Source organism: Trematomus bernacchii, unplaced genomic scaffold (assembly GCF_902827165.1).
Source record: "Trematomus bernacchii unplaced genomic scaffold, fTreBer1.1, whole genome shotgun sequence".
Classification (NCBI taxonomy): domain Eukaryota; kingdom Metazoa; phylum Chordata; class Actinopteri; order Perciformes; family Nototheniidae; genus Trematomus; species Trematomus bernacchii.
Window position 1 is genome coordinate 23,457,782 of NW_022987739.1, and position 140,117 is coordinate 23,597,898.

The 140,117-nt window shown below is 40.6% G+C and overlaps 6 protein-coding genes and 1 pseudogene across 10 annotated transcripts; 5 read left to right on the top strand and 2 right to left on the bottom strand.

Annotated features, from left to right (window-relative positions):
• Positions 1–1,846: 1,846 nt before the first annotated feature.
• On the top strand, positions 1,847–33,809 carry kifap3a (kinesin-associated protein 3a). Its single transcript, XM_034147311.1, has 20 exons — positions 1,847–2,012; positions 3,237–3,368; positions 3,523–3,668; positions 3,788–3,846; positions 3,947–4,088; positions 5,795–5,894; positions 7,420–7,544; positions 7,752–7,850; positions 8,336–8,514; positions 11,720–11,882; positions 16,326–16,426; positions 18,572–18,680; positions 18,786–18,898; positions 19,598–19,763; positions 21,051–21,176; positions 21,424–21,522; positions 22,200–22,285; positions 24,640–24,829; positions 24,937–25,027; positions 33,176–33,809. The coding sequence occupies exons 1-20, from the start codon at positions 1,972–1,974 to the stop codon at positions 33,273–33,275; spliced, it is 2,367 nt and encodes a 788-aa protein (XP_034003202.1). The 5' UTR covers positions 1,847–1,971; the 3' UTR covers positions 33,276–33,809.
• Positions 33,810–34,587: 778 nt separating this feature from the next.
• On the bottom strand, positions 34,588–68,698 carry niban1a (niban apoptosis regulator 1a). Of its 2 annotated transcripts, XM_034147310.1 has the most exons (15): positions 68,451–68,698; positions 48,247–48,377; positions 47,353–47,481; positions 47,132–47,246; positions 44,238–44,402; positions 43,286–43,401; positions 40,466–40,570; positions 39,986–40,148; positions 39,710–39,897; positions 38,784–38,930; positions 38,161–38,271; positions 37,766–37,873; positions 37,563–37,674; positions 36,821–37,486; positions 34,588–36,778 (listed from the first exon to the last, which is right to left on the bottom strand). In XM_034147310.1, exons 1-15 carry the CDS (start codon positions 68,503–68,505, stop codon positions 35,910–35,912), a joined length of 3,180 nt encoding a protein of 1,059 aa, XP_034003201.1. In that variant the 5' UTR covers positions 68,506–68,698; the 3' UTR covers positions 34,588–35,909. The 2 variants fall into 2 exon arrangements, with proteins under 2 accessions (XP_034003201.1, XP_034003200.1); XM_034147309.1 differs by having other exon boundaries at positions 34,588–37,486.
• A 2,205-nt stretch (positions 68,699–70,903) lies between these two features.
• Positions 70,904–87,503, bottom strand: trmt1l (tRNA methyltransferase 1-like). Of its 4 annotated transcripts, none has more exons than XM_034147316.1 (16): positions 87,486–87,503; positions 85,855–85,962; positions 85,643–85,705; positions 82,047–82,160; positions 80,084–80,148; positions 78,978–79,134; positions 77,675–77,795; positions 77,494–77,573; positions 76,064–76,316; positions 75,279–75,491; positions 75,008–75,198; positions 73,647–73,713; positions 72,734–72,897; positions 72,587–72,652; positions 71,943–72,069; positions 70,904–71,418 (listed from the first exon to the last, which is right to left on the bottom strand). In XM_034147316.1, exons 5-16 carry the CDS (start codon positions 80,141–80,143, stop codon positions 71,229–71,231), a joined length of 1,689 nt encoding a protein of 562 aa, XP_034003207.1. In that variant the 5' UTR covers positions 80,144–80,148; positions 82,047–82,160; positions 85,643–85,705; positions 85,855–85,962; positions 87,486–87,503; the 3' UTR covers positions 70,904–71,228. The 4 variants fall into 4 exon arrangements, with proteins under 4 accessions (XP_034003207.1, XP_034003204.1, XP_034003206.1 ...); XM_034147313.1 differs by lacking the exon at positions 87,486–87,503 and adding an exon at positions 87,094–87,178; XM_034147315.1 differs by lacking the exon at positions 87,486–87,503 and adding an exon at positions 86,819–86,883.
• Positions 87,504–88,784: 1,281 nt separating this feature from the next.
• On the top strand, positions 88,785–91,864 carry LOC117495789 (interferon-induced protein with tetratricopeptide repeats 1-like). Its single transcript, XM_034147317.1, has 2 exons — positions 88,785–88,977; positions 90,125–91,864. The coding sequence occupies exons 1-2, from the start codon at positions 88,970–88,972 to the stop codon at positions 91,428–91,430; spliced, it is 1,314 nt and encodes a 437-aa protein (XP_034003208.1). The 5' UTR covers positions 88,785–88,969; the 3' UTR covers positions 91,431–91,864.
• Positions 91,865–95,980: 4,116 nt separating this feature from the next.
• Positions 95,981–97,721, top strand: LOC117495807 (interferon-induced protein with tetratricopeptide repeats 1-like). The gene is given in 2 exon segments (XM_034147342.1): positions 95,981–96,719; positions 96,722–97,721. Coding segments are annotated over 2 exon segments (1,305 nt in total). The 3' UTR covers positions 97,288–97,721.
• A 5,099-nt stretch (positions 97,722–102,820) lies between these two features.
• On the top strand, positions 102,821–118,335 carry LOC117495800 (interferon-induced protein with tetratricopeptide repeats 2-like). The gene is made up of 2 exons (XM_034147331.1): positions 102,821–102,941; positions 116,905–118,335. The coding sequence occupies exons 1-2, from the start codon at positions 102,937–102,939 to the stop codon at positions 118,190–118,192; spliced, it is 1,293 nt and encodes a 430-aa protein (XP_034003222.1). The 5' UTR covers positions 102,821–102,936; the 3' UTR covers positions 118,193–118,335.
• A 3,258-nt stretch (positions 118,336–121,593) lies between these two features.
• Positions 121,594–140,117, top strand: part of LOC117495161 — a 527,883-nt pseudogene continuing 509,359 nt past the window's right edge.

The following is a 140,117-nucleotide window of genomic DNA, read 5'->3' on the forward strand; positions in this document are numbered from 1 at the left end:
ATATAAGCCAGAGACTAATTATAGTGTGGTGACATCAGCTGTCACTGGTGCAGAGACAAGCAAATACTTTCTGGAGAGCAGATGTACCATGTTACAGTATTAATTACACCTACTCACCATTTGTTTAATTCTTACTTGTAACTTTGATTAAAAAGATGGATGGCATGAAAAATGCTTCCCTGAAAAACAATGGCTTGTCTTGTTACAAAGTATTATTAAAGTGAACAAATCTGCAAGTGCAGAACAAATCAACTTGCATGAATTTTCAACTTTGATATCTTCTTCTTTTATATTAAGTTATGATCCGCCTTATTCTTTCTTCAATCCAGATACTGACATTTTTTTTGTAAAATGTTTAAATAATTTAATTGCATTGTATTGAATACAACTTTTCTTTTTTTTTGTAACCTCTTCCAGTTCATACCATCTTCTGGGGAATGTCTCAAAAACCAAAACCTAAAGTAGACATGAACATGGCAATACACTTTTTTATTTTAAAACACCTAATATAATGTAAAAAGTCAACCAATATTTGACAAGAATCCACTTGATAGACTGAAGATATTTGACACACACAAAGTATTAATAGTCAAAGGAAAGTTAAAACCAATATCACGTTTCCTAACACACCCTAAATTCACAGATCCCTTTTTACATTACGTTAGGCTATGTTTGAATTTATCTAATCCAGATTTAGCCTGGTGGCCTGTCACTTCAGCCTGCAACAAGATCATCCATCATATTGGCAGATAAACTCCTTTAAGACTGATTTTTCAATATTCTTTATAAGTTAGATGCGCATAGAAAATGAAAATGTATGTTTAATAATCTGCACGTCTAGGTTTAAACTTTTATTTCAGATTTTCAGATATTGTGCATGGCACTGTTACTCTCACTATAGAACAGAACAGAGACATAATTTTATTAGTAACACACCTCTGCATTTGATTATTATTATCACTCATTTATTAATGTGAAAGCAAGATTAAATGCTGTAGTTGGTAGTTGTGGTACTTGTGAGATTCTCACTAATGATTTTTTAAATTGAGTATCTATTGATTATTTTGTCCATTAATTGAGTAATTGGTTTGTTCAAAATAATGAATGTTCAATATAAACCAGAGCCTTAAAATGTGGTAGGTGACTCGAAGGAAAGTCAATTTTCTCATTGAGATGCTATACATTTTTTTGCCATATTTTTTCTTTCAATTTCATCCATCTTCACTGGCTGCCGGTCAAGTCCCTTTATTATTTGCCCCTTTTGTTTGTTCACCATGTAAAGCGGCCTTGGGTCCGTTGAAAGGCCCGTTAGTCCTGGCTGTCCTCGTGCCTAATCACCTATTATACATCCATGCTAATAATCACCTCATTCCCCTCACCTGAGCTTCTCGTCAATTTATCCACCTGCACGTCATCCCCTCGTTGGTAAATTGGTATTTAAGTCTTTGTTTAAAGTTCGGTTTTTTTTCGGTAAAAATACACTTTGCCCGCACGAACTTTCAATAAAAGGAATTTCTTTAAATTCCTGTTACCTGCATAACTACCAGGCTAACTACTTACTATAAGTAATATAGTAGGCCTAGCAAAACATTTTTACGTAGGCTACAATATTTCCCTCTTTGTAGAACAAAAAATTGGTATATAGAAGATACTCAAGTAAAGTACCCACATGTTCTCGTTTTACAGTATTTGAGTTAATTTGGCATTTCATACTTTACACACGTAATTTTTTTTTTGTGTCAACTCCTACCCATTTCATGATTTCAGCAGGTTTCCAGCACTCGCCTGGTCCTCCTTGTCTACAGGTGGCAGCAGTGCTAGCCTGCTGTAGCTACAGTGCATGCTGGGAGCTGGGTCGCCGCCCTAGCAACAAGCTGCATAGATAAAACATCCGCCCTGTTTTACCCATCATCAGCGGGTCCCGTTTAGGAATAAGGACATTTTAACGTGGGCTTTTCCCCCTTTTTCAAAATGGACAGTTTGCAAACAGGGGATCCACGGTATCTGAAAAGGTAACGGCTGCTAACGCTAGCTTGTTTAAGTTTGCAGTGCACCGTGAGGGAACAGGTCGATGAGGCAGCAGGATGCTCAGCTGTTCAGTGATAGCATAACGTGACATTTAAATGAGTGACTGCTAAACTAACTCTGTTACAAATATTCGTGTTACAAATATTTATGTATTTTTGTGTAAGACCAGAAGTAACAACACTATAGTTAGCATCATATTAGTAGGATCTGTCTGAGGGTGTGTACGTAAAGAAAAATCGATTAAACGTGACGTAACGTTATCAATGAAAAAACCTGCAGCCACCATCGAAATTAGTAACTAAACTAATGACAACGATTCAGGTTTATTAAACAATACTGTCTTTCTTGTTTGTTTGTTTTTACACCCCTACAAAAATACTCTAATATACATGTTCAGGGGAAGTTGGTGAATTCATCTGAAATATGAGTAATGCAAGTAACTTAATTACATTTGCTTAAGTATTAAAACTGCTTATCAACTAACATTTTAAAGTACTTGTAATTAGCTCAGGTAATTGCATATTGGTTGGTAGGCCTACATTTAATATTGTTTGCTGAACTACATTATTTTCCAACTTTAGCCACAATATTATTTTAGATATTAATTAATGAATACTATCAAAATAAGCCGCACATTCATCAGCTGCAAAATGTTTATAAACATGTAATAATTTAAGTCCAAAATTGTACATGTTTTTAAAAACCCTTGTGATGATTTTGACATCATCTGGTTAGCTCTTCTTAATCATGACCCCGACACAAAGGATAAACGAGTATTCAAAGAAGCAGAGTATTTCTCATGATGCTAGCCTACTCGTTTAGCTGAAGGGAGATGAAAGGGTTACACACAGTGAGGACTGGCAAATGTCTTCAGAACTGTATGCAAACACAAACATATCGTACACAATTTCTCAAACACATAGCATTTATCCAGTACACAGATGTACATCTGCTATATTTAACCTATAAGCAATATTAATGTATTTTATATTAAACTATTATATTTACTATTTCATTCTGTTAAATTAGTCAGTTTAGATTTTAGATTCTATAATTGGTTGTGTTGTAGGTGTTTTTGAGAGAAATGTATCTCAATTAGGATAATTAAAGCGAATCAACCAAGAATCAGCCTAAAGTACTCTGTGCACTGTGATACTGTTGGAATACATATTTTAGTTTAGCTTACTTTGTGTCTTTATGACCAACAGGAAAGTGAAGGGCTGTACTCTCGATGTACACCCCACTGAGAGGGCTCTTATCGTTCAATATGAGGTGGAGGCCACTGTCCTGGGAGAGCTGGGGATCCCAATGGTTGGAGAACGCAAAGAGTGTCAGAAAATGTGAGAATCAAACTTAAGACAAATTATGATCGTGTGTCAAACAATATCAATCTGATTCTGTATCATGATTTCAATTTCTTCTATAAGTCTGAGAGCCAGTGTTATTCTCAAAAGCTGTAATTTCCCTTGATCTATATGTTTTTGCTCCCTACAGTATTCGTCTGAAAAGCCTGAACGCCCACACAGATACGTCCTCTTTGGCCCGAAAGGTCGTGGAGGAATGTCGACTGATTCACTCTTCCAAACTCCTCGAGGTGGAGCAGCTGCTCTTTTATTTGCAAAACCGCAAACAGTCAAATGGTATTTATAATCACTACTTTATAACAACATAGATGTGTCTGTAGTAACACAACTTTTTTTACTAAAAGATAAACGTGGAAGTAATTTGTCTTTGTGATGCTGAATTTAACCTTTCACAGACAACCAAGAGAAGAAACACATCTCATCTCGAGAGCTCAAACCTTACACAGGAGTGGAGGTAGAAGCTAAGCTTTACAGTACAATATGTTTGTGTTTGCAAACAGTTCTGAAGACATTTACCAGTCCTCACTATGTTTAACCCTTTCATCCCCCTTAAGCTGGACGAGGAGGCAAGCATCAACAGCATCGATGAGTATGTGGAGCTGCTGTATGAAGACATCCAGGAGAAGATCAGAGGAGCCACCCTCATCTTCCAACTAGCTCGAAACCCAGACAACCTGGAGGAACTCATACAGAACGGTACATTTAATATAAAAGTACATTTACAGCACGGTGTCGATATTCACATTTAATCTGTCAAAAGTAACTTCAATTTCTGTCTGGTCCGTTCCAGCTTTGTTTCAGATTTAAATCAAAATGTCCCGAAGTGTAGCCTTGCTTTGTTCACAGTATGGCGACAAAGCTAGTCATTCCCAATAGAAACTGATGACATGACTCTACAAACTGATGTGCAACCCTTGCCACTACAAATCAAAGTTGAGCTGGTCTCAAACCTTTTTTTCAGCGTCCAATGATGCGGTCAACCAACCAGTCTTTTGTTTCACCATTTTGGACTTCCCATTGTTTTTTTTTAACGCCATAACAATTTAACAGCAAAAATTTAGCTAGCCACCCTGTTTTTTACTTTGCTTCTTGTAGTGTCAACAAGAAGTAGTATTTGGCAGTACACAAATTTAATTCAGGTCTCGGGTATTGTTTAGGCAGTGGTATCAACACATTTCTAACAAGACCAATTTCTACTGGCATATTGATCACTTCAGGGTACAGAGAGCACAAAAGAAAAGATAAATAAAAGATATTTCATGAAATGTAACATTCCTCTTAATAAAAGGATTCACGAGTTACTAAGTATTATGTGAACAATTTCTAAATAACAATTTCAAGTTTTAACATGAATGTGGTCACGAAGGTCAGCAACGGTCAGCAACGGTCTGCAATATGTTGTTATAAGCAGACCCCAAATGTAGTATAAACAGATCCGCCTCTGCGTCCGATGTCCATTTTGTACTATTTCTGTCCCTTTACATACTGAAGCTGTTTGACAAAACTTTTGTGGAGCGCATGCAGGGAAAGGCATGTGTATGGCCTTGGTTCTGTTTCTGGCCATCCAGTGACTGTTGGTATGATGACTATCTGTGTGACATCTGAGCAGACTCCATCTCCAGAGGAAGATCTTGAGATGTGGTTGACAGCTCTTAAAAAGTCAAGGATGAACTTTGATGCTCAATTATTCAGAACGTGTTCATTTTCTGAAAATAAACTTTTCCTGGCCAAGTGGATCCAATGGCTAAAGTTGAAAAGTGCAGCCATATTCCAAATGCTCAAGCTAAAACTGGATTTTTTTACAAAAACGTTTTGTTTTGATAGAGTATTGCTTGAGTGTCTGACTTGTATCAGCATGTCCTCTCTGCTCCCCTTTTAAAGAAAACAAAGCTCAGCTTCACTTCTGCTCCCTTCCGTGACAACCGGGCTGTTTCTCTCACAACAGCACGAAGCCATCATCCTGTGCTGCCGCGGTGAGATGGCACAGCTTCATTTGTATCTGTCATAACGCGTCGTCCGTTCACTCTGTCTGCCGCACCGCATCAACCGGTCCAATGTTGATAAGAGCAGAGTGTTCGTGTGAACCCAGAGGAATGGGGTCAGGGTGGAAAGCGGAGACAAACCCTGGGACGCACGTCTTTAGGTTGAGAAGCACCCATCGCTCAAAATCCTCAGGAGCCTCCGACCTCATCGCATTCCCCCACGCTTCTTCAAATTAACCTCCAGCTGCACCGCCCTCTGCGCAATCTGACTCTGATTGAATTCCACACACAGACACTTTTGTTTTACTTTCTCATCTGTAGTCATTCCTTATTATCTTGCCTTCTCTTTGTTTGACCTTTTCTTTATTTCTGCCTTTGTGTGCGTGTCTTTATTGACATGTTTTTGTTCGACATCGTCAGAGGCGGCCATTGGAGCCCTGGCCAGAGTATTGAGGGAGGACTGGAAGCAGAGCGTGGACCTGGCAACAACCATCATCTATGTCTTTTTCTGCTTCTCCAGGTAAACCTGCTGTTCTATAAAAACCCAACGTTTCTGCTTCTGATTTATTTATATTGGGTGTTTGTGATCGCTTTTATGTGTTATATTTTTATTTGTTGTTTTTGTTTGCATACAAAGACCTTGACATATCCAAATGTGCTATACCAACAGAGTGCTGCAGTCCTTAAACTTGGAAATGAGTTGGACATTTTTGCACTGCCTGTTTCCTCAATGTTAGTAAAAAAGAAATGGTTACATCCCTGTGGTCAAAACAAGCTTAAAATATTATATATCTAAATAACTACACTGATTGCATTTACGCCTCAAACTTGTGCTAGTACCATAAACTATCATTCCAATTTTCTAAAATGTATTTAAATTTTAAATAATGTTGGATACTTTTTAAAAAGGGAACCGGGGTCATGCTAACTTTCTGGTTAACATGCAAAAGCACTTAATCCCTAAATCCTTCCATATTTGTTGACTTGGTATTAAATGCAATATGGCTGTGGATTTTGAGGATGCCAGTTTAAAGTAATGCCTTACACATTTATGTTGTTTAAAACTTAATTTATCGTCTTCAATGTTTCATGGTTGCATGGGTCTGCATTATGTAAATGTGTTCATTAACCCATGCCCACTGCCAAAGACTTTTACTGTCAGGGACAGACGACCAACGTAGTATAAACAGAACCGTGCTTCTAAACATGCACTTTAATACTTTGTGATCCGGCTCACAGTTGTTGATCCAGTTCATCCCAAAGGTGTTGGAAGGGTTAAAGTCGGACAGTCAAGACACTGGAAAAAAAAATGCTAGGGCTGCATTTTCATCTGCAGGAAAGGGACTAGTATTAAGGGTTCCCTGTCATTGGGACCAAGAAGCTGAAACAAGGAAAATAAGCTTAAATCAACAGAACACAACTTTGACATTATTTTGTATTTGCAGCACAAAGCCAGTAAACCAGAATAAGGCAGTTAAACATTTTTAAGAGCCATATGGTTGCCTCCTTGTGTGCAGTAATGATACATTTCTGTTGTAACATCACTGACCCACACCCCCAATTGCCTCTGCTCTCTTTTCTTTTTTACTGCTCTCCCCCTTTCTTACAGTAGTCATCCACCTTTTGGCAGCATACCTAGTACTGAAGTTTCACTCTCCAACTGGGGGTTAGGAAACACTAAAATTAGCCCTTGCTAGAATAATACATAAATGTCTGTCAGAGCTGATTTAGGCAGCGAGAGGACGTGTTCTTCTGAAAACTGATCGTCACTCTTGGCTCCTTTCCATCTCCATGTTATGCTGTTTGGATTGTGGAACTGTTCAAGTTGGACTGATTATAAGTCGGACCAGGACGTACTGTTTGACTGAATGTGTTTTGACTTTGACAGTTTACTTTGTAAACTACTTCAGGGGTGACGGATTGGGTCATTTTAGTGACAGCTCCCAGCTGGAATCCTCAAAATCAAGGTGGATTTTTCAGTTTTTAAAGCAATTTTGGATAAATGGTATTTTTCTCTTTCTCTCCCTCTTATTTTTCTCCTCTAGTTTCTCCCAGTTCCATGGCCTGGTCACACATTTCAAGATCGGAGCCCTGTGTATGAATATTATTGAGCATGAGCTGAAGAGATACGACCTCTGGCAAGACGAACTACAGAAGAAGAAAAAGGCCTATATCCTTTTTAAGAGTCATACAAGTGGAACATCTTTTTTATTTGAAAGCCATTCTATAACAAATCCAATACAAATATATAGTATGTTTTTTAAATGGAACTCAAGCTTGGCACAATACTAAACCTGGAGACATTTGTAATGGTGCAGTATAAGATGACACTGTTTAAGGCTTTTTGTATAAAATGTAGTTCCTTGACTTATAACACATGAAGAATTCTCTGAGAACCAAAATCTGAAAAAGGAACATGAGAAGTCTTTTAGAAAGTACCAGAGCCTTCTGGTCAAACAAGAGCATCTTCTCAGAGGTAACTGTTGAAACGTTTTATTCAATTTATCTATCCCATACTGTAGTTATCAGAAAATGTTTGTTTATGGAACACTTCTAGAATATGTATGTTCAATGCACTTGTGCAGGTTTAACAACATGTGTCTTAAAGATGTGAAAATGTACCTGATGTGCATTATTGATTCATTCATTTATTAAGCAGATCAAGAAGAATGGTTGTTTCAAACTTCTCCAATTTGACAATTGCTGCTTTCTTCTGTTATTTTACTTTTCTAACTAAATGGATAGACAAAACAATTTGTTCAACATTGATAGAAACGGCTGACAAATGAAATATCAATTAAAAAATGTTTTGTCGAGGACTCAAGAGGCACACTTAAACTAAAATAGATATAACTTACAAAAGCAAGAAAACACAGCAGGGAATATAAGTGAGTTGCAGCTAGATTACTGTCCATGTTTCCCTGGCTGATCCTGTTGTCTCTGACACGTTTCCTCCTGCAGTTGCTCTGGGCCTGCTGCTGAACCTGGCTGAAGACACCCGCACAGAGCTGAAGATGAGGAATAAAAACATCGTCCACATGCTGGTGAAGATCCTGCACCGGGAGGACGAGGAGCTGCTGTTGGTGGTTGTCTCCTTCCTCAAGAAACTCTCCATCTTCCTGGAAAACAAGAATGATATGGTGAGACAGGGAGTTATTTTTTTGTTAAAGGTCCCATGTCATGCTTTTCTGGTTATTACCCGTCCCCTTGTGTGTTATGTAGCTTTTTCTGCATGTAAACGGTCTGCAGAGTCACAAACCCTCAAAGTACACCCTGTAGAGAGTAAAACTCCAACACAGAAAAGACCTGTCTATGCTGCCCCAGAACGCCTGGTTGGGGATTTCTCTTTTTCCATTGTTTACTTCTTGGGTATAGTGACGTATTTCGGGTATAGTGACGTAATGTAACAGCTCCGCAGATTGGTCCAAATGGACCAATCCGCGGAGCCGTTACGTTACGTCCGCGGAGCTGTTACGTTTGGACCAATCCGCGGACTTCCTCACACACACACACTCGGCGGGACGTTGCGAGGCTCGCTGCTGCGAGGAGCGGGACACTGTGAGCTGGCTCACTGGTGTGGGGTCGGCGAGACAGCGAGACACCTGAACTCAGCCTGAGCACACACAAACTCCCAGCCAGGCTGCGGGTGTGTGTGTGTTTCAGGCTGGGTTTCGCTGTGTCTCGCTGTCTCGCAGACGGCCACTGGGCTCACAGGGAGGGAGTGGGGGGGGGGGCAGGAGCTCCAACAAGCCGTGTAGGACAGAGTGAATACACATACTATACAGAGATGCTGTATGAGAAACCAATGTGAGTTTGGAAAATTGCACAATGTAAATGTATTTTAGTAGACCTCAACAATGGAATTATGATCAGTAGAAATGGCCATGACATGGGACCTTTAAGATATATAGTAGCTTTATGAAGTGTCACCTATAGAGTGCTTCAGGGATGATGTATTTCTCTAAGCTGACTTGGAATGTTCCATTGCCTTGTCTCCCTCGACAGAAAGCCAAAGGGATATTTCATTTGGATTTCAGATTATTGCAGAAAGTAACTTCTGTGGTAAACAAACATTTTTGATGGTTACGCGATTGGTTTGGGGAGACATATTTACTCCACTTCAATGGTGGTGTTTAATAATTATAATTTTTTTGTGTCGACTTCAAGGATCTAGATTTTTTTCATGTTGCTTTGATTCATTGTTATGTCAAACATGACATGTACAGTATCATGGATTTTGAAAGCAATTGAATTAATTAATCTAAAAAAAGGATTAATCTTAAGTAAATATTTCTAAAGGCTTAAAACTACTAAAACATAGGCAGTAGGATTATTTTAATCATGCATTTTTAAATCTCAAAATATATATTTTTAAATAAACACCTCTCACATTACATTATATTTTTTACTTGAATTATGAGTGGCTTTAAAACGTCTTATAATATTATGTCTAGAACTGAGAGAACCATGTATGATTATAACTAATCTTGGATCAAAACATTTGAATCTAACTTTTAATAATGATTTAAGTGTCTGCGGTGGCAGCCCTGCAGAACTGTTCATTGTTTGAAATGAAGGGCGTCAGTGTGCTGTTTTGACTTTTTACCAATTAATCTTCTTTCTTTACATCTCTAATGAATGTGTTTTTTACAACGTTGTTTTTGAGACATTTAACTCAATTAGTAAAGTTAAGAGGAAACAATCTTTCTTTATTTGTTCTGTAAAAAACTCCCAAAGTCACTTTGACAAATGGCCTTCCCCTAGAAGAAATGCCGGTTGAAACCACGCTTATCAAATTTCAATTTAATAAATGCTTAGAATGTCCGCTTTTGGCCACGTGTCCCCCAGCGCTCGTACAGGCACCTCAGCGCTCCGACTTTCCCCTAATCCAGCCCCACCTGGTTCCAATCTCACTCAGTTTGCAGGACTTGATCAAAGCCAGACCCTGTTAGGAACTGGTTTTATCTCCCTTGTTTCCCCCTCAGTGTATCTTTGATTCAGATTAAAGAACCCTTCAGGGGGTTTGGACCCACTCAAGCAGGGGAATAGTGGTTTCAACACTTTCACTCTGTTGAGTATATCAGTTTACACAAGGGGAAATATGTTTCCATTTAAAGACATGGGTGTTTAATTGATTAAATTAAAGAGTGATCACTTAATTATGCTGTATGTCATCAGGTTTTATTTACTCGGCAAATGTATTGTGACTTTCTCCAAATCAGATATGTCTCCCAAAACAGTGTGATGAGTTTATTTTGCTGTCGCTGTCACTAATGGAAGGGGAATGTCAGTGGTAATTGACGCAGGCTGCAGTTGATTATGCTGCTCAAGGTCTGGTTTGTGATGGTGCGACTGGAGCTGGTTTTGCGCACAGTAGCAGCGAGTGCGTTTTAACTGGGAGCAGGTTGCGTCACTGTGATATCTGGATGTGGAGAGACCACAGTAGAGGGGAGACGGGCATGTTAACGAGCGGCACCGGCTGACGAGCACTGCTGCATCACTCTGACAGTCATATTGACAGCATGCATTCCAAACAACACCACGCTGTGCACCTTTTCACACATCAGTGTTCCTCTACAGAGTCGCTGGGGCGTGACTTTGTGATTTTAGTCTTAGTTCTGTGTCATCAGCTCAACACCTCCACCTGCCTGTAGATCATGTGAACCTTGTCCAAGCTTGTCACCAGGTTATTAAAAAAGTAAAGGCAAGATATCAATATGTTATGCACATGTTTACTAATGTTATTAGAGTGTTCTAATTCATCATATTTCAGATAAATCATGATGTTCCTGTATTTAATGCAGGCATATTAATGGGTGGCAGGTCTGAACAGTGAAGACCGACAAATAATGTAAAACAATATTAACTTTTTGTGGAATAGTTGAATGCAAACGTTCTGCCCATGTATATTTTCAGTCTGCAAAAAATAGATAACCAAATTATCTTTTTATTATTCTCTTCAAACGTCATCTTTTAAGCATTTCAGCTGTAGAAATGTCATCCATTATGGTCTTTTCTTTTGTGGGAAATACTGTTTTTAACTGCTTAAAACAAAATAAAGTATGCTTGATAATATTAGTGGTTTTAGATCTATAAAAAATATGTTCCGATATTCCAATAAAAAAAAATAAAAAAATGTTGTTCTCACGGACTGCTCACACATGTACAAAACATTTTCCAAAGATTCATATAAATGTATGGTGGCAACTTGTTTGTGCTTCCCCAACCTGTTGCACGACTCATATACTGGCCTATCGACTGCTAGTATTATGCATTATTACAGATGCCAGTTCTCGTCTGGAGCAGAACCTCAAAGTCTTTGTTTCACTTGTCCGTTGTCTGCAGGCTGAAACGTTTGCCGTGGAGAAGCTGGCTCGGCTGGTTCCCTGCGAGCACGAGGAGCTCTTGAGCACCAACCTACGCCTCCTGCTCAACCTCTCCTTCGACACGACGCTGCGCAGCCACATGGTCCAGGCAGGACTCCTTCCCAGATTCTCGTCACTGCTCGGTAATACGTCTTACTGTTTACTGATGACTGTTTGTATTCCTGTAGTTGTGTTTATGCTGGTTCGTTGTGTGTATTTATCTGTGTGTTTATGACTGAGGCTGTCCTGTCTGTATTTGCATCAGGGGAATCATTATTTCAGGTTTTCACTCCTCAAAACAGACACATGACAAAGAAACACTCATCCATCCTCAGCCGGCGGTGGAGCCTCTAATCTGTTATTACTGCGGCGTACTTGCAGGTGCAGCTTTTACACAGCACCCAGGCCTCTGGTGGCCATTACAGCAGTGACCTCCTGAAATCTGCAGAGCGTGCGATCGTGCGTTGTCTCATCCGTGAGGTCGTGTGACACAGTCAGAATCATATCTGACGGGCCTTTTGAAGCCTCTCAGGGGGAGGCTCGGGTAACGGCGCATAATTAATATAATATATTTGTTAGAATAACATGCCAGAGCCTCTGCACAAATGTTGTTTTTGCAGGAGCGAGCCGGAGAGGTGGAGAGGTCTTCAGAGATTTAGGGAAGGAGGGCTGTTTTTTGGGAAGTGGAGGGGTGGGGGCTGCTCATACAGGAAGCAAGGCACACACATAATATAAGTTAACAGTGAAATATTACGCCTGCTCACAGTTTTGACACTGTTGAGTTTGCCTGTATTTGTGTGTTTGCGTATGTGTGTAATGCCCTCTGTATGTGAGCCGATGCGTCATTAATCATCTGCTTCACTCCCGACTGTCCTCCTTTTCAACTGACACACTTTGCATGAGGACTTTGGTCTTATCTCTAAGAGAGAAGACAGAGGGGGGGGGGGGGGGGCGTGTGTATCAGCCTCCACCCTCGCCATCCAGACCTGACCCCAGGTCAGGACCCCTGATGATGAGATGAAAGTGGAGCGGGAGCCTCCACTTGTCATCATCACCATCATCACATCCCAGTAGATCCATCCCATCACCACTTGAGCTCAACTTAAAGTAGAAGATTCCTCCTTGTAATCGTTTGATTCATGTTTACAGAAAGGGCAGAAATAATGAATTGATTAGTTAATTAACAGAACTATATTAAAAAAATAAAAAAATAGTTCAAGTAATTTGGAAGGAAAAATTCCAAAGATTGGTTTCGGGCAGTTGGTCTGGCGAGACAAAAGGCACTTTGACTCGATGGCTTTTTTGCGTCAGCATAGCTCAGAAGGTCTGTGTGATGTTCATTTTGTGTCCATTCATGGCCCAAGTCTGAAGATTTCTTGTAAATATCCGTGCGTAGCTTTCACTCATCCACATATGATAAAACCCAGTTAAAAGTTTCAATCTTTGAGTACAGGGGCCGTCAAGCAGGACAATGATGCCACGTTGACTGTCCGCACGGACCGAAAAGAGCTGTCTGCATCTGTATGACCAAAATACCGCCTGTAATATAATTCAAACATTTCTTTACCTCTTAACCCTTTAATACTTAATCAGATTATCTTTTTTCCCTTGTTGGGTTCCACTATTATAGACTAAAGAATTAATTTACAATTAAATAGGTGATAGATTAATTAGCAGATTAGTAAATGATCAGGAAAAGAATATTAGTATATGATAATGAAATTAGTTGGACACGAAAATGTATCGGCATCAAGTCTTGCCAGACATTCTCATTCTTTTCAAATGCGCCGCAGAGTATATATTTTTTTGCGCAAAACTAAATAAAATGTTTTAAATCTGTTAATCAACAAAAAGTATTATTAATAATGAAACACAATCATTTGCAGCAGCCCTATTTACAGAATTGCCACTCACTCCAAACTTCTTTAACTCTTTTAATGCAGCATGTTGACCTTCATTACATTGCAAAAACAAATTAGGGAAATTAAGTGAGGGTGGGGTCCAATTTTTAAGAGCATTTCACCCCCATCATGTGGTGTGTGATGTCTCCAAAGACCCAACCCAGCTTGCTTGTTTATCCAGAAAATGCAATAACAACTGAGTGGCGCTGTCCACAAAAGCTCGCCCAGACGCCTCCTAATGTGTGCGGGTGTAATTTTACGAAGTTTGGGGCGGTTTTAAATCAGGCTGGGGTGTAATTGGAGATTAGCTAGCCCACTAACTGCCCCTGAACAGTCTAGTTAATTCTTAACAGCTCCCCTTCACCTTTTTTTTTTTTCTCTCTTGCCCCAACCCTACCAGTGTTTTGAACATTTAATGGGATCTCTCTCCTCGCCCAGAAAGGATCCTCCATGTTCCTACCAGCAGAGTGAGTCGGCAAGGTCTGCAGGAGCTTATTGCCTCCGTATGTGTGCGCTTGGTTGTTTTCATGTGCATTTTAAGGTATCGGCTGAGGTAAAGGATCGCTAATGAGAAGCACATGTTCTGGCCAATCGCTGGCTGCGCTGGAAGGTCCAGAGCAGCAAGCGGCGTAGCTTAAACTTATTAAAGGCAGTAAAATTGATGCTTCCTCCTGTTTTCCCAATTAAATCTAGAAGCCGTCTCTCCCTCCTGTGATTCAGGGCTTCACTGAGCACATCTGGATCTTATACTTGGCGATAAGGCTCCCTGTATGGCCAGTGACCGAACACGGCTGGGACCAGTTTTAACTGGACCTGGTCGGGCTTCTGGAGGCTGGTGGGCATTACAGGAGGTCTGTCGGTGGTTCTGCTCCAGTGAAGAGCCTCTCTCTTAACACTTCTCTTAATGAAAAGTTCCCGGGTCAAACTCTGGTCTGAACTCTGTTAATTCTCCCGGGCTGGCTCCTCCTCCAGCTCCCCCCCAGCTCTGGTCAGAGGTCAAACTCATGAAAGTCTTGGGCTCACTGACAGTCTAACACTCAATCCATTCTGCCTTTATCTCCTCCACGTTGCTGTAGAGGCCTGATAAGCTCACAAAACTGTAGTTCCAGAGTGTAATACATTTATTAAACATATATTTATGGATCAGTACAATAAATGAAATTAAGCAGTATCTATCTATGCAAATGGTTTTGGTTTTATTTATCTTGGTTTCAAGATAACTGACTCTATACTCTCTACTAACACTACAATGCAATGGAGGTGAATGGAAATCATACCCTTTATCATTGCCAGTAGGCATAAATATCTACATCTCAACCAATGGAAATACCTTCATTGTCATGCCTGTATTTAGTGTCATTTTCAATTATGTTTAGTGTGCTATTCATAGCTACATATAAGGAATGAAATATAAGTTCAACAATACCCAATTCAAGTAAAAGTTATATAAAGGATACATATGCATGACATCGCCATGACACCTTGTGTGCATAGTCTAGGTGTCTTTAATTGTGAAACTGAGAATCAGTGACAATGTATTGAAATAAATAGATCGACTGTATGCTGAGCAAAAGGTGTTGATTTTGGAGGATTTGAGCTTGTTCCACTACCTCCAAGTAGCAAAGACATTATTAATGCAACTTGATGTGTCTCTACACGAACACTGTCCCAGTCTCTCTCTGGAGAATCAACAGACCTGACTGTCCATAGTTTTCATTGGAACTACTTTCTGCTGTAGAAATGGTCCCTGTGTAAACTGTCCTCAGTAAGGTCTGTGGAGTATCCTAACAGCAGTCACTGTTTCTGGAGGGAGAAGAGATGTTTTTAAAATAAGGCTGGCATCCTTCTATATGTTTTCTATTCAAATCCCATGTGTAGAACCAAACCAAAAACATGTTAGTCCATCTCCCAATGCTCTTTCAACTACAGTCTGTGGCCCTCAGCTGTAAGGTAATGTTTTTTAACTGAAGATGTATGTCTTATATTCTCACAAATATAGTCTTCCTTCTTTATGAGGCGTAATACAAAAGAATACGCATTTGTTAATGGTAATCAAGGAAAAATGTCTCCCAGTGCAACAATGTGGCTCATTGAGGTCTTTAAAACATTCTGCACAACAATGGACCTCTATAGCACAGACGAAGAAGATATATCAGGCTTTGATAGACAATACCTTTTAGTAGATGCATTCAATTTTGGTGTGGCTCTGTATATAGAAATGTTTTGAGAAAAGGAAAATAAAATATTTTGCCAGACTTATCCCGAGCTGCTGTGTGTCGCAGAAATTAAATTCCATTTCCCCTGATTTTGACAGACATCTGGATATCTCAAAACCTGAATAACGTATTTTAGTACAACTGTCCCTTTGAGCAGCATGAAAAGCTTGCCTTTCTTCTGCAGTGGCCTGCTGAAGATCCACATTTAACCTTTTAAATATTGTTTTTCCTCTGCTTAGCTGCCTGTGAGACACGACAAATTGAGAAACTGCAGCCGACTGGTGCTGATTCTGCACCTAATGCAATTTGACCTCCAACAGAATTCCCTTAAAAAGGCCATTCAGCTCATTAATATTTTCAAAAAACACATAGCTCTCCTAGATGTGGTCATTGGCATCCCACGAAGCGTAAAGGCACAACCAGTCATTCACCCATTGACTTTTCTCCTCCTCCTGTGTTTATGTTGCAGCTGACGAGGGCCAGAGACAGCTCAGCATGTGCATTCTGTACCACATCAGCATGGACGACAGATTCAAGTCCATGTTTGCCGACACAGACTGCATACCGCAGGTAAGACTGGCTAATGTACACCGCCAGCAGACCAAGACAGACACATTAGCATGGGCAGCTAACGGCACCCGGGAATGAATGCATGAGAAACAGAGTGAAGGGAGGGACCCGTGCCACATCTGGAACCAAAACCACCAGAGGACTGCTGCACAGTCTTTGCTCGCACTGCGATGAAAACCTGCAAACCTCCTCATTTCATTTCATCCTTTTCTGTATCTTCTCCACATACCCTTAATTAGCATTGCCAAACTGGTCCATCAACAAAAAATCAGCACTGTTATGTCCAAAATGATTTTGAGTTATGATCAGTAAAATTAAGTTCACAGCTAAAGTTCAACACCCCCTCAGGCGTGTTTCTTTCAACTTTCGATCACAACATTTTTGTTGAGTTACACTCCCTCCTGATTGAGTTGACCCGGTCAGTCGCTCCTCTCATCATCGCCGATTAGCTAAATGTGCGTTGTGTTTGTTTGTTGAGATTGGGTGTAAATGCGGGCCAGATGTGGCCAGGAGAGTCGGCTGTTTGTTCAGAAGGTCACGTCAGCAGCAGATCTGAACCCCAGGCTCCCCCCGTGGTAGAAAGGATGCGGGGCAAGCAGCATGACCAGGATGTGACCTCCGACCCCGCCCCGAGGCCCGCTCACTCTCACCTCACCACCCTCCTCTGCCTCCATTTCTCTAATGTTATCAATCCATCTTTTGCTCAGAGCAAAATGTGAAGCTGCATGTTTTTCTCTCCTTTTTGACCTTCAATCCACTAACTGGAGAGGATCAAGAATCAATGACGGACACTGTTTGACAGAACAATTCCTGTATTTGGGGAGTTGTATTACATTAGGAGGAGTTACATTGTACAGTTATATACGTTAATTGTGAGTTTATCATAAAATATTGATATGATTTACTTGTGCAAAGTGCTTCAAAAACAGGATTTTACTGTGGTCAAAGGTTTTATGTCATGAAATCAGAAAAAAACCAAGTTGTTTAAACCAAAAAGAAGCCTGTGGATGCAGGTCTTTAAGTAAAACCACATGAAAACGCCATTGCAAAACCTAATATTCATACTTAAATAATTTATTAGAAAATGAGGTCAGTTTAGTGTGGACATAGTTTCAGTTTTTATTTGATTCAATATTATTTGTATCTTTATCCCAAATGTACCCCAATAATAGTCCAACTCTCCTCGTGTTCTTGTCGCACATGATATCAAAATATTCCTCCAACTGCCTTGTCTGTAAAAAAACGCATATATAACAAACAGCTTCACCCAGTTCCCCACCTTTTTTATCCTCTCACCTATTTAGTAGTTTTAAGACTCTTCTCTTTTATCACTTTCCCAGGCTAGTGACTGACCTGCCCCTTTCCCCTTCTCCAGCTTTTAATGGGGTCACCGTTTGGTGCTGGATTTGGGGTTTCCAGATCGGGGATGTCAGGAGGGAGGGAGGAGAGGCACAGAGGTGGAGGTGGAGGTGTGTGAGCTGGTCAGGCTGCAGCGTGGCGTTGGGCCCTGACTGGGCCTCCGGTGGCTGTCTGTGGTAAATAAGCAGAGGCAGGTGCCAGAGAGTCTAGACGAGGCTGATTTGGGGTCCGGGGCCCCTGGTATCTGATACCTTACCCAGGCCCGGCCCAGCCTTTCTCTCCCTCTCTCTCTGATTCCTGACTCCTCACAGGGAAGCAGTGCACCTCTGCCCCCCCCCCCCCCCCCCCCCACCCTCCCTCAGCTCAAAGCTCTTCCTGTTTAATGTTAAATCAGTGCAGGAGAGACGGACAGACAGAGGTAGGGAGGAGGAGGAGGAGGGTATCAGGGAGGATAGAAATGACGCATGCCTTCATCTCAAACACTCTCTTTCTGAATCACACTTATTTTATGTCATAATTTTCTGTTTTATTTTCATGATTCAATGATTGGCTTTAACATAATCAAATAGACTTCAGGGATGTTCTTAAAAAATGTGAGGTTTTTCAAAATGACATATTACAACCAGGCACACAAACAAAGCCACAGACTGAAGACGTTTTGTTTCTTTGTGGGAACCACCTTCCTATTCAAACAAACACTTATGTGTGTGGTTGATTTATTTATCCTAATTCTCAGCGATGATTGAATTAAGCTGTTAACTGACATTTGAAACTTGCAACTGACAGCTGATGAAGATGCTGTTTGACTGTGTGGAGAAGGAGATAGATGTGGAGCTCATCTCGCTCTGCATCAACCTGGCTGCTAACAAGAGTAATGCGCGTATCATCTGTGAAGGTATGAGCTCCACAGAGACAATGAACACAACATTCAGACCTTTTATTATACCGTATGTTGTTGAGTTATATTATGTCCTTGCTTTCTTTCTCCTTGCTGCCCTAGGCAACGGTCTGAAGAGATTGATGAAGCGTGCTCTGAAGCTAAAGGATGTTCTGGTGATGAAGATGATCAGAAACCTTTCTCAGCACAACGGACCCACCAAGAGCCTCTTCCTGGTCAGTACCTGGTCTATTAAACTCAAAAACGTGTTTGCATCATGGTGGCCTAATGTCTATCTTGTTAAACACAAAATAGCAATTTTCTGGAGTAGCAGAAGAAATGTAGTGTACATCCATGGCTAGAGTACAAACAGGAACTGCTAGTAGTTTATACAGCATGACTTCATTGTTCAGAGTCAACAGATGGTAAAGATCGGCAGGTCTCCCTTGTAAAAGAGATCGTTGATCTCGATGGGATTTTTTTTTACCTGGATAAATAAAGGCTACAAACAAACAAACAAAGAAAGACATGCCCACACAGTGATTCCTCAGCAACATTACACTTTCTCTTCAGACTACATAAAGAATCTGAGAAACCCTGATGTCAAAATCTCAAATGTTTGAAAAAAATCAGGAGTGACAGGTTCCTTGAACCGCTATAACACAGACAGTGATCCATTCATATAGAGAAATTTACTGTGGGTCGAAAACATGTGGACATACACGGGGGAAAACCTTTTTGATGGTATATCTGAGTAGCCTACAGTACCATACTCTGCAAAAAATAATATATGGCATGCATAGCTGAAATGTGTAGCGACAATGCCATGAACCTGTAAGGAATTTGGCAGAACAAACCTGTAACTGAATGCTGTTTTTTTTTATTTGTCCATATATTATCCCTCATTTAAAGATAATATGTGTGTCTGCTTTTAGGACCATGTGGGTGACCTGGCAGCTCAGATCAGTGAGGAGGAGGCGGAGGAGTTTGTGATCGAGTCTCTCGGCACACTGGCCAATCTCACCATCCCCGACCTGGACTGGCAGCTTGTACTAAAGGAGTTCAACCTGGTGCCCTACCTGAAAGACAGACTGAAACCAGGTGTGTGTGAAATATTTCTTAAAGTTTGTGTTACATGGTGAAAATATTGCGATATATTTTATAAACACCAATGTAACAAAACACGCAGTAATGCATCCATACAGGAAGACCCTGCCACATCAATCATCTATCTCCTTTTAAAACCAGACGCCTGGTCTCTCCCATGCCCTGTGTTAACCCTTTAATCAGTGAAGTGTCACTGATCATGAGGACAGAGAATACTCATTAAGGTCTGGGCCTTATCACTACCTTTGATGACCACTGACCCCTCAAACCTCAGCTTCACTTTTTCTGGCTTTTATAAAAGCAGAATTAAAAGTCTTAGGCAATTTCTTTAGGTCATTCAGCATGATAGTAAATGGGGAAGAATGACAGAAAAGTTGGGAAAATTAAAGGGGAAGGAACATCAATGTAGTTATGGCCTCAATTGTGTGAACGCTGATTCAACAGCAAGAACGAGAACCCTGGCATATTTAATATAAGATCCATGTTTGTTGTATGTTTTGATACTCGTGCCAATGCAGTACCAGAGTTTCAGCTCCTTTACAACACGTTTTTAACACTTGACTTAGACTAGTTAGCCAGTAAATTCGTTTTTCTACATTCCATTCCAATGTTCTTGATTTGTTTTGTTTTTTTAACAGCCAATCAAATACTTGGCTAAATTTAGTCTAAAATCAACAAAGCTGTTGTAAATATATTGTTTCCAAACTAACGTAGAGAACACTTTTATCCTAACCTGACATTCCTAACTGCCTTTAAATGGTCGCAAAACCTGGTGCTAGGGCCATGTTAGGTCAATGCAAAAATGATAGACACATGCATTTTCCAGCATTTGAACTACGTATGTTGTAAATGTATTATCTTTTTAATTTACACACAACATCTATTACACGTCTGTCCGTCCTGGGAGAGGGATCCTCCTCTGTTGCTCTCACCGAGGTTTCTTCCGTTGTCCCCCATTAACTGTGGGGTTTCTTTGAAAGTGTTTCCTTGTCCGATGTTTTATTCTGTATAAACTGTAAAGTCCACTGAGACAAATGTCAAATGTGTGATATTGGGCTTTATAAATAAACTTTGATTGATTGATTATAAAAGCAGTTTTCCAGACTGCATTAATATTAAGACAAAGCAGTCGAAAGAACTCCATCACCTCTGTGTGTTCAGAACCAAATACTCACAGAACATGCACGTTTTCCCTGGCTCGGCATTATTTGATTCTACTCGTTTTCAGAGGCCAAATGTTTTCATTTCGTCCTCTCGACTTGTACTTTTCCCTGATGTCAGGGTCTGCTGAGGATGACCTCATTCTGGAAGTGGTGATCATGATCGGCACCGTCTCCATGGATGACTCGTGTGCAGCCATGCTGGCCAAGTCTGGCATTATTCCTGCTCTCATCGAGCTTCTAAATGGTAAGAACCAACTCCCATACTGCAGCTTTCCCAAGGATTATGAAATGTACCATGTAGTGTTTTTTTAATTAGCTTTTAATGCCAGAGACTAAAAGTCAAGATCCATCCCCCTCGCCTACATGGATAATGACTGTTATTTAAATCTAAAAAATAAAATAAAATATCTGATTGGGGGAAAATCCTTCTGTCATCCACTTTGAAAATGAATCTTATTTTTCTTTTCCTTCTCTACCTGTTTCCATCTCAGCCCAACAGGAAGATGATGAGTTTGTGTGTCAGATTGTCTACGTTTTCTACCAGATGGTGTTCCACAAAGCTACCAGAGACGTCATAGTCAAAGACACGCGTATCCTTTTGCTTATTAAAGTATAAGTCCACATTTCTTACCCATTGAAAGAGATTTATGTTTAGAGATGCGAGACATCGACATGAATGCAATTAATAGATTTCTAAACACTCACGGTCATACTGGCTGTATATTTCTCTCTCCAGAGTTACTATATTTTCATTCTTCTTTAGTGTGTGTGTCTGGGCCTTTAGTCCAAATGTTAACTCCCAGGACTATACTGTATTTATCTCTCCTCGCTGTTTGTCCCCAGTTGCTTCTCCATTGCAACCTCTTTAACCCCTCGATTTAGTTGTTTTTAACCCTCTGGGCATTCTTAGCTGCCTGTAATTGTGCACAGTTGTGGTCGGCGTTGGCGGTTTGTGTCAAATTACAAATATGCCCTCTGTCAGCGCGATTGATGTTTTTCTTTCTGCGTGAAGAATAGAACAGGAATATCTTATGTAAGCACCGCTGTAGGAGGAAAGTGTTCACTTCATCACAGGAAATACAGACAGTGGTTCCTCCAGCCGCAGGGCACCTGTCTCCAGTCTCTGTCATTAAATCAAAGCGTAGGAGAGGACCGCAATACCACCACATCCCACCATTCCCCCTGCGATTGATTAGGGACACACAAGTGATTGTTTCAATGTCCCAGAGCAGAGAGAATGTTTTCTTTCTTTGAGTCCTAATCTCAGAAGCCCCTGCATACCTCATCGACCTGATGCACGACAGCAACACAGAGATCCGCAAAGTCTGCGACAACACGCTGGATATCATCGCTGTGAGTAAACACATGTCTTATGAACATCGTTTTTACACTCCATTTGATAACTTGGTTCCAAGGTCACAAGACTAGGAATAAGGAGTTTAACATAATCATTTTTCCCAATGTTTTTTTTTTAACACTTGTAACAGTAATATTTGACGTTTTATTTTCAGATAGTATGGCTTACTTATACTTGTATGATGGTATGAAAAAAAGAAAATTGGACACAAATATTCAATATTATAAAATCAAGAAAGTCAACGGGAATTTGAATTAAGTGTGTGTTTTAAAGAATTGCACTCATTTGGGTACTGTTAAGGAAGAGCAACCACAGCAACGTGTTTGTTTGGTGAACCCAGGTTTTTAGCTAAAATAGGAATATTCACAAAATCAACAAAAAATAATCATGATGTTGAAGGTTTTAAAACAAGATTGTGACACTTCCACCAAGGATCTGAATTTAAATAATAAAGCAGAGCCACTAACAAAATTAGATGGGTCAAATTACAACAAACTGAGTCCCACAAACGAATGCTTTTGTGGGTCTGTGGCCTTATTCAGCTCAGTTCCATACAAACATAAAACATTTTGATCTTTTCCAAAGTCCTTACTTACCGAGTCAAATTTGACTTTGGCAATTAACAAACCGATAAACTCCTGAGTCACCTTGTGACTGACAGGTGTGGTCAGCTCCCAGTCAGTGAGTGATCGCTGCCAGACCTCAGATCAGCGTAATTAGCTGTAGATTACAGCCAGGGAGTGCAGCGGGGCAAAGGAAGTGTTTCATTGAAATTATCAGTGAGACCTATTAAGCCGTGAGCCACATGAAAGGCAGCTCTGGAGTGTGTCAGCAACTGGACAGCAGAGGTGAGAGAGAAAACAGAAACAGAGCTGCGGACACACACATACACACACACATACACAATCATTAAGGGATCCTTTTGGCAGCACACGCCATAATGCTGCAGTCCTGAAATGTTCGGTCTTTGATCATCGTGGCCCTGATCATGTACAAACACACACGTGGCTTCAGGAGGAACTTTGTAGAGGTTCCAAGTAGGACAGAGGCTTAATTCACTGTGATTTATTCTTAGCCCGGCCACATTTCCAGAGGAATATGTTGAAAAGCTTCCAAAACTGTTGTGCATTTCCTCGCCCCGCTGTGATGAGCTCATGCTGTGATGAGCTCAGCTGCTAACAACTGATTAGGCATATTTAACCAATAGAAAAACATGATTGTTCAGTGAAAAACATGAGTCATAATGCTTTTTCAGCCCCTGCTGACAAACTGTCCCACTGTCACCTCCAGTGTTTTGGGCGAGGTGGCCCTCTGTGACAGTCAATAGGCCTGTATGAGTCTGGGGTCTCTGCTGGCTGTCAGTACCCGCGGGGCTCTGCTTTGCATCCGAATGATTAATCTTTCGGGCTGGTTCGTTGCGGTCTCAAAGGCAGCCTTTATCGCTCCCCCTTCAGCCCCCGCAGAGAAAATAAAACAGAACTCTGTGGTCGTCTCCACCGGGCTACGCACGCAAACAGGGGAGCAGACGAAGGTTTTTTATTAGCTGCAGTGAAGAGGACTGAGGCGACACACGGTCAAACATGCATGAACTTGATACAGAGCTGTGATTTGACATGTATGTTGTGCCTTGTGGCGATTGGTCAGTATAGCCTTTCACATTTTGTGCCATGTCAAACCCACAAAGTGAACCCTCTCCTCTATTAGAGCTCTGGCTCACCACTCTTATACGCGATACATTTCCATGATGTTCAAACTGTTTTGCTGAGGTGTAAAACTTGTTGTTATGAGAATGAGAAGATGCAATAAAGGCTGATGCATTATCCAACAACGCCCTGACATGGCACTCATTTCCTTTAATACTGTCGTAAAAACATACATTCCCACTTCAACTATCTTTACCAAAGACCAAATGTATTAGGAGAAGAAAAAACTCTCATTAAGAAACGTAATTGTGTTCTCTCCTGTTTTGTGATGTATTGCCAGTTGTTCTTGTAACACAAATTTCTGCCACAAGAGGCTGAAGTCTTTACCATTACTTAAAGTGAGAAAACTATTAATGTCACTAATTTGAGAGTGAGGTGAGAACTAATTGATATTCTTACCTCTCCTGGCATCCATGGAAAACACTGCAAAAAGGAAGAAACATAGAGACTTTATAGAAAAACGAATAGTCCTTTTTACAAAAGTCACACCTTTTTTCCAGCGCGGAACAATGTGTCATTAAGCATGTAGCTGCTGAACTAATTCCAACATTTGTCTAAAAAAACTATAGATTTTGTAGCAATTTGTGGACATATTTCTGTTGTTTTCTTCTCCACCTGACCCTCTTTTCCCTCTTACATCCTCCCAGGAATATGACGAGGAGTGGGGAAAGAAGATCCAGAATGAGAAGTTCCGCTGGTACAACGGTCAGTGGCTGGAGATGGTGGAGAACCGTCCGTTGGATGAAGCGGGAGAGCCCTTCCTGTTCGGGGATGACGGAGAGTCCTTCATCGGGGAGAGAGACATCATGGAGAGGCCCGACCTGTTCTACAGCCCTGGTACTAAGAGCTTTAAAGGAATAGTTTGCTTTTAAAAAATAAATTGAGAGTGAGATAAGAAGCTAAGTTACATGTTTAATAACCCATGTTCGTATTGTTTCATCCAGATGGGATCACGTCAACGGACGGGGCCATCAGTCCGGAGTTCTACAACGACCTCCAGGATAGAGAGCTGGGACAGTCCGGGTACATGAGCAGGTATTGAGCTTTCTGATCCCCTTTAAACCTAAACTAGGGCTAATAATTAATAGTACTTTATCATATCTGTTTTTCAGCCATAGTCCATGTAATGTAGATGATGCAGGACCTGCATCATCCTCAATGAGTCACCATGATATGAAGTCAATATTACTTCATCTTTACTGCACTGTTAACCCTAAACTGTCAGTGTCAACACAAAACTGCACCAAAACAAACAATGCTGGAAACAATTTATCCTTTTTTTTAACTGCTAGGTGTGTAAGAGTACTTAAGTTTACTTTAATTTAAGATAACAAAACAACACAAAGAAGAAAGATTATAATACAAATATTAAATGAGGGAAAAAAAGCAAATTTCAAATATGAATAATATATTTAATGCCGAAAAACAAGTGAGATGTTGTAAAGGTTTCCTTTTTTTAAAAGCTCTATTAAATAATCTTTGTCTTATTGTGTGTGCACGCCAGCGTTTAGAGGGCATACAAACCATACAATAGTTTCATTTTGGCCTTTAAGTTATGGCAGAGGTTTTCAATTGTATTCACTTAAGGAACCATTCCAATATAGAAAATATACATGGGCCCCCAATCCGTGTATCTACCGTCCATTTGTTTTTCTTTATTAAACAAGTAAACGGAAGAGCGTCTGAGAGGCCTTCTTGCTTTTTGCTTTTTACCTTACTAAATGGTCTAATGGTCATTGGAGCGAGGGGCGGGGCGAAACTCACGGAAGTGATTTCAAAACAAAAGCACTACGGTGATAATATTATAAACAAGGGGAAACAATGTGAATTTAGCGATCACAACGAAAACAGCCCAGACACATATTGAGCCCAGAAAATGAATGTTATTACGGGCTATAAATATAATAGGCCTATTTCTAAAATGGACAACATTGTTAGGAGATTTAAACTATGCAGCGATTCTGCACTGCGGTCAACTCAGCCCTCTCTCGAGTTTGTTATTATTTTTTCTGCCATTAGTTCTTCGTGAGATTGACACTGTTGGACTCAGTAAAAGTACTTCATAGTACTTGTGGGAGTAGTTTCACTAGTACCGTGTACTTTTTGAGTAATCCTCTGTCAATGTCCCCTCCTGAGTACAAGAATGCATGTTTCTTTGCTATTAATAAAAAAATTGATGTATACATTAATAATGTTGTGTGCCAACATTTCAAATTTAAATACAAAAGGAAAAAAAGTTTACTTTTGAAATTATTTCTCATAAAACCTTTCTAAATGATAGTAAATTATTAAAAAAGTTTTAGTCAATATACGTTTTTCTGCCTAAAATAGTTGAAATTGAACGTAAACTATATCAAACACCACATCCATGGCTATTAACCCATTTTTGCCCGCTATTTAAATTGACTTTGGTTGAAGTTAATAACAATATTGATATTATATAGATATATAGATATATATAGCATATCATTGATGCAGTCTTCCTGAACACTTTTAAAATAAAATACTGCAAATTAAGAATATTTTTAATGTTCTGCACAGACACCTTAACTTGAATTTGAAAACACGTGGCAACTTTAATAATACAGCAGATGAAAAGATTTGTGGAAGGATAAATTCTTCATGGGCTTCAATGGCTCTCTAGATAAAGGGCGTTTTATGGTTGCTTGTATTTTCCTCAGATAGTGGTTTGTTTAAATAACTAGTGACATTTGAATAAATATTGCAAAAAAGGGCTCCAAAAAAAGCATATATATATATATCCTGGCCGGCTTAGCCAGTGTGTATTTTTTCAAGCACCACAAGATTCAGAGTTTATAAAGTACAATTATGTGCCATTGATTGTGTCATTTCTCCAAACACATACAGTAAACATGCCTGTTTTGAAGCCTTCAAATGGTGCAGTTAAGAGAAGAGAAAAAAGGAAAGAAAATTGTTATAATGGGTGATGTAACATTAATGACAGACATAATATGAGGTCCTTGGCACTCAGACTCTAGAGGGGTCATTTTGTGATCATGGGGCATCACCCTTGTATACAGCATCAGGACAATAACATATGGAGTCAGACACTGGAAGTGTGCTGGAGGCGTTGACTGGGACTGATGGAAGGATGAGGCTGATGAGACTGAAGAATCTGCGAGGAACGAACTAGCGGCTGAGAAATAATCATATATTAAAAGACAGCAGCATCATAAGAGGGCAACCAGAGTGACAGAGGGTGTCACTTTGTTGAAGGATAGTTGTGACCAGCTATACAGGCCAGACTCTAAAGACTTTCCAAGGTGTAAAAATGCTGCTGCCGGAGTACTGACTGGAAGTATTGCTGATATCATGTCCACCATATCCTCTTAAAATACTCTGTCCAACAATATCAGTCTCAGGAAGAAATGTTTTTTAATGCTTATTAAAAGAAAAACATGCATTATTGTACTCAGGAGGGGACATTGATAGAGGATTACTGGAAAAGTACACAGTAAGTACTTCATAGTACTTGTGGGGGTAGTTTCAGTAGTACTGAGTCCAACAGGATCAATCTCACGAAGAACTAATGGCAACAAAAAATAATTCCCTCATTAAACTTAGCAGAAGTGGCTTGACTTTGTTCTCAGCAGGGGACTTTGACAGAGTATTTCTCAAAAAATACACAGTAAAAGTACTTCAATGTATTATTAGTAGTAGGCTAACTAATACAAAGTCAAACCGTATCAATTTCATTAAGAACTAATGGTAAAATTGTATTTTTATCACTCATCAAAGATAGCAGAAAAACATGCATTATGTACTATGGAGGGGACTCTGACAGAGGATTACTCACAAAGTACACAGTAAAAGTACTTCATTTTATTTCTGGTAGAAGTCAAACTAGTACCGAGTCCAAGAGAGTGAGTTTTATTAAGAACTTGTGGTAAAGAATATTTGTATCACTCATTGAATATAGCGGGGAAAAAAATGAAGAGCTGCTGATTTGAAAAAACAAACGCGAGAGACGGCTGAGTGACCGCAGTGCAGAATCGCTGTAGTTTAAATCTCCTAACAATGTTGTCCATTTTAGACATAGGCTTATTATATTTACAGCCCTTACTGTAGTAACATTAGTTTTCTGGGCTCAAAATGTGTCTTGGCCGTTTTCGTTGTGATCGCTAAATTCACCTTGTTTAAAATATCATCACAGTTCCAAGCAAACGAGTGCTTTTGTTTTGAAATCACTTCTGTGAGTTTCGCCCCGCCCCTCGCTCCAATGACCATTAGACCATTTAGTAAGGTAAAAGGCAAAAAGCAAGAAGGCCTCTCAGACGCTCTACCGTTTACTTGTGTAATAAAGAAAAACAAATGGACGGTAGAAACACGGATTGGCCCCCCTTGTATATATGTCCCTTTAAATGATCACACATCAAGTTGTGATCACAAAAGTGGTTTAAAAGACAAGAGAAACATCTAGACTCTAGGTTATAATTGTTTTTGCTAAGAACCATATGGACCGATTTAAAAATGTATCCTATTTGTTCAAACCTTTTGTAATAAAACAACATCTTTATATCATAATAATATAAATGAATCAATCAAAACAAAAATTGACATCCTGGCAGATTGCGACAGACCTTATTTTGTATAACCACTGATGGGTATAAACATGTGTATACTGTTATTAAAGCTGAGATAATGATTAGAATCTCGTTTAGTGAAACTAACAGTCAGTGCTAGCAAAAAAAGGAGACCTAAATACAAAAAAAAAGAAGAAGATTGGTCAAATGTTTTTAAGACCTCAGCGAGTACTCCGTGAAAAATGGAACTGGATGCAAAACTCAGACAACTATTGGACCCCAACCCAACCCGGCACCCTCATGATTGTGAGTTTGTGACGCAGGTTGTCTTCATCAAGAAACTCTGGTCGTGTCAGAGAGGAAACGCTAAACATTGAGTGTTTACCTTCCGTCGGCCCGTCCAACAGCCAGCGCTCTGCCCTCGCCAATAGTTTTTTCTGAATCACTATTCGCTGATCTGTGTTATTGAACCAGACTGGGCCTGAGTCAACAAGCCCCGCCAATCCCAGAAGGCATCGCTCCACCCTGAACAGCAGTACTCCAGCTTTGAGAACAAACACTCACGGGCTGTCTCTGTCTCCATGTTTCCCTCTTTCTCATTCCTCTGAGGCTCCAATACATCAGCTACTATAGTTCCAATACGCCGCTCACATTCCTCAGCGAAACATGAAACTGAAGCCTGGGAATTAAAAATCAATCCTGTTATCACTCTGATGGACCCGGAGTCCATATTTTAGTCCCAATATCAGCGGCAGCTAATTTGATACGCTACTGAGATGATGAATAGTTGAGGAAATACAGAGTTTATTGTGAGTAATTTGTCTTGTTTATTATCAAACTCCTCCTTGCGTGCGATAAAGCTCGTGTCGACGGATTTTTTCTCTCCCCCCTCGCCGGCAGGAATGTTTAGCTTGGCTGCTGTTGAGAGGCCGACTGTGACCGGCTGAATCCACGACACAGTCTGTCCAATGAGAGAGAAATCCCAACCTGACTTCCCTTCACTCGTTTCTTTATTGTCTGTTTCTCTTCTCCTTCTGTCACTCTCTCTCTCTCTCGCACTCAGCTTTGTAACTGATACCTTTAAAATATACTGTGAGCGCCGGGGGAATCTGCGTCTGTGGGACTGTTTTAATTTGGCCGCTGTACTCGGAGTGATCCAGGTTAACATAATAATCAAAGCCAGCTCCGCCGCTTATTTTAAACTATGTGTGAAACATGGTGTGAATGGGGCCTTTTTAAAATGGCTGTAATATTGTACAATCATGTTGTTTGTAATAATATCAGAATGAGAGTTATACCAACTTTATGCAAAAAAGAGCCTTACCGACATGTTGGCCACTACTGAATTAAACGTATTGTTTTCTGTATACTATATGAGAAGAAACTACATATAGTGACATTAGTCATTGCTGAGGGATCCATTGATCACAATAATACATCCTACGTGTTCATACATTTGGCAGCTGTGATTAGGCGGGAAAAAGCAATTAGTCCTTATTAATAAAAGTAAAGAGCTCCTACTCAAAAGTGTTAAAAACGGATGTGATATTTCAAAATGTCTGAAAATAATTCAAGTATTTAGTCCCGCTCTAATTCAATATTTTATACTGTAAGGACAGGGGGACAGATGAGTTGGTGTTAGAGAGGTGTCAGACAGACAGGCAGTGTGTGACTGTGCACACGAGCACGCCAACCGGAGAATCAATGAGTGCTTTGAGAGGCTGTCAGGATGTGACGGGGCAGCAGGGAGTGAAGTGAGGTAAATCTGAAGGAAGTGAGCACCGTCACAATCAGGTGAGACGTGGAGATACGATGGGAGGGTGCAGGGAAGGCGGGGGCGAGACCAGGTTCCTTACCGGGGCAGGCGTGTTGCTTAGCTGTAATCTGAGCAGTGACAGCGGGGAGAGATCAAAGCGGGGCCCAGCCAGGGGCCCTGGAGGAGGCAGACGCAGGGGGGGAGGCGAAGGGTCACGCAGAAGGAGGAGAAAGGCCTGATTCCCTTTCCTGTTCACTACCAAGGAATGTTCTCTGCGGGATGGGACGTGTCCTGCAGCCGCTCCTCTGGGGGCCACACTGGCATTTGTGGGAACACCGGGCCCCTTGTCTCAATGACCCCCAACCACCGTCTCCTCATTTTGTCGGCGTGTCACAGCACACATGAAGGGAAAGAGGTGGCAGACAGGTTGATTTGCATGTTTCATAATGAGAAATATCAGAGCCGTGTCAGGCGTCGTTTCTGGTGTCCAGACCGGCTGGATTCATTTGATTTCCTCAGCTACATGGTTTTTATATCCACATCTGCTGCTGGAGACCGGAGCCTTTTGTTGACACCAATATTAAGATTTGGTTTCCTACCCTCATTGAGAACAATGTTCTAAAGATGACATTTTTTATAATTTGATCGATTTGGTTTCAATCATCAAATATTTCTCAGTGCCAATGAAATAATTGTTTTGGGTACATGCAGGTTTAAATGAAGTGTTATGTTTTCTGAGAAAATACCTTTTTCAAAAAAAGAAATTAAAAAAAAAGAATATAGATTTCTACAAATACTAAAAACAACAAAATGCTTTGGAATGTTTAACTACAGTCTGACCAACTTCCAATCCAAAAAAGATGAATAATAGGAACATAAAACAGTAGTCTGCCCAAACTGCCTGTATGGATAATTACAGGCAATTATATATTTGGACTTAATCAGAGCTAATGGATGACCATCCCTGATGCTTTGGGAGATGCAACCTGTAAAATGTCAAAAAACACATTCCTGGCATATATTGCCAGTCAAATAATGTTGAACTCTTTGTATCATGTTGTCCAGTACAAACACATGACACCATTTTTGAAAAAAGTTGAAATAACGATTAGAAATAATTAGAAAATGAATGATTTGTTGATTAATCCCACTCGGGCTATCCAACCCCCTCTGAAAAGATGAAAGATAAATCTAACAGGTTGTAAATGATGAAGTATGATATGCAAATAAGAAAGAAAATACTAAGGTTCCAAAATGTGGACTAGTCACAATGTGGTTAAACAAATGTAATTTATGATGCACCGTCCCCACTAAAAAAAAGAAATTAAATTAATTCATAATAAAAACGATTATTACCTGTTTACAACGAGCCATAATTGAACAGATAAAATACCATGAATGTATTTGGATTAGCTGTAAGTGTGTTTTTTCACCCTTAGAGCTTTCCTGTTCTAAATTATCCTAAACTATGGCTGAGCATCAGGACTGACACAGGTCCTGCATATTTCCTGGAAGTCCAGGCTGGGGTGTAACCGGACAGTCAGCAGTGTCTGGGGCTGACACGCGGGCGGGCGGGTGGGCGGATGCTGTGACTCAGAGCTCCAGTGTTCCTGCAGCCTCCTTTAGCGCGGCTCTCAAATCCCTCCTGACAGCCGTAGCGTGCGGAGAGGAAAAAAGACATATTTCTGCCTGGAGTGGAGATGGTGGTTGGTGGGGGGGGGGGGGGGTAAAAAGAGGAGGAGAGGAGGGGAGCGGGTGGGGATATGCTGCAAGCTGTGTAACTGATCGCTGGAAGTGATTTGGCTAAAAACAACACGTCATTATAGGCGCTTGCAGGGGCAAAGCAAACAGCTCGTATTTTAGAAGTACGGGAGAGGACCAAGAGCTGCGCAGCAAACACTTGGAGAGAAACACGGGGATGGACGTGTGAGATGTGGTGTCATCCATCAGAGCCCAGTTTATCCATCAAGTGCTCCTTACGTCGCTGTGACCCCATCACCAGACTCAAAACTTCCAGCAGCTGGTCAGAAGATGGAGCGTGAAATGGGCACCCTCCCTCTGCATCCACATCCCCATAGTAACTGATTTATATGGTGTAGATACAGGCCTTTTATCATCCCCCTAAACCGGCCCCAGTTTGCCGGGCGGAGGGCAGCCAGGTCCTCCAGGTCTGGCCGTCAGCCTCCGTCCTCGTCACAGCGCAGTGTTTTGACATCTTTACATTTCTTTATGGCTTGGCAACTCTACTGTTTACCCCTCCAGCCATTAGCAGTCTGTAACTCACACACTCATTGAGGATGTCCAACACCTGCACCAGGGCAGATTAATATTACATTAACTTTTTTATGAGATGTTTCTTTTCACCAATGACTGAGTGATTGGGTTAGTCCTGAGAGCCAGGGGTTTACAGAGAGTTGGCTAGTGTCAGAGCTCCACCTGGTGGTGCTGCTGGTGCTTACTGCTTTCTGTCTTCCCAGCAAATGTTAAACCTGCTGCAGGGATTTGCTTTCATGGAGATACATCAATGAAGTTCTCATTTATTAGTTTCGAACTCTGAGACTCTCTGTCGAATCCCCCAAAACGACTTCCTTTGAACGAATTGTATCTAAGTGATCTTTAAACTATTGTAATACGTTCCCCTGAGCCTCTCATAAAACATTTTGCAACCCATGTCACACTTTGAAAATCTCTGGTTTAAAAAATGGCCTGGTTTCATGTCTCTTTAAGTAGTATTAGTATCTGTCCTAACCATATCAAATATTGTTTTATATATTGAGAGTTATGTAATAAAGATACTGCCACATCTCTGTGTTTTTAATTCGGTCTCACTATATTTGAGATTGTAATAATTGTCCCCGTCTCTTCCCTCTTCTGCCCTGTCAGTGTGTCGGAGCAGTTTGTCCCAGCAGATCAACCGGTTAGCGGCTACGGCTTCCAGCCCGAAGAACAGTTTTTCTTCAACTACAACAATGCCTCCCGGTAAAAACCTGGAACCTGTCACTCATAAATACTGTACACATGTCTCTGATATTGAATGTGTGCTACTAAAGATGCGTCTACTGTGGAGGAATAGTAGCCGCACATCTCTTGTTTCTGCACCTCACAGCGTTCTACAAGTTTTCACTGTCGTCTTAACAATAAGTCAGTCTATTAATGAGGCGAACAATCTGCATTTTTTTTAACAAAGCACCAGTATGACAAGTATCTCACCCGCAACGTCCTTAAATCTCTGAAAGTATGTGCACAATAAATAGAGACATATTTTTCGTCTTACTAACTTAAAATTCTGAAAGCAATCCTGTCTATGGCGGGCAGTCTTAGATTTCATTTTACTTTTATTCAGACATTTTTTTAAATATAATTGTAATGTTTCTTAAGTGATTCAAGCACACATGCTGTGTGTCAAAGCCTTATCATTTTATTTTTCATTAATACAGTATACAAAAAAAAAAATCAAAAACATCTACATATTTCAGAAGACAGCATTTGCTTCCATTCTTGCAAAACAATTTTTTTTTTTTAACATCATCAATTTGATTAGCAATTTTTATTAGTGTCAATTGACAAAGCATTGCAGCCCTTTAGTCGGGAACCATTGAGTAACACATTAAACAAGTAGTTGAAATAGCTGGAGTTATAAGTTATCAATACACCAGCATTTAAAACCTTAACTCAACTAAGTAAACTCAAATGTCTCAGATTGTCTGTATAATAAAAACCAAACTACACATTTCTCTTGAAACGTCCTGGAAAAATATTACGAAAAATTCAGTATTTTCTTGTTTTTGCACACAGTCTCTCACTGGAAGCTCTGCAGTACACTGTAAAAAAAAAAAAAAGGTCCAGGCACTATATTCAAGTGTAATTTATCTCTATTTCTGTGAATGTAATTGAAGAAGAAATGTAAACAGCCTTTAATGTCTTATATTGAAATATGTGTCTTTAAATATGAACAAATCTTAAATAATTTATATTCACTCTTTATCTTGTCCTTGATGCTGCTGGCCCGCGAAAATATGAGAAATGGTTTTTTCTGTGTTGCAATATATCAAATGAATGGAAGGCATATTATTGTAGTCAACCCGTATTTAGAATGTAATCTGTCACAGATGTTGGATTACAGCTTTTTGATATTTCTCAGCGCAGTGTGTCTGTGATTGTTTAAAAGAAAAAAGTTGTGCATCGTAAATAAATATTTAAAGCCTGAAGCTGTTTGTTTTATTGGCAAATAAAATAATTTATAGTTTGTGTATAAGCCAGAAATTGAGCGATCACACAAATAATTTCAAGGTACGTTTGTTTTATAGAATCTTTTTATTATGTATACATTTCCACACACATTTTTCATTAACCAACATTCATCTGATTTACAGTAAAAGGTCATATGGTTTACTCTCACTGTAAACTTTCCTACTAACCATATCTGTGCAAGATGCTCTGCACAGGTTAAAAGGCACAGGTGTTCAAACTAGGACCCGTCTGTACTGCAGCTGCGTCCACCTGACAGAAGCTGCTTTCCTTCATGTGACGTAAGGCATGTGACGGCAACACGGAGGTAATGTAGAGGCACTTGGATACGCTACTTCTTCAGTTTCTTTGTAAGTTCAAAGTCCTTTAGTAGGTCCAAAATAAAGCACATTTAAGAGAAAACAATGGGCCAAATCTACAGCTTTAAAATCTATTTGGGAATGGTATTTATTTATTTGTGCTAATATATTAAAAATATCTGTTATCTTGGTTTCTAAATAATCTAAAACTCACTGATTTAACAACAATAGTGTGAAGGTTCTCTTGTAGTCTGTTTAGAGAAATAGTTCAATATTGCTTTTTCCCCCAAAGTTAGCTGTTCAGACAGTAAACAATCTTGTGTCTTGCATAACTGGAGTTATGAAGTTTACCCTAGCTTAGCATAACAACTCTGATGAAGTCTTTAGTTCAAAGCCAATTGTTTAACATTTCTGTTGGTCTTGAAATGAAAGAAATGTATGATATGTTAATGGATAAGCTTCTGAAGCTTTGCTAGATGTCATTTTAAACTTTGGTCAAAGCCCAGCTAGTTGTTTCCCTGTGCTTTCAGTCTTTATGCTAAGCTAGGCTAACCATGCCCTGACTCAAGTATATATATCAGAGTGCTATCCATCTTCACCTCCCAACTCTGACATTGTAGAACATCCTTATACACTTTATTCCAAAGTAAATTCATAATCTACCACAGCATAATGACAGTTCCATAAAGTTCTTCACAATCTTGGTTAAATAGTTCTAAATCTAGTTTCTCTAAAGAAGTCGGTGCTAAGTCTCTGAGAAACCTGATGATTTTATACACCTGAAAGAGCCGATTATATTGATTTGTGTAAATGAGTTGTATAAATAATTAACCATCATTTCATGCATATGGGCTTGAAAAAAAAGAGTTCATGGAAGCATTTGTGAATGTTTTTCAGGAGTATTTTCCTGTTTCTGCTCTGCGAACAAACGTTTTGACTCCAGGTCTGTTTGAGGCTACCGTATTACCGTATGTAATAATTCTTGAAATAATTTGGTTCCCTTTAGCAGAAGACTCCTAATTATTTTGTCTCTCGTCTTGTCGAAAGCACAGTGATGCAGTTGTGATGCTTCATTCCTCCTCTGTTGGAACTCCACTTGGGTAACGCTTCACCAGCTCCTCCACCTCAATCACCTCCATCACCAGGTCACGGATTGCCTTGACGCTATCAATGGGCCTTGCTTCAGGGCTGGAGGAAGTTTCTGCTTCTGTGGGCTCGGGAGGCTGAGAGGGTGTAGACTCATCTGGCTGAGAGGTTGTAGACTCTTCTGCCTCCACCAGCGGCTCCACGTTCGTACCTGCCTCAACGTCCTCACTCGCAGCTTCTGTCTGTTCCTCACGACACGGATCATCGACTGTTATCTTGTCCTCAGGCTGCTCGTCTGAGCTGACGGGTGAATTACTGATGTTGGCCTCATCCAAGACGTCCGAGGTCGTTGAGACTTCGTCCCCACTGCTCTGCGTTGTTCTCCCTTCCTCCATGGACTCCACATCGGACGGGGCAGACTCACTTCCCACTGACACATCCAGACAATTAGGGTTAGAGACAGTAACTGTCTCTTCTTCCTGTCTCTTCAGGTCCAGGCTGATGTCTTCAGGTGTGAGTGCATGCGTTTCACCACTAGAGGGAGCCTCTAACTTGATTTCTGAGCTTACACAGTGTGACTCTTCTTCACTGCTGGCTAACGTTTGGCAAGCAGCTTCTTCTGCTGAAGTGTTTTCTGGTTCAATGGTAGGACTTGGTAAAGGAGCTTTTTCTGGTTCAATCATTGTTTCAGAACTTGGTACAGGAGTTTCATTAGAAGAATCAGGACTTGGTACAGGAGCTTTTTCTGGTTCAACAGAAGAATCCGCAACTGCTACAGGACCATGTTCTGGTTCAGTAGAAGAATCAGGACTTGGTACAGGAGCTTTTTCTGGCTCAACAGAAGAATCAGGACTTGGTACAGGAGCTTTTTCTGGCTCAACAGAAGAATCAGGACTTGATACAGGAGCTTCTGTAGATGCTGATGCTGCTTCTTCTTCTTTCTTTTTACTTTCTACAACAGTGGGCACTTCGGACAAAGTGATTTCTGTCTCTCTTGGAGCTGCTGTGGTCTGCATCTGAGGCTCAGCAGCCACCTCCACTGCTTTTGTTTCTACAGCAAACACATTATCTTGGATCACTGTCTCAGGTGCCGCTTCTACATTCACTTCCTGGGTCTCACTCTCTTTAGCTGTATCCGTTACCTCTGGTGTCTCCAGTGAAACAGGGAGGCCTTCTTCTTCCTTCACGGCTTGGACGACTTCTTCTGCTGCTTTGGTTGGTGTTGCCTCCTCACTGATAGTTGGAGCTGCATCTTTTTCTTCCACCTTCCCCAGAGGTGTCTCAATGGTGGTCACATCCGTCGAGGCTTCGCTTGGCAGCACACCGTTATCCATCTTCTCTTCCTTCTTGGAGCTGAATGACAGACCATTGAATGCAAGAGGAGAGGGGGGTGGGGGCTCAGAGGAGGTTATGGAGGGGGAGGCGAGCATCATGGCGGGGCTGTTGGGAGTGGAGGCGGCGGGCGAGGGGGAGGAGAGGCTGGAGCGGCTGGACTGACTGAGGAGGTCTCTGCTGTCTGTGAACAGGTTGTACTTCTTCAGGCTAGCTGCCTCTTTCACCACTGCAGGAGAGAACAGGGAGGATTAGAGGTGTGTCTGTGAAGAAAGTGTTGCTATATCATCAGCAGTTTAACATACCTTTAGTGACCTCCTTGTCCAGAGTTTGCAGGAGGATGATCTCGTAAACGTTCTCGACATGGATGTAGTTGAAGTGGTCACCGTCGATGGTCTGCTCGAGACTCTGAAGCTCCTGCACAGAAACGCATACACAAGTCATGCTCTGAAACTATGTAGATGTTGAATGACACTCTTCATCATAGCTGTGTGTAGCTGAGACTCACAGTTTTGCAGGTGGGGGCCAGGTTCTTCTTGATGTAGGGCAGAGTGATGGAGACGAGAGCCTCCCTGGAGATCCTCTTCCTCACTGTGCTGCTGTCATGGTCATATTGCTGCAGGACACACAGCAGAGAAGGGACTTGTCACTTCCTGTCGGTAAGGCCTTTTTTGTTTTAAGTTTTAGGTTTCCCTGAGGTATGATTGCATTCCAACACCAGTGTCAATACATGAAGTTTGTCCCATGAAGATATATTGATAAACAAGTGGGCGTTCATTGTAAATGTATTCTGTAGTGCAGAACTATAAACCCCTAGGAATCCAGAATCTCTTTTAAAACTGTTAATACAAACTAAAATGATTCAGAATGAATCCAGTTCCTGCATTAACCATGTTTTCTGACCTTGAGCACTCTGTGTTTGGCCTTGTCGATGGCAGAGCCGGGGTTGTCAGGGTTGTCCTGGACCGCTTTGTTGAGCAGCTGCCCAAACGTGTGGGCTGCATTCTCCATCAGCTGGAACACACACACAAACACACACACACACACAGGATGAGATGAGATCAGACAGCAGTTAAATGACCCAAATACAGAGCCAAAGATAGCATCTGAAAATCCCATCAGTGTGGATTATCACTACAACCAAGGTTTTCATTATTTACACTGAAACACACAGTGAATGTATTGAAGAAACATGCATTACAGTCACAAGAGTATCATAATCTGAAACATGCATTACAGTCACAAGAGTATCATAATCAGAAACATGCATTACAGTCACAAGAGTATCATAATCAGAAACATGCATTACAGTCACAAGAGTATCATAATCAGAAACACTTTAATGATCCCCTCGGGGAACTGCTGGCTAATAAAATGACTATTTCACTCAAATGAAAATAACCTCTCCACCCACTCAGTCTGAGCGTCTGACGGAGAAAGTGAATGAAAAAGATCATACTGTTTGTCTCAATGGTGAAAGAAGTACTCTGGTACTTTGTCACTTTTCTCCACTACTGTGTGTGTACCTGCTGCAGGTCGATCTGAGCGCTGTGGATCACTCCCTTGATGTTGGAGAAGCCGAACCTCTCCTGCAGGTGCTGCAGTTTCTCCTGTAGGGAGCCGATCTTCTGGTAGCAGCTCAGCAGGTTCGGTCTCGCCATTTTTGCAAGAGCCTGAGGCACAAGCAGAGGATGGGGTTATGGATTTTTAAAGCCCCCTCAAGAGTATTAAAACACATCCTTTCTTTAGCATCCATGTTGTTTCAACACATTAGCACATCAAAGTCGAAAAGAAAGACCTCCCAACTGGGAAAGAAATAAAACCATCGGAGTTCTTTCAAGTTGCCTTTTAGTTTGATATACTCAAAACATTTTTTATATAGAATTCAATATCTTAGATACAACCTAGAAAGTAAAACCAAAGAATTATCAGATTTTTTTCTCTGAAAGAATTTATTTCCAGGTCTCCCTTGAAAAAGAGATCAATAATCTCAATGGGATACACCTGGATAAATAAAGGTTTGAAATGAAATGAATTTAAATGATTATTTTGGTTTATAGTAATACGTTCATAATCTGAGATCAAATGTCATTCATCATTTCAGCCCAACTATTTTGTTTTATGGGACAGCGATGTGGATATACTTTAGAGTATGTCTGTTAAGAGTACAGTACTAAATGATTTAACGTTGTACCCTGAAGACAAAAATGATGTATTAAATAGTTTTAATTTGTCTTATTTGGTCACATGGGTTGGGCTCTTTAAAATGTTACAGCAACATATAATAAAACCACCCCTTTAGTAGAATGTGTTGGGTAGACACTTTTCTAGATTGAGTCTTAAAAAAATTAGGCCACACTGAAGAAAATAAATTCTGATGTGACAATAAAAGATGATTATTCCTCAGTTCATTTGACCAATCTTTTCTGTAAGATATTTATTATAACCACACCTCCTTCACTTGCTCATTGTCCACCAGCATCATGACGTCCTGGCACAGCTTGTCCATCATGGTTTCACTCAGCTGCCGTCCCTCCTGGAAGCCTGAGCTGACGGGCTCCATCAGCTCCTCCAGCACAGAGCCCAAGTACGGCTGCACCGACTCACAGCACAGCTTCTCTGCTGGCTCCGATACTTTGGCTGGAGGGAGAAGTTAAACGTTTATTCTCAGAAAACAACCATGCATCACAGCTCATCCTGTGTTTGGCAGTCGGCCTCTGGACGTTACCTCTGACTTTCTCCTCCAGCTGCCATCGGGACTCAAGGATCTGGTCCATGTCGGAGTGGATGAGAACCTCCTGCTGCCGGAGCGATGTTCGACATTCCTCCTTCAGTGCGGAAAGTCCCTCCAGCAGATGCTCCTGGATCAGGATGTAGGCCGCCTCCACCGTCTGGGCAGAATGCGGTAATTAATCAAAGGTCCATGATTTCGGCTATATTAATTTGATACTGCTTTACAAAATGAAGCTTTAGAGCCATAATATAATTCAGGGAATGGCCCACAGCATGAAGGCACAATTTATCCTTTCAGATTTCACTGGGTTAAGTTTGTGATTAAACAAAAATATAACCCTGAGACTGACATTAATATGCTCTTCGGGTGCCAATTTGCAAATAAAATAATATTTTTTTATTGAATTGAGAAGGAAACGGCAGCATCATCAGTCACAGGATATTAAAAAGGTATCAAGTTAAAAGTGTGACTCACAGCAAACCACACTCTCTTCTTCTCCGTCTTCTTGGCCTTGAGGCGAGGCAGCATGTCTTTCTCCAGAGACGGCAGCAGCTGCTCCATCACCACGTTGGCCATCACCTGCAGACACACACAGGAATTCAATGATTACTCTTTTCCAACACATCATTTAACATCTCAACTGTCTAAAACATTTCAGGGTTGCCAAAACCCAAAGTGATGTTGGATTGCATTGCGTTTGGCCACCTGTGAGACTATTCAATTGCTACTCAGTCTGATTATAAAACACAAAGGTATTTAAGAGTATGCATTCTATACAGAGCCTTACATATTAACCTACTCCCATTTTACCTTATTGCATTGTACCACATATTATGAATCTGGTCACAATTTTTTTTTTAAAGTACAAAAAGGCCTCCTTATCAAAATTGCTTGACCTTGTTGAAAAAAAACAAAAAACACATTTTGTCTAAAAATGTGGATTCATATCTCCAGTTTAACCAACAAGTGGGCAAAAGTCTTAAAACTAGATTTTAACTAAAAAAAAGCGTCACATTTTTCCCATTGAAAATGTGCTTCAGTTATGCATATTACCAAAAATAACTCTTAACTAACCGCAAAAATGATGCTGTTAAAACAAAAAGCAAAAAAAACTGATGTCGCCCAGTTAGTAATCCAGCCTTGGTGAAATGAACTTCAAAGAACAAAGAGCTTGATAAACCCCAAATGCCTCAACTGGGGTTATGAAGAAATCCTCTTAATCAAATCCAATTCTCAATTCTTTTTTAAGATTACCTGCCAACTAACAGGAGACATATACCACTGAAGATTAGTCCTTCTTACAGTTTTTTGGAGAGTATAAAAGTTATTTGCAACCAATCTAAACTGGTAATGGATACAGTATTTGTCAAATAAAATGATAAACTTCACTGAAAAGCATTATTTTTGAGGAGCATACTCTTTGTTCAAGTGCATTTATTGGCAAGTCCCTTTTTCCTAACAAAATAAAAAGGCATCAAAAATATCCAATAAGAATCAATAAGCCTGGATATATTATGGTATTGGGTTTGTTGATAAATTGCTTAACTGCTTACTTAACACAAAGATGTAAGTGAACTCTCTGCTCACTCACTTTCTATCTAAATAACCATTCGTTAAGTTTGACAGCTTTTATGATTTAGCAGCTGCTGAAACCCTTTACTCTGTCTCTGCACTGTGCCGACATTTCATTCATTCCTCGCATGTCTCAGCTCTGACGAACGCTATGTGCAAGAAAGAAAACATGCTGTTGAGTGAGGGCAAGCATGTGTACTTTGGTATGTATTTTTATTACACGTGTATGAGCTGCACACTTGGGGCACAGAACAGGAAATGTCTGAGTTATTACTAAGACAAATTGGTTTTAAAGTGTGTGTGTGTGTGTGTGTGTGTGTGTGTGTGTGTGTGTGTGTGTGTGTGTGTGTGTGTGTGTGTGTGTGTGTGCTTCCTGCAGCAAGTCCCACTTCCTTTCACCTTCAACTGATTGTGCCTAAACACAATGTGAGCGAAACAACAAAACAAAGGAGCATTTAGCCTGTCACCATGCTCTGCTTTAGAGAGCACCAGGAGGAAAAGCACAACACATAGCAGAGAGCATGGAGAAGAGCAAAAAGAGTAAGGAGGACAGTCTGAAGAAACAAAAGCTCCTCTCATCTCATGTTTTTCCCAGAGAAGCATGAGTGTGAGGATGCAAATGAGACTCTGATGGTACACACCCTGCAAACACTGTAGGAAAGGGAAGCTATTATATAGCAACCGAATACCTATTTATAGGGGCCCCATTATGCGTGTGGTGTTTTCCCTTTCCTGTAGTGTGTTGTATACAGTATGTGTTTGCTTATGTAAATAGCCTGCAAAGGCTAACATCCCAAAGTTCCCCCCAGAGGGAGTTTCTCTAACATGAGTAACATGTACCACTTGCGCTTCTATTGGCTAGTGCTCCAACAGACTTTACATGATAGGCTAAGGGACGTGACATCTTTAAGCGGTTGACTTATCACAACAGAGCTGGCCAGCTAACCAATCAGAGCAGACTGGGCTCTGGTTTCAGACAGAGGGTGAAAAGAGGTGCTGCAGCACAGGCAGTATGAGAAAAATAAAAGAGCTTTGAATTCACCCTAAGATTGCTTTAGAGAAATGTGGGACACACATGTTGTACATCCTACTCCTGCTGTAGCAACTGATGTCAGATTCTGTCTATTCAAATGGTTTTATCGTCAGCCAACCACGGTGTGCTGCTCCTCACAAATGTTTTGGTCTCACAGCTGAACATCTGTTTCATGAATTATTTGAAGTCGTCTGCAAGCTGAAGTTTCTCTGTTTGACACACAGAGATAATAGTTCATGGTTCACCAGGGGATAGAGTGAGACTCAGTGGATGGTCGATGCAACAAGAAAGGAAAAACATAAGGGAACACTACATTTTTACAGTTTTTCTATACTTTTTTATGTTTTGTTTGACTTTCTTTGCAAAAACTCCTGGGGATTATAGTCAGAAATGAATACTGTTGATTATTTGCTTACTCACCAATTGCAATTGGGATAACATATTAATCTCATGTCTGTGTGTTAAGTACAGAGTCAAGACTTAGTTAGCCTAGTTTAGCATGATGACTGGAAAAAGGGGAAAACAGTTAGCCTAGCACCTACAGGCATCTTTAAACACATTCAATAACAGTGAGGGTATTTCCCATGAATCTTCTTTAAACTATTCTTTAATAAAAGGTGTAGATGAATCCTGTAAATCTACTGAGGATCTAAATGAATAGAATAATTAGTTGAGAGTTTGGGACGTACCCTGACATCACTTCCTATCAGCATGTCCCAGGACTCGTATCTGTCTTTGTCCTGTCTGTAGAGCTGGATGGCTTTGAGGAAGGCCTGCACTTCACACGTCTTCTTCTTCAGGAAGTCTGACAGAGAGGGAAGAGATGGAGATTAAAAAAACTACCAGGTTAAGAAACTGCCAGAATAATTTGTCATCATTCTCTTTGTTTTAAGCTGTGATGTGAGCCGAGTGTAAAGCTACATCTCCTCGCTGGGCTGCACAGAGAAGGGATGTTCTGCTTCAACATCATTATATAAAAAAAGTCTTAAACGTCTCTGCTCCTCGGAGCTGGTGTGGCGAGTATGTTGCCATGGAAACTGTCGAAAGTGGTTTAAGTGATGGTATGCAACCTAAATCTATCTCTCATCACTTAGCTGTGATCAGTTTCAGTTCATTCAGTATGTAACAAGTAATGATGCTCATTAGGTACCATCTAATGAGCTATACGTGTTATAACGGTTTTTAATCAATATGACACTGGAGATAGGACAATCCTTTTCCATATTCTGGCTGCAACTAAATCATTTTTCATCATCCATAAATCTGCCTATTCTCCTAAAAGATGAATCTTTTAAATGTATAAAATGCCACATAATAGGGAAACCGTTCATCTGAAATGGCAAACAACTGTTCCAATCCAGAATATATTAAATCTACAATTAAATAAAGGCGTCAAAAACCGGAAAAGCTTGAACGTCATGCTGGATTGAAGAAGGCTTAAAAACTAAATAAAAATGTGTACTGACGAAATAAATGAAATTGAAAGATGTGTAATTTTCTCATAGACTTCCATGCAATTTGCCTTCTTTCTGTAACCATTGGAGTTGCCGCCTGCAGGCTATCAGAGGGATAAGACGGCAATTTTAAGCCACTCCCCCATTGGATTTATTTCCAGATTAGGGGGTTGCTCGCTGGTCTCACCCTGGTTCTGGTGCCTGATGCAGTCTGACAGGATGGAGAGGAAGGCGTCCTGCTTGGCCTGCTGTTTGAAGCAGAAGTAGAAGTCCCTCCTGTAGGGAAGACGCAGGTAGACGGGAAACTGTCCCGGCATCCCAGAGAGAGGAGGAGCAAAGTCCTCATTCACATCTGAAACACAAAGATCAGCTGAGGGTGAGCACCAAAATAAAAGGAAAGGCGATGTTTCAAACACATTAATGGTTTAATGTTGGGTTGGTTGGTTTGAATGTTTAGTCCACGCCAACTTTTTATCAAGCATGATCTCGAATAACTCAAAAACGAATGACCACATCCTTATTTCTATCTGAATTTGCTTCATATTAAACACAATCTTCTAGGTACATCAACTCAGTGGGCGTTTCTGCTACCAGTGGTGGAAAGTACATTTACTCAAGTACTGTAGCACAATTTTGAGATACATGCCCATGAATATTTCAATGTTATGCTGCTTTATAATTCTACTCTCTCATATATATATATATATATATATATATATCAGAGCGAAATATAAAAGTTTTTGCTGCACTACTGTACATGTATTTGACAGCTAGTTTCAGTTACAGATATACAATTATTGAGTCAAATGCATCGTAAATGTTGTAATTATGCAAATTATTAAAAAATACTTAAATACTATAGGTAGGTGGAATCACAATCTGTAACCATAACTGTAATAAAAGAGCTAGAACACCATTATATTATACATTTATATATATATATATTTATATATATATATATATATATATATATATATTTATATATATATATATATATATAAATAAATAAACCAATAATTTTCTTTTTTTAAATATCACATTAGCCCAACTGGTACATCGCGACAACCCTAATGAGTACCTTTTGTACTTGAAGTTTATTTCAATGCTTTTATATGTAACAGAGTATTTCTACACTGTATTAGTATATGGGTTTTATGGTGGGCAGATTATGTTTTACTGTGTGGGTTTAAAATAAAGAAGACGAGTAGGGTGGATTATTATTTTACTTCTACTCTAATAATCTCTGTTCAAAACGTTTAAACTTTATGACCCCATAACACATGGATGTTCTTTAAAGCTTCAGGGAGTGTGAACTTGTGTCGGGAAAAGAATATCTGAGAGCAAAGAGAGGCATGACTGACTCCGGAGCTCTCATATATCATGTTATAGACTCTCACAGCTTCAGTGGCTGAACCACTAAGCCAGATGAGCCCTTTGGGGCTTTGAGCACCACAACACAGTGCTACTTTGCAGCTGATATTTTCAACACTCTTGCAAAACAATCTTGATTGATAAATTGCTCCACAGTAAAGAGGAAAAATATATCAAACATCTTTAGATTTTTGGATAAAATATCCCTTTAAACTTAACAGCTATTTATTGCTGTAAGAGGACAAGGCTAACAATGAGTTAAACTACAAAGTGTGCCTTTTTAGTTCATGTTTATACTGGTGTTTTAGGCAATTATTAAATAAACAGACATTCTCAAGGATGGCCTTATCAGTCATTATGATTTAAGTCATGCTCCGAGTGTTTGTGTTTCTTAAACAATGCTTATTTCATTCCTTCAGTCCTTCTTGGCTCCCACCTGAGCTTCTTTAAGCTTTGAGCACCCGTGGGTGGGAGTTTGTTGTTCAAGATCTAAGTGGGAACACTTCAGGTTTCTTTTTTGTTTAAGAAACAAGTCCTACAATTTAAACATGAAATGTATTATCTACAGGGGTAGTAACGTCTTCTTTGTGTGTTAATAGAATGGATAATGAATGATATGTGTGATAAGATATTTCACATTTTACTGATGGATAATGATGATTAGAGATTGTAAAAAGAAACAAAATAAATGTATTTTCAGAATTATTTTCTATTTAAACTTAATTATAACCTGTATATTCTTTGCATTTTGAAAATGTTCGAAACATTTACAGTAAGGATGGTATTTATAACAATTTAACTTATTTAAGCTTGAGTTCCGCATTTTGTTGCAGAGTACATGATCCTGCAGGTTCATCTGTAAATAAAATAAAAATAGAATTCTTTCTTATTCATAATCTATAACAAACAGGTGAACATAGCGCACAGGTCAGAACACCCAGCATCTCTTTATGAGAGCATGCTTGTGTGCAAACAGCCAAATTGTCATCATTACGTCATAAACTCATCCTCTGCACAGATTACTGCGTACTCAGCACAGACACGCGACTGTTTCCAAAACACCAGAGGCTGAAATGACCTCGATAATTGCTCCGTGTTGACAAATCTGCAGGGATATTTTCAGGACAGATAATCGAGAGCTGAGACTTTAAAGTCTGTAAACACAATAGAGGCGCAATAAGGCTGTGATATCCACTGCACACATAAACTACATTCTGATAGAGGAACACATGGAGAAGATTTTGCTATTTTAGTTTGTAGACATTAATCATGTAGGGATCATATATGCTGTCTTTAGTGCTGAAAGAAGTATGCAGAGGCTTTTCTTAAAAATGAGAAAAAACAGTGTAAAAATTCTCCCATTACAAGTAAAAGTATTTTGGAAAGTAAAAATCCATCTTTTTCTAAGGAATAATACTTATATAAGTGTTGCCTAACTTTTATCTGGAACTCTCCAGAAATACTGTGTTTAAACATAATTATGAATGAGGGTAGAACTATTTATTTTTGAGAAATGGCTAGCTTTTAGCATATTGGCACGTTATGTATCATGATTTCAAAAATAGCTATATAGCTGATGCTAACAGTAACAGTGAAAAGACAAACATAATAATATAACAAATATTGAATTAGTGAACAAGTAACCAATGCTGTGTTTTGTTTTTAGTTTTTGTTCAATTACATGATAAGAGTTATAAGGCTTTTACTCACTGGTGTCATCAGTGAAGAACTTGTCCACCATGGCCATGTACTTCTCCTCTGTGGTCAGAACACTGCCCCCTGTAGGCAGCATTTTCTGGCGTGGAGGTATCCCTTTAAAAAAAGTCTGATGGAAGAGGAAAGAAAAAAGTATGATTAGAGGGCGACAATTGGTATGGAGATTGAATTGTCCTTTTGTACTGTTCATTTGACTTGGTGGCTGTCCTGCTCACCTCCAGGCCGTCGTGACACTCCAGGCAGTAGTTGGCTCTCACCACCACGTACCTCTCCTTCCACTTCCTGGTTTCGTCAAAGAAAAGGACCGCCTCTTCGTATAGCACCTCGCCCTCCTCAGTAGCCTCCTGGTCGGCACAACACATACAATTGACACACAGCTAAAAATGTGGCACAGATTTAAATGTTGTTCTGGGTGGGGGTTCAACCACTGACTCTCTTATTGGTAGAAGCCCCTGATCTACAGACGCCTCTTGAATGAATGACTATCAATTTTGAAACTATGACATAAACTAAGATTAACATTTTTGGGGAACTGACAATCATACTCCTTCCGTCAAGGTTACGGTCCATTTGTAAATGGACATAATTTAAATTGTAAATGTGTGTATGTTGGAGGATTACAACAACACTACTGGCCTGATTTTCTTGAAATTTGATTTAGGTGTGTGTCATGAACAAGACAAGAACGCATTTAATTTTGCAGTAGATCTAAATCCCGAAGCTGATACACAAGTTATTCCTGGAAACAGCCTTGGTGGAGGTTGGTGCTCTTCTAGCGTCGATGAGACAATTCAAACCATTTAAAGCAGGAGAAAACACATCAGGTCAGGCTGGATTTGATAATCAGGAAAACAATAACCTTTCATTACTTTTACTTATTTGTCATCATGGACTGTTTGTTTTATCCATCTCCTAAATCTGTCCCTGTAACATATTTAAAGTGAATCATCTCCGTCTCAAGCTGGATAATATTTCAGATGTTAGTCACACCTGCACATATTCTCACCCCTGCATTACGCTGCCAAACCGTAACCAAACCTATGATTCACTCGACCCATTTGTACAGAGTAAATTCTGACTCAGATGTCTGGAACCAGTGTGACACATACCTTCTGCTTGAGGAGCTGCATGATCTTCTCTTTCCGCTGCTCCAGGTCATCTTCAACCTGAGAGAAACGGGCCACAGAGAACTGCTTCCTGTAGTACGGGCTGAACTCCTTCAGCGTGGTCTCAGCCTGGCCTGCAGGAACACACAGAAAAGAAGCCAAAAGATAAGTAACTGACTGGTTTTATTAGGAAATGAAAGCAACAAAAACATTTCAATAGAACTGATTATGCAGACGACCGGTGTTAAATACTGAGCCCGACCACTGAAGTTGGATTCCTGTTCAAGTTTCATCCAAACGATAAGAAAGAGGACACTCCAGTGTGGGTGTATAGCAACGGGAAGAGGATATTACATGAACAAGAAAGTCCAGTTTGAAGACGTCTCAAAAGACAACCCATTTGTACTCAATGAGACCAGACAGAGAAGGTTATTCATGGCACAATCTGATTTGTACCTAAATTAAGTCATTTAAAAAGAGGACATTTTCAGATTCATATTACTATTTTGTGTCTCTATGTGACATGTCTCCATGTTTTAGTGTTGAAAAAGTGCTTAATTTGTCTCATACTGCCTGTGCTGCAGCACCTCTTTTCACCCTCTGCTCTGATTGGTTAGCTGACCGGCTCTGTTGTGATTGGTCGACACTTAGAGATGCGCCAGGTATGAGGAATGTGCCGCCCCCGTTAGCGTATCATACAATGTATCAGAGCGCTGGCCAATAGAAGCACAAGTGTTACACAGTGATGTCACTATGTCATGGAGGTTTCTGGCTTTGCAGACCATGTACATGCACAACAAACTATATAACACTCTACAGGAAAGGGAAAACCAAAAAAGCATAATAGGGCCCATTGAATTACAAGCGATTTCCCTGCTAGCTCTCTTCATGTTAAGCAAGGCTGACCCCAGATCTGCACTGAAGACACAGACATGAGATTTATATCCATCTGAATATCTCACGTTCCAAATATTTCCCAAAATAAGAAAGAGATTACTTGCATTAAAACAGCCAAGCTAAAAATATAATACAAACCACATGAAGTTGGAACTGAACTGGTCAAAACTCTTTTGGTTATGTTGCGTTTGCCAAAGAACACACACAACAGAGCTTTCTAAAATCAAAACCTGAGCTCATCTATGTGCTCATTTTCCATCTCTTCCTCTGTGCTGAGACATGCCAAAGTCTTCCTCCCGCCTGGATAACAAACACCAGATGACATCACACAGTTCCCGAGGTGATTTCTGCATGATGCTGTAATCCGGTCACTGAGGTTAGTGTCTCTCTGGATCCTCTATCCATTATAAGACATCTAATCAGACTCTATCCGAGTCCCCAAGGCCTCCGTCACGACATCATACATTCAGTCCCTCCTGTGGTCTGTCAATATACGGCTATCTGGCAGCACATTCCCATTACTTGAGAGAGAAAACTCTCAGATTTCACTCTGCTTAAACCCGGCCAGATTCCTGACGCAGAGGGTTTCAGTTTCTTAGGAAAAACACAACAAAGAATAAAGTCACTGCAGAGAGTTCCCCATTGTTCTGTCTTTTCTCTGCACGGCTGCAAACCACATCACCGGGGCACAAAGAGAAAACATTAAATGAGTATTTACGCTGCCTTAAATGCTCAATATCCACAAACTATGAGAGGTAATTCCCAGTGACACATCCTCCACTTAATGGATAAACATGCCTGAGCGTGCGGTGGCTGTTTACCGTCTCCCTCTCAGTGTTAATGTCAGGGTCCGTGAGCTCTGTCATTATCTCTCTGGATGTGATACAGCAGGGGTGATGGCACGGCGCCACCACAACCCGGCTCAACGTCACCATGGAAACAGAAGCTGCGATCCTCCGTTACACTGGGTTTGAGAGTCGAAAAAATACATGTGGGAATTCTGAGGCTTCGAAGGGCGAAGAAAAGGGAAACCTTTTTTTAATGATAACAAAATAAATCCCTCATGTTTACCTTAAAATTCAATTATTTCAAAAAAATTCATAGAAATATAATTAAGGTTTTTAGAGAAAGTTCACAAAACAATAACATTCTAATTAAAATATAAATAGATAATTCATAGCTATTTAAGGTATTTGATCTTCAAAAGGGACCTTCATTTTTCAATTGAAATCTAATTCAGCCATGACTTTTATGTTACTTTTTACATTTTTACCCCTTAAAAAACCTTTTTAATTTAAGTGGTATTCCATAAAAAAAAAACATATCATGTTATAGGTCAATAAATAACCCCTTAAATTTAGGAAATTCCTTATATGTGCCTCTTTATATAAAGATATTTTTGTTAAGGACTCAACTTGGGGTAGCTGTATTATTATATTGCATTAGTGTAAGGATCATTAACTCCTTCAATCAATCCATATAAAAAATGCATTAATACTTATAATCCATAATTAGATTTTGAAAGATTACCCTATTGAATACCTGGATGATACATTTTAAATGTATGCTTGTTTGACATATATTTTAGAGCCCTAATGTAAACCTAACTCACAACTTTAATAACTTGAATCAATAATGAATTCCAATGTCAAATGTTTCAAATAGTGTAAATTAGGGATAACAAAATGTAAGAGCCTTGAAATTAAGGTGTTCTATTATACATTTCTGGCCACTATACCAAACAGGTATAGGAGACCGAGGGGTAGACCTAGGACCAGGTGGAGGGATTATATCTCTTCGCTGGCCTGGGAGCGCCTTGGGATCCCCCAGTCAGAGCTGGTTGATGTGGCCAGGGAAAGGAACGTTTGGGGCTCTCTGCTGGAACCTGCTACCTCCGCGACCCGACCACGGATAAGCGGGAGAAGATGGATGGATATACCAAACAGTATGTCACACATTTATATTAAGATTTTTGGCGTGAATGAAGCATAATGAAATGTATTTTAACCAAGGATTATTGTTCACAGCTAGGCAGGAGTTGTTTTAATCAGCAGCTGCAGTGTCAAGCTGGATCTCAGGGGACCGCCCTGTTTTTTCCTCAGATCTAAACAATGCAGCGTGTAAAAGGTTAGCTCTCTGTCTGGTCTACCCGTTGACCCTGACAAGCCCCCCCCTCCTCTGATCAGCTTCTCAGAGTGGATATCCTGCTCCCAGTCGTGGGCAGTTTCCATCTCCTGACCCCACACATGCCATTTCATTTGTGATTTCACAGGGTCTGTTCATCTGGACCACAATAAGACCCCTGAGCAAGATTCAGTATGATCTTCTGAGGATATTTTGGGGGAGTATCCAAATGTTTACTGAGCCCCTGACCTTTGCTGCAGTGACACCTAAAGTACGGAAAGAAGCTCCACAAAGGATGATTCCTACACATCTAGGGCAATGCATTGTGCTGCGATCAAATTGTCAACTTTACACACAATTTATCTTAATCTACTTTAGATGTTTGCTTTGGGGTTGCAAGACAAAACAATAGTTTTTTCATGATAATTTACAAGATGCAAGGAACATTTTGAAAATGGAGTAGTTTGGGCGACATCACCCTACAAAATAAGCTGCATAAATCAGCGAAAATCCCTATTTGCTCAAACTTGTGACTTCTCAGCACAGGTTTGTTCTAAAAGGTCACATGCCAACAACTGTTGAGAACAACTGTTATAAATTAAACCCGTTGAACACCTTAGATGCAAACAAAATCCCTTTTACTTCATTTTAGAGATTTCGTCTTTGAGTCTTATGTGCAACCAGAATTTCCATCAGCAAAAAATCTCAGAGAGAATGCAATTATTTGAAAATGTTTTAAATAAATGCTAACTCTGCCCGCACAGCGAACAACAGATCACAATCATACTTCATCAGTTATAAAACAACAAAAGCATGGATCGCTATAGTCAACACAAAGATGAGCGAGGAACATGCAACGTCACAAGTATAGAAACATTTTAGCTATAAAAAAAGTCCTTATCTGCTTTTTTTCCTGTCACACAAAATATATATCCCAAAAAACAATAATGTTCCCACCAAATGAGCAATTTTTGGAAAGTTTGCCAAAAAAAACAGGTCTTTTCTTGTTAATGGCCTACAAGCAAATCCTCTTTCACCACAAATTTGACATTTTGCCATTCTGGCTTTGATCAGAAATTCTCGAAAAACTCATTCAACGCTGGAAGACGAAATATCCTGGCAAATAAAACCCTGTACAGAGAAAGGCACCCGGAATGACCGCTGTATGTGCTTCCTTCTGCATCCACTTCTCTAAAGACTCTGCTTATATAAGGCGAGAGCGGCCTGCTTTCTACTTCTGCACAACAGCATCACTCAGGTACGAGGTTAAACTTTTTCCAATAAAGTAGAAGCTGTGAGTCACTCAGGGAGGATCAGAAACCCCTCACAGAGAGAAGTTTTATTCTCTCTGTGCACAGAAAATGCATTTGATTTGTTAGTTAGTACAGATGTTTGTTCTGCTTTGGCTGCCAGCTGGGAGACACATACGTTTTCTGTTATAATTGACTGACTCATTCTCTGCAATTTGAGAAGCTGCAGCACAAATCAGGCTGGAGGAAGACCTTCTTCTCCTTCAGTGAGTCTCCCTGCTCCGAGTTCATTTTAGTCCACGTTGCAGAGTGAATGGCTGTGGCGCCGGCCCCTAACTAAATGCTCAGCTGCTGTTAATGCAAAATATCTGCAGCCGCTGTTTGTTTAATTTATTCAAATTGGGTGGTTATGCAAACGCAGAGAGGAAGCCGGAGGAGGCTTGGAATATTTAGACAATCCTTCATGCCTTTAAAAAGAGGTTAAAGGTAGGGTAAGTTTGAGAAACCGGCTCGAGATACACTTTTTGTTATATTCCATGGAATGCTCTTAACATCCCGATAGCAATGAATATCTTAAGTGCTTTGACAAAAAATCCATAAAAAAAAGTCATCTGTGGAAGCCGTAGTACTGTAAAAAGCACGACCAATCATTTTAGCCGGCCCGGCTAAAATAACTGGATGGCCTACCTGCCTGTCAGCCTTCCATCTGTGCACAAACTTATCTCGTGCCCTCATTGGTCATGTGCGCGTTCGTGTGTGTTGGAGGAGGGGCTCTATAAGGAAGTGGCAGATTTTCTCCGGTTGTGTATTTTCAAATTCTAGCGATCTCGAGCCGGTTTCTCAAACTTACCTACCCTACCTTTAATGTTAATAAGCATTGTATAGTAACGCACACACTTTGATTTTAGTCACTGCTGTTAAGACAAGGCACTTTTAGGGACTGTGTACAAATTATAATTATACAAATACATGTCATTTTCTAAAATATTTCTATAACATATTATTCTTGATAGTCAATTAAAGGTGGGGTAGGTAAGTTTGAGAAACCGGCTCGAGATACACTTTTTGTTATATTACATGGAATGCTCTTAACATCCCGATAGCAATGAATATCTCGTGCCCTCATTGGTCATGTGCGCGTTCGTGTGTGTTGGAGGAGGGGCTCTGTAAGGAAGTGGCAGATTTTTTCCAGCTGTGTATTTTCAAATTCTTGCACACTCGAGCTGGTTGCTCCAAAGTTACCTACCCCACCTTTAAGTGCCTCTGCGCTGTTTAAAACAAATATTGAAAAATATAGTCAAGCCTAAGCACGACCATATTTTTTTTCCTATAGTCCCTCAGAAATGCGTTGGGGCTGCGCTAACTTGACATTACAGACCAAATTATTATTATTAATGGACATAATCACAGATTTCTCACAATGCATGCTTTGTTTTTGTTTTGTTGCAGTTTTTCAGGGACATTTCTGATTAATCAGAATGACTGTTAATGAGGCAGCGTAAGCCATCTGCCTGCCTCTCATTGCTTCCCTCGGCTCATTAAAACTGAGTGGCAAACACACATTATAAAGACATTATATAAATCCAACAGACTAAGATAAGCTTGTCATAAAAGCAGCATGATTGGGTCATGAAGAGCAAATTAACCACAGCCCACAGAGTTGGAAACGTACTCCATCAGATACAGACACATCCACACAACAGCCGCTTATGCATCAATGTGGTTACTACAGTGATTTAAAGGTGGAGCCACTGTGACTCTTTATTGGTGACATTATGCTCCCAGTTGGAGTCAGATATGGGGGTTTCCTTGTCTCATTACTAATGGGAGTTCCAGCCTGTTAACTTTGTGCATGCACTGTGAGAACTAAATGTTTTGTTTTTAGATGGTGACAATTAATTCAGATACAAGTTGCTCAGCTACTATTTTCCTAAAGTCTACCAGCAAAGCCCAAACACAGCATAGAAAGACAGCTTTTTCTAGGCCTCAGGAAAGTTTGAATATTCATAAATCTGCAGGGTTTGAATGTTTGCCGAGTGACTTTTACAGTCAGAGTCAGAGATATTTGGTTATTTTAAATACTGATAGCAGTCTATCCCATCATGCCCAGGCTAAATAAATATATACTAACATTTTATTTGCATCATTATTTATTTATTTTAATCTTTCACTTTCACAAAAGGGACTGCTTTGTACTTTAAGGCATACGATAAGGTATGTTTCTTTGTCTTGTTTTATTTACACAGTATGTCAAATAAATAGATTTATCCTGAAAAAAAGTACATGTAAGGACAAACTAATGCAATACATAAAACATGTTGGAACCTAGAACATTAAACTCCCCACACATGATTTAGATTTTATTTCAACCCTGACTTTATTTTAAAGTCAGAAATGAGCACATATTGACTGACTTTGTAGAAAACACAGAGCGACAGGTAGAGATTGGCACCCTCACTCCCAGGAGAAAACTCATGTTGCATGAATGATCACCAAACTGTAAACAGGCATCAATCAAAAACAGGTTGTCCTGCTAATGTATGCTGCAACCTGTACAGTGAGAGTTTAGATAAAGACACAAATACCTCCTGAGTCAGGAGGTATTTGCTTAGTGAGTCATTAAGCTGCACTCTATTCCACTGATTTGACCTCTCCTACCTAACGATGACAACAATCCAGATTGTATCTCTGAATAGTGGTCTAAAGAAAGAACGTTAAAAGCTGGATCCGAAGGCAGATGAATAACATCACATACCATATGATTGTTTCTTCTGACTGTCAGCACAAACTGAACCAGACACCTTCATATAAATGATAAATATCTTAATTGAATATTTGTGATGTTTGCACCAAGGTATGCATGTATGTATTTTATTCTTTGTGATTTAGTTTCACTATAACCTTTGTGTCTTCCTTTAATACCTGCCTCGTGACAGGATCAACCAATCAGCTCTCAATCATCAAGTCTTGCTCCCCTAGTGAAACAACACAATCATGGAAAGAAGCAGGAAGATGTATTTTGTGGAGTATCACACAGTTTGTGTGTCCTAAATCTTAATTAAAAAAATAAAACAAGTCGAATTTCTTTAATTATTTTAAAATGTGGGAGAAATGGATTCTAATTGTACAACTTTTTCCAAGTGCCCACAAGGGTTACGTCGTTTGGGAAAACCATGGTAGCTGCACATGCTATACATATTGAACTACTGGTTTTTACATCAGACAGCCCTCTCCTGTCCTCTGCTCTGTTCAAACAGCCTGCAGTTCAGTCAAAGTAAGAATTCACATGACTGTCAGTCTCAGCCGAAACTAAGCCTGGCTTCCCCGTTCTGCTGGGGAAAGCGAAATGTTAAATAAGACATGTAGAGTAAGGATTTTATTAATGGAATATGACTATTTGAAGCTTAGATATGGTTTATTTTCCTGTTTGAAGCATTTGTCCCAAATGGTTTGTTCACAGACTGTATGCTGTTTTTATAGTTTTTGGCTATAATAAATGGTGTAATATTGGCGACTTAAAAAAAATAATCATGCCTTTTGGGTTTCAGAGGGTCAATACATCCATAGTACATTCTTCCAGCTTTGACTGTCAATATAGCTTCTAGTTTATACACCACGTTTAAGTTTCTGTTCATAGTTTGACCAAGAGCCACACCTGAACTAATCCATGTTGTAGGTGTATCTTAACTGTGAACACAGAGTAATCCTGTGGTGTGTAAAGGATTTCACTTCTTAGTGAAAGTTGTACACATTTTGTCCTAAAGATACATTAAGGAGAGGATGAAGAATGACAAATCTGTCCTAAAATAAAATAAATAAAAAGTTGAGGGTTATTTGCCATCCAGTAATATCTATTCAAAAATCTTCTTTTTGAGATACTATGCTTCAACACAGCCATAGACAGAAGCAATAATTCCAGGGACCAATTTCTCTTTTAACATCCATATTCTGGCATGAAAGTCTTGTATTAAGACACATGAACATGCCAACCTAGCTGAAACCTATGTTGACATGTGAGTGTTTGGTATGTGACCTGTGAGTGATTTAGGGATTCAACAGCTCTACTATAAGCTCACTGGAGAGACCTGCTCTTCCACCCTCATGATTTATAATGTCAGGCAGCAGAAGATAATGCACTTAATGCACTGGGAAACACAGTTCCTGCAGGGGGCATGTTTATGTCTTAGAGAACTTTAAATTGTGCCTTTAAAGTAACATAGTGACAACATTATGTCAGTCCAAAACTCACAGATATTCACTTTAACATGATTTAAAACAGAGAAAAGCCGGAAATCTTAATTTATTTAAATTAAAAAAGGTGAATTGAAAAAAAGTTCAAGAGGAAGAAGATAGTTTGCTTCATATAAGAGTATGGGAAAGTTATTGTGATCTAAGGGTGTGTGCATGGAGCACTGATATGTCAGCACATGTTAATGTATGTTTTCATAAACATTAACATGCAAGCACACATGATGACTAAGTATAGAGGAATGTAAAACACTGCGGACATCTTTACATAATTTATAAGTATCATTCAATGCTAAACACAATCCACACATCAAATTCTTTATAAAGAGATTAAAAAACAATAAAATCAATTAATGCTCTAAATATTTTTCTTTCGCACATGTGTAGGCATTATGTAGCTGCTCATGGGAATTCACTGCACTGTGACGTTCAGAGATCCTCTTTGTGATGTCAGTGAGGAAATACCCCAGACACAGAGCAAGTCACTACAAGGCAGACAAATGCTGGACAAGCCACAATGAGTTTGTGTTTGTGTGGGACAACAATAGGAATGTGTGCATTTGTTGTAGATTTTTCTCTCGTTTTCTAACTCTCAGAACGCACAGTGTAACGCAGAGAGAGCTTGGTGAGAAGTAAAAAAAAAATATCTGTCTTGTTAACTCCATTTAGATCATCCATCTATCCATCTATCATGTGACTGATGACACTACTACATGTGAATAGTCCCTATTTTAGTCTGACAAAAGTAGGCTATTCGGCCGTGGTCCGGGGAAGTTAGTACCTGGGATCTCAGTTCTGATCACACTGGAAAGTCTGACATTCCCAATCAAACAAGGTAGATGTTAAAAGGCACCAAAATGTGTCTATTTAGCTGCTGCAAAAAAAGAGAAAAAATGAATTGTGAACTGTTTTCAAGGGTGTAATTCCATGTCCTGATCAAAACAAAGATGGTGGCTAACTCCTTGCTTGTTTGTAAAACAGCATAAATTAAAGGGACATTGATTTGGACAATATAATAACGCTTTTTAAATCATCTCCAGCTTTTATATTAGTAAGAAAGAAAAATTGGTGGTGCAGCAGACATAACATTTTCTATCCAGTTAGTACAAAGAGTTTTTAAGGATTTTAGCAATTGAATTAGTGTTTTTAAAAAAGGACCTTGTGGGTTTTTTCACAGATGGTCAGGGATTTATCTCTCAGAGAAATGGATGCGCTGCTTTGTGCCGTGTTTGCAGTGAGATTTCATAAGAGACAAAACAGAGGAGGGATAGACAATAATGATAGAGATCTGCACTAAGAAAGGTTACTATGATAATCACTCACAGCTGCCAGGTTTCACTGGACTGATTGTATTGACTGCAACACACCCTTATTATTAGAATAGAGAAGCTGCTTCAGATGGGCGTGACCATGCCAAACAATAAATGAATCTGTCTGTTAGTCACTTTTACAAGCCGCAGAACTGGTCTGACGCTCACATACCATCAAACCTGGAGGATGCAGAAAACAATCAAAATCTTGACGCCCAGATCCAGTTTACACTCAATTTGATGCAGTTGTAAATCATGAGCTTTAAGATTAAAAGCTCCATTTGCTCTGAGATTGAAGCAGAAAATGAGCCAGATAAAACTTGTATGTAACACCAGAAAATTAGCAACATCTTTACACTTTAGCGACCCCTTTTCAAGTACACACAGACATAAGATCCATCTGAATATCTCAGTCTCAGAAAAAAAAACAGTTAATTTTCTAATATTTTTCTTTTGAGAAACAACCATTTTACTGAAACAAAATAGGATATTTCAAAATCAGTATACTGAGACGTGATCACTATGGGTCGCCCCCCCCCCCACCAACAGTTTGGCACTCAAATGAACTTTGGATGAATTACTCAACCATCTTGTGAAATAATGTACTCCTGCTGGGAGAGCTGCAACTGTTAGCAGCCAGAGCAAGATTCCATTGTGATATGTCATGATGTGTTCATGCTCTATTCAGTTACAAAAATGATTGGGCAAAGATAAATAATAACATATCATGATGTGCTCAAAATGTAATCTTGTATTAAAGTGTTGTTTTGTCTAAGAAAACTTAAAATAAATACAGTTGTTTCAATATGATCTTTTTCAAAACATTAGTTTTTAGAGAAGGTATGTTTCTCAAAACCATGATATGATACAATCAAAATAATGAGTTTGTTTGTGATAAATACATGCTTTCTTGTCCACTTGGGCAGCAGATTTGCATTGTGTTGTGTGGTCAGTCAGTCCGAGTAAACAACAGGTGGGTTTCCAGCAGAGAGCCTGAGCAGCTTCCTCTCTTTGTGAGAGCAGTGGACTCAGTTCTAAAATGTGTGTGTGTGGGGGGGGGGGGGGTTCCACAGAGTCCTCCCAGCCCCTCTGAATATCTGAGGGATGGTGTAATGGCAGCTGGAGTGACACAGCGGGAAGAACTGACAGCAAAAACAACGAATCTCTACAACTGTTACAGCCATTTTAGGGAAATCTAAGTTACAATAACTTTTTATAACTGGGAACAAAATGTCACGCATTTGAGTTAAACAGATAAAGATCTTTCTGATGGCATATACTGCCTGAAAACATTATGTTATGCTGTACACTGAGCTAAGTCTCATTTCCCTCCACTAAAGAATCACCTCCATCAGACTCAAACAACAGCTCAGCAAAGGAACATCTGGAAATGACTCAATGTACTGCAATTACTTTAGTAAAAAGTCCCCCGTGTAGTTTTGGACCTCTAGTAGTGTTATGTAGCTGTTTTAATAGCTTATGTACAACCACAAGGATGCGCATCCCTGCCAATATTTCACAGCACAGGTGGCAGTGACATGTCAAGAACAACGCAACATAGAAAGAGAAGAAGAAGATTGAAAGATAAACATGGATGCAAACAATACTGGATTTAAAATACTTAAAAGAGCTTCAGCGATGATTTTAAGCAAGGAAATCCATACAATATGTTAGTTGAAGCTCAATACACACATGTTTTGGTGGGGAAGACTGAATGTAAACAACATCTTTAACTAACCCTAACCCTAGCGTTGATAGTACAACTGTGAAGTGTTTTTTGTTGGTAATGAGTGTTACACAGAACCATTTTTTTCATTCACGTTGATATAGTTAGTCCACTCTTTAGAACATTTCAACCCTTCTGTCTCCAGAATGTAAAAATAACTACAACTTAGTTGGATCGTCATCATTAGCTGATGGCTTCACGTAGGGAAGAAGATGTTTGTTGAACAGGAAGAGGTGGCATCTAATAATTAATTTAATAATGACGATAATCTTGCCAAAAACTAAATTCTACAAAACTACATTTGAACACATCATGATAACTTGAAAAATGTACCTTTGAACAATAATAATATTTAACCTCTGTGAAATTAAGCTGTTGGCAACCCCAATTTAGCCAAGCAGGAATGTCGGCCCACCAGCCGTTAACAGCTAAAGCTAAGAATCTTTTCTCCAGATGATTCTAACACAGATGTGTTGTTCTATTCAATCTGCACATCATTCATAAGCTGTATGGTGAACATTGGTTCCAGAGTACTGTGATCATTTTTAATCATCGGGTACTCAAGTTTCACAAGGATTCGTCACAGCCCTGACAGTAAACAAACTTGAAATGTGTTTAACGTATTACAAGAGACCCCTGTTAAAATGAACTAACATGTAAGGCTAAGAAACTTTTTAGCCGATTTCAACACAGATTTGTTGTTCAAGTCAACTTGCGCATCATAGATTAGCTGCAACATAAACAGATGCTCCACAGTACGGTGGTCGTTTTTCGTCATACCGTTACTCGAGTTCACAAGTATTTGTCACAGCCCTAACAGTAAACAAACTGAGAATGCGTTTAACATATAACAAAAGACATTAGCAGCATCGACTGATGCTGGAGCTAATTGGCATTATAGTCAAGACCATCTGTGAACCAGAACCAGCTTCAGACCAGGCTTATACCCATCCCGTCCATACATATCAGTCACTGAGTGGATACTGAAACATCTCAAACTGTTGAGTAATGCAGACTCCACAGCAGAGCAGATGTTGAACCAGCATCTCCGTTTGGTGAAATATGTGAAGATAAACATGTGTCACCATACTGCCAGATGTAGTAAACATCACAGCTGTACATGTGCATGCCAATACAAAAGGTTGCTGATGAACTGACCTCAGCTTTAGTGCTGATCACTAGCTGGCTACACCGCTCCTGTCTTCAGCTTAATGTAAACAAAACAGTTGGAATGTTTTTCACAAAAAGAAAATGCAACATTGTGTCAAATATAAGCATCTCAGGTGAAAATATTAATATTGTGCCTCAGGTTAAAGTACCTTGGAATCATTATTGACTCTAATTTAACATTCAAAACACAAGTCAAAAAAGTGACCCAAAGAGTCAAGTTTAGCCTAGCAAATTTTAAATACATAAGAAACACAATGACATTGAATTCTGCCAAATGATACATGAATGCCATGATCATGTCACATCTAACATACTGTCTCACAAGCTGAGGGCAAACTAACAGCTCCACACTGAAGCCACTAGCAACCCTGTACAAACAAACCCTCAAAGTACTGGACCAGAAACCTAACCGCTCCCATCACTGTACCATCCTCAACAAGCATAACATCCTGAGTTGGGAAGATTTAATAAAGTATAGGAACATCGTTCTGGTGTACAAAATCCTGCACAATACAGCCCCTCCACCTCTTAACTCATTGGTTACTCAACGTAACAACACCAGACTGACCACTAGAAGCTCCACACGTGGCGACCTATCAGTCCCATTCAGGAAGAGTACTTTTGGTCAGTCATCATTCTCGGTCACAGCAATACAAAACTGGAACTCTCTACCCACTCAAATCAAAGACATACATACACATACCACCTTCACAGCTCACTTAAAAACATGGTTCACTGAGAACTACACTTGCACACACTAGTCTGTGTTAAGTATGGCGTGAGTGTTACATGTTGTGTTACATGTTGTGATCATGGATGTTGCCCCTCGTTTCTGTTATGTGATTGTGATGTGCTATATGTAGTAACGTGTGTTGTTTATTGTTCTCTTTTATCCATCCCTTTCGCCTGTATCTACTTGTCTTTCATCCTTTTTATTTTATTTTATATTTTTTTATAACTAATGCTGTTGATATATTGTGATTTTAAGGGTGTCTATTACCATCTGGCCGGGGACAACATTAAACATTACATAATCAGTTGCATTCATTTCTTATGGCTCTATCTGCAGCTTTTCCGGAGTCATTTCTTATGATTACATTTTTCCACAGGCCAACAACAGCTTCAAAAAAACAATTTCCCTCAAAGAAAAAACCAAACATGCTCTGCTGTCGCAAGAAAAAAAGTGCAGAAGGAAACATCCATTGAAACTCAGTGTGCTGCTCTGTGATATAGTTCAAGCCAGATACTTGGCATCTCATCTTGGGTGCAAGTTCCTCAATGTTTGGGGTCAGGCTCTGAGCGGAGGAAATCCTCAGGATTGAGTGAAGGTGTGCGTGCAATATACCGGCGGGCCAGATAGTAATTAAAAATTATCCTGCGGGCCGAAATTAAATCCACCAAGGGCCTGATTTGGCCCCCGGGCCTTGAGTTTGACACATGTGCCTTACACACTCTGTTGCTGTTGACAGATTTTACTGTGGAAAATATCCCCTTGAAAATCCCTGACGCCCAACAGACACATGTTGAAGCAATTAGTGAAATATGCCCTCCACAAGCTCATTATCAAATATTTAAACTAGGAGTTGATTTCATTTTAAGCACAGTTCTGTATCTGCAGGGCTTCCCTTTCTCCTTAGAATTGTTCAGAAACAAAATCAGAGACAACCCTGATTTACTGTAGCTAGAGGGTGTTTGGAAGAAATCTGAAATGTTTTCCATCACAGCAACCATTGAGTGGTGCATTTGTTCAGCTGTGATTAGGCAAATCCCTAAAGCGAACCTACACCGATAGATGTTAAGAAAATAATAATAGTGACATATCCTAATGCATTTGAATGTTCAGTAATAAAGTTAAAAAGAAAGTTGTATAGACTAAAATACAATTGGCCTACAACTTCATGAATGTTTGTAAATCAAACTAAATAAAATGGTTACATCTCACTTTTTAAGGGCCCTGTAAAGATTTTGGCTTTTTTCTCTGTTTACTGCTATTGAATAAAACATAGTGTTCCAGGGATGACGTATTTTTGCAGGCTGACCTGGAAGTTAGCATCACAAGGGTTACCTCAACAGAAATAAGTGGGATATTTCGGGAATATTGCAGAAAATAAGCTTTGTTGCCAACACACATTGATGATACTTACATATTTGGTTCAGCTTGATAATCTCCATATAAGTCACCACTTGGTGACTTTTTAAATGTAAATGCAATCACAAGAGATACAAAGCTTATGTTAGACTATAACCACTAAGCTAAAGGCGGTTAATGTTTGGCTTGATAACGTTTAGCAGTTCATTTAGCAACCACCATTTCATAAATGTTATGATTTTTTAGGCAAACACGTTCAAAAGAAAAAGACAAGTGAAGCAGAAGAGGTCAAATGCTAACTCATTTCCAGGTTTTAGGATCCATTCCTGCAATACTTTATATGGAGCAATAAAGTATACACATACAATACAGTATGTCACTTTTCAGGGTTTTAAGTCAATGCAATGATAAAGGGGTCCCTTAAGGAGAAAGATTGGGAACGACTGGTTGAGGCCATCTGCATGGTGACGAAATGTTGTCAGTCATAGTTGGAAACCAAAGAAAAGTTACATTCTACAGCCCGGCTCACAAAGAGGACCAATGTGTGGAATCTGCCTCCACCCAAACTGGACTGCAGTCAACTCGTGAATCACACGTTAACCTCATCCAAACCAGCCTGCTCAACAAAAACCAGACCAACCCAGTAAACTACCAACAGATATTCAGCAAACTCTCCAGCACACACCCACTCCACCCTCCTCCCTCCACCCTGCACACACACATGTAACTGTTGAAAGAGAGGAATGTTTTCCCCACAAGAAATTGATGCACGGTGACACTGCTTTTTGGGTTAGCCCTCAAATAAACAGCCTTACAAGAAAATCTGACAAGACAAACATCAAGCTCCTCGCAGAGTGAGTGAGCTGCTTCTAAAATAGAAAACTACATGATCTGCCGGAGAAAACCTCACCTAAAAGGACCCCATTAAACCACAGTCTGGTTTCCTCCAACCTTGATTACATACAGCATATTGTTCACCAGCGGGCAGAGTGAGGGCTGATTACAGCAAAGTCTGAAAAACACATTTCGAAGATTTTCTAGTTCACAGGATCAATATTTTCACTTCTCCATTTTCAACATATGATCCTCCTTCTCTGTAACTATGGCAACAGCAGCGGCAATCGGTGTCAACATCAACAACAGACACGGGGGCATTTTCACAGACGATTCTTTATCTTTTCTTAGTACTACAATAATATCTAAAAATGGACACCAGACGATTCTGCGTTTAAAAAAAATCATTGTTGCAGTTTTGGTCTTTGTTCTCTTTTCACCTTTTTCTCGGCTTTCTCTGACTTTTCACCTTTATTTTGTTGGTTTACAACAGCGTGGTTTTACTAAGCATTGACCCTGTCTGTTGTTCAAGTGACCCAAGAAGCCAAAATGGCTTTGATTCTGCACACCTGGTTTCTAGACCTGTGAATGAAGCGCAAGAACTTTCTGATCACAGTCATCAACATGAAGCCGATACAAGTCCTGATGTTCAATATCCAACTTTAATGGCGTAGTTGATGTTGTATAAGGTAGTACAGTACATTTACAAGTTCAGAGAAGCAGACAGGAGTACCAGCATGGAAGCTAATGGACTGCTTTGAACGGGGGCGGCAGCAAATGGATTTTAGCCACCTGTCAAAAGGTCTAACTAAAAAGTATCAACACCAGTTTAAGTGTGAGCCATATTTAAAATATTTTCCCAGCATAACCTTGGTGTCGGAAAACTACAACAGTGAACTGAAGCCATTATCCATTTTCTCTTTAAAGGCACCGACAGTCATTTGGTGTATAATATTTGTCTTATGCTGCCTCAAGGTTATTATACAGTAAATAGTGTTTGGCATGCAACCAGTTTGAAACAACAGTAGTGCCAGACTCAATTGACAAGAACAGTACGTTTGCAGTCAGTTTTCTTAGTTTATGCTAGTTTTTGGGTTGGTTAGTTTGCGCTATTGTGTGACTTTGATGCACCGTAGAAACTACCATGAACACTACGGAAAAATTAAATTAAATTAGTGTTTTTGTGGGGAGTCTGGTATTCCTGTTTGTCCAAGCCGACAGCTATCTAGTTAATACACTGATAAATAAACCTTATGCAACCCCTCTTCAAACAATCCTACCCATCCCATTAAAGTGACTTCAGCCTGATGCAGACTGTTGGATGAAACTGATGATGACCAAACTAACTTTAGTCAGGCGTCTGATCTGCATTGCTCTCACTCTGGATGTTTTCTTTTTCGTTATGTCTAGCGGGGATTAAAGCTGCTCTGATTGTTTCACAAAGAGAAGCAACAAGCTCATTAATCATCGTCTACAGCCGAGCTGAATCCTGATGCATTCATGTGCTGTTTACACGAGAACGCAAACGGTTGTAATCAGCTCCGTGTGTACGCCCTATACGATCATTTCCTGATAACGATGAAGCGATAGCCCCACCTCTCCCCACCTCTGCTGCTCACTGCTGTAGCATGGTCAGTAGCTACTGAGCTACATTGCAGCGCGTAGCTCGCTTTAAGCGTGCCGTGTCGTGCCGTCCCCTTTTTTGGTTGTGCTTCCACTAGGCCTCGTTCCGGCGCGGCACGGCGCGGGGCCACTTTTTCCCCTCTTTTCTGGCCCTAGAAAATTGTGGTTCTATCGGGGCCAACAAACAGGGCTGAGTCGGGCTGAGTATGCTAAACTAGAGAGAGGAGCGCTGGCAAGAGGGCTAGAACTACAACAAGATGGACATATTTGACCGTGATTTAATTGTAATACACGTTTCAAAATGATGCCGAAGTAACAACATACTGATACCGGTTAGTAAAAACCATGAATTAATGCTTTGTCAAGTCTGCAGACAGACGGCAGGCGAAAAACCTTTTAAAATTCGTGTTTTTCTAGATGGAGATTGGCTAAGCTAACGCAGTATATGCCCCGACCGTCCACACTCACAACAACGGCCTATACAGACATAAATACAGCAGCGACTGTATTCACCATGACACAGGCAGTCTGTGGTTTGTACTTGTTTAACTTTTGTCGAGTTTCTGAACATATATAAGGAGCTGTGAGCTCTGAGTGCTCACAGCTAACGGCTGTGTTGTGTTTCTGGATTTCTCATTGAAGATGACGTCACGGCTCCGCCTACACTGCGTTACTATAGTAACTACCCCAGTTCCTAAACTGTAATGGAAGCGCAGCATGAAGTGAGTCGGCCCTGTTAAGGCCCAACGCGGCCAAGCCGTACCGAGCCGTACCGAGTGTGGCCGAGGCCGACCGTGTAGTGGAAATGCGCCATTACAGACCCGGCATATGTACTACAGCGTCTCCAGCGCTTACGAGCGGTCTCGTGTGAACGGAAGACTTTTTTGATATCGTATTCGGTTAGTTTGCGTTTCGTATGCGTTTGCGTGTAAATGGGGTCTTAGTCTTGTTATCAGCCCAGATAAGGATCTAAATGGTCAGCTCATTCCTTCAATGTCCTCTGGGTTTTGGAGGATATGCTGGACAACATAAGACATTGTGATGTTTTATAGACTAATCAATTACGGACAAAATGACAAACAGATTTATAGATAATTATAAAAATAATTTGAAGCAGCCCTCATCCATCCCTATGAAACATGAGCATGCCTCCAGTCAGCTGGTGATCTGAGGACTGTGTTCTCCTCTTTCTGTTATGCTAACATGCTCAGTGGAAAACTTAGGTCAGGGGGAACCCTGGTCCCTGAGCAACAACTCTGCAAATGTATTTTGTTACTAAGGCTGCAGCCACACGGAGACGATACGGGTTGTATCCGCTACAGTTCTCTATCATATAGACGGTTCGATTTCAACTTTAACGGACATGTTGACCAGCGGAAAAAAATTATAACGGAAACTCTGCCGCACGGTTCCCTCGTCCCTTGGAAGAGAGGTGGGTGTTTTTCATCTGCTGGTGGACTACCGGTGAGATTTACAGCAGGAGCACACGCTTGCCTCGGGGAGGGAGAAAAAGAGCCAGAGCCCTGGCCCCTGCCTCTCCCCACCTCTGCTGCTAAATCCACCGCGGAGAATAAACAGAAGGGCAACCATGCATGCTCGTGAAGTCTTCTTCGCTGCTTTTGGTGTATTTTGTGGCGGAAGTACAGCGCCACTTACAGGCCCGGCATATGTACTACAGCGTCTCCAGCGGGTCGAGCGGTCTCGTGTGGACGGACACGTTTCTGGTGCCGATTGCGTGTGGACGGAAGACTTTTTTGATATCGAATTTGGTTCGTTTTCGTTACCGTCTCCGTGTGGCTAGGGTCTAAGTTTCTGTTCATTGACATAAGCCGGATATAAATTACTCCTCAATTATACTTTTGTGTGACAGCCACCCGTACAAACAGTTTCACAAACTTGGAAAATGCAACTAAAAGCGTGTATGGCCACATGCACGAGACAGATGGGATTAAACTTGGTGGCACTAATTAAAATATACCTGGCCTAGCTCCTCCACTAAAGTTGCAACATTTTCAGGCATTTATCTTTGAGAAAATCTGATTTCTGGCACTGGAATATGATCATAATACACAAGATGCACAGACTGGGGCCAGACCTGTCCTGTTGCAATGGTGGATTGTCAGCTAACAGGTTATCATTAGGGCTGCAATAGTTTTCATTTTCCATTATCTGCTGATTATTTTCCAGATTCATCTATTCATTGTTTGGTCAGAAAATAGAAAAATGCCTCAAAGTCCACTGTGTTGTCCTCACATGTGATGTTAACAGCTGTGAGTCTCCCCACCTGTGTCCACAGGTGGGGAGACTCACAGCAGAAGCACCTTTTGTCCTCTGCCAGGGACACACCCAGCAGCAGAGGAGACAAAAGGGGCTAACAGGTATTAGCACTTTCTCCCAGCTCACTTTTCTCCCCGGCAGGACTGGAAAGGCAGGAATGACCTGATCAGCCCCGCAGATAGCTGAGCCGAAAACACTGACAGCAGAATTAAACCTCCTCCCTGAGTTTATTATCTGTCAGAAAAAAATACTGCTTGGGGAAATGTTGATTTTGATCTAGGGAAATATTTATGTGCAAAATAAAGCAGAGACACAGGTTCCACATAAGATATTCAGATCTCTGGAAACAAGTTAAGGGGGAAAGGTTGTTTGTCTCCACAGAAACTGTCAGAAGAGTGATTTGAATGAGACATTCCGAGCAAGAAATTCACAGATTCCTCTAAAGCAGATTAACCACACATCCTTGACTGATTTAGCGATGTCCTTGTATCACTAACATCTTAAGCTCCAAAACAGCACAGAAAGAAAGAAGGAGAAGTTTTCTGAAGAAAAAATATCAATCCAAAAGAGCAGATTTGTGTTAAAGGAAACGCGGTGAGAGCGCGGTGCGTAATCTCCACGTCGCTCCAAAACGCGCTCCAATTTTATCATTATGTTACCTTTGATGTAGTTGGATTTGGTCTCATCCAGCAGACTGGACGCGGAGATCCCCATGGTGCTGCTGCCGGGAGAGGATCCACAGGTAAGGTTCAGTCCTCAGGTACAAGCTCCGACACATCGATCTGCAGCGGCAGCGAGGAAGGAGGGAGGAAGGGAAGGAGGAAACGCCCTCCTCCTCCTCCTCTCCTCCTCCTGAGCACCGTGTCATTCAGTGACGTTAGCCAGAAAGCCAACTCACCTTTTTTTTTCACCTCTGGATAACACCCATGATGCCCTGGGGGGTTGAATCAGGTGCATTGATTACTTATTGAACAGCAATCGACATCTTTAAATGTAATTTAGATCAAATCATTCCATTAAAATTATTAATTAATACTGTCAGATATGGTGATTATTTAATTTTCTCAAATGGTTTACAGTTGTGAAAAATAACAAAGTACATTAGTCATGTAGTAGCCTACTTAAGTACACATTTGAGATACTTGCATATTACCATTTCTGTTATACTTTCTAATTCAACTCCAGTAGGGACATATTTATTTAAGTCACTCTGCATATCCTAATTAATGATACAAACAATGAATCAACTAATAACTAATGATATATTATTTCAGGTTAAGCTACACAGCATCACAGATTATAAAAACAAAACAAAAACTCCACCTTTGACTGCTGCATCATAAAAGTGGATTTGTAATTAAAAACTCATTTTTCAGTGCTTTTGCACAAACCTGAGTTATTCTGAAGTGAATACCAAACGATCTAAGGGATTCAACAAGGAATAAAGAGTTGGTTCCCTTGTCTCATGCATGGCTTGAGACTACCTTTGCAAAGGTGTGCCAAATTTAGCTTGCAAATTAATCAGTTCAGAATGAGCTTTCTCAGGGGCGTGGCTTAAAGAGACAGGCGCTAAAACAGAGCGTTTTAGACGAGTAAATAAATACAGGTATATTCAGATTGACAGTATGAGAAAAATATAATGTTTTTTTACATTAAAGAGGCCCTATTGTTATTTTTGTTGTTTTCCCTTTCCTGTTTGTAATTTTTTTTTTTTAGCTAAAATCCCAAAGTTTACATCACAGGGAGTTTCTCTCCCACACTCCCCTGCCTGAAACCCCTCCATTGGACTCATTTGTTTATTTCTGTGACATAGTGACATCACAACATAACACTTGCGCCTCTATTGGCTAGTGCTCCAACACATTGTATATGATCACAACAGAGCCGGTCAGCTATCCAATCAGAGCAGACTGGGCTCTGGTTTCAGACAGAGGGTGAAAAGAGGTGCTGCAGCACAGGCAGTATGAGAACAATAAAGAGCTTTTTTTTTAAAGCATGGAGACATGTCACAGCAGAGACACAAAATACAAATATGAACCTGAAAATAAGCATTGTATGTCCCCTTTTAAAGTGATAAACACATTCATGGGTCACTTTCTATGACCCAATACCATAATATATTATGTATTTGAAATGGGTCATTTTGAATAATGAGGTCATAACTTGTTACCACTTTTACAAAAGTCAACAATCTGAACACTTCCTTCAGTTCTAATGTGAGGTTCAGAACCTACAGAAAAGTCACCTCTGGCAACGAGCACACCGAAGATTAACCTCCTGCTATAAAAGACACAAGATTACCTGTTGATAAACTCAAATGCAGCTTCACCACAGCTACAAATTGCTACATCAAAAGAACATTTGGGTTTACACAATAAAGCCCTACGGCATATTTCCATTGTGGTCTCTCTGTAGTGGGGGGTGTTCATCTGTGTTTCTTACCTGTAGTGCTATCACTCTGGATGATTAGCAGTGATTACATCTGCACTGATTAACTCAAAAAAGTGAAGCTACGATCTGATCAATCATTGACATCTGCTGAGCTGAATCCCAATGCATTTGGTGCTGTAATCAAAGGAGTTAGCAGATAATGGTCAGATGACTCCTTTATATGTGGCCTTTGCTGTGTGAACTGCTTGTTTCCCTGAAGCTTAATAAGCATCATGTAGTCATCTAGTAATTGCCCTCATGTTGAGCCTCCAGTGTAAATTCAGCAGGTAATCACAATCTCAAAACAAATGAGATTAACACATGATTTAATCATCAGCTTTAAAACCTTCCAAGCTGCTTATGATTTAAAACAATTCTGGCTATCTCTTTCACAGATTCCCCATGTCCTTCTAAAGGTTACTGATAAACCCGAAGTCTTTTCTGTCCTTTCAACCACTCGAGGCTCTCAGAACGGGGTGTGAAATGGTGAGTTCTCATTGAGGAGATAGCATCATGTTCTGTTTGGTAATTGATGCGACTTGGATTACTATAAAAGAAAGAGAGAAAACCTTTATGCAACAAAAATAAAACATTTATTAATTGATTTTATCGCTCAGAAAACAGGATAATTGTATTTTGCTCAATTAAGAACGACAGGAAATCAGTAAAAAGCCGGCTTTGTGTTGATTTTGTTTTATTTAATGTTTTTTTTTTTACACACAAGAAATAAAACAAGACAGTTAACCAGCTAGAAAATAAAATCACAACTTGTAACCCATAGATTTTCATAAGAACTCTGAAAATAAATAGAGAAACAGCAGATAAATGAGGCTCCTCTGTGCTGCAGGATCCGCAGTTTAATATGCAAAAATCTGTTTTTGGTTTGATTAAAGATATATTAAAGTGAAAACATGTCTACGTAGTTTCAGTGCAACTTTCTTTAGATGAATAGAAACCAGACGAGCAGACTGATTTAGTTTCAAAGCGTGGAAGGCTTTGCGTTTCTCTCACAGCGTCTTGTCCATGCTCACACTCGTCTGAGGGACGCTGGCGTTGGTGTTGGTGGGCACGCTGTACTTGGTGAGGACAGATTTAAACTGCTCCAGCGTGGCGTCGGTTCGAACCCCCGTCGGGTCGAAGTGGGTCCGACTCACCCTGAAGCCGGCCTCCGTCAGGTACTGAAGGAACTTGTTCAACCTGTGAAGAGAAATATAGAGAAATAATAAAGTTAGATCAAATGTTCCTGCAGTTTTATGTCTATATTTAAAGCGTCTGAAGTTGTGTTTCAATATTTCTATAAAAAGATAAAGAATAAATCTTGTGTTATTCTTCATTTTTCTTTTTGTCAACCAATCCCATGTGCAAACCAACATGGTGTTACTGTCTTAATACTTTCTGACTTTGTGTGGCTTTTAGCTCCAGGCCCATTGTTTTTTTTACTGCAGACCTAAATATATATTCTTTTTAATTATATTCAGCATTTGTTTAGTCTCAGCCATTTCCCAGCAGCTGCTCGCTGTAGTTCCTCAAGCAGGGAAACATGGTGGATGGAGGACAATTTTTTGAGGACTATTTCCAGCAGTGTATTAATCCTCAATTGGTGAATATTTAACAGCAGAACAGTTGGATCCAGTCAAATAAGTACAGACGATGTGTCCATGATAATAATGGAATGTCAACCAGTGCGGTCCATTGATGTGCTGGGGTCAGAGGTCACTTACTTGGGCATGTTCATGCCTCGGATGCTGTGGCGGTGGATGCTGTAGTAGAAGGGCGGGTGATCCAGAGACGCCTCACACTTCATCCTCTTCAACACATTCCCCGACTCCTCTCCTGACTTCCTCTTCCCTGCAGGAATACTGGAAATTAGATCTGAGAGGGATTCATGTCCAACTCTGCTAAACCCAGGAGTGACTCTAGTGGATATCTCAAAGTTTCAAAAGCTAGCAAATCCGTCAGACTGAATTTTGGGTAAATATGAATGTGACGTTTTGCACCAGACATTATTTGTATTTGTGATGCTGCGACTACAGAGAACATGTTGGCCCCTTGTAGTGTCCCTGAAGTATTTGAACTGGCAGATACAGAATGCACAGTCAGTGGAACTGTCATACAGTGTGTGAAATGGCTGTTCTGGCAGTAAAATCAACTTTAAGGGTAAAATAAATAGGTTAAAAAAGTCATTTAAATGTTCCTGCAGAGCATCATAAATGCACATTCTATGCAGTGGGTGCAGTTCAGCAACACTGCCATCTAGAGGACAGAGTAAGTAACAGGTCAGCTATTTTTCCTTTTTTATGTACATTTCTGTGTACAAGTACATTAAAAACAACCGAAAAAAGGAGTACATTCCCTTCTGACTCACCGGACTGCTCAGCCTGACCCGACTCGTCTCCGCTCTTCAAGGTCTTGATGACGACTCCGCACTCCACTGCAGAGAGGGAACAAAACATCTTGTCAACACGTTGTTTTGTCATACACACACCCTGCGTTACAGGTGGGGATGTGTCACCTTGGTTGCTGAGAGCAGACGACCCGTGGACTAGCGACTTGAGGGTGGTGCAGTCCGACTCGCAGATGAGAGTTTTGACGAGCGGCTGGATGTCGTCCATGCTGTGCTTCACCGCCGCAGACAGCATCCTCCTCAGGAAGCCTGTGTTAAACAGAGGGCCGGACCTGGACACACACACATGCATTAGCTTTGAAAGGTTTGAAATCAAAAAGAGTATAATACCACAAACTGTTTTATTCTGTTGAATGACAGAATACTATTTCAATCGGATTTGACATTTGTTTTGTGACCCATGATCAGTATTTAACGGTGCAACTGGGCTCTAAATATTAAGTTTGAACGATTCACTTTGGGCCCTCTGCAGACTCAGTGTTATATTGAATAGATTTAAACTGTGATTGATCAGTCTGTATGTTTAGATGATATTCCAACAGTTCTAACTTTTTGTTTGTGTTAATACCATTTCCAAATGCCACAAGTAGTCAATTCAGCAGGCTAGAAGCATGATGGTGCACTTCACATTGAAGCAGGAAGTTGTTCCGACTTTAATCTGCACACATTTTGATGCTAAGCTTCCAGTTTCTTTTACCTATGACGGCTCATTTCTTCTATTCTTATTGAACTGTTGCTAAAAGTTATACTTGTCTCTTTCTGCCTTTTACATTTTCAGTCCGGTTAAACCATTGTACAGAGTTTTGTTCTCCATGTTCAGAACAAATCTTTCATGCAACATCTGAAAACAGACTTTCTACAACCTAAAAGCTTGAAACATAACTCCTCTCAGACATCGTGGCTGGAGATTTGAGCAGCAGCGTATCTGATAAGCTAGTTTTCTGAAGCAGCTGTTGTATTAGGGCCCATCACACAGCTCAGTGAGGTGTGTGTGTCGGTGCCTGATGCTGCAGTGATTTACCATAACGGCCCCAGCTGCACTGCTGTCTTCCCGGGCATACTTCCGTGACAGTTACAGGGCAGCGTTTCTGGAGGAAACACAAGAAAGGACAGTATTTACTTTTCATATGTACTGCAGCTTCCTGTATATCCTTCTCTGCGGGAAAAAATAAGAATTTAATATAAACAACAGGACACATATCACATCATATTGACAACAACTGTTACATTTGGATCTCTTAATATATATATATATATATATATATATATATATATATATATATATATATTAGGGATGCTCCGATTGATCGGTCACCGATCGAGATCTGCCGATACTCACTCTCTACCGATGCTCTCTAAGCATGCCGATCGCGAGGGCCGATCGCATGACGTAAAATACATGACACTTTTCTCTGTACGCGGCAAAACAAGCCGCTTCACCGGTCTGGCATTATTTTAAGGTGTCAGAAAAAGACAGTAAAAAAGCGGTATGCAACGTGTGTGTGAAGCAGAAATGCTGCAGCTCCACCCGCTGTGACGGAGCGGTGAGCGGAGCGAAACACACAAGAGTTAGACCTAACACACTTAGCTATTTTATCTACCTCTGGAACAAGCTAAACTAGTTATAAATATGTTTATTCTTCACTGTCGGCCTCACACATTACTGGATCAGCGAGCTGCATGAGATATTGACGGGCTGTCAGGAGAGGGAGAGAGGGGGAGAGAGAGGGGGAGAGAGAGAGGGAGAGAGAGAGGGAGAGAGCGCTTCCGCTCATTTCTCCCGTGTTATTATATTATCCAAAGTGAATGTAAACTTGAATAATGTACATCATTTGAATGTAATAATTAAGTTGATTGTTGTTTGTGGAAGCTCCAGTGAATGAGCCCCATTAACTGAGTTTTAAACATCACTTTAAATGGAAGATTTAAAGTGATGTTTAAATCTTCCATTTAGGCCCCGCCCACTCGATCGGATCGGCGATCGGTATCGGCAGATACTGATTCCGGCGATCGGCGATCGGCCCCAAAATTGGCGATCGGAGCATCCCTAATATATATTATAGGCGGTGAGGAGGCAAAGATGGTTGTTGACTAAATGCTCATGGAACATATATTTATATATATATATATATACTTTTCAATCAGTTCATAAAAAAAACATTTAGATCTTTACATTTCATTTGTAAAGTAATAAAGTCAAAAGTAGAATATTTCCCTCTGAGATGTTGTGAATGGACGTATAAAGTAGGAAAATATGGAAATACTACTTTAGTAAAGTAAAATCACCTCAAATGTGTACCTAAGTGAAATACTTTAGTAAATATACTTAGTTAAACTCCATCAGTTGCATCAGGTGTATACTAGACTCTCACAACAACTCACCGTCCACCATGTTCCCCTTCTTGAGGAAGACTCTCTCCTCACACCACTGACAGTGGACCAGTTTACGTAACTTCTTCGTGGACTCGTCCGCCTGCGTGGGGCCCCGGAGGACTCGCACCACCACCAAGACGAAATGCTCCAGGGCCACGGCCAACAGCACCTCGATGCCTTTGTTACAGCGAGCCGCCGCTCTGCAACACACAGCAATATTCAGGGTTTTATTTTTTCTGCCACATCAGGGCAGACAGACATCCAGGATGTGAAGTCCTACCTGGACACTGTGTCCACCACCATGCGTGCAGCCAGCTCTTTGTAGTACTCGGTGCGGATGATGTGGCAGCCGTAGTGCCGCAGGGTGACGTTGGGACTCTTGGAGTACAGAGAGGACGTGTCGGTGGACGTCACAGAGATGATGCCCAGGTTCCGGATGTTCCTGAAGGCAGCGTCCAGGTAGTTCACTGCAGTGCCGAACGGATCCAAGTGACTGGAAGATTGAAAAGAGTCAATTAATAACTGCACATTTTTAGGAAGCATTCATTTATTTTACTCTGTAGAAAGTTAAAGGGGCCCTATTGTGCGTATTTTAAGGTTTCATATTTGTGTTTTGTGCCTCTACTGGGAAAAGTCTCTATGCTTTAATGTTCAAAAGCCCTTTATTTTTCTCATACTGCCTGTGCTGCAGCACCTCTTTTCACCCTCTGTCTGAAACCAGAGCCCATTAAAGCATGTAAACATGTCAAAGTAGAGGCACACAATACAAATATGAACCTGAAAATAGGCAGGAAAGGGCCCCTTTAATAGTTTCTAGACAACTATGGCACAGAGGAAGAAGGATACAGACACAATACTTGATTAATTGGATTTATATTCCTGCAATGCGACTTATATGCCACTATGTTCGTTTCAGTACGTTTTTTTACAAATATATGTTGTGATAATTACATTTAGTCTGTAACATGTGTTCACCGTTTTGCCCTCAAATGTGTGAAACTATTAATAAAGACTAAAACATCTAACCAATAAGCTAAACTAATTACAAACTATCTTCCGACTTACATGTAGTCGAAGGGCCACAGGTGCATGGTGACGTTGGCGTCCATCTTGACGACCTCCACCGTAGCGATGGGTGTTCCCTCAACCTCACTGGTGGCCACCTCGGGACCCCGGGGGCCTCGCGAGCCTCCGTCCACCCGGATGTTGTTGAGCTCGCAGTTCTCTTTGATCATTTTGACGCACGTGTCGCTGATATCTGTGATGGTCACTTTAACAGCGCTGCGGAGGTGCTTCGCCCACTGGAGGCCCATAATCCCTGAGAGACGGACAGGAAGAATTCAAGGCAAGGCTTAATGTGGATGCAGACTCTATGCTCCTCTCTTTTCTTTTTCAAATGGATATATTTTACAGTTGATCATCAATCTTCAGTGAAAAGACATTTGTTTTACAATGTCTTTTAGTCTCAGATTCAAGATTGGACTGTCTTTAAACCACGGTTGCAATAAAAGTTAATCAATTACTCTTTTGTTGTATAAATAACAGAAAATAGTAAACAAATAAATCCATTACAATTTTCTTAATCCCAATTTGACATTTAAAGGACTGTTCCTCCATTTGATGTGTAAAGTGGAGTGGAAAGAAGTGGGTAATGCGTGTGTTGTAATTTTGTAAACAATTCTACGCATCAGTGTATTTTTTTAAAGACCTATCCGATCCGACCTACTATTTTAAAAGCAAAGATAGTACTTCAAAATCCTCAAAGACAAGGTAAATATTTGGATTTTTTGTGTGGAATGTTGTTATAAAAATGTATTATAATTAATTATTTATATTTAATTATTATAATTCAATTATAATTGACTGATTATTTGATCACAACGTTGTTTAAGATCAGAATTTAGCCAATATGGTAAAAATGACTACTATTATTGGCAGGAATTTGACAACAATAGAATCAAGTTAATGATTCTTATCTTAACTCTGTGAAATAAATGTATTTTGAAGGAGGAGATTAAATGATGTCAAAACAGTTGGAAGACTTGTATTTTATTTTGTGCAAAATTACTACACTAATGTATTTGATCAAAACACCACATATTGAAATGACGTCAAAAGCAGCTGTGATTTGTTTCACAGTAGATGGCAGGAAAACCCTGACTTTAAATGCAGATAAATGGCAAGTAATTTAAAATGTATAAATGTATACTTTATTTAAATGCAATGTTCTTTGGCTGTTTTATATAAATAAGCAGCCATCATTTTGTTAAAACTAATTACTCCAAAATAAAGATTTGCTATAAAGTGCAAAAAATACAGATAATAAGAGAAAGTTAAAGAAAAGATAAATGGGTATATAACAAAAAATTCAAATAATATGCAAAATATGAACAATAGAAGATACGCATTTGGAGATCTAAACTCATAGGTAAAGCAACAATGGAGAGATTACAGTAAGATACTAGCGTGATACAGGAAAAACTGTTGAATCTCACCTGTGGCTCCAAAAGCATCCAGACACTCGATCGGGCTCCTCTCCTCCGCCAGCACCGCCAGGGAGCAAAACACCAGCTGCCTGAGACACACACAACCCTGCTTTAATGCATGTTGGTTTTCATAACATAAATCTGCATGATTATACATTTTTGTGAGAACTGGTGTTGTTTTCAGGCTGACCTGTTGGTCTTCATCTTGCGGTTGAAGTAGGTGTCGCTCTTCTGCGGGGTGGTGTGGTTCGGGAGGAGCTGGACGTTGGTTCCAAGTTCTTTCATGATCTCATACGGCTGACCGGACGGAGCTGCAGACGGAATTTGTAAATGAAAAAGACAGAGAAAGATCAGCAAGATTCTGTATTGTTTTGGACAGGAAGAATGTAATGTCTGTCGGATTAACAAACACAAAGTGGTGCCTCAACAGGGATGATCTGAGGTAGGAGGTGGAACAGATTTGGAGTTAAGAGCTTTTTAATAAGGAGAAACTTCTGGATATTCTGCTTCCACACATTCATGTAAATATATCTAATATGTACCGGTATATATGACCCAATATGTATATATGTTCACTTTAATTCATCTCTTAATTCATCGTTTTTTATCATTTTTATTTTTATCTTTGATTTGATCTTTAATTGTATTAATCTGTGTGACTCTGTGCTGTCCTGTTTTTCATTCTTACCCTGTTGCTGTTAAACCACTGAATTTCCCCACGGGGATTAATAAAGGTCCATCTTATCTTATAAAAATCATGTCTTTAACAGAAGAAGACTGTGATAGTGTCGTTTTTAAAATTCCTTAACGCAGCTCGTAGTCTTCAAAGTTCTGGGTGTTGTCAAAATGTATATATAATTATATTTATCCTGTATTCATTGTTTTTTTTTCTTAAGATCCAAGAAATGTGATGCTTTGAGTGAGTTAATGTGCAACACAAGATAAAATCCATTCTTAAGATAAATACAACCACACCAACTGATTGATATTAAATGGATTGGAGACAAAAAATACATAATTTGGTATTAAAAAAATACTAGAGAAATTATCTATTTTTGCAAATTAACCATCAACATCGGCTAGATGTAAGCTACGGGCAAAAACCTCAATCCTAAGAAAATGTGTTAGCAAGCAGTTGCATAACGAGAACAATATCCGTCACTTTAGCTGCTAAATGCTCCACCATGACTTCAGCCAGTCTCTAACTGTGCCTGTCTGTGGTGTGAAATAAAACAATTTAAAAAAAGCTGTTACTCAGTATAAAAGCTCCGTAAAGATAAGTAGGGCTGCATCGTTTCACCTTTACATATAAATAGTCCTGAAGTCCAATGTTCTTATATAAATATATGTATTTTAAGACTCAAACCTGGGATTTTGAAATTAAACTGTACCATCTAGTGTTTTTTTTAGAGCTGAGTGAAAGTTTGTTTTGACCATTTCCTGTTTGAATCTAGTGGAGCATGTTGTGAGTAGATGGTGTCGCTGTTTCTTACCCGGCTCCTCATACTGCACGTCTGAGCTCCCCGAGTAGCTGGCCTCAGTCTCTCCTTTGTTGACGTGCCGCTTCAGGTGGCTGATCATGTCCGTCTTCCGGGCGATGGTGACAGAACACACCACACAGTGGTAGTGAGCCACGTGTCTCCCCGAGGCCTGGACAGAATATATTGGGATGAACTTAATTTAGGGGTGAAAGAAGTAAAGAAATGCAGCATCTTCACAATAATGTCAAATGGCATGATGAGAGGAAATGCCTTAGAATTCAGTATTTACCAATTCAGAATTTGGACCATATTACTTGTGAATTTTTTTAAGGGGCTCTATTATGTACATTTTCAGGTTGATATTTGTATTTTGTGCCTCTACTGTGACATGTCTCCATGCTTTATTCTTCAAAAAGCTCTTTATTGTTCTCATACTGCCTGTGCTGCAGCACCTCTTTTCACCCTCTGTCTGAAACCAGAGCCCAGTCTTCTCTGATTGGTTAGCTGGACAGCTTATTGGTCAAGTGCTAAGAGATGTCCCACGCCTTAGCCAATCACGTACATGGTGTTGGAGCGCTAGCCAATAGAAGCGGGAGTGTGACATAGTGATGTGATTAGATTACAGGAGAAAGCCTAATAGAGCCTCTTTAAGAATGACAGAATGCAGAGACAGTCAATTGTTGCCTACTTTTGCTCAATCATGAAAAACAGCTTTTATGATTAAAAGGCAAAACATGTTTGGGAATATATTAGGGGTTTTACAGAGTGAGGATTTATTTCCACATGGTGAAGAAGGTTCTGTTTTTTTCTGATTTACATTATTTAGGTCACATTTCATAATAAAAGTAACAATACAGAATGTACAAGAACCTTAAAAGTAGTGTTTACTGCAGCACAACAACATGTATGCTGAAACTAAGTATGTGAAATGTATAAAGGGATCATCAGTCGTATGTCGATGAAGCCCGTTGCTACAGGGTTTGCTCTTATTGTTCCAAACTGAAGGGAACGTGATCTCTAGACTGTGTCTGTGTCTCTGTGTCTCTCTGTGTCTGTGTGTGTGTGTGTGTGTGTGTCTGTGTGTGTGTGTGTGTGTGTGTGTGTGTCTAAGGTCTCACCTGATCTCCACTGAGGCTGGGTTTCAGGTTTCTGCAGGGCAGGTGGCAGATGCACATCATCTGGCCTGTTCAAGGTCAACAGTTATGCATCAGGATTAGAAGATGTCCTTAGCTGTCACTTTCACATGCATTTCTTTATCATTACTGTACAAGTAAGGAAAACATGATTTTTTTAACTTTGCACACTTTTTCCGACCTGTATGACGGCAATGAACGGCCAAAGGTACGTGGAGTCTCTTGATGCTGTATTTTGGATTTGTTCTCTCGGTATAGCCTTCACAGCTGCTAGTATAAACTTACTCTATGATCTATTAAAAATGTCAGAAGAAATGATGATAATTTATGATTTTTTTTGTTTTTTTTAAATATTTTTCTAGTTATTGTGCTTTTTATCATGTTTTTAATTATTGTTTTATTATTGTACTCCCATTGTGTTATTTAATATGTATTGCCTGTACAGCACTTTGGTCAACTGAAGGTTGTTTTAAATGTGCTATATAAATAAATAAAGATAAAGATGATAAATGCCAAAAATATGTTCCTAAAACTGTTTATTTTGTCTGACCAACAGACATTTAATTTCTTTTGGACATGTAACAAAAATAACACATCAAATTAGCAGTAAAGTATGTCAAACTCTTAATATAATAATTATCATAAACAATATAAATAAACAACCTAAGTAGGTATTACACAATCCAATACATTTTAAATAGTTTAATTTGAGAAATGATGATAACATTTTCCTTATTTCCACAAATGTTCACTGACTGTGTTAGCTGGAAGTGGTTGGGGCTAATTGTTGTCTTTTTTAACCAGAAAATGTAACTCAAGCGTCCAGGAAGAGTGATTTTCGTAGCGGCCAAACGGTGGTACAACTCTTCCGTTCTAGTCCGTGACGTCATTGCGCCCAAAAATACTTTTTCCTATTGACTGACATTGTGAAAGAGACATCTGTAAGTCAGTATATATCTTTTTAAGCTAAGTAATATACCTAGTTCGAACACTTTTATAGGTCTTATTTAAATGATTAGGGTCTAAAAGTTGTAAAATGCACAAAAAATGTATCCAGAGCTATTTTCCCTCTCCATTCATTTGACTGAGGCGAGAGCGGGAGATCGGAGGCGGGACCTACAGTCGCTCCATTCTGGCTTCATGCACCACTGGGCAGCTCTCATAGGAATGAACGGGGCCACACCTCAGATGCTGTATCCAGTTCGCTGTATCCAGTACGCTTAAACCACACTCCGCGCCATGGTGGAAATGCGCCATTATGGCGCATTTCCACCATGGCGCGGAGCGCGGTTTAAGCGTGCCGTGTCGTGCCGGGCCCGTTTTTGGTTGCGTTTCCACTATGCCTAGTTCCGGCCCGGGGCTACTTTTTCACCTTTTTTCTGGCCCGACAAAATCGTGGTTCTATTGGGGCCAACAAACAGGGCTGAGTCCGGCTGAGTTTGCTAAACTAGAGAGAGAATCGCTGGCAAGGGGGCTACAACTACAACAAGATGAACATATTTGACCGTGATTTAATTGTAATACACATTTCAAAATGATGCCGAAGTAACAACATACTGATACCGGTTAGTAAAAACCATGAATTAATGCTTTGACAAGTCTGCAGACAGACAGACAGTTTTTCTGGGGTGCTCATTGAAGATGACGTCACGGCTCCGCCTACACTGCGTTACTATAGATACTACCCCAGTTCCTAAACTGTAATGGAAGCACAGCATAAAGTGAGCCAGTCCTAACAAGGCATAATGAGGCCTAGCCATACCGAGTGAGGCCGAGCGAGGCTGTGTAGTGGAAATGCGCCATTAATACATCCATAGTATAACTCAAATGGCAAAAGTGTTCTTCCATCTTCCTGTTTCAGCATGGCACAAAGCCAGCTCCATAAAGATTATTTTTCCAGTTTGTGTAGGAGAGCATCATTGTGTGACCTTGTGTTTCATGTTCCTACCTTCAAACTCCACATAGACTTTCCAGTGGAGGTTCTGCAGGTGTCTGCGGAGCTTGTGGCTATAGCAGGCTTTAAACTTCTCCTCGGGACACAGAGGGCAAGACTTACGTCCCGCTGGTGAGTGAAAACACAAAATCAAAAACCAAGGATGTATATAAAAGTTAATTTCATTTTTTATCATTCTCTAGATTATTTCTCTTAATTCTATTCTCTAAAACTGTCAAAAACATATAACACTTTTTTTTTAACAGCAAACACGACATCTAAAATATCTTGCTGTGTCCAACCAACATTCCAAAACTTAAAAATGGCCACCTGAGAAGTATAGACAAGTTAAATTGGTTGCATGACAAATACTTTAAAAGTTATTTGATTATCAAAATAGTGTCTGATGTATTCTCTTGCGTGACTCACTGATAATCGCCTTTAAACTGCAGCTTTAAAAGTCACAATTTCATTTAAATGTTCTTCTACATTATGAGATTTTTTTTTAATATTAAAAATCTAAAGAAAGCAGTAGGGCTGCACCTGATAATTTTAAGATTCAAAGCTTCATTCACAACATTGACATTCAAATACAAAATCAAAAGAGTATGAATTGTTTTTAAAGCCAAATTGTATTAGTTTTATTACATTAGGTTAGGTTGGGTTCCCATGGTGTATTCCCATATAATCCGATTCAAACATTCTGCACTAACTACAACATGTTAATAAAAGTCAATATTTATTGTAAAATTTTTTAATTTTTCTAAAATCACATCAGGTAATCCAATAAATTCTGCTTCAATCCATATTTGTAGTGTTAAGCCTTTCAAATACAAAATGTTCACTGTGGTCAAAAAACAGTTTGCTGTATTAACGGGTCGTTCCAGCAGCCATCTCACAATAAAAAAATTACATTTATTAAACCACAATAACAAAAAAATCCCCTAGTATTTCATTTCAAACCTTTATTTATTCAGGTTGTATCCCATTGAGATCATTGACCTCTTTTTCAAGGGAGACCTGCTCAAGTAGGTTCCACATGAAACATTAAAAACATAAACAGAACAACAAGAGGACATCATACAGTAGCATTACAGGGATTACAAATTACATACTATCCACATGCACAAGTACCAACAGCTTCCGATTCAGTAGCATCCAACCGAGCTTTAAAAACATTTAGTGGCACCAGATTGCTCAGTTTCCATTTTAATTGCAGACTATTCCAGGACAGTGGAGCTGCGCATCTAAATGCTATTTTCCCTAAGACAGTCCTAGCAGTTGGCACATTTAATAAAACCACAGCATGCGATCTCAGGCAGTAGCCACTTACAATTCGCCGTGAGATCAGGGAGCAGATGTAGGATGGAAGTTTCCCTAACATGGCTTTATATATAAAAATGTACCAGTGACTGAGCCTCCGTACAGTTAGTGAAGGCAGACCAGCCCTTGCATACAGGGTACAGTGATGAGTTAATGCTTTACAGTTTGTCACAAATCTCAGTGCACTGTGATACGCAGCATCTAACTTGACCAGGCAATTGGCAGGTGCATTCATATAAATCAGATCACCATAGTCCAGCACAGGTAAAAAGGTCACAGTGACTAGCCTTTTCTGGCCTCGAGCGAGAAACAGGACTTGTTCCTGTAGAAGAAACCTAGTCTAACCCTCAGTTTTTTAAGCAGGTTATTGACATGACGTTTAAAAGTGAGACAATCATCAAGCCAGATACCAAGGTATTTGTAACAGGCAACCACTTCAAGTTTTATTCCTTGCGTAGTTAAAATATCTAAAACAGGCTCTGGTGTCTTTTTGGCTTTTGAAAAGAGCATTACCTTGGTTTTATCAACATTTAAAAGAAGCTTTAGTTCAGAGAGCTGAGTCTGAATAATGTTAAAAGCAGTTTGCAATTCAACAACAGCCTCCTTAATGGAGGGACATGCACAGTACATAACGGTATCATCCGCATAAAAATGTAAGGTTGCTCCATCGACATTTTCACCTAAACTATTGATGTAGATGGAGAATAAAAGTGGACCTAAAACAGAACCTTGAGGAACACCATTAGTAATGTTTAACCACTCAGAAGACAGCCCATCAAAATGAACACATTGGGACCTTTCAGAGAGGTAGTTCACAAACCACCCCACTGCATGGCTGGATAAGCCAATACTGAGTAGCCTCTGCTTTAAGATGCGATGATCGACGGTATCAAACGCTTTGGAAAGGTCAATAAATAGAGCTGCACAACTCTGCTTATTATCTAAAATACTCGCCACATCATTCACCACTTTCATTGTGGCAGTGATGGTGCTATGTTGCTTTCTGAAGCCTGACTGATGTTTAGACAGGATGTCATTTGTACATAAAAACACCTTTACCTGTTCACTCACTAGGCGTTCAAGAACCTTAGCCAGAATTGACAATTTAGAGATGGGCCTATAATTATTTAAAACAGTTGCCTCCCCTCCTTTCAGCAAAGGCAGGACATACGCTGACTTCCACAGTTTTGGAATTGTGTTTGTGCTGAGGGAGAGGTTAAAAAGAGTAGTGAGAGGTGGAGCAATAAAATCTGCAGCTATCTTTAAAAAGAAAGGTTCCACGTTGTCCGGGCCGGCCGGTTTCTTAGGATCTAACTTGGTTAAAGCTTCACGAACAACATCAACAGTAAAAGGAGTAAAACTGAAAGGGTTTTCCAGACCACATTGTTCAGAGTCACCGACTGTGGTGTTCACAGAAGCAGAGTTAGTCACAGAATCAAACATAGAACCGCAGGACACAAAATGCTCATTAAAACAATTTAACATAGTAGCCCTGTCCGATATAGAGCCAGATGTTGTGGTAATGCACGGAGGTAGCTCATTTCGGATCTCACCGGTGGATAGCGATTTTATGGCTTTCCAAAATTTCCTAGGATTATTTAGGTTTTCTGTAGTAACTGACAAATAGTACTTCGACTTAGCACTTTTGACCTGTGAAGTGAAGCTATTTCTTAGTTGCCTAAAACGCAGCCATTCAACCTCTGAGCCTGATTTCCTAGCCTTTGCCCAGGCCTTGTTTCTCTCATGTAGGAGACTGGACAGTTCAGCAGAAACTATTAAACTATTTAAAGGTGGGGTAGGTAATTTTGGAGAAACCAGCTCGAGTGCGCTAAAATTTGAAAATACACAGCCGGAAAAAATCTGCCACTTCCTTACAGAGTCCCTCCTCCAACACACACGAACATGCACATGACCAATGAGGGCACGAGATACGTTTGTGCACAGATGGAAGGCTGACAGGCAGGTTGGCCATCCAGTTATTTTAGCCGGGCCGGCTAAAATGATTGGTCGTGCTTTTTACAGTACTACGGCTTCCACAGATGAAATTCTTTTATGGATTTTTTTTCAAAGCACTTAAGATATTCATTGCCATCGGGATGTTAAGAGCATTCGATGGAATATAACAAAAAGTGTATCTCGAGCCGGTTTCTCAAACTTACCTACCCCACCTTTAAGGATGCTTACTTCATAAAATATAACATGTAGTCATCAGCAGCTCTGAAATGTACGTTTGGTAAAGCCCAAGATAAGGAACGCATTATGAATACTTCCTGTAAAAGTGAACTCACCACCATTGAGGTCAACCAGCACCTCGAGTCCTTCCAGTTTAGTCTGGATGGAGATGTGTCTGTCTGTGAAAAGGAGACAACATTAAGATGTTGTGTTCAGTCAGAAAAAAGTTTTAGTCCATATCATTAATGTTTCCTCCCTAAAGTCAGTGAATACAGATGACATGAGGCCATCGAACCCATCCACACAGAAAGAGCGTTTATTAAATCACCTGAAGTGGTAGTTGAGGGCTTGGCGTCACTGTCTGCAGCGCCTTCAGTCTTCTCTGCCTGATCTGCAGCTTTGTCCCCAGCTGACGATGCATCTCCACCATCTGCACCTTCACAGACAGAAATAAATGGAAATAAATGATTTATAAAGCTATCTAGTTTAATTCACTGAGAGCCCCAGCTGCAGTTCATCAGCTACACAGCTACTGAAACCAGCTAACAAAAAAAGGAGATAAAGCAGTTTGTTCATATTTGTCTACTCAACGACTTTCAAAAACAATGTAGGCCTATGTCCTCTACTTTTAAAAGTTGGAGCTATAAAAGTCTAGGTACCATTATCTAATGAAGTGCAACTAGTGATGTATTGATTAATTCATTGAATCATGAACAGCATTATTTTACTGTGACATCATACAGAGAAAAACTAAAATTCAGAGACAATGAAGAAACTTCAATAGGAAGATGTATGGTGTTTGTCTCGCTACATTACTTAAAAGAAGTATTCAAATATTGAAACTGCTGTGGATAATATATTAATAGATTAGCTCCCACCAGGGCTGTAGTTATAAAGATATGTATCTTGGTATTTGGAGGTTTTACATTAAAAATAAAACGTTTGGTAAAGTAAAGTTACATTAGCTGCTACAGTATAGTGTTTGTCATGACCTCAGTATTCTCTAATATAGTTACATGTAGCCTACATTATAGCCTACAATACATAATATACTTGCTACAGACCATATATCCCTGCTCCATTCCATAGATAGACCGTATCACACTTTCGAAACCCTTCCATTTCCTAACGCGAGTTTTTTTTGTGTGAAACCAAAACCAGTCTCCGTAGACATTTAACCGTTGAATAATGGACAGTCGATGTCCTAAGTAACTGAGCGGCCCTGTAGTGCAGCTCCGTGAAGAGACCGTGTCAACCAAACCTGTGGTGTACATCCTGAATACAACACTTACAAAAAGCAACTGCGAAGAGATAGACTACTTTAGAGAACTGCTGACCACAATGGTTAGGCTAGTGTAAGCTCCTGCGTCTTCGTCGCTGTTATTGTTGACTATTTAGGTCCCATGGCGGAGCTCCGTGGTGAGGCCCTCGTTTAGTTAAGCAGTTACAAACTGATATTCACTATGAATTCACTGCACAGTGCTGATAGCGACTACATTGGAATGTGTTTTACAATTATATGTCCTAAATTTGGAGTTGAAACGACAAATGGGGTGAATTAACTTACGTTTGATATCGACGTCCTCCTGGTGTAGCTGAGCAGCATCTGCCTCTTTGAGCTCCGCCATTGCTAACTACGCAGGAAATGTCTGTCGTACGTGCTTAACGTAAACTGCGCAGTTTGAAAACGTAATTTGCTTTTGAACCTATATATACAGTCTATGTTTTGAACATGTTTTGAACATAACACTCATTTACACAGCTACAAGCTACATTTCTTTTTCAAAACAGGTTCACACAATGGAATGTGAGTTGTAGATCCTTCAACACCCACGTATACATATATAGAGACAGAAATTAAAAACTTATTGCACAACAAAAAACAAAAAACAAAAAACAACAAAAAACATTCCAAATATAAGCATCTTGGTGATCTGCAGCACTGGAATATGTTGGTACCTTTATATATACAGTCTATGGTTGGTACCCGATTATCCCGATACCTAGAAAAATATAAAGTAACTATATTATTATAATTAGTAGTAGGCCTATTATTGTAATTATAGTTTTTGAAGTCAGATAAACTGTTGTCCTTTTTAACAGCTGTCACTTTTACACATCACTTTAGCAGGGTAAACACATTGAAGTTGAAAATATGAGTTATGGTCTCGTTCTATTTCACAAGCGAGCACAATGTCTTTAACCTGCAACACCAGTAGATGGCAGCAGAGATTCATGATGTCTCTAGCTTCACCTGTGATTGATGTATCAACTGTATATATAACAACCAACCAACACACCCTGTAATATGGGTCATTCCAAAATTGGAGGACATTTTCTCTCCCACGTATGACATTTCAAATAACCCATGCCCAAAATGTTAAAAAGTGCACTTGTTTTGCTAGATGTACTTGTCCTTAGACAAAATGAAAATGAAGTTGTAGGAAAAGTGGTATCAAAATATGATTAGTTCTTGAGCGCGGAAAATGGCATTTCCTGGTCCCTCCTTCTTGGTGACCAACTTGCATATTAAAATAGCCTTTTTATTGACTTTGTGTTGCTATTATTTTTAAATAACAGTCATATAACACTGAAACTATGTCCCTCAACATGCCGAATCCTATTTATTTGGCAGAGGAAGAGAACAACTGTAAGTCAAAGGACACAGAGGAAATGACATTATCAAGCCATGTGATACTGCCATTGGTAACCTAAGATAAGTCCACTCTTTTATTTGTCATATGTTTCTTATTCTTTCAGGAGTCTGGCACTCCAGTCCAATGTATTACTGTACAATTAACTTAAAATGAACACAACTGTGTTTAAATTATAGTTAGATTAAGAGGAAAATAGACATTATTCAAATTGATTTCAAAGTGCTAGACCACCCTTTAGGGCCGTTGAAAATCAACAAATAAAACATGTAATAAAATAATATGTAGCTAGCCTACCATTGATGGCTGAGCTGGCCAAATCAATGTTTGTTATGGAATGACATATAGGCTAGCTTTAAATAGAAAGACAAACACTTTTGCCCACGTCAATTTAACAGAAAATATGACCCAGTTTAGGGAATCAAGTGTGAAACGAAAGTTAAGGCACATTTATCCCCCCCCCCCCCCCCTTCTTAGATATGTGACAGAGTAGGTTTTCATTCGTGGGAAACGAGAGAAAACAAATAATGCTGTTGTTCTGATCCTCCCAGATATAGTTTCCATTACCGGAAAACGAAAGTCAAGGCGCGACGAGGCAGTTCATGAGATGTATGCCTTAATGCCCCGCCCCTGTTTTTATCAGCAGCAGTGAGCATTTAAAGCTCCGTGCTCAACAACATCCCATCATACAGCAAAACTGAAGATACACATCACTTACTTTATACCAGAGCATCAAGAGCAAAAACCATCTCAACATTTACAGAACTACAGAGCTGAGGAAACAGCTGAATGATGAGGTGAGTTGCTGATTCTGGATTTCATTGTAAAAGTAAATCATAAGTAACATTGGGAAAATGGATGTCTTACTATTGAGTTATTGGAGAATTGTTTGCGTTATAGATCCTGAAAGTTACCCAATCCGTTCCTTCTTAATTCTTAATTTACTTCTTCGATTTATGCCAGGTCTAAAGGAATTTTAAAATGATGTAGACCTATTTATTTTTCTTGTATTTAATAATCAGCCTATTACTGATTAATGTATTTGTGGTTATGTTTCAGCAGGAGGAAAAATGCTAAATCCATCTGTTTAGTATCTTTTTTTTTTAATTAACTATTTTATTTCCCTTAGTCACCGTAACATTTCCTGGCTAATTTGTTCGACTTTGTTGCTCAATGTCATACCTTTCTTCCTACCACCCTATACCTTACTTACTTGTATCCTCCTTCCCAGTGGCGAGCCGTGACTTTTATACCTAGGCCCTCTGACCCCCCCCTTCCCTCGAAAAAAAAAAGAAAAAAAGTTATTACGTCACAGCGTATACTTCAGCGGAATATCAAAACAACGGCCCGGGGTGCAACACGCATCAATGAAAGCGACCCTCTCCCACACAAAACAACACCTGTAAATAACCCAATTTGTGTTGAAATTGAAAAGGATATTGCATTGTGTTTGTTACTTTCGTTGCAGTTGTATGTCTTAAGTGTAATTTGGCATGCCTTTATTTTGAAGGCGAGTTTACGCTGTTGACAGGAAGTTGTTGTTGCTATGGAAACAAGAAAAGTTTCACAGTGGGCGGAACTTGTCATAAAGTCCGCGAAAATAAAACCCACCCATTTAGAGGGAAGATATGATTGGTCAATTGTACTGTCATTTGGCATTACTCTCTCGTTCAGTGACTATAGCTGGGCCCTCTGTGAATTCATAGCTGGACGTCCAACAGCTCCTGTCTTCACAGTAACTCGCAGAGACAAGCTTCTTTCATTTAACCCTTCACATTCTAACAGAAACTGAATAGGCAGATTCGAAGGATTTATTTCTTTGGAAATGTTATTTTAAATACAATTAAATCAAGTTATTTTGGTAAAACTAATGAAAAATATAACTAAAAACATATTTAAAAAAAATATATGTATTCAAAATGTATTCCTTTTGTTCTTCTTCAGTGCCTCTAAGAGTCAAACACTGGTGTCCAAACTGGAGGCCCTGCAGTGCCACTTCACCTGGGATCTGGACCCCAGCAGATCCTTACTTATACGTCTAAGGGAAAACGTGAAGGACATTGGCACTGAAGAGGGAAACAGCTGGCAGGGTCACATCTACAACCTGCGAGGGTTCATTCAGTACAAGCTGGGCTTCAGTGAAGACGCCCAAAGTTTCTTCAACAAGGCTACAGAGGCCTTCAATAACATGAGAAACGCAGGTGAGGGCCCCTGGTTAGTGGTGAACTACGGGAACCTGGCTTGGTTGCATCACCACCTGGGAGACCAAGCAGAGAGTGAGGCCTACCTGTCAAAAGTCTACGCCCTGAATAAAAAATACCCATCTCCATCCCAGGAGGAGCTCCACCCGGAGACCTACGCTGAAAAAGCCTGGACCCTGATGAAGTTCAGCGCAGACAAAAAGCTGCTGTCTGCAGATTACTTCCAGAAAGCCATCGAGATGCAGCCGGACATGGTGGAGTGGAACACTAGCTACATCATAGGGTTAGTGAATGCTTCAAAGCACAGCAGCACAGGGCTGGAAGAGGAAATCTTGGAGAAAATGAGAATCGCTAAGGAACAGGATCCAGAGAACTTGTACCTTGCTATTAAATACCTTGATCAACGTGCTAAGAGAGGAGAAAGAATAGAAGATGAAGCACGTGAGTTAGCCAGAGAGGTTTTAAGGAATCCTGTCAGCAGCTACAGTGGTTTTAAAGCCATACTAAGGGTTTACAAAACATATGTATCTGTTGATGAGGCCATTGTTTTGGCAGAGGAGGCTCTGAAGGACCATCCAGATGAGCGTTATCTGAAGAGATGCGCTGCTCTCTGCTACAAATGGAAGATAATTCTTTCCAGGGACAGTCGCCCAAAGAAAAGCATGATAGACAGAGCAGTGGGTCTCCATCGGGAGGTGATTTCTCTCTACCCTCATTCTTCCCTTGTGAAGAAGATAGACCTTGCAAATGTGTATGGAAAGGCAAATGATGGCCAGGCTAAAGCTGAGCAGATATATCAGGAACTGCTAGAAAGGGATTTGGAACCAGCAGACAAACAGGTGCTTTACAACAACTACGCAAGATATTTAAATTTCGATCGAAAGGAGTATCAAAAGTCACTCAAATATCACATGAAGGCAGCAGCAATACCGCACCAATCCTTCTATCGTGACGGCAGCATCAAAGTTCTGGAGAAGATCAGGGCCAAAGGCAGGGACAGAATGTGCGGAGAAATAAGGGAGTTTCTGGCAAACCTGCAAGAGCCATAGTGTTTTTAACAGCATGTAAAACAATCAGAAAAAAACCTAGGTATTGCACTACCTAAAAATAATCTGTATATACTTATTGATTGAGAAGATGTATCTGAGAGTTTATGCACTGAAAAACTGTCAGCAGTAGTAGCCTACACTCGATTTAGGAAATAAGCCAAATCCTTTATAACACTGGTTGTTGACATGTTGTTTTTCTGAACTATGTGCATGTTTTTTCCATGTGCACTGTTCTTTCTAGCAAAAATACTCTATAACCTATGAAATGTGCTTTGCCGTAAGCTTTTATTTGTGTAATATAAAAATGTGTGATTGGTATTTCAATATATGATGGATGTATAACCTCAATAGTATTGCATGATGCAACTGATTATATATCAAGAGTGCCTCTATATTGTAAAAAACAATAAAAATGCATTATGTAAACCAAGAAATGTACTTGTTTTTGGTTTCCTGGTTGCTTTAGGGTTAATACATGCATATACTCTATAGAAAATGTAGCAGTACTGCACACAAGGTGCTTAAATGTTCCACTTTGAAGTCAACAAGGATGAGCAATAAACACAAACAGCTGTATGAGAATTTTCCCAAGGGATAAGGGGCGCAGAAAGACACTGCTTCTATAAAAGAAGATGAACTTTTATGTTAAAAGAAGTGTTTTCTTTTTTAGTTCAGCAGTATGTGGTATCCAAACAGTAACCTGGTTACAGCAGTAGATGGCAGCAGCAGAGCGTCATGGTGCAGGTGTCTCCAACAGCTCTTCATTCTGACACTGCAGACAGCTGCTGCTCATTATCTAAATGAGTATGAAATAACGTGCATTAAAACTTAACTTTTCCATTTGATATGAACTCATTTACATATCACCATGCACTGTCTCTTTCTATGAATCCTATATGTGTCACAGGGAAAGGGAATCAGGACCCAAATGCATAATGAAAGAGGCAGGTATACAAGTATAAACAAAAAGCAAGCTTTAATAATCAAATATGTTCCAAATAAATAAATAAAAAATTGAGGGTTAGACAAGGTCAACAAAAGAAAAGTAGCTAACAAAAACGAGTAACAAACCGGGTAAACTTGGAGGACATAGGACGGCAGACGAGGGAAATCCAGAAGAATACAGAGAGGGAACAGGAACCAAACTATGGAAACAATGACGAAGAACTTACGGAGAACACGAGGGAAAACAGGCATGTATACACAAAAGACTAATCACCAAGACAACAGCTGGGCATGCACAACAGAGGTGGAAAAAGTACTCAGTTCTTGTACTTAAGTAAAAGCAGAAGAATCAGAGTGTAGGAATACTCTTTTACAAGTTAATGTCCTGCAATCAAAATGTTCCTCAAGTAAAAGTACAAAATAATTACCCTCAAAATATACTTAACGTACAAAAAGTAAAGTACTTAATATGCAGATTCGCCCATTTCAGAATAATATATAATATGTTTTGATTATAATTATTGATGTATTAAAGTGTTCTCAAAGCTGGTAAAGGTGCAGCTAGTTTGAATGACTTTGTATACTGCAGGGTAGCTTGTGAATTTACTCCAGGTCTAACTAAAAATAAGTGTTGATTATATTTCACATCATTAAATACATTTAGTGGAGTAAAAGTACACAATTGACCTCTGAAATTGTAATGGAGTAGAAGTACAGAGTAGCATAAAATGAAAACAGTCAAGTAAAGTACCTCAAAATGAAAACAGTCAAGTAAAGTATCTCAAAATGGTATATTAGTACAGTACTTGAGTAAATGTACTTAGTTACTTCCCACCTCTGTTGGACAATCACATGGGAGGGAAAGCAGAGACAGGAAGTAAAACAAGACACAAGGACAAAATAATACAAATTAAGATCATGATAATATGTATAGACCTGTAGGCTATACAGTATGTTGGCCAAAATATGATTAGTTCTTGAGCACGGAAAATGGCATTTCCTGGTCCCTCCTTCTTGGTGACCAACTTGCATATTAAAATAGCCTTTTTATTGACTTTGTGTTGCTATTATTTTAAATAACAGTCATATAACACTGAAACTATGTCCCTCAACATGCCGAATCCTATTTATTTGGCAGAGGAAGAGAAAAACTGTAAGTCAAAGGACACAGAGGAAATGACATTATCAAGCCATGTGATACTGCCATTGGTAACCTAAGATCAGTCCTCTCTTTTATTTGTCATATTTTTCTTATTCTTTCAGGAGTCTGGCACTCCAGTCCAATGTATTACTGTACAATTAACTTAAAATGAACACAACTGTGTTTAAATTATAGTTAGATTAAGAGGAAAATAGACATTATTCAAATTGATTTCAAAGTGCTAGACCACCCTTTAGGGCCGTTGAAAATCAACAAATAAAACATGTAATAAAATAATATGTAGCTAGCCTACCATTGATGGCTGAGCTGGCCAAATCAATGTTTGTTATGGAATGACATATAGGCTAGCTTTAAATAGAAAGACAAACACTTTTGCCCACGTCAATTTAACAGAAAATATGACCCAGTTTAAAGAATCAAGTGTGAAACGAAAGTTAAGGCACATTTATCCCCCCCCCCCCCCCCCTTTGTTAGATATGTGACAGAGTAGGTTTTCATTCGTGGGAAACGAGAGAAAAAAATAATGCTGTTGTCCTGATCCTCCCAGATGTAGTTTCCATTACCGGAAAACGAAAGTCAAGGCGCGACGAGGCAGTTCATGAGATGTATGCCTTAATGCCCCGCCCCTGTTTTATCAGCAGCAGTGAGCATTTAAAGCTCCGTGCTCAACAACATCCCATACAGCAAAACTGAAGATACACATCACTTACTTTATACCAGAGCATCAAGAGCAAAAACATCCCAACATTTACAGAACTACAGAGCTGAGGAAACAGCTGAATGATGAGATGAGTTGCTGATTCTGGATTTCATTGTAAAAGTAAATCATAAGTAACATTGGGAAAATGGATGTCTTACTATTGAGTTACTGGAGAATTTTTTGCGTTATGGATCCTGAAAGTTACCCAATCCGTTCCTTCTTAATTCTTAATTTACTTCTTCGATTTATGCCAGGTCTAAAGGAATTTAAAAATGATGTAGGCCTATTTCTTTTTCTTTTATTTAATAATCAGCCTATTACTGATTAATGTATTTGTGGTTATGTTTCAGCAGGAGGAAAAATGCTAAATCCATCTGTTTAGTATCTTTTTTTTAATTAACTATTTTATTTCCCTTAGTCACCGTAACATTTCCTGGCTGCTTTATTCGACTTTGTTGCTCAATGTCATACCTTTCTTCCTACCACCCTATACCTTACTTACTTGTATCCTCCTTCCCAGTGGCGAGCCGTGACTTTTATACCTAGGCCCTCTGACCCCCCCTTCCCTCAAAAAAAAAAGAAAAAAAGTTATTACGTCACAGCGTATACTTCAGCGGAATATATAAGATATGATTGGTCAATTGTAATGTCATTTGGTATTACTCTCTCGTTCAGTTACTATAGCTGGGCCCTCTGTGAATTCATAGCTGGACGTCCAACAGGTCCTGTCTTCACAGTAACTCGCAGAGACGAGCTTCTTTCATTTAACCCTTCACATTCTAACAGAAACTGAATAGGCAGATTCGAAGGATTTATTTCTTTGGAAATGTTATTTTAAATACAATTAAATCAAGTTATTTTGGTAAAACTAATGAAAAATATAACTAAAAACATATTTAAAAAAAAGATATGTATTTAAAATGTATTCCTTTTGTTCTTCTTCAGTGCCTCTAATGGCGCATTTCCACTACACGGTCGGCCTCGGCCACGCTCGGTACGGCTCGGTACGGCTTGGCCGCGTTGGGCCTTAACAGGGCCGACTCACTTCATGCTGCGCTTCCATTACAGTTTAGGAACTGGGGTAGTTACTATAGTAACGCAGTGTAGGCGGAGCCGTGACGTCATCTTCAATGAGAACTCCAGAAACACAACACAGCCGTTAGCTGTTAGCACTCAGAGCTCACAGCTCCTTATATATGTTCAGAAACTCGACAAAAGTTAAAGAAGTACACACCACAGACTGCCTGTGTCATGGTGAATACAGTCGCTGCTTTATTTATGTCTGTATAGGCCGTTGTTGTGAGTGTGGACGGTCGGAGCATATACTGCGTTAGCTTAGCCAATCTCCATCTAGAAAAACACGCATTTTAAAAGGTTTTTCGCCTGCCGTCTGTCTGCAGACTTGACAAAGCATTAATTCATGGTTTTTACTAACCGGTATCAGTATGTTGTTACTTCGGCATCATTTTGAAACGTGTATTACAATTAAATCACGGTCAAATATGTCCATCTTGTTGTAGTTGTAGCCCCCTTGCCAGCGCTCCTCTCTCTAGTTTAGCATACTCAGCCCGACTCAGCCCTGTTTGTTGGCCCCGATAGAACCACAATTTTGTCGGGCCAGAAAAGAGGTGAAAAAGTGGCCCCGGGCCGGGCCGGGCCGTAACTAGGCCTAGTGGAAGCGCAACCAAAAACGGGCACGGCACGACACGGCACGCTTAAAGCGAGCTCCGCGCTGTAGTGGAAATGCGCCATAAGAGTCAAACACTGGTGTCCAAACTGGAGGCCCTGCAGTGCCACTTCACCTGGGATCTGGACCCCAGCAGATCCTTACTTATACGTCTAAGGGAAAACGTGAAGGACATTGGCACTGAAGAGGGAAACAGCTGGCAGGGTCACATCTACAACCTGCGAGGGTTCATTCAGTACAAGCTGGGCTTCAGTGAAGACGCCCAAAGTTTCTTCAACAAGGCTACAGAGGCCTTCAATAACATGAGAAACGCAGGTGAGGGCCCCTGGTTAGTGGTGAACTACGGGAACCTGGCTTGGTTGCATCACCACCTGGGAGACCAAGCAGAGAGTGAGGCCTACCTGTCAAAAGTCTACGCCCTGAATAAAAAATACCCATCTCCATCCCAGGAGGAGCTCCACCCGGAGACCTACGCTGAAAAAGCCTGGACCCTGATGAAGTTCAGCGCAGACAAAAAGCTGCTGTCTGCAGATTACTTCCAGAAAGCCATCGAGATGCAGCCGGACATGGTGGAGTGGAACACTAGCTACATCATAGGGTTAGTGAATGCTTCAAAGCACAGCGGCACAGGGCTGGAAGAGGAAATCTTGGAGAAAATGAGAATTGCTAAGGAACAGGATCCAGAGAACTTGTACCTTGCTGTTAAATACCTTGATCAACGTGCTAAGAGAGGAGAAAGAATAGAAGATGAAGCACGTGAGTTAGCCAGAGAGGTTTTAAGGAATCCTGTCAGTAGCACAGTGGTTTTAAAGCCATACTAAGGGTTTACAAAACATATGTATCTGTTGATGAGGCCATTGTTTTGGCAGAGGAGGCTCTGAAGGACCATCCAGATGAGCGTTATCTGAAGAGATGCGCTGCTCTCTGCTACAAATGGAAGATAATTCTTTCCAGGGACAGTCGCCCAAAGAAAAGCATGATAGACAGAGCAGTGGGTCTCCATCGGGAGGTGATTTCTCTCTACCCTCATTCTTCCCTTGTGAAGAAGATAGACCTTGCAAATGTGTATGGAAAGGCAAATGATGGCCAGGCTAAAGCTGAGCAGATATATCAGGAACTGCTAGAAAGGGATTTGGAACCAGCAGACAAACAGGTGCTTTACAACAACTACGCAAGATATTTAAATTTCGATCGAAAGGAGTATCAAAAGTCACTCAAATATCACATGAAGGCAGCAGCAATACCGCATCAATCCTTCTATCGTGACGGCAGCATCAAAGTTCTGGAGAAGATCAGGGCCAAAGGCAGGGACAGAATGTGCGGAGAAATAAGGGAGTTTCTGGCAAACCTGCAAGAGCCATAGTGTTTTTAACAGCATGTAAAACAATCAGAAAAAAACCTAGGTATTGCACTACCTAAAAATAATCTGTATATACTTATTGATTGAGAAGATGTATCTGAGAGTTTATGCACTGAAAAACTGTCAGCAGTAATAGCCTACACTCGATTTAGGAAATAAGCCAAATCCTTTATAACACTGGTTGTTGACATGTTGTTTTTCTGAACTATGTGTATGTTTTTTCCATGTGCACTGTTCTTTCTAGCAAAAATACTCTATAACCTATGAAATGTGCTTTGCCGTAAGCTTTTATTTGTGTAATATAAAAATGTGTGATTGGTATTTCAATATATGATGGATGTATAACCTCAATAGTATTGCATGATGCAACTGATTATATATCAAGAGTGCCTCTATATTGTAAAAAACAATAAAAATGCATTATGTAAACCAAGAAATGTACTTGGTTTTGGTTTCCTGGTTGCTTTAGGGTTAATACATGCATATTCTCTATAGAAAATGTAGCAGTACTGCACACAAGGTGCTTAAATGTTCCACTTTGAAGTCAACAAGGATGAGCAATAAACACAAACAGCTGTATGAGAATTTCCCCAAGGGATAAGGGGCGCAGAAAGACACTGCTTCTATAAAAGAAGATGAACTTTTATGTTAAAAGAAGTGTTTGTTTTTTTAGTTCAGCAGTTACAGCAGTAGATTGCAGCAGCAGAGCGTCATGGTACAGGTGTCTCCAACAGCTCTTCATTCTGACACTGCAGACAGCTGCTGCTCATTATCTAAATGAGTAGAAAATAACGTGCATTAAAACTTAACTTTTCCATTTGATATGAACTCATTTACATATCACCATGCACTGTCTCTTTCTATGAATCCTATATGTGTCACAGGGAAAGGGAATCAGGACCCAAATGCATAATGAAAGAGGCGGGTATACAAGTATAAACAAAAAGCAAGCTTTAATAACCAAAGCTGTTCCAAATAAATACAAAAAAAATGGAGGGTTAGACAAGGTTAACAAAAGAAAAGTAGCTAACAAAAACGAGTAACAAACCGGGTAGACTTGGAGGACATAGGAGGGCAGACGAGGGAAATCCAGAAGAATACAGAGAGGGAACAGGAACCAAACTATGGAAACAATGACGAAGAACTTACGGAGAACACGAGGGAAGACAGGCATGTATACACAAAAGACTAATCACCAAGACAACAGCTGGGGAGGGCATGCACAACCCAAGGTGTAGCACGTGCAAGGAATTGCACAACAGAGGTGGAAAAAGTACTCAGTTCTTGTACTTAAGTAAAAGCAGAAGAATCAGAGTGTAGGAATACTCTTTTACAAGTTCATGTCCTGCAATCAAAATGTTCCTCAAGTAAAAGTACAAAATAATTAGCCTCAAAATATACTTAACGTACAAAAAGTAAAGTACTTAATATGCAGATTGGCCCATTTCAGAATAATATATAATATGTTTTGATTATAATTATTGATGTATTAAAGTGTTATCAAAGCTGGTAAAGGTGCAGCTAGTTTGAATGACTTTGTATACTGCAGGGTAGCTTCTGAATTTACTCCAGGTGTAACTAAAAATAAGTGTTGATTATATTTCACATCATTAAATACATTTGGTGGAGTAAAAGTACACAATTTACCTCTGAAATTGTAATGGAGTAGAGGTACAGAGTAGCATAAAATGAAAACAGTCAAGTAAAGTACCTCAAAATGAAAACAGTCAAGTAAAGTATCTCAAAATGGTATATTAGTACAGTACTTGAGTAAATGTACTTAGTTACTTCCCACCTCTGTTGGACAATCACATGGGAGGGAAAGCAGAGACAGGAAGTAAAACAAGACACAAGGACAAAATAATACAAATTAAGATCATGATAATATGTATAGACCTGTAGGCTATACAGTATGTTGGCCAAGTTTAGTCAAAGAAAGCTTTCAAATGTAAACTTCCAAGATATATTAATAGCAGACTACAGCCACCAGGGAGACAAGCTAGTCATTTGTAACTTCCTGCTGTATACAGACAACACTGATTATTGGCATAAAGCAATTTGTTCCCACTATAAAGACCACAAGAAGAGAGGAATATGTCGTGGCAGACTCTTGGAGATGACGACAGAGACAACAGCTGACGGTAAATGCTTACCATAACGGAACAATCATGTTCCAAAGGAGCCAGGCCAGTGTGACTTTAATCCAAGAAGATTTCAATATTATTAAGGCATTAACAAAGACACAAAACACGGAGAAAGCTAGCAGTGTTGATGAGCAGGAGCTGCATTCTGAAGACAAGCTGCAGGGCACAGTGACCCTTCTCAGAGAGAGTCTATCTCTACTTGTTTTATTAATGTATTAATTTAATGCATTTTTTTCTTATGCTCAGAATTGTGTTTGTTTCAAATATGTATTTGTGTATGGATGTTGATGCAATTACACAGAGCTTTGGCAATACTGTATGTAACTAGAGAATGCAATTCCTGAAGAAATTGCTAGTGGGAATGCTTTATGCTGAAAAGCTGACGCTAAACTGCTATGCTGAAATGTAATGTGTAAGAAGAAAGTGAAGAATTTAGATTGAAATGATACATGAACACTGGGGGCTTGAATGTGTGATGAGTGAAGAAATGAAAGTAAAAAGGCTTGGAAAAGCAGCAGAATATTTGTACTGCAAACTTTTGAACTAACTTGATGGTGAATGATCTGTCGCCATGGCAACGGCATTTGATGACACCCCATAATACGCTTAGATGCGTTGATGGCTGCATCGTTACCAAACCTGTGAAGTTTTGGGCTGTTTGAAGCATTTTCACTGAAGTTATGTGAAAACCGTGTTTCATGGCGAGCATTGTGTTGCCATGGCAACGTCATTTGAAGAAATCTCAAAACTGTCTCGTAGATGTCTTCACGGCTGGACTGTTAGCACACATGTGAATTTTGAGCACTTTTTGAACATTTTCATAGGAGTTAAAGCAGTGGTTCTCAAACTTTTTCTGTCAGGCCCCCCCTTTGGAGAAAAAAAAAAGTCGGGCCCCCCCAATATAAATAGTCAGGCTCAGTGGCGGCGCCAGAGATTTCTTTTGGGGGTGCTGTGGGGTAGCTTGACGTTTCATAGAGGGTGCTCAAACATTTAGGGTTTCCCATTAATGTACCGGTCGCTACAGTGGGATTTTCTACTGCAACAATCCCCACGCAAATACACAGTGTACCCGCGACTGTTACAATGAAGGCTCGATAATCAGCTCACGGCATATACGTGTAAGCAGGGGTAAAGTGCTATTTTTATAGGTGGTGTGTGGACCTCACATAGGGGGGTCCAGGGGCAAGCTCCCCCGGGAAGATTTTTTTTTAAATATTGAAGTTAAATGCATCAATCTGGTGCACTTTGAGAGCAAAATGAAGAGAGCTATGGATACCTCTCTCAACACCCATATGAAACAGAACTGTAAACAGATTTACTTTTTCTTTATGGATATTTTACAAATGACCCTTTTAAACTTTATTCTTGTTTTACTGTCATATAGTATTTCATACCTGTTTTTCATTTATTCTCACATTTTTTATAACTATAATGATCATATACTGTAAACGTGTGCCTCGGAAATAATTGTTAACATTAATGGTGACCAAAACATTTGAGAGCCACTGAGATAACACTGATGCGGCTTTCACACCAGCGCTTTTCCCTTTCTAGGTCCTAGCTAGAGCTTTTCTGGTTCAGCTCCGGTTTCCCTTTTCTGCTCCCGCTCTGTTCACACCGCCCAGAGCTGCCGCTGCTGCGTCATGACGTCACTGTTTACATCACTGATTTTCTCCCCAACGGAGCTCACAACAACAACAACAACAACGGGGGACTGCGTCGGGTCAATGATCGTGTTGCTTTTAATCATACGAAGCCAGATTAAATTAAATAACGACTTCTCCAACCTTATACTTTTCTCCAGAGTGCCGTGGTTCATTGTTTATTAATGTGTTTCAGCTGCATTTACCGACCGCTGCAGTGCTGGCTGCTCTTCCACGGGAGTTTATTCTCCCGTTAGCTCCGGGTTAGCTCACACGGCTCTAAAGTATTCACTGTCTGACTGTCACACAAGCAGCTGATACATATCCCCAGTTCCCCTTAAGTGAATGTGTGTCAGTCTGAATTGACGCTGTTTGGCATCACAACGCTGTTATGAAAGTTTCTCTGGTATAACATGGGTGAAGCTAAACTGACTACTTGCTAAGCCGTTTTCTACAGGCACATTTTACCGGCGTATTTTTCATTATGATTCTACTTGTGATAGTCGGACATGACAACCTGTGCAGCCCATGTATTGATTCCATCCGATAGCTGCTATAATACAAAACAAAACGTCTGCCTGCTCTCCACAATGATCAATAACAGCGAACGGATGGTCAAAGTAAGGTACAAATAAACAGAATCACACGAAGCCTGGTTAGTGTTGCCTGACTTTAGAAAGTGTGTGGTTGCCTTCTAGTCACTTTGCTCGGCGCTACTGCTTGTAGGCAGGCATGACGAGCTGCTATGGACAATCTGCACTAATGTACATTCTATGGACAATCTTGCACTAATGCACATTCTATGGACAATCTTGCACTAATGTACATTCTCAAAATATTGAAGTGACTTTTATTTTGTACATATTTATTGTTGTGTTTTTATTTAGGTCTTAATGTGTGCACATGTAAAAATGTGTCTTTGACTGTGTATATACATATTTGCATACATATTTTTATATTTGTTTTTATATTCGGGATTGTGGGAAACGGTATTTCGATCTCTCTGTCTGTACACACAAACTGGAAGATTGACAATAAAGTTGATTTTGACTTTGATCTTTCTTTAGTTGAATATCTAAGTTAGTCCTTGCCTTGAAAGTAGCATTACATTGTGCTGCTGGCATTCATTTCTGAGCTAAAAGCTAACATTGGCATTGATTTGCAACCCTGTTACTATAATTAGAGTAAAGAGTTACAGAGTTGCAATTCCTGCAGTACAATGTATGATCTTTAGCTACATGTAATGTTCAAAATGAACACAACTGTGTTTAAATTATAGTTAGATTAAGAGGGAAATAGACATTATTACAATTGATTGTTTGTGATGGTTTACTACCTGTTGTTCTCAAATACATAACATCAAATTAGGAAATAGAGGGTTACTTTTTCAAAAGTTGTGACATCTAAATGTCCTCCAATTCTGGAATGACCCTTATAGCTTTAAAGAGAAAAGAAAAAACACTTTTGCCCACTTCAAATGAACAGATATTACCCAGTTTAATGACTCACGTGTGAAACCAAAGTTTGATCGATATTTGACAGAGTCGGTTTTCATTCATGGGAAACTAAAGTTAAGGGGCATTAAGACAACACAAATGTTACCCCTCTGAAATGTCGCTTTGAGAAACTACAGAGAAAACAAAGAATGCTGTTGTTCTGATCCTCCCTGCCATTACTGGAAACAAAAGTCAAGGGGCAGTTCATGAGATTTATGCATAAATGCCCCACCTCTGACATTTATCAGCAGTGAGCATTTAAAGCTCCGTGCTCAACAACAACTCGTCATTTACAGCAAATCAACAGCATCAAGAGCATAAACCTTCCTAACATTTACAGAACGACAGAGCTCAGGAAACAGCTGAATTATGAGGTGAGTTGCTGATTCTGGATTTCACTGTAAAAGTTAATCATAAGTAACATTGGGATTTAATGAATGTCTTATTGAGTTACAGTATTGGACCGTTTTTAGCCTTATGGATCCTTAAAGTCACCCAATCCATTCCTTCTTAATTCTTAATTTATTTCTTCGATTTATGCCAGGTTGACAGGAATTTTAAAATTATATATTTATTTTTCTTTGTTTTAATAATCAACCTATAACTGATTGATTTCTTCATGGTCGTATTTCAGCAGGAGGAGAAATGCTAAATCCATCTGTTTAGAATCATTTTTTTGAATTAACTATTTTATTTCCCTTAGTCACCGTAACATTTCCTGTCTGCTTTGTTCGACTTTGTTGCTCAATGTCATACCTTTCTTCCTACCAATCTATACCTTACTTGTATCCTCCTTCCTTACCTCTATCAACCTTTATTAATTATCTCTTACCTTTCTTCCTTCTGTTCTCCCCTTCTTTGTAACACCTTTTTCCCTACTCTTCTGTTATTGTGATACTTTTTTTGAATCCAGTCATTCCCTTATTATTTATTTCTTATGTTGCCTCCACTTTTTACTACTGCTTCATTAAAGTTACTTTGTTCCTTGCTGCATATGAAATCACATTTAAATCTTCCCATGGACAACCAAACACAGTACATTGTAGAGCTCAGTTATTTTGTGTCCAGCAACTAACACAAAGAAAAAATAAATCCGTCCCTCCCTTCCTGTTCATTCAAATTTTTATCGGTCTCCCTTCCTCCCTATGAAATGTGATGATCCAAAAATAGCACACTTTAGAGCAGGGGTGTCTAAACGTTTTTCACCGAGGACCATACAGAAACATATACGAAGGGCTGGGCCACTCACTCGAGGTGAGGTATATTCTCTCATAAATTAGAAAAATTCATCAAATGTAGGTAAGTTAGGCTTAAAGGTCCCATGTCATGCTTTTCCTGTTATTACCCGTCCCCTTGTGTGTTATGTAGGTTTTTATGCATGTAAACGGTCTGCAAAGTCACAAACCCTCAAAGTACATCCTGTAGCTTCACCTGTGATTGATGTATACCAACCATAGACTGTATAAAGATAACAACCAACCAACACACCCTGTAATATGGGTCATTCCAAAATTGGAGGATATTTTCTCTCCCACGTATGACATTTCAAATAATCCCAAAATGTTAAAAAGTGCACTTGTTTTGCTAGACACAATGAAAATGAAGTTGTAGGAAAAGTGGTATCAAAATATGATTAGTTCTTGAGCACGGAAAAGGGCATTTCCTGGTCCCTCCTTCTTGGTGACCAACCTGCATATTAAAATAGCCTTTTTCTTGACTTTTTGTTACTATTATTTTAAATAAGTCATATAACACTGAAACTGTGTCCCTCAACATGCCGAATCCTATTTATTTGGCAGAGGAAGAGAAAAACTGTAAGTCAAAGGACACAGAGGAAATGACATCAAGCCATGTGATACTGCCATTGGTAACCAAAGATAAGTCCTCTCTTTTATGTCATATTTTTCTTATTCTTTCAGGAGTCTGGCACTCCAGTGTCTAGTCCAATGTAGTACTGTACAATTAACTTAAAATGAACACAACTGTCTTTAAATTATAGTTAGATTAAGAGGGAAATAGACATTATTCAAATTGATTTCAAAGTGCTAGACCACCCTTTAGGGCCGTTGAAAATCAACAAATACAACATGTAATAAAATAATATTATTTATTATTATTAATTATTCATTGATGGCTGAGCTGGCCAAATCAATGTTTGTTATGGAATGACATATCCTCCTGGGACCCGAGGAAAAAAAGTGTCTTCCAATTTCCTTTTTTGTGTGATTTCCTACCTATTTAGGGTTAAAAAAAACATCTTGCAATTTAGACTTTTTTAATTTAATTTTTAAATGTTACAGTATGTCCACTGTAGAGGACGTCAGGACCTTTAGTTTGAAAAGACAGCCAAAATTAACAAATAGACTATGTAACGTTTTATGGTAGAGTGATATTAATACATTCACTTTTATTTAATACATGAAATGTAATTGATCTGAACATTGCTGTTTATTCGGTCACTAAAAAACTAGTTTGTTTTTTGGTGAATTTTTCCAGATCTTCAAAGACTTTGTAGTCAATGTACTGGGAAAAGTACCTCATTGACTCCAGTCGGCACGGGCTGTAGGGTCATCTTGACTTTTTATGGATGTGGTCTCCATTTGACCATGCCCATAGAAACAAAGCTTGCATTCCTGAGGCAATTCTCATTTTTCATGGCTCCACTTAAAATAAAAACAACAATAAGACATACATGTTACTCTTGGCCCACAGAGGGCCATGTCTTTCCAGCTCGTCCCTATCTGTCTGTCTGTATCTGTGCGCTCATGGAGCCTCCTGCATCTTTCCCCCCTGTGTTAGGGTTGGGCAAAGGTAGGACCCAAATGCAGACTTCAAAAAGGAAAAAGGTCTATAAACAAAAGGCGAGCTTTATTCCAAAGCCGATGAGCACAAAAACAAGGCATGAAAAAACATAGATAATACAAGGTAGCGAATACAAACAAAACTGACCGTGACTGACATGGAGGGAGACAGGAAAAACCAACAATGAACCGACCAGGCACACAGGGGAAGACAAGACTAAATACAGAGAGGGGTAAAGACAAGACACAGCTGGGGTAAGGGAGGCAGAAACACAAGGGCAACAGGTGAACACAATCAGACACACCAGGGAAACTAACGACAGGAAGGCAAACACAGGAAGAAGGAACAGAGAAGACACAAGGAGGAAAACATTTCAAAACAAAGGTGGAAAATGAAAACATAAATACAAAACCGTAACAGAACCCCCCCCCCCTCAAGGGACGGATTCCAGACGTCCCAAGAAAACCCCAAGGGCCGGGCTCGAGGGCGAAGGCAGCGGCTGGAAGAGTCAGGGGGCCGGGCTCGAGGGCGAAGACCGCGGCTGGAAGAGTCAGGGGGCCGGGCTCGAGGGCGAACAAGAAGGCGGCGACGGGACAGCTCCGGAGGACGGGCAGGAAGGCACTGACGGGACAGCTCCGGAGGCCGGGCAGGAAGGTGCTGACGGGACAACTCCGGAGGCCGGGCAGGAAGGCGCTGACGGGACAACTCCGGAGGCCGGGCAGGAAGGCGCTGACGGGACAGCTCCGGAGACCGGGCAGGACCCGTTGTCGGCCGGACAGGAACCGGAGCCGACGGAACAGGCGTAGACGGGATCCTGGACATGACATGGACCGGTGTCAACGGGACCCCGGACGGAGCAAGGGCTGGTGTCGACTGGACCCCCAACGGAACAGGACACAGAGTTGGCAGGACCCCTGGTGGAACATGTGTCGGCGGGACCTCCAACAGGACAGGACACAGAGTTGGCAGGACCCCTGGCGGGACAGGTGTCGGCGGGACCCCCAACAGAACAGAACATGGAGCTGGCAGGACCCCCGGCGGGACAGGTGTCGGCGGGACCCCCAACAGGACAGGAAATGGTGTAGGCAGGAAATCTGGCGGAGCAGGTGTCGGCGGGACCCCCAACAGGACAGGACCTGATGCTGGCAGGAAACCCGGCGGAGCAGTAGTCGGCGGGACCCCCAACGGGACAGGACATGGGGTTGGCAGGACCCACAGCGGAACAGGTGTTGGCAGGACCCCCAACGATACTGGACGTGGAGTTGGCAGGACCCTCAGCGGAACCCCCAACGGCACAGGACATAGGGTTGGCAAGACCCCCGGCAGGAGAGTAGTCGGCGGGACCTCCAACAGCACAGGACACAGGGTTGGCAGGACCCCCGGCACAAGAGTTGTCGGTGGGACCCCCAACGGGACAGGACATAGGATTGGCAAGACCCCCGGCAGAAGAGTAGTTGGCAGGACCCCCAATGGGACAGGACATGGAGTTGGCAAGACCCCCGGCAGGAGAGTAGTCGGCGGGATCTCCAACAGCACAGGACATAGGGTTGGCAGGACCCCCGGCAGAAGAGTAGTCGGCGGGACCCCCAACGGGACAGGACATAGGATTGGCAAGACCCCCGGCAGAAGAGTAGTCGGCGGGACCTCCAACGGCACAGGACATAGGGTTGGCAGGACCCCCGGCAGAAGAGTAGTCGGTGGGACCCCCAATGGGACAGGACATGGAGTTGGCAAGACCCCCGGCAGGAGAGTAGTCGGCGGGACATCCAACGGCACAGGACATAGGATTGGCAGGACCCCCGGCAGAAGAGTAGTCGGCGGGACCTCCAACGGGACAGGACATAGGGTTGGCAGGACCCCCGGCAGAAGAGCAGTCGGCGGGACCTCCAACGGTACAGTACATGGGGTAGGCGTCGGCCGTAGAGCCAACAGGACACGGGGGGCTGGCGTCGGCCGGAGAGCCAACAGGAGACGAGGTGCTGGAGTCGGCCGGACCACCGACAGGACACGAGGGGCTGGAGTGGGCCGAACCACTGACAAAACACGGGGGGCTGGAGTCGGCCGGGGAGCCAGTACTGGAGCCGAAACTGAAGCCGGAACCATGGCTGCTGGGGCCGGAACTGGGGCCGGAACCATGGCTGCTGGGGCCAGAACTGGGGCCGGAACCATGGCTGCTGGGGCTGGAACAATGGCTGCTGGGGCCAGATCTGGGGCTGGCACCATGGCTGCTGGGACCAGAACTGGGGCTGAAACCATGGCTGCTGGGGCACGGGCTGAAATCCTGGCCCTGCGTCTCTTAGAGGCCTTTTGGAGACGCCGTGGACCTCCAACAGGACAGTAGTCGGATCCCAGGAAAGGGTTAGAGGCTTGAGAAAAGCTTCCAGGAACACATGTAAAATGTTGTAGCCACTCAGGCAACAAACCCCTGAGCCAGGGCTTGCGAGCAACCTCCTGGCGTGCCTCCTTCAAAGCAGCCACTCTACCCCGTATAGATGTGGCGTCATACCAGGTATAAAAAAGGTACTCTAGAGAGTACCCAAGACGTTCCGCCTGGAGAATAAAAAAATCTGAATCTGCTGAGTCCAATGTTGGTCGGTTAATTCTGTTAGGGTTGGGCAAAGGTAGGACCCAAATGCAGACTTCAAAAAGGAAAAAGGTCTATAAACAAAAGGCGAGCTTTATTCCAAAGCCGATGAGCACAAAAACAAGGCATGAAAAAACATAGATAATACAAGGTAGCGAATACAAACAAAACTGACCGTGACTGACATGGAGGGAGACAGGAAAAACCAACAATGAACCGACCAGGCACACAGGGGAAGACAAGACTAAATACAGAGAGGGGTAATCACAAGACAAGACACAGCTGGGGTAAGGGAGGCAGAAACACAAGGGCAACAGGTGAACACAATCAGACACACCAGGGAAACTAACGACAGGAAGGCAAACACAGGAAGAAGGAACAGAGAAGACACAAGGAGGAAAACATTTCAAAACAAAGGTGGAAAATGAAAACATAAATACAAAACCGTAACAGAACCCCCCCCTCAAGGGACGGATTCCAGACGTCCCAAGAAAACCCCAAGGGCCGGGCTCGAGGGCGAAGGCAGCGGCTGGAAGAGTCAGGGGGCCGGGCTCGAGGGCGAAGACCGCGGCTGGAAGAGTCAGGGGGCCGGGCTCGAGGGCGAACAAGAAGGCGGCGACGGGACAGCTCCGGAGGACGGGCAGGAAGGCACTGACGGGACAGCTCCGGAGGCCGGGCAGGAAGGTGCTGACGGGACAACTCCGGAGGACGGGCAGGAAGGCCATGACGGAACAGCTCCGGAGGACGGGCAGGAAGGCGCTGACGGGACAGCTCCGGAGACCGGGCAGGACCCGTTGTCGGCCGGACAGGAACCGGAGCCGACGGAACAGGCGTAGACGGGATCCTGGACATGACATGGACCGGTGTCAACGGGACCCCGGACGGAGCAAGGGCTGGTGTCGACTGGACCCCCAACGGAACAGGACACAGAGTTGGCAGGACCCCTGGTGGAACAGGTGTCGGCGGGACCTCCAACAGGACAGGACACAGAGTTGGCAGGACCCCTGGCGGGACAGGTGTCGGCGGGACCCCCAACAGAACAGAACATGGAGCTGGCAGGACCCCCGGCGGGACAGGTGTCGGCGGGACCCCCAACAGGACAGGAAATGGTGTAGGCAGGAAATCTGGCGGAGCAGGTGTCGGCGGGACCCCCAACAGGACAGGACCTGGTGCTGGCAGGAAACCCGGCGGAGCAGTAGTCGGCGGGACCCCCAACGGGACAGGACATGGGGTTGGCAGGACCCACAGCGGAACAGGTGTTGGCAGGACCCCCAACGATACTGGACGTGGAGTTGGCAGGACCCTCAGCGGAACCCCCAACGGCACAGGACATAGGGTTGGCAAGACCCCCGGCAGGAGAGTAGTCGGCGGGACCTCCAACAGCACAGGACACAGGGTTGGCAGGACCCCCGGCACAAGAGTTGTCGGTGGGACCCCCAACGGGACAGGACATAGGATTGGCAAGACCCCCGGCAGAAGAGTAGTTGGCAGGACCCCCAATGGGACAGGACATGGAGTTGGCAAGACCCCCGGCAGGAGAGTAGTCGGCGGGATCTCCAACAGCACAGGACATAGGGTTGGCAGGACCCCCGGCAGAAGAGTAGTCGGCGGGACCCCCAACGGGACAGGACATAGGATTGGCAAGACCCCCGGCAGAAGAGTAGTCGGCGGGACCTCCAACGGCACAGGACATAGGGTTGGCAGGACCCCCGGCAGAAGAGTAGTCGGTGGGACCCCCAATGGGACAGGACATGGAGTTGGCAAGACCCCCGGCAGGAGAGTAGTCGGCGGGACATCCAACGGCACAGGACATAGGATTGGCAGGACCCCCGGCAGAAGAGTAGTCGGCGGGACCTCCAACGGGACAGGACATAGGGTTGGCAGGACCCCCGGCAGAAGAGCAGTCGGCGGGACCTCCAACGGTACAGTACATGGGGTAGGCGTCGGCCGTAGAGCCAACAGGACACGGGGGGCTGGCGTCGGCCGGAGAGCCAACAGGAGACGAGGTGCTGGAGTCGGCCGGACCACCGACAGGACACAAGGGGCTGGAGTGGGCCGAACCACTGACAAAACACGGGGGGCTGGCGTCGGCCGGGGAGCCAGTACTGGAGCCGAAACTGAAGCCGGAACCATGGCTGCTGGGGCCGGAACTGGGGCCGGAACCATGGCTGCTGGGGCCAGAACTGGGGCTGAAACCATGGCTGCTGGGGCTGGAACAATGGCTGCTGGGGCCAGATCTGGGGCTGGCACCATGGCTGCTGGGACCAGAACTGGGGCTGAAACCATGGCTGCTGGGGCACGGGCTGAAATCCTGGCCCTGCGTCTCTTAGAGGCCTTTTGGAGACGCCGTGGACCTCCAACAGGACAGTAGTCGGATCCCAGGAAAGGGTTAGAGGCTTGAGAAAAGCTTCCAGGAACACATGTAAAATGTTGTAGCCACTCAGGCAACAAACCCCTGAGCCAGGGCTTGCGAGCAACCTCCTGGCGTGCCTCCTTCAAAGCAGCCACTCTACCCCGTATAGATGTGGCGTCATACCAGGTATAAAAAAGGTACTCTAGAGAGTACCCAAGACGTTCCGCCTGGAGAATAAAAAAATCTGAATCTGCTGAGTCCAATGTTGGTCGGTTAATTCTGTTAGGGTTGGGCAAAGGTAGGACCCAAATGCAGACTTCAAAAAGGAAAAAGGTCTATAAACAAAAGGCGAGCTTTATTCCAAAGCCGATGAGCACAAAAACAAGGCATGAAAAAACATAGATAATACAAGGTAGCGAATACAAACAAAACTGACCGTGACTGACATGGAGGGAGACAGGAAAAACCAACAATGAACCGACCAGGCACACAGGGGAAGACAAGACTAAATACAGAGAGGGGTAATCACAAGACAAGACACAGCTGGGGTAAGGGAGGCAGAAACACAAGGGCAACAGGTGAACACAATCAGACACACCAGGGAAACTAACGACAGGAAGGCAAACACAGGAAGAAGGAACAGAGAAGACACAAGGAGGAAAACATTTCAAAACAAAGGTGGAAAATGAAAACATAAATACAAAACCGTAACACCCCGTCTTCTATCCCAGGAGTGAAATCCTCATCTCTCTCATCATCTGAGAGCAAAAAATCTTAATCTCCCTGAACTATCTGGTACAGAAAACGTCTGCTTCAGTTCCGTCTCCTGCAATATTGAGTCATTAAGTCCATGAAGATGGTCCTGACGTCCACTAGAATGGACATTTATAAAAGAGCTGTTATTTGAAAACTTGAATTATTTAATTGCTTTCAGAACTAATTATATAGTTCCTCACATGTTAATAAACAAGAACATATATGATTTTCATGGTAAAAATTACAATTATTCAACAATATTTGACTTCTCCTCCTGCTTCTATAACATTTTGGTTTTGGTATGCCAGCCATTTTGGATGAAAAGAAAGAGGAACTTCCCAGCATGCAATTTTAACCACTGACATATCACTGGAAATACCAGGATGTCCTCTGTACAGTACACCAGGGATTGATAGAGTAGCTCAAAAGAGTAAAAGGAGATGCATGTTAACAAAATGTCCACTACAGTGGACATTTTCAATGGGCTGGGTCCCAGGAATATAGCTTTAAATAGAAAGACAAACACTTTTGCTCACGTCAATTTAACAGAAAATATGACCCAGTTTAAGGAATCAAGTGTGAAACGAAAGATAAAGGGGACCTATCATGTAAAATGCACTTTTGTACGTCTTTTATACATGAATATGTGTCCCCGGTGTTCCAGGGAACTCACCAAGTGTCAGAAAACACAACCCTCTCTATTTTCCTCCATACCCAAATCTCTAAAAACGGGGCTGCAACGGATCTGATAAAAACTGATCCAGATTTGAACACGTTACTGACGTCAGGACGGTGGTGCTACGGCTATTGGGCCAACTATCCACCTATCAGGGGAATGCGGGATGGGCCACGGCCAGCCATTGCCGCTCGAAAGCGCTGGAGAAGCTGGAGTACATATGCATAGTCTGCCACAAAAGCAGCGAAGAAGACTTCCCGCGCATGGTTGCCATGGTTGCCCTTCTGTTTATTCTCCGCTGTGGCTCTTTTTCTCCCTCCCCGAGGCAAGCGTTTGCTCCTGCTGCTGTAATTCAATGCAATCCCTCCCCGTCGAGGCAAGCACTGTAATTCTCTTCGGTTAGTCCACCAGCAGATGACAAACACCCACCTCTCCGCCTCTTCCAAGGAACGAGGGGACCGTGCGGCAGAGTTTCAGTTAGGTTTTTTTTCGCCGGTCAAGATGTCCCTTAAAGTTTAAATGTTCCGGACAAAATTTGAAAAGTGCCGGTCAAAGGTCTTCTTTGTTATTTATTGAGCTTTAAAACAAATGAATAACGACTCTATATAATAATATAATAAAACACGGAGGACGGAGATCTCCCCCCTCTTCTGACAGCCCAGCAGCTGTTCAGAGCACGCTCCCCTCTCCTGCAGGGGGGCGTGGTCAGCTGCAGCTCACAGAATCAGCCCCCTGCAAAAACAGTGCTGGAAAGAGCAAATGGAGCGAAATGAGGCATGGCTAAAATGCAGGATCTGTTTGGTATTTTGAAAAAAAAACTATATTTATATACTTTATATAGGTATGGCCCTACAATATATTGTTCAAATATAGCATGATAGGTGTCCTTTAAGGCACATTTATCCCCCCCTTCTTAGATATGTGACAGAGTAGGTTTTCATTCGTGGGAAACGAGAGAAAACAAAGAATGCTGTTGTTCTGATCCTCCCTTAGACAGGGCCGTGGGAAGTAGGGCTGATGGAGGGCAGGGGATCTGCACTTCCACAAGATTAAATACAAATATAATACAAAACGAATTTTCAGCCTTGATGTAACAACATTCATAATTAAGTAAAGATAACACCCTTTTCACCACGGTTACATTTTCCATTTGCCCTGTATGATGGGCGCTGTGAGTGATGAAAGTGGGGGATGTTGGCTTATCAGGTGCCCGCAGCTCACAGCCAAAGTGAGAGAGAGAGAGAGAGAGAGAGAGAGAGGAGAGAGAGAGAGAGAGAGAGAGAGGAGAGAGAGAGAGAGAGAGAGAGAGAGAGAGAGAGAGAGAGAGAGAGAGAGAGAGAGGAGAGAGAGAGAGAGAGAGCACCGTACCGGCGGGGGATTGTTGTTAGCTTCTGCTGCGCTAATGTTACGGGTCCCCGATATGAGGACCACAGTAACAGTTATGATACCTGTAATGAGAGCAGGTGAGACAGGAGCAATGAGGACACAGGTTATTTGGTTTCCTTCCAGATTGCTTCTGCTGGTAGTTTTATTACACAAACTTATTTAAACATCTTAATTCTCTTATGCATTTCAGTGTATTTACAGTATCATTCACTTTTCTGACAGCTCCATCAACTCACATCCACTGTCAATAACCCCTTCTGTGACAAACACACATTTAAGCTGAACTTTACATTCACTAATCTTTTGTACCTTTCATACATCTTGTTTTACAGTATTAAACCTGTATTAAATATCCCTTGAAACTGTAATTTTGACTATTACCCTTCTGCCATTCATTGCAGGTCACTAAAATGCATTTAAACTATAGAATCATAATGCTACAAACACTACAGCATAGTACTTGTGTAACAAACATCCAGTATAACACTACCTAAACTATACCTTTCATAAGGTGCATATTTATTCATAACTTCATTAATAACTACACATGTATGGAAATATTTAGTGGGCGGGAGCCTTCAGACACACTATCTCACTCGCACCATCTCCGTGTCAGACCACGTTATCCCCAAGATGGCGCCGCCCGGGGAAAGCTAAGCTAATACGCACACACATTCATACACTCTTTTAAACATGTAAACAGCGATACTAACACTCCACACTTTTAGTGGGCCGTCACACCATATACGCGAACATTATGGGGGGTTCATATGATTTTTGCACCTTTTACCAACCTGTAATGAGCAGGTGAGACAGGAGCAATAGCCGCGTTCACACCAAGTACTTTGCCGTACTCAGTGCCGGCACTCAGTGCCCCGGCACTTATTACCCCAGGGCACTTAGTACAGATCGCGTTCACACCGGAATAAATTCCCTGAGGGAAGATTACGCAAATGAGCCGCTGACGTCACTTCGTCTTCTTCTGCTTTGGGTTTACTGGCAGGCCGCAAACAACTTCACGGCGTATACTGCCACCCAGAGTCCCCGGCCGGAAGTCCCCGGAGTTGGGGACTGGCCCCTAGGTTCAATTCTCACAAAACATAATATTCCCTTCCACTGCTACGCCGATGATGTACAGATCTATCTGCCTCCCAAAGCAAATGTCAAACACTCACTACAGCAGTTGATGGACTGCTTAACAGAGATAAAATCCTGGCTGAGCAAAAACTTTCTCAACCTCAACGAGAGCAAGACTTTTTTGGACCCCAACCTCCAGCCTCTCCGGTTGATATTCTGGGCTCTCTCAAAAAAAAACATCCTCCCCTCGGTCATGAACCTTGGAGTGACCTTTACTAGCACTTTTAAATTCGACAAGCAGGTCAGCACCGTAGTCAAATCCTGCTTTTTTAAAATAAGACTATTGGCCAAAACCAAGTCGTATTTATCTTTTAATGACTTAGAAAGGGTTATTAACGCCTTTGTAACCTCGAGACTGGACTATTGCAACGCTCTGTATGTGGGTATGGACCAGGCCTCAATTAAACGCCTGCAGCTAGTCCAAAACGCAGCTGCACGTTTGCTGACTGGCCACAAAAAGCGTGACCACATCACCCCTATTCTGGCTTCCAGTTCGGTTCAGAATTGATTTTAAAATCCTTTTATTTGTTTTTAAAGCACTAAATGGGCTGGCTCCGGCCTATATAGCTGAACTCCTCCAGCGCTACACCCCAGCCAGAGCTTTAAGGTCTGCTGACCAGCTGCTGCTGGTAGTGCCCAAGACCAGGCTCAAAACCCGAGGGCACCGAGCCTTCGCAGCAGCTGGCCCTAGGCTCTGGAACACTCTGCCCCTCCATGTGAGGTCGGCCCAGACCCTAGGGGTTTTTAAATCTACACTAAAAACACACTTCTTCTCTCTGGCTTTCTAGTTAGAGCGGAGCACGACTCCTGACTTTTCCTTGTGTTTTTTTTATTTTATTTTTTATATATATCTGTTGTAATTTATTGTCTTTTATTGTGATTGTAGTAATGTGTTTTTATTACATGTACAGCACTTTGGCTCGACCAAAAATCGCTTTTAAATGTGCTTTATAAATAAAACCTGATTTGATTTGATTTGATTAGAAGCTGCTGGGACTCCCAGCAGCGTCTACTGAAGCCTTCCGAGTAAATCGCCAGAACGCCGACACCTCCTCATCTCCACCGCTCCCATGTTTTATTTTGTGTTGCCATAAGTTAGTCTCTCTGCGTTTGTGCGCTGGGTGAATGCTAATGCTAATAATGCTAATGCGAGGATAATAAAATGGCGGCTCTACAAAACATTTCAGAGTTTTACGGGGCGTGGTTTGCAATTCGCCCAGCCAATCAGAACTGGGGCACTTTTTTCCCCCAGGAAAGTACCATCTCTCAGCAGGCACTAAAAATTGGGGTAAAAGTTCCCGGGATTAAGTGCTCTTTTTGGTGTGAACGCGACATAAGGGGTACTAACGGAACTAAACGCGAAAAGTACGGTGAAAAGTACTCCAGTGTGAACGCGCCTATTGAGGACACGGGTTATTTGGTTTCCTTCCAGATTGCTTCTGAGGAAACACCGGAAGTCCGTCCCTCTAACCAGTCCCCGGAATACAAACGTTCCGCCATACTAATAAATGCATTTCTCAAACCCGTTAATGAAATGAAAATAGACAGATGTACAAAATAAAGGTATATTCTAACTCTAAATATTAATAATTATTATATTAATGTACTCACACATCCCAGGGGTGCCACACTAACGGATAAGAAGCTGTTTCTACAATAATGTGGAGGGAGAGTTCTGTCCTGTCAGACTGAGAGGCTCAGTGAGGTAAAGGACTCTGAGGGTTTAGATAGTTCACTTTAGTCTAAGTTGTCTCAGTGGGTCTCAAACGTTTTGATCACAATTTAACTTCATCCAACTTCTTTTTTTAAAGATCTCTTACCTTTCTGCCTTTCCTTTCTTCCTTCTTTTCTCCCTTTCTTTGTAACACCTTTTATCCCTACTCTTCTGTTATTGTCATACTCTTTTTATCCATTAATTCCCTTATTATTTATTTATTATGTTGCCTCCACTTTTTACTAGCTGCGTCTGTTTTCTCTCTGTCTGAGTTCTGGCCTCCACAGGGATTTTCCCTGATAACCTTTAATATATCCATGAACACGAATTTAAATTTCAGTCGCCAAAGGAGATTGTCCAATCCAGGTCCCTGATAAGTGTGCCTCTTCTATTTGGAGACAATGTGGTTCTGTTGGCAGACCATGGTGTCCAGCAATCATTAGGCCCTTAGCAGCTGAGTGTGAAGCAGTCAGGATGAGAGTCAGTACCTTGAAGTCTGAAGCCATGGGTCTATGCCAGAAAACGGTGGAATGCTCCCTCCGAGTTGTGAGTTAGTGAAGGAGTTAAAACATGTTTGCTAATGGGCAAGGGGTAAAGTAGAGTGTGACATTGACACGCAGATTGAAACAGAAGCAGCAGTAATGCATGTGTTCTGTTGTTGAAGGGGGAGTTGAGCCCGAAGGCAAGTCTCCCATTTACCAATCGTTCTACGTTCCAACCCTCACTTATAATGATCTTCAGGGATTAAGTGGAATTAATCATTTACTATCTGAGTATTCAGTGTTTTTTACTCCATTCCTTCCTTCCATTCTCCCTTCCTTTAAATTAGTTAAACAGTGTGTATTTAAATGTTGCAAACTTCAGAGGCATTTTGTATTAAACTATTCAGGATGTTTTTTAATATTTTTTATTTTGTTATTTTCTATTAGTGCTGCTCAAACACTGATGTCCAGACTGGAGGCCCTGCAGTGCCACTTCACCTGGGATCTTGACCTCAACGGGTCCTTACTTTTACGTTGTAGGGACAACTTGTTAGACATTGGTACTGAGAATGGAAACAGATGGCTGGGTCACATCTACAACCTGCAAGGGTTCATTCAGTACAGGCTGGGCTTCAGTGAAGACGCCCAGAAGTTCTTCAACACGGCTACAGAGGCCTTCAGCCGGATAAGAAGCGCAGAGGGCCCCTGGTTAGTGGTGAACTACGGGAACCTGGCTTGGCTGCACCACCACCTAGGAGACCAAGCAGAGAGCGAGGCCTACCTGTATAAGATCGACGCCCTGAATAAAAAATACCCATCTCCATCCCAGGAGGAGCTCCACCCAGAGACCTACGCTGAAAAAGCCTATGCGCTGATGACGGTCAGTGGAGACAAAACACTTGTTGTAGATTACTTCCAGAGAGCCATCGAGATGCAGCCAGGGATACGAGAGTGGAACACTAGCCATGCCTTAGCCTTAATGTATGCTTCTAAGCACAGCAGGACAGGGCTGGAAGATGACATCTTGGAGAAAATGAGAATTGCTAAAGAACAGGATCCAGAGAACTTGTACCTTGCTGCTCACTACCTTGATCAATGTGCTCAGAGAGGAGAAAGAATAGAAGATGAAGCACGTGAGTTAGCCACAAAGGTTTTGAGAAGTCCTGTCAGCAGCTACAGTGGTTTAAAACCATTGCTATGGGTTTACACAAGGTATATATCTGATGATGAGGCCATTGATTTGGCAGAGGAGGCTCTGAAGAACCATCCAGATGAGCGTTATCTGAAGAGATGTGTTACACTCTGCTACAAATGGAGGATCATTTATTCCACGGAAAGTCGCCTAGAGAAAAGCATGATAGACAGAGCAATCCTTCTCCTTGAGGAGGCGATTGCTCTCTACCCTGATTCCTCACTTATGAAGAAAATAGAAATTGCAGATGTATACGCACTGTCACGTCTGGCTAAAGCTGATCAGATATATCAGGAACTGCTAGAAAGGGATCTGGAACCTGCAGACAAACAAATGCTTTACAACAAGTATGCAAATTATTTGTTTTACAAACAACACAATATCAACATGTCAATACAATATCATATGAAGGCAGCAGAGATACAGCACCAATCCTTCTTTCGTGAGGCCAGCATCAAAGAACTGGAGAAGATTAGAGACAGACGCAGGAACAGCATGTGCGGAGAAATAATAGATTTTCTGGCAAACCTGCAAGAGCCGTAGTGTTCTAAACAGCAATGATTTTAAATCCAGGAAGAAAATATTGTATTAGCAAAAATAATCTGTACATCCTCATATATCCTCAATAAATAAATATATAGAGACCATTGTCCTAACTTGCCTGTATATATTATATGAATGATTATATAAATTATTCAAGATTATAAGTATACATTTATATTGTACAGTATGTTAACATATATTAAGATGTAAAAAAAAAAAAGGGAGAAGGGGTCGGATTAAATAAGTGAAAACTTCTTCCGACCCCTTTTCGGACGTGTAATTAGATAAAGCTTTATTGATTATTGATATCAGACAATGATACTACAGATTATTCAATTATTAATTAAATGTTTCGTTTTGTTATTGCATTCATTTGTATAGTACTGTATCATGTCTGTATCACCTTTTGTTTCATTTGTATTTTCTTTGGTTTTACACGCTCGAAAAAAACTAAAAAAACTAAACTAAACTCATACATTTGATTGGCTGCAAATAAGAAAAAACATTAATTTTTTCAGTTGGTCGGGTAGTACACAAGGCAGCAACACCCATACTCTGAAAATGTAACATACATTTTTCTATATTGGTTTTAGACTTTCATCATTAAAACTGACTTAAATGTGTGTATTTTGAACTTATTTGCAGGCAGGTTATATGCTTTACACTTTAGTAGCAGACAAACGCTATTTAAAAATACAAATTAGCTTAGCACTGTTTTTAGGCTGTGTCTTAATTGTTAAATACAAAAACTATGAAATATACATAATGTTTGCTAATCTTTGTAAACTCAAACCTTTTAAGCTACAACCAAAATATGTGGATACTTTTAAAGAATAAACTCTTTATTAGAAAAGTGTTTATTGATAACTTTAAATCATTTCCAAGATTTGTGTTTTGGAATTAAAGTGTTAAGCCAGAGTATTGATAAATGTACTTGTTATTGAAAATTGTATTGGAGCCATATGTAAATAATATATTATTATCACATTTTTTTTTTTTGATTTGTACATGTCCTTCTAGTTATATGGTGAACGGTGAAAACTGAAATCACAACTGTACTTTTAGTATGTGTTGTTTTATCTTAACATATTCATATTACTGTAAATAAAATCCTGAAACATCAATCATGACTTTGGTCCTTGTTTTCTTCCAACTTCCAAAAACACACGACTAATTAAATCAGGGTCTTTATTTCTAACAAATGTCCGAGTGTTGTGTGTGAACCACAGAATGAGGCTGAAAGGCTGCAGATGGACTGAATACAAGTATACTTTCTATACATGGCTCATTCTCTCAAAACACTTTTAAACACGATTCACAAAACCACGTTGATATCTTTAACCTGTTAAGCCCAAGAGACCCCGGTACCGGGGCCCTCCCGCAACATCTTGCAGGAAACAGTGTCTGAGGCATCTTAATATTTAATAAACTATGAATGTTTTATATCCATGTAACGGGAAGAAACTCATCAAACTGATCATTTTTATTTTATTTTCAAAAAAAAACCCCACAATGCTAACGCTGAGCCTCTGAATTAGCAAAGAGCGAAAAATGCTAACAGATTACTGCACCGAAAACTCACTCATAAAACCTTATTATTTATCCTTTCTGCACATCCAACCCATCGATCTGATCGTGGGATGACACAGAATCGATGGGTACATACATTATCACTCTATGATAAGAACTCGCGACTTTATAAACAAAAACAGACATCAAAACAGGTGACGCTAGGTAGCTAAAAATGCTAACATTCTTGCCTTGGCTCTGTAGTCTCTCCAAAGTGGTCTTCAATGGCATTAAAACGATAAAAACGCTGCTGAAGTTAGTCCATAGGTGAATCCAATGTGTCTGTGTCCCTTTGAAATGATTTCTGATAATCCATAAGCAATAAAACTGCTTTTCCGTTTCCAGATGTCAGAGCTAGACATAGGTTCGCTCTGATGCAAAACTGCATGCGCGAAGCCCCCAACTTTTTTTTTTACCATGTGTGTGTGTGGGGCAATTCCCCTTCGATTCTATTGGCTCTAACGGTCAGAAAGAGATGTCAATCCCCAACATCGACCAATGGGTTCCAGAGAAACGGTAAAACCCCCATTTCCACCCAAATCACCTCAGAGGTGGAGTTGTTTTTGCTAAACCTCTCTAAAAAGGTCAAATGTCACTTGTTTTGCAACAATCTTGATACAGGGTACTTATTATATGTTGTACTTTGGATTCCTAAAGCTTTTAGTCTACCTTACCATCATCCAAGGGTAGTTTTCACTATAAGTAAAAAAGTTTTTGGATGGACACTATAATTTACAGTTTTTTACTATGTTCAATCTGAATTTTCTTTAAAATCAAAAACATCTATATTGATTCTGACTTTTCTACATCCAACTCACAGGTTTATCATTACTTTGAGAAAAAAGATTATTAATTCAACCCTTTTAGAAGGGAAGATATGGTCATTTGTTCTGGGAATGTCATTTTCGAGCCTGAGACCTGAAAAACAGGCTCAGGGCTTAACAGGTTAATGAAATATCGGAAAAATTAACATATACATGGTATATCCATTAACTGTTAGCTATATCTAAGTTATTGTTACAGTTCTTTTCAGTTGCTAACACACTCAAATGTCATATAAAGCATAACTATTTAAATTCACACTCAAAGAGCAAAACCTGAGCTCAAATCCTCAAAACTCTAAGCTCATTTTCAGCTCTGCACCCAATTTGCAATTCAACTTGTAAAAGTTCTTAGGTGTAGCCTTTTTCTGGTGCTTACATCCTGATTGTTGAGTCAACAATAAAGCAGTTCGGTGTTACTGGTAATGTGTATTTCATGTGTATTTCTTTATTGGTTCATGTGTGTAGCATTTTTAATGGCAGGATTTTGAAAATGGCAAACATAATATGTCAGATTCCTGTGTCTTACTTAAAGAACCGTGTGCAGTGTTTTGCAAAAACTGCCAAGTTGAGTTTAAAATTGGGTGCAGAGCTGAAAATGTGTTTAGAGTTTTGGAGATTTGAGCTGAGGTTTTGCTCTTTGAGTGTGAGATTAAATAATTATGCGTTATGTGTCATTTTTAGTGTGTTAGCAACTGAAAAATGTGTAAACAGATAAAGCTGTATAACAATATTACCAAGGCGATATATGAACAGGTTTGGTATCCAAACAGTAACCTGGTTACAGCAGTAGATGGCAGCAGCAGAGCGTCATGGTGCAGGTGTCTCCTACAGCTCTTCATTCTGACACTCTGCAGACAGCTGCTGCTCAAAGTGAAAACATAATGCAAATGTGTAGGAAATAATGCAAATGACACCTGCATATTTCCAATTGACATTAACTAATTTACATATCATCAAGCACTGTCACTGTTTCTATATATCCTACAGACTGTATAGACATGTTTAAATATGAAGGATTGTTCATCCGTTAACTTGACCTCATCAGGTTCATCAAAATCAAAATAGCCATCTCCATCCCAGGAGGAAATCCACCTGGAGACCTAGGCTGAAAAAGCCTATACGCTGATGATGTTTAACTGCGACATAAAACTGGTTGCAGATTACTTCCAGAGAGCCATCGAGATGCAGCCGGACATGGTGGAGTGGAACAGCTGGCATGTCTTAGCTTTAGTGTATGCTTCTAAGCACAGCAGGACAGGGCTGGAAGATGACATCTTGGAGAAAATTAGAATTGCCCAAGAACAGGATCCAGAGAACTTGTACCTTGCAGCTCACTACCTTGATCAACGTGCTCAGAGAGGAGAAATAATAGAAGATGAAGCATGTGAGTTAGCCACAAAGGTTTTGAGAAGTCTTGTCAGCAGCTACAGTGGTTTAAAACCATTGCTATGGGTTTACAGAAACAAGGGGTTACGTATTGTAACCCTAGTTATATAAGCACAGGCGGAGCCCTCTACTGGACTATATGGGTACTACCTCTCAACCATACCATGCAAGCATTCATCTACTGAGATATCTATAAACGTAGCCGGCCCCCGGGGCGGGCCTACCTGAATGCGCGTGCAAGCTCACCCTATAAAAGGCGGCTTCGCCTCCTGACTGTCATCCTACACCCTCTTCAGCGAGCGGCATAGGATAGACAGGGCCCCAAGTAGAGGGCTCCGTCACATTGACCCATCACACTGCCCCTGACCGGCTTTTGGTTAACAGCCACTGCACCGCAACTCCTTCTCCCTCGGTTGTGACCGTGGAGAAGTCGGTGCCGCAGCTTACTTGGCTGGTAGAGCACACTCAGACACGCTTACCTCGTGAAGAGTGTGCATGGAAAATAGTGAGGAGAGTCCTCCAGCCCTGCATGGGGCCTAACGTCCCTTCTCCGCGGGGGTCCGTGCACACTCTACACGGGGTATGGCTGTGTCAACAGCCTTATTCAACGGTGTGAGTGTGGAGGACATATGCACGGCGGCGTATTGTTCCACGCCAGGCCCCTTCATAAAGTTTTATCTCTTGGACATGTCTGGCTCCTTCTCATCGTCTGTGCTTTATGGGGCAAGACAGGACTGGTGAGGGGGGGGGGGCCTGTGGGTCAGTAGGTATCTGACCCCCCCCCCACCCCCCCCTGGACATAATGCACTTATTTTTTCCCATGCTCCTTAGGGACCCGGGAAGCATGGTGCACGTTAGGCCCCATGCAGGGCTGGAGGACTCTCTTCACTATTTTCCATGCACACTCTTCACGAGGTAAGCCTGTCTGAGTTAGAGATGGGCGAGTCCTGATTCATCCGGATCATTAACCCGGATCCTAGAAATGAGCTGGTCATGACGAGTCTCCCCTCTCCATTAACCCGAGTCCTTTGAGTCCCACACTTGGTGTGACGTACAAATTAAAACTATAAATTGCGTCACTCGCTACTCTCTTTATAACATGTAAAATCACATTACAACGTACCCCAGTCCATCTGCCTACCCTTTAGCAAGTAGGATAGCTGCCAGAAGTGATCGTTTGGCTCAGGGGAGGGGACGCGGATCAGTGAAACTTCCTGCAGACTCGTGGGGACTCAGAGGAGCCGACGGCTCCTAACCGTAATAGCATAGCAGATCCAGAGATCCATACTCGTCATGTGCACGAGCATAGCCCCTCCTCCAGCACCCGGCTCCCGTGGCTATATTATGCACGAGTCAACAGCAGACTCGCAGATTCGCAGATTCGCAGATTCGCAAATCCTGACTCACTGTGCAAAACATAGCAGACTCGTGCGGACTCAGAGCCGTAACCGTATAGCAGCAGATCCAGAGATCCAGCAGACTCGTCATCATGCACGATTCAACAGCAGACTCAGATTTGCAAATCCTGACTCACTGTGCAAAACACAGCAGAGCAGACTCGTGCGGACTCAGAGCCGTAGCCATATAGCAGCAGATCCAGAGATCCAGCAGACTCGTCCTCATGCACGAGTCAACAGCAGACTCAGATTTGCCAAATCGCAAAATAACCCTTTTTTTTGTGATCAACATTTTTTATTAAAGCAAAATACACTGTGTTGCGGAGGTTAATATAACCTCAGTTTAATATGCTCGTGAAATGCAACAACTTTTCGGTTTCACCGACAGGATTTCTACGGTCTTGGTGATGCTGACTCATATGACTCAAATGACTCGTATGATCCGGATCTCTTCAATGACTGACTCAGAAGACCCTCAGTCCGTAAAAGGATCCGGATTTGCCATCTCTAGTCTGAGTGTGCTCTACCAGCCAAGTAAGCTGCGGCCCCGACTTCTCCACGGTCACAACCGTGGGAGAAGGAGTTGCGGTGCAGTGGCTGTTAACCAAAAGCCGGTCAGTGTGATGGGTCAATGTGACGGGTCAATGTGACGGAGCCCTATACTTGGGGCCCTGTCTGTCCTATGCCGCTCGCTGAAGAGGGTGTAGGATGACAGTCAGGAGGCGAAGCCGCCTTTTATACGGTGAGCTTGCGCGCACATTCAGGTAGGCCCGCCCCAGGGGCCGGCTACGTTTATAGATATCTCAGTAGATGAATGCTTGCATAGTATGGTTGAGAGGTAGTACCCATAGAGTCCAGTAGAGGGCGGAGCCTGTGTATAACTATATATCTGTTGATGAGGCCATTGATTTGGCAGAGGAGGCTCTGAAGAACCACCCAGATGAGCGTTATCTGAAGAGCTGCGCTGCTCTCTGCTATGAAGGGAGGCTCATTTTCAGTGACAGTCCCCCAAAGAAAAGCATGATGTCACATGATGGTCAGGCTAAAGCTGAACAGATTAATCAGGAACTGCTAGAAAGGGATCTGGAACCTCGACAAAAACATCTGAAACCTGGACAAAAACAATTTCTTTCTGCAACAACTATGCAAAATGTTTGTTTTACAAACAACGCAATGGCAACATGTCAATACGATATCACATGAAGGCAGCAGAGATACCTCACCAATCCTTCTTTCGTAAGAACAGCATCAAAGTTCTGGAGAAGATTAGGGACAGAAGCAGGGACAGAATGTGCGGAGAAATAAGGGAGTTTCTGGCAAACCTGCAAGAGCCATAGTGTTTTTAACGGAACTTGTTTTAAATCCAGGAACAAATTGGTATTGCATTAGCAAAATAATATGTACAACAAAAAAATAGAACATACAAAATTGAGAGAAACATCACTCATATACTTATGTCCCTAGGGGACACGGAGAAGAAAACCAAAATTGGTTAGCGAGATATCGCAAAACCTTTGCGAGATCTCGCAAAACCCCTTTGCGAGATCTCGCAAAACTTTTCATTTAGCTCAATGTACTTCAGTCAGTTCGGCAACACAGAAACCACAACAATGGAGCGGATCATCGATTTTTACTTTGAGCTTGGCCTAAAATATAAAGATACAACATCAGTGCTTGGCAATAGGCACGGGTTTCACATAAGGGAAAGACACCTCAAGAGAACACTCAGAGCGAGGGGACATGCACGTCGCAAAGCATACTCTGAGCTGAGTTATTGACAGATTCGAATTTCGCGGATCAATAACTCATGAACATAACGTTGTAAAAATACAAACAACATGACTTTACAATCATAGCAAGGTAGACAACGAGCTACAGGGTCGTTTTTATCAGAACAGTACTAAACATCAATAATTGGTCACAATCTGCAGCTGGAGGAGAGAGGAGTGCTTTCTACTTCCTTTTTTTAAGATGTAGTGCTACCAAAATCTCTTAACACATCAATGGTGATGTTGTTGTTACAATATAACACTTATTTTGAATAAATATGCTTTTAAATATATTTCAGGCTTTTTTATTTCAAACTATTTTAAATTACTTTGACATTTTACAATGTAACATAGTGCAACCAAACCCCTTTCACACATCAATAGTACATTGCTGCTCATACTACATCAGGGTTGTCCAAACTACGGCCCAGGGGCCAAATTGTACTTCTTGAATATATATGTATACGTGTTAATAAGCCAACATTTTCTAACAAATCAAACTAAGAAAAAAACCGGTTACATCACAGCTCTCCATAGGGTTTCATTTATTCTGTTGGCAGCTCATTCCTTAAAACAGAAGCTTCAGATTGCTTATAATAAGAGGAAATATGAAATATATGTTATGTAAATAAATGATTGAGCTTTTTTCTTATCAACTTAGATTCGTTAGAAAATGTGGGCTTATTAACACATATATGTTTAAGAAGTGCAATATAAGACATGCACAAGTTTAATTTGTGGGCCATATTTCATTATACTTTTTTAATTAGCTGAGGGCCGATTCAAAATGGCCCTCGGGCCGCATTTGGCCCCCGGGCCGTAGTTTGGACAACCCTGATGTAGTATGAGCAGCAATGTACTATTGATGTGTGAAAGGTGTTTTGTTGCACTACATTGTAAAATGTCAAAGTAATTTAAAATAGTTTGAAATAAAAAAGCCTGAAAATATTTTAAAGCATATTTATTCAAAATAAGTGTTATACTGTAACAACAACATAACCATTGATGTGTTAAGAGATTTTGGTAGCACTATATCTTAAAAAAGGGAAGTTATTGAATTTGAGTATATATTTTCGGTGTTGCAGTTTGTAGACGGTCCCTAAGCACTCCTCTCTCCTCCAGGTGCAGATTGTTTAGCTCGGATGACGGCGCGTATCGAACTGTTCTGATAAAAACGACTCTGTAGCTCGTTGTCTACCTTGCTATGATTGTAAAGTCATGTTGTTTGTATTTTTACAACGTTATGTTCATGAGTTATTGATCCGCGAAATTCGAATCTGTCAATAACTCAGCTCAGAGTATGCTTTGCGACGTGCATGTCCCCTCGCTCTGAGTGTTCTCTTGAGGTGTCTTTCACTTATGTGAAACCCGTGCCTATTGCCAAGCGCTGATGTTATATCTTTATATTTTAGGCCAAGCTCAAAGTAAAAATCGATGAACCGCTCCATTGTTGTGGTTTCTGTGTTGCCGAACTGACTGAAGTACAATAGGCGCTTTCACACAGCAGTACTTTTCCCACAAAGGTTCATCAGAACTTAGTTAATGAGAACTCTATAGTTCTAACCTTTTTCTCCCACGAAAGTCCCTGCTCTCTAGCAGGGACGGAAAAGGGGGTAAAAAAGGTTCTCATTAACTAATGTTTGTTCCGGATTTTTTTGGTGTGAACGCAACATTTCGGAACTATATCGGAACTAAAGTGGGAAAGGTACTGCGGTGTGAAAGCGCCTATTGAGCTAAATGAAAAGTTTTGCGAGATCTCGCAAAGGGGTTTTGCGAGATCTCACAAAGGGGTTTTGCGAGATCTCGCAAAGGTATTGAGATTGAGAAACTTTGTGATGTAAAACAGACAAAAAAAAGGACTTTGAATGGAACCAATTAAACAAGCGGTTCACATTGTTTTACTTATAATAAAGCACATCATGTTAAATACTGATCAAACGTGAACAGTGTCATGTGACACCAATCTGTTTTGTTCATCTGCTAACGATCATGTGATAGGATCGAACGCTCCAGAATACTGAATTGACCCTGATGTGAGATTGTTTTATTTGTATTCTTTCCAAAGTGGAAAATGTTGTTTTTTTTCAACTTTTAGCGAAATGTGTAATTTAGATTTGAAGATGTCATTTCTATGAAAAGCTCGAGTCAAACTCTATGTGCTGATGAAAATGATGTGATACATACAACTACTGTAAAGACTCTTTGGTGAGAGTCTTTTGATTCAGACTAAAAAATATCATATACCAGTAAAAACTGTGACAGTTTGAACAGATTTGTAAACTGATTAGCTTTTTCTGTGAAATCCTAGTTCCTGATTCAAACGTGGTAAAAACTATATTTCTATACTTCTAGGAAAAGTCATCACTTGCTTGTATTTAGACAACATTTAGTAACTTTGGCTTCTTTGGTAGAAAACAATTGGGATTTAACAACTTTGAACTATAACGAGCAACACTTTTTAGTTGACTTTTGGGCTTTTGTTTGAAAACTTTTATTAAAAAACTCTCTTCCAAATACTATATCTTTGGTATATTTTTTGCCAATTTTGTGTAAAAGAGCTGTAAACCAGTAACGATTTCTGTGTGATAATGTGTGATAATTCAAATATTGCTTTCATGATCACTCATGGCAATGACATAAAACCCTGCAGCTCGGCCACTTTTTACTTTGAACTAATATTTAAAAAAATCTGATCACATTATTTATTCACAATAAAACAATACTTCAAATTCTTATGGACTGACTCATCTTTTCTTTAGGAGGTGCAGAGAAAATCTGTGTGTGTTGAAGTTATTTAGAGTTGCTGTCCATATGAGAAATTATAGAAATAGATGTTTAACAAATGAAAAAATAGAGTTAGACAGAAGCCGGGTTTACACCCAAATTAAGCGCCTGGAAAAAAGTTTTTATTTGACCACTGCTCTGCAAATATTAGAAAATATAACGTGGCACTTTAAGTCCCAGGCTTTACCCTTGTCCTCCAGGCAGGCCCGATGAAATGACTGAGGGGGCTGTTAAAAAATCGGAGGGGGCGATTTTTTTTTCACAACGAAAAATACTGGCAATTTAATGAATTGACACACCAAGCTTTTTTCCTTCTCACTGCTCTACAATCTCTTTGCTTCTTTATTTTTATTCCGGATTGACCCCTCTCGTTCTGTTGTTTCCCTCTGATCTTTAAAAATAGATAGTACATTATTAGATGGCTACACTTTGGTTAACAGACTAACATTGATTTCCTCAATTTATAAATTGACAGGCTCTGTAATTATACCATAACCTTTTCTCCTCTATCCCTTAACTCGTCTTCCTATACAGATTGACTTACTTTCTTACTATCTACTCTAGTCATGTCAGGATTAAAGAAAAATTATTTTCAGGATTGAATGTTCAAACCAAGGCCTAAAACCTGGCATTTCATAAGAAAAGTGACTAATATATAAACCAAATGTAATATTGGATAAAATACTACACCAAATGGACAGACACAGATTACAAATAAAAATAAAGTCCCCTGGTTTGTCTCTAGAGTCTAACTGCAATGAGAAAAATAAAATCAATGTTCCAAACTCCGTCACTAGATGTCGCTCATTGTACCAATACGGTTTATATAATACATAGGCCTAATAACATATTATTATTATTATAGTAAAAGGGCTCGCTTTGGCAAACACCTGATCCATACAGGCATTGCGGCCCTAAATAATAACAAATAACCATCATGTGTGGTGCTATCTGTAGTTGTCTGTCTTATTTTGTGTTGATGTCATATTGTTTTCACAGAGCTGTGCAAATGAATTTCCCCCTGGGGACAATACATTTAATCTAAACAAATGTAATATTCAATCCCATACTTGGCGATTGAGAACATAAATTCGTAACTTACCTCGTTTAAGGCACTTTTGTTGTAATACTATGGATTTAGTTGACACTACTAGCCGAGTTTCTTTTGTCCAATATCTCGCGGGCAGGTACATTGAATTAGAAGTGGAAGAAGAAGAATTAGAGGTAGAAGAAGAAGTAGTAGAAGAAGAAATACGCTAAAAGGCACAACACTGTGGGTGTTTCTCAATCGCGAGTAAAGCTGCTTCAGAGCCACTATTTCAAGCATACTACGTCATCGAGTGCCGCCGAAGTACTGTTCCAATCTCCAACATACTTGGAAATCTACCGAGCCCGGCGTACTCCGTTTGGAGAAATATCGAGGCTGCACATGAGTAGACTCCGCGGTCTTAAAATCCCCACAATGCTTTGCGCACGGACCAATTTCCCCAAATCTGTGGCGGAAGATGTAAGGCGGGGCCTCTCATGTGACGCACACCTGCACACTTGCTAGCGTGTTCCACTCATCGTTTTCCGAATGCCAGGAAGGATTCTTGCCTCGCTTCTGAAGGAAGTGACTCGGAAGACATGTGCTTCCAAGCAAGCGTCCTCGACATTGAGAATCAGAATCAGAATCAGAATCAGAAACAGGTTTATTGCCAGGTAGGAGAAACACCCTGTTACTCTGTTTTTACTGACATGTAACATTTTATTTCACCTTGCTCTATGTTTTTAAACGCACATTCAAAAACGGGAACATTTTCGGGAGTTTCAACCGGGTATCGGCCCCGAAAACGGGGACTTTGCCCGGAAAACGGGGACGTTTTGGTCACCCATCCGACTGTGTTTACAAGCACACACGCTAACATTAATTAAGACTACAAGCTCACTTGGGGTTGAGGCTTTTTTACACGTTGCTTGACTGCCTGCCCACATATCTCTGGTATGTGGAAGATGGCGGCGCGCGTGTGTGCAGCAGCTCTCAGCTCTGCACACACGGGGGGGGGGATATATCCAGTCTCTGATAGTGTTACGTTATTATGAGAGTGCTCTGTTTGATTCTGAAATTGTATATATTTATATAAATATATACATATATGTGTGTGTGTGTGTCTGTGTGTATGTCCGCATCTGTAGCCTGTTATTGTCTCATTATACCGCACTGTGAATGAATTAAAAGTAAATATATAAGTCGTCATGAACACATCTGTCCATCAGACAGAGGGCTGCTGTGCCTCCTGTCATCATTAATGGACGTCCCTTTAAAATGACCGCTCAGAGGAGAGGAGTTCTCATTTCTCTAACCGCCTGCTGCTTCCCCTCCTCTCTCCTCGGATCCCCTCCTCGGCTCCTCCGCTCGCATCTCCTGTGGGCGGGGGGGGTCGAGGAGGGACATTTGATGAAATGAGAACGGGCCACAGAGTCGAACTGTAGACAGTTACTGCTCCCCTTACATCGAAGCTCTGACGGTCATATGCCAGCCTTTCTACCTCCCTAGAGAGCTAACTGTAGTAACTATCCAACCCTGTCTCCTAAAAATTACGTTCCCACAGAACTAAACTGCATTCTCAATTACGTTTAGCTAGAAACGTATTTTCTCCCACGTTACGTTGGTTATGAACGTATCTCAAATACGTTTATTTTCTACATATCTTCTAGAAACATATTTTCTCCCACGTTACGTTTGTTATGAACTTATCTCAAATACGTTTATTTTCTACATATCTTCTAGAAACATATTTTCTCCCACATTACGTTTGTTATGAACTTATCTCAAATACGTTTATTTTCTACATATCTTCTAGAAACATATTTTCTCCCACATTACGTTTGTTATGAAGTTATCTCAAATACGTTTATTTTCTACATATCTTTGCCATTTATTGTCTTGCTTATAATAATGATAATAGTCAGTTATAAATATCATTTTAGAGCACACATTTGAAATCGACGATCGGGCTCGATATCCTATGGTTAAATTAAAATCAGTAGGCGAGGCTGTAATTTCGCCAGCTGCGAGGCAGAAAATAATAGTTTTAACCTGCCAAAAAGCTGCTGTGTCGTTTATTGCACCTCAAACGCCTCAAACTTCCTCTAAAGGCCCTGACACACCAGGCAGTCACCAGAGAACTCGCCGACACCCGACACCGACAGTTCCATCGACGAGTTCTCCTGCGTATTGGCCGTGTGTCGCACTGGAAATCACCGCAAAGACTTCAGCCGAGCACGTACGAACTGCGCATGCGTGAGTGGCAATAACTCTCCTTACCAGCAGGCGGCGGTAGTGTGTATTCGTCATTCAAAATAGGCAACAACCGGAAGACAGAGAAGAAGAACAGACTGATATAAACAAACAAATAGCGTGTGCGCTCCATTTTCACTCTCGTCCATCGAAAACATGTTTTAGAATATAAAAATACATGAATGATGAAATGAGCACATAAAGTGCAGACATACTATAAAATCACAGTTAATAGACCTGCATCTGATGATCGCATTGTTCTGGCGGGTGTGTAGTTTATTGAGTCAGCAATGTAATAATGGCCACTTCTTGCTAAATTTACGATGAGATGAAAAACCGGACTTGACCAAACAAATCACGGAGCTCTCAGCAGAGGACAGCCGGGGACGCTCCCGCCGATATCAGAGATGTCCCTGCTATGTGTGGGAGGTAAGAGAGGACATTTAAGGGCTATGTTTGATGTCTTTAAGTATCACCTGCTGGTGTTTAGCTGCTGTCTTGTGCCTTAAATCGTTTGTTTACGTCCCTCACTTCCGTTTCGCTTCTCATTTGCTAGCTGAACAGCTGATCAGAGTGGTTTCTTGGCCCGATAGCTTGTGTCCGACACCCGGCCGATTCAACATGTTGAATCGGCCGGGTGTCGACCGTGAAAGGCCAAATAAGGCGTGTCACGGCCGAGGGTTCGGGACACACCAAATTGACTTTGGGCGACAAGGAACCCGTTGTCGCCAAACAACGCAAGACGGCCGATATCGGCCTGGTGTGTAGGGGCCTTAAGGACAGCAGAAGAGCTCTGTGGCTTCAGGCTTGATCGCCGTTCAAATGACAGCGTTGGTTTCCCCAAAAGTGGGTGGGGCTGTAAAGTGACGTAGATTTTACTCTCATCTATTATTCAAAACCATTCTATTTATTCTAACGTAGATTACATGCCAGTGTTTTATCTTTTTACTAAGCGATTTGTTTCTGTTGTTTAACTGGGAATGTTTTCACATTGAACCGGAAGTACGTCACTTCACTTTGTCTTCTTCGTCCCTTTTACGTTCCAGACAATGCATGGCTCAGCGTAACAGACTGAACAGCGACCCCAGGTGTGTCTACATTGGAATTACATCTTCATTACTGAAGGAAAAATACTTTACCTAGTGTTTGTTAACTGGGTTTTTAATGCAGTTGGCTTTTCTTAATGGTTACAATATTGCTATGAGTTACAGTATATCTGAAGCAAATTATGTTTCTGAAGATGTGTAGTCAATTCCACCCTTCAATGTAGCATAAATGTGAACTCTCATTACAGGAACAATACCGGAAACAGACGTAGGAAAGATCCTCAGCTCGCTGATTGGATGTTTTAGCCGCAATGCACGCTGGGATTTGGTGTTTATGCGATGTGAAATCCGAAAACATTAAAAAAAATAATAATAATACTTTATTCCGAGTGTTCTTGCTTTTCTCTTTGAAAGTCATCACATAACGGCATTGTAATACACGGTTTGGCTGCATTAAATATTGCACATCTGCCGTAGTTCTTTATTTATAGAGCCCTGATGAGAAGACTTCTGCACAAACAGGAAGAACTGCCGAAACTGAATACGTGACGTGGATCATAAATATATCAACAATTAAACAACATCTTCCATTTCTTTTCACAAAATACGTCTCCTTGCAGTATCAATACTAATTCGGCTGACTTTTATATTTGATCCAATTGGTAGATAGGTTATATTTACACCATAACGGTGCACAGCTGATAGAAAAGGACTTGTAGTTTTTAAAGATATTACTGATTTTCTTTGAATATAAGAATGTAAATACTGAGTTGAGAGAATAGTCAGGGGATTTGGGTGATGGGAGACACATGTATGGAATCAGAATTTCAATAGCTTACCATTAAATGACGGATATACCTTTCTGTCTGTGATGTTTTACAAATCAGATATTAATGTGTAGAAGTAAAACATGAGAAATAATATAGCAATATCCTGTACAATTATGTAAAAACATGAATAAACCTACACATCTTCAGATGTTATACATACATAAGTGTACTACACTAATAATACAAAGTTATTATTAGTATACTGTGTGTATCTTGTGTGCACCGCCTAGTGGTTAAAGCACGTTATTTAATTATTTTTGTTGAATAATGTTATTTGATGAATAAAATATTAAGAGTACATACTTTCATAGGGGGAAAGTAGAAGGTCAATGATAGAAATATAGAATATAAAAAATCAAGAAGATACTGTAAGTGATCTCTACAATAAAACAGTTTAGTGCTGGATGTACAAAGATATTAATATGAGGATGTGCAAAACAGACAAACTAATTAACCTTTATTAACACATTAAAGAATACTTTAGGTTAAGGTCTTCTTTCAAATAAGAAAAAAGCTTTGGGGGGTATCTATCTACAGATAAATATTAAGCCTGACAAAGTACTTAACGTCTAATATATTGCTTTCCTGCAATGTTAACTGTGTTGAAGCACTTATTTTAACTGATATTATATATATATTAATTATACTCTTATGTATGTAGATAGTATAAGACATGTGCAGAATTTGAGTTTAATGGTGGAGGTATACACACATATTGATAGATGTCTTGTAATGCACTGTTGAGGAACCTGTGACCCAAGTTTTTCATTAATTGCATAACTTCAACATAGTTGTGTATATGATATGTCAATAAACCTTAGAAAATCTTGAAAGGGATGTGCAAAATAGCTATTATATACAGTTTTTAATTAACTATTAGTAGAGAATAACGATATATATACTTTATAGAGATCTGCAGATAAATGTTTAGTCTTCTCAAGCACCAACTAATATCTCTCCTGATTGTTGGCACTTGACAATCACCTTTCCCTGAATTTTACTCAGGTGTAACTAAAGTCTGCTTTAAGGGTTGTTTATATTTCACATCATTAATCAGAATCTGCAAAGTAACTAAAATAAATGTAGTGGAGTAAAAATACCAGGTTAACCTTTGAATTGTAGGGGAGTAGAATTACAAAGTAACAATGAGCTGGCATGTGGGTATATATTAATGCTTCCCATTATGGACACAAGCGATTTTCACCCATTTATTAATTACATGTTTTACATTTGTACACACCAATTTGTTTCCTATCCCCTAAACCTCCAGGGCTGTACACAGTTTAATACTGTCAACTTCTAATTTTGGGAAAAACGAAAACGTCTTTTAAAACTACAATTCCCAGTAGAGACGTGCCATAGAACATGTTGCGAAACACAATAGCCAGCATGTGTAGTTCTGGGGGGGCGTTCGAGTCCAGTTTTGGAAAGTCTGCCGTGGTTTCGTTCCATTTCAAAGAGCTGTTTGGCGCTCGGCGTAACCTTGGCGCACTGCCACTCCAACATCCAATCCCAGAGCTTGAAGATTAATCACAGGGTTTGTCAACGGGACTGTAGTCCCAAACGATAGCTGGGGATTATGGGTAGTGTAGTGTCTTCGGCCATCCTAAACTCTGATTTTTTTTTCGGATTTCATATCGCATTAACACCATATCCCGACGTGCATTGCGGCTAAAACTTCCAATCAGCGAGCTGAGGATCTTTTCTACATCACTTTACAGCCCCGCCCACTTTTGGGGAAACCAGCTGTCATTTGAACGGCGATCAAGCCTGAAGCCACAGAGCTCTTCTGTTGTATACTGTCCTTTCTTCTTAGAGGAAGTACAGAAACACGTAACTCTGGATTTGTTTTAATGTTTGAGGTGCAATAAACGACACAGCAGCTTTTTGGCATGTTAAAACTATTATTTTCTGCCTCGCAGCTGGCGAAATTACAGCCTCGCCTACTGATTTTAATTTAACCATAGGATATCGAGCCCGATCGTCGATTTCAAATGTGTGCTCTAAAATTATATTTATAAATGACTATTATCATTATTATAAGCAAGACAATAAATGGCAAAGATATGTAGAAAATAAACGTATTTGAGATAAGTTAATAACAAACGTAACGTGGGAGAAAATATGTTTCTAGAAGATATGTAGAAAATAAACGTATTTGAGATAAGTTCATAACAAACGTAACGTGGGAGAAAATATGTTTCTAGAAGATATGTAGAAAATAAACGTATTTGAGATAAGTTCATAACAAACGTAACGTGGGAGAAAATATGTTTCTAGAAGATATGTAGAAAATAAACGTATTTGAGATAAGTTCATAACAAACGTAATGTGGGAGAAAATATGTTTCTAGAAGATATGTAGAAAATAAACGTATTTGAGATAGGTTCATAACCAACGTAACGTGGGAGAAAATACGTTTCTAGCTAAACGTAATTGAGAATGCAGTTTAGTTCTGTGGGAACGTAATTTTTAGGAGACAGGGTTGGACATTTTGAGAAGGACCTGACCAAAAAGTTCACTGGAGAGTGGAAGGAGAGACTGCTGAGAAGATTCAGCTTCCAGGACACTACAGCTCTTCTGAGGGTAAGAAATATTTTTGCATCACTTTAGTGATTTTATTCTATAAATTATATGTATTATATTTATTTTTACATGATTATGTAACATAAGCTGTTGAAGTTGTTGGCTAATGTAAGTAATACTGTTGTTCTGGGTGTATGCCTAGTTTATCTATTGAAAATCGAATCATGTACAATTTATTATGGGCATAGTTTAACCTTTGACCTCTGACTCTGTCCAATAAGGATCTTGTGCCCCCTGGTGGTTCCAGTGTGCCACTATCTTCGAAGCTCCTACAGGAACGTCTCCACTCTCCTCTCCATGAAGGTCGCACATAAAAATTGGCAACATGAGATATTTTGAGAAAATGGCTGCTGTGAGCCTCTGTCTACGTACTGGTAAGCTGTACATGTTTATGTACGTAAAATAAAAAGTATTATCTGTAATTAAATATGTAACTCGTAATATAAAAGTGTATTACTATTATAAGACTTTAAGATATTTCTTTGTAATTTTAAGGTAAACATAAAACTGTAAAAAAAAGCATCAAATAAAAAAAACGTAAAATGTAAGTAAAACATTTTTACATAAATCATTTTCTCAATATTCGATTGAATCCACCACAAACACAAAATATCCAATGTTGAAACAAAAGTAAATAAATATGTTTTCATTAAATTCCTCACTTACTATATTGTAAACATCTACAGTTGACAATATCATTAAAAAAAATAAAAATCATAGAAAGTGGAGAAATCTCTGCAGGGAGGACCCAGGTTTAAAACACACACTGTTATTTACTCAACAATAAGTCACAGTTATCCTTGTTTTATTTATGTGTTCTGTTGCTGTTTTTTTTTTTCCATTGGTCAATATACAGTAATAAGCCTTAGTCTTACATGCAGTATTATAATGTGTATGGTTTTCGGATTCTGGCCAACAGCCAGAGCTACGGCACTTGAAATAGAATTCAGCCATAACACGGCAGACAAGTCAGGCATGTTTGGAATGAGTCGACAACACTCCTGATTGGTTAATATAAACGTAATGGAAGAAACCTGCCAATGAGAACTGTCCGCGCCTGTCGTTCACATTTGAAACTTCCAAGTCAGTTTGAGCGGGACTCCTCCATAGACTGTATAAAGCTCTCCTCCTGCGGAGCTACAGCTGTCTGTATGTCTACTGCAGGAGTTTATGGATTAATATCGGGATCGTTTTACATCTACACGTTAAATATGAGCATCGGGACGTCAACAAAGAACAGAAGACTTGAGATCTGGTGAGTCCTGCAACTGTAATGGAGTTAAACATGTATTTAGATAATCCTTAGTTTGTGAATGTTTTATTTTTTATTTAAGGTTAAGTTTCTTCTTCTAGTTAGCTGAGTTTCTTCCCGTTAAACCTGTTAAGCACCAAGCCTGTTTTTCATGTTTCAGGCTCGAAAATGACATGCCCAAAACAAATGACTACAACTTAACTTCTAAAAGGGTTATATGAATTATTTATTTTATCAAAGCAAGGTTACATCTGTGAGTTGGATGTAGAAGTGTCCGAATCAATATAGATGTTTTTTATTTTAAAGAAAATTCAGATTTTACATAGTAAAAAACTGTAAATTATAGTGTCCGTCCAAAAATTCTTTTTTACTTATAGTGAAAACTACCCTTGGATGATGGGTTAGTAGACTAAAAGCTTTAGGAATCCAAAGTACAACATATAATAAGTACCCTGTATCAAGATTGATGCAAAACAAGTGACATTTGACCTTTTTAGAGAGGTTTAGCCAAAACCACTCCAACTCTGAGGTGATTTGGGTGAAAATGTTTTTTTTTCCATATCTCTTGGTCGATTTGGATGGTTGACACCTCTTTCTGACCGTTAGAGCCAATAGAATCGAAGGGGGAGTCCCCCACACACACACGTTGTGAAGAGAAGAGCTGGGGGCTTCGCGCATGTAATTTTGAGTCAGAGTGGACCTATCTCTAGCTCTGACATTTGTAAACGAAAAAGCAGTTTTATTGCTTATGGATTATCAGAAATCATTTCAAAGACGACACAGACACATTGGATTAACCTATGGATTAACTGCAGCATCGTTTTTTTATCGTTTTAATGCCATTGAAGACCAGTTTTGACCAAGGTAAGCCATGTTAGCGTTTCTAGCTACCTAGCTCCACATGTTCTGATGTACGCTTTCATTTATAGCGTCGCAAATGTTTATCACTGAGTGTTGAGGTTTTTTACACAGATTCTGTGTCTCCAGGAGATGCTAATCGAGGGGTTGGCTGTGCATCTAGGATAAGTAATAAGGGAGTTATGAGTGAGTTTAGGTGCAGTTTTAGGTTACATTTTTTCGCTCGTGGCTAATTCAGAGGCTGAGTGTTAGCATTGTGGGTTTTTTTTGGATTTTTTTTTTTTTAAAGATCAGTTAGCTGAGTTTCTTCCCGTTACATGGATATAAAACATTCATAGTTTATTAAATATTAAGATTCCTTAGACGTTGTTTCCTGCAAATGACGCGTTTATCCGCCCGGTACCGGGGGGGCGGTGCGTAACAGGTTTGGGTATGCATAATTAATAGGTTGTTAAATGTTAAGAAGCCCTGAGATGCTGTTTCTTGCAAGATGTTGCGCCCGGGAAACCGGGCTTAACAGCAGGGTTTGTACGGTGCTGGAAATCCTTGAAAATGCTTGAAATTTCATGTGGTGTTTTCAAGGTTTGAAAAGTGCTTGGATTTTGGATAAAGTGCTTGAATTTTGGTTAAAGTGCTTGGATTTTGGATAAAGTACTTGAAATTGCACTTGTTTTACTTTTATAATAAATTTCTGTCTGACTGAATAGTTCGCTTTTTTCGATAAAAAAAAAGAGAAAGAAGTCGGAGCGAGCTTAATTACTTTTCATAAAAAGACAGCTCCACTCCTTTTATACATATTTTGATATTTGAATCCTTCTTTTTTTCAGTTGCAGATTTTCCGTTTTCAGATTCGAAACAATTATTTTCTCAGTTTCAAATCTTGTTTGTTCAGGTTTCACCGTTTTTTTCGCTTTCTAACTTTTGGCCCTGATGTTGCTTAGGGGGGGGGGGCGGGGCTTACCAAAGAGTAGTTTTGCATCCTAAGTGACAGCCCTCCCTCTGTCATGTTGCCTTCATGGATGTAAGGTAGCGCGAGAAATATAACTCAACACTTTCTATACACAATACTCCCGTGATTGGTGGGAAACCAAACTGATACCAGCGTCAAAGTTCCGTTAAGCGAGCTGTTGAGCATCGTATTTCAGAATCAGATCAGAATCAGAAAACCTTTAATAGTCCCACAGAGGGGACATGTACGTTGTTACAGCAGAAAAGAGCCACTGACAGCTTAATGTTACCTATGTTACATGCAAACAAAAGTATTTAAAGTAAAAAAAAAGTTATATGATAAAAAGATATAATAAAATAAAAAGTTATACAATTTACAAAATACACATCCTGTAACAGTTCTGAGGATTTAGCAGCCAGGTATATATTGCAGTTTTTAACGGCATATATATATAGATATATATATATATACAGGGTTGGGTGAAGTGTTTTGCCCAAAATACCAAAAATACCTCATCTGCACTTTTCCCCATAAAAATGAATTTTAATCAATACTTTTAGATGTAAATGGTTTATTGTATCATTAGTCATTACTATGGGTCTCTGATCAGACTTCTCGCACTCTTTTCCCCGCAGAAACGACTTTAAACCATCAGTGTCACTATTGTGGGGATGTAGGAATGTACCTGTGTCTGGTGTGGAGCCTCCCTGCACTTTAAATCAATTGATTTGCCCTTTTTTTAATCGTATTTTCTGCTGTTAATGCACTGTGCTCATGTCGGGTGATGCGCTCCCTAGAGCCCTCCTGTGGGGAATCTTGGAACTGCACGTAAATCACTTGGTGCTTTTTAAGCCATTTAAAATAGTTTTTCTCACTTTTAAAATACTTTCTGCCCTAGAAATGATATTTAATCAGTATTACCATTATTTAGGGGCTGCATGAACACACATTTGAGCATCCCTGCACACTTTCCTCCTATTTAAACCACTTTTCAGTGAGGTGCTGCAGCCTGATTCTCTCCTTTTTCTCTGCCCCTATTTAAAACACTTTCCCTCCTATTTAAAACACTTGCTAGAGGAGAAATCTCTATTTCAGCCCTGATTTTGGCACATCTTGTAAATTAGTTAAATTTAGCCTTGTTTTTTTATTTAAGTCGCTGTTCATTGTTTGTTATATAAAGCAGATTGAATTATATCCTATGGATGCTGATGTGTGGATGTTGTGTCCTTTTGATAACTTTGTGGAGCTTGTTTTTAGCTGCATGTCTTTTTCTTTCTCACTGAACAAAGTCCCTGTGTGTGAACTACTTCAGCTGATAAGGCTGGTTATGAATCAGAGGGAGGAGCTGCAGACAGGGAGGGAAGGGGAAAGTAGGATGGCAGACTGCCAGACGCC

Excerpts from the sequence above, each read along its gene's own strand:
- trmt1l (XM_034147313.1), bottom strand. The coding sequence starts at position 87,154 with ATGGCGGAGCTCAAAGAGGCAGATGCTGCTCAGCTACACCAGGAGGAC. Across the intron at positions 85,963-87,093 it reads GGAGGACGTCGATATCAAAC|GTGCAGATGGTGGAGATGCA; the intron begins GTAAGTTAATTC and ends CTGTCTGTGAAG. Across the intron at positions 76,317-77,493 it reads GGATGCTTTTGGAGCCACAG|GGATTATGGGCCTCCAGTGG; the intron begins GTGAGATTCAAC and ends TCCGTCTCTCAG.
- kifap3a (XM_034147311.1), top strand. The coding sequence starts at position 1,972 with ATGGACAGTTTGCAAACAGGGGATCCACGGTATCTGAAAAG. Across the intron at positions 18,899-19,597 it reads CCACCAAGAGCCTCTTCCTG|GACCATGTGGGTGACCTGGC; the intron begins GTCAGTACCTGG and ends GTCTGCTTTTAG. Across the intron at positions 21,523-22,199 it reads CGTCATAGTCAAAGACACGC|AAGCCCCTGCATACCTCATC; the intron begins GTATCCTTTTGC and ends TCCTAATCTCAG.
- niban1a (XM_034147309.1), bottom strand. The coding sequence starts at position 68,505 with ATGGGGATCTCCGCGTCCAGTCTGCTGGATGAGACCAAATCCAACTAC. Across the intron at positions 38,272-38,783 it reads CTCAGATCGACCTGCAGCAG|CTGATGGAGAATGCAGCCCA; the intron begins GTACACACACAG and ends TGTGTGTTCCAG. Across the intron at positions 37,487-37,562 it reads GGACAAGGAGGTCACTAAAG|TGGTGAAAGAGGCAGCTAGC; the intron begins GTATGTTAAACT and ends TCTCTCCTGCAG.